Source organism: Daucus carota, chromosome 6 (assembly GCF_001625215.2).
Source record: "Daucus carota subsp. sativus chromosome 6, DH1 v3.0, whole genome shotgun sequence".
In the NCBI taxonomy this organism is placed as follows: Eukaryota; Viridiplantae; Streptophyta; class Magnoliopsida; order Apiales; family Apiaceae; genus Daucus; species Daucus carota.
This window is the reverse complement of record NC_030386.2, coordinates 4,703,049-4,847,227: the sequence shown is the minus strand read 5'-3', so window position 1 is coordinate 4,847,227 and position 144,179 is coordinate 4,703,049. Positions and strand designations below refer to the sequence as shown.

Genomic DNA, 144,179 nt, shown 5'->3' with positions numbered 1-144,179 from the left:
AATCAAATTCCAACTTTTCCAAAATCTACACTATCATATTCAATATCCAACCAAAAATCTAACAAAAAAAATTCAACTTCACCAAATTCTACGATATTAAACTCAAAATTAAACTAAAAATCTAAATTTTCCAAAATATACACAATCAAACCCAAAATCAAACTCAAAATTAAACTAAAAAATTCAACTTCACCAATTTCTACATACTTCGACCAAAAAACCCAACATCGAACAGAAAATCAAGCTAAAAAACTTAAACTTCACATACATTATTGTATATAAACATTCATAAAGCGAAATCAAATCTTACATACAAGAAAATACAAACCTATACATACACAAATACGCACATATACATACAAATCGGACATATACATACCTCGAATTAGCTTTGAATTGCCTTGAATCGCAAGAACGTGCCTTCAATCGCCTTGAATCGCCTTTAGAATCGTGGTTATCGGTGGTGGTTAGGGTTTTCAGTTGTTATTTTCGTTGATTTTTACTTACTATCCACGATACGCTATACAATGAAACGAAACCCGGTTCCGTTAAAAAAACCGGCTCCGCTATATTATAGAGCGTAAACCCAGAAGGGAAAAAACCGGCTCTCCTCTTACGCTCTATGATATAGCGTATACGCTTTTTTAAATCGCGTAGCTTGTTTTAATCCTAGCCGTCCATTGCTAAATGGACGATTATAAATAAGTTGGATATATTTTAATAGTTATCCACCTTTGGTTGTGGAACAAGCCCCTTTTTTAAAAATATTAAAAATTTAGTTTTACAACATAGTGTTTTAAAAAATTATTATAAAATATTTTATAAAAGTCTCGAAATACGTACAAATATGAACGTATACAATTCAGCGGGACGGAGGAACTATCAAGTATGATCGAACGAATTTTAGCTGCTAGAATTATAATATATATAATACTTTATATGTATTCATCAGTTTAGCGGTTTAATATTTATTCGTTTAGGGACTTTTATAAGTTATCAATTTTGTCATTTTCCAATATATATACAGAATAAAGTCTCTTGCCGTCTTTATTTCATTGGAGTCTTAGAGGGGTGTATTGGATTGAGATTTTAAAACATTTTTTTGCATTCATGAAATCCGAGGATATTCGATTGAGATTGTTTGAAATCCATTAAAATCTTGAGGTATTCAATTGGGATTTCAAATTATGTTACAAAATCTGGTGGTATTCAATTGGGATTTTAAATTATGCTTTAAAATCCGATGGTATTCAATTGGGATTGTTTAAAATCCATTAAAATCTGAAGGTATTCAAATACTGATGGATTTTTTTGCATTTCATAAAATGATGGATTTTGTGGCATTTTCAGTGTATTTTAAGTTTTTTGAAATCCCATCAAAATCAATGGGATTTTGAAGCATTGTGCTTAAATCCTATCAACTCTGCGACATTTTATCAAGAATCCGCACAAAATCAAAATCAGACACAATCCATTAAAATCCATAGACTAAAAACAATTCATTAAAATCCCAATCAAATACACCCCTCTTAGAGTCCTCATTCTTCAAAATTGGATAAAATATAATCTAGTGGTTTCAATTTTAAATTGTTTAGCTCTACAGTATTTTTAAACATCCAACAAGTTAAAGATCCGTTTAAAAACATAATCAATATGCACAATAAATAATTTTATAAATCGCAGGACATATTAAACATATTATAGAAATAACGTCTTGTGATTTTAAAAAGCAATCGTTATTCATGTTGATTACATTGTAACATAATCTTTAACTTGTCAAGTTTACAAATATTGGAGAGGAAAAAAATAAATATGAAATCATTAAATTATATTTTATCCAAATTTGAAAAATGAGGACTGCAAGACTTCACTAAAACGAGGACCGCAAAGAACTAACCTGCGTTGTTACACAGAGAAATATCTTATATAGAGTCCTGGAGGGAACCATTTAGAAACTTTAAAATCTCATTAATAATTTTGAAATAAGTCATACTTATGTTTGATTCTAGTGTAAAATACTGATCATACATCCATACGTAATGAATAACGCATATAATCTAAGTAAATTTTTTGATTTTTAAATTTGGTATTACTGTAAAACTATTTTGGATGAATATAATTCTATCATAGAATCGGTATGAAAGTGTGATTAAATTTTAATATTTTTTAGAGAAAAAATAATATAACTCTATTTTCTGTTTTATTAGTTAGGAATTTGATGAATAATAATGGGATTACTATATGAATTTCATATAGTGAATTTTATTCTATATATAGGTGGTTATTTATCAAGTCTGTGATGAAAATGAATAAATGATATTTTCTCCGCTCATATTATTTCTTTACATTCTAATTTTTAGGATGTACCATTCAGTTTTTTACATTTCAAAATTTATCAAATATAATAAAGTTTTTTTTTTTGAAAACTAAATATAATATAGTTTTATAATATAAATTTCGACTCCAGGACCTACTTTTCTCCAATATACTTATTTTATATATTAAAAAATATATATATAGATATATATTTCATCACTATTTTCATTTTCCTTATCTTTTCACTTTTATTATACAATTTTTTTCCTAATTGTGCACAACCTAAGTATAAAACATTTAGGTGGTACAGAGTAATAGTATAAAAATACTACAGTACTTGTCTATAGTCTATACGGCCCGCCCAGAAACAAAACATGATTGCTAAATGCAGTAAATTTTTACTTCGTGCAGTAACGAGATATTACTGTGATGCCCTTCATTTGTTTTATGTGTATATTTACTGTTTGTGCGTTAGTCAATGTTGCATTTAATACAGTCACCTGATTTCTTTTTCAATGATTTACGTAATTGAACATTCATTGAATACAAATACCAAATCTTGTTCAGTAGTAGTAGTATATATGTTTTCTTTAAAAAAAAAAAATAGTTCATGAGTTTTTTTTATCGATAATGTGAAAATATCTTGTAAATTATAAATATATACGAAACAATAGAAATAATTTTCCATGGAAACATGAATTAAATTCTAAGAACTTATTCTTCTTTCTCGAAACTAAATAATTATCTTTTCTCAAAATTTTAATTTCATATATTCTTCTTAATTTTCTATTTAATCTTCTTTAATACATTTTATGTTTGAGAATAAAAGTTAAGTTAAAATTTTAAAATAAGTACAATGAAAATTATTATAATAAATATTTAACAAATTTGTATTTATATTTGAATTCAGTACAAGGAAATTAAAAATTAATAATTAGACACGAAGTAGTCATACAAAAGATTTTAATGGGTAGGAAGACATTCAACTTTTTTAATTTTTAAGTTATTGTAATGAAGTTTGTAATTTGCATAAAAAGTCAACATTGAAAATTATAAAATCCACAACAACAATAAAATCAAATAAAAACAATATTCTAAAAATTTATCATCAATTGTACAAAATATTTGTTTTACGATATAAGAGTCATAATTGTAAAATTAAACAAATAAACTAATATTATACTCAATTATTATATTTTGAAATTTTTGTAAGCATTCCGTTTAGTACATTTTTTTGAGATTCTCAACTATTTGAAAAAATGAGCGATTGTGATAATAAGAAATAATCAAAAATCGAGTAAAGAATTTAGTATTTTTTATAATTTAAGTAAAATGTGTATCAAAAATTTAAGTAAGATGTGCATTAAAAATTTTAGCAACACGTGCATTAAAAACTTAAAATTACATCAGATTATCCTAATATAATTCATATTTTTTGAATTTATTAGAATTCTGGACTAATAATATTTTGAATTATTGATTGTAGTCGTTTTTTAAATTTAAAATTGATTATCTACATCGCTAAATTTTTGTAAAAATACAATTTCGAAATTATTGAATTTTTAATAATAAAATATTTTAATTATTTAACAAGAACTTATCGCACAAACTATGAAATACTTTTATATACCTATATGAGATTAATGATATATTTTATATTATATTATATTATTAAATATTTGTTAACAAATTAAATTTTTGACTTTAGCATTAATTTTTTTAAAAGAATTAAAATCAATGACATCAGCAAAAAAATGCATACCCGTACATAGTCGGTATACATGAGTATATGATTTGTGAACCATTCGGCCAAGCTTCGGAAAATCAGTGGTTGGTTCCTGTTATTCACTCGTTAAAACTTAAAACAGACGAAGATTAAAGGCTGCATTTAATTCACGGTCAGCCTGCGCTTAAAGTGAGGTCTAATATTTAATGATATTTAAACTACTGAAAGGTTAAGGTTGTAATTTCTGATTACTGCATTAAGCAAAAATTTACTGCATTTAGCAAACAAAATTCAAAAAGATGCAGAAAGAAACGACGGTGAAATTAGGTCACGCCCAAGGCCCTCCGGCGAGAAGAGACGCCTCCAAAATGCCAAAAACTTCGCAGAGCGGCTACAAATCCAAATCCAAATCGAAACTGAAATCTGCTCGCAAGCCGTTACGAGAAGTCGTTAACGGCGTCAAAATCAAACCCTCAGCGACACTCAATCAGCCATCACTAAACAAACACAAAATTGCAATTGATGATAATAACCAAGAGGATGAGTCTTTGGATCGTCTTCTGCTGATTCATTCAGATCTATCTTCCCTGCTTCATCAGGTAAAACTGTTGAATCTTGTTTTGTTTTCGTGTTTCGAAACGCTGAAATGTGCTTTTTGTTTGAGCCACTTCTTCATTTAGGTAGTATGCATTCTATTAAGCTTTATGTGTATCGAGATATTCTGTGTGGTAGGACTGATTGTTAATCTTCTAATTAAGGATATTATGCTTTACTATAGATTTGTATGAATGGAATTGGAGGAGGGAATGAAAATATAAGTATGCACCTACACAAATGGCAGAAATTCCGTTACATTCTCGCCCAATTTCAATCATTCAAGTAGATATGCGGGTATATATGGAGATTGTCTGAACTAAGACAAAAGTTTTGTGGACTTTTTGACTGTGTCCCCACTGAACTAAGCTCTGTGATTATTTGTATGTAGTAACTGTCAAATGCTTGGTTTTTATTGAAGAATTGCAACAGTTAGTCGGTTCTGGGGCAATAGTTTTTAGATTCGTAAAAGCTGATTTATGCCTTGGTTAATCTACGTGATCAGTGATAACTTTTCTTGATGTTTATTTGTGTCCTGCAAGTCACTGTCGAAAATGACATACAGATGCGATTACCTCTGCCTAGGTGAAGAGGGGAGTCAACATTGAATGGTTGAGCCAATTTGTTTAATAAGTTTATCGAGTACTGATTCAATCATGAAACAGTGTCTTTGGCGTGTGCCTTCCTTTTTATGTGATTATGATGAGTTTGTTAAGTGGCAATTGGATTATGCCTGCTCCCTTGCAGGCTGCAGCACACATCTTATATTTCCCCTTCAATAGGTTACGAGTTTGCTGCTAATTAAATGACATTATGCTCTGTTTTGGTTGAAAGGAATGGAATAGGGTTGGAATTGAAATTATAACACAATTAAAGGTGAGAGAATGATTAGGGGGAAGAGTGGATAAAATGCGAGGGTGGTCTTATTTTATGACCAAGTTCGTAATATATAAAATATATGTCAATCTCCAAATTGATGATGGTGGCTTACTGGCTTCTTGAGTTTTAGATTAGATCTGAAATATACGGCTGAAAGTTGTGAGTATTTATGTAAAAGACAGTACATTTCAGTTACTTTCTCGCCTATTTTTTTTCCCAAACTGAATGGAGAACTGGAGTTGCTGGATTCTGTAATTGTACTAGCTTGAAGTGTTTATCAAAATCGCCATTTTCCTAGCTCTACAACAGATTAGCAACAGAATATACGTTTTGGATTTACGAGTTGGTTCAATAACAGATGCCCATATGGTTAATATCTCTTGATTGCAGATTGATGACCTTGTTGGAAAAGCAATCAGACTCAAAGCAACGAATAAGAATGACATAAAGGAAATAGAATCGTTTGCACACGTCTTGTCTGAGATGCAAAACTCATTAAAGGTTGATGCTTTTGCTTCTTTGCATATCCTTGTGTTGCATCATTTGTTTACATGACTTGTGCATTTTTCACTGTTCCAAAACTGCAGCCATGGGTGCCTAGATTCCAGCAATCTATTTCAAGTTCTTCCTTGGAGTCTAATAATCAGTTGGAAAAGTCACTCGCTGGCAAGACGGTTGATGCTGCTGTGGATGATGTTGTTGGGAGCCCAGCTCAAAGTAACTGGGATTTACTAGTTTCTCCTTCTCCCCTTGTGTCTTGGCGTGCTGGCTGCACTAATGAGGCTAGCAGACAATTATTTTTGCTTACACCTCTTCCTAAGGGTGCAATTTCCAAACTCCGGGGACCATCCAAGCCTGCAACAGAAAATTCAAGAAGTAATACGAATGCCAATGTTAGAGCTGCTCCCCCAACACACTTTGTTATTTCAAAAGATACGAAAAATGATTTGGTTGAAGGTGTGACTGCAAAGTCAACTCCATATCAAGTTCCTGATTGCAGTGTGATTTGTACTGAAACTACTATAAAAGGCAAGTTCAAGTCTCCGGAAAAGCATTCAAAGATAGGTTGCTCTGTGGTTGCTATGACTCCTTGTCGGGAAGTATCACCTCCCAAGTCCTGTAAATTGCTTGAACCTATTTCTGAGTTCACTAACAAAAAGGTTCGTGGAGCTCGTGCATCGACCCCGTTTCCCACTGGACTTCGTAAGTTCTCTGATTCTGATGATGATCCTGATTCCTCAAGTGGTGAAGCTCCTGGGCATCTAATATCAAAATATCCAGAGCTTGTTGGGATTAAACTAGCTCATCAATTTGGAAATGGAAGGAAACTCGTTGAAGCATCACCGGTGTGGTGCATGTCGCCTCCTAAAACATGCATTGTGATGGAGCCACCAGAGGGCAAGACGCTAAGTACCACTACCAGTTTGGAGTTTCCAACAACAACATATTCCCCATGTGGAAAAACAAAGAAAGAATTTGAATACCATGGTAATACCAAGAAAGAATCAGAAAGTAATTATGAAACTCAACGAACTTATATTTTCCTCTACCTGTATCAACTGATATGCAGAAACTTCATGGAAAGTTTAAGTAGATGACTGTGTATCTCTTTTCCTTACAGGCCTTAATGATGGTTTGGCAGCGACTGAAGATACTCCCTTGTGTAAGTTGCCTGGAAGCATAATTCGAACTGGAAAGCGCCCTGGTGAAAACACTCTAAAGAGGGAGTTATGGACAAAGTTTGAAGCAGCAACTACGAGTGGACATCGGTTCGGTGAACCTCTTTGCCAAGATGCTGCCAATAAAGGATTTCTTGATCTCTTAGAAGAGGTCTCTTCTGGCGAAGAGACAGATGCAGCAGCACAATTTATTAGATGATGTTACAATCACCTAAAGTCTAGTATCACATTGCCATTTTGTCACATAATACTGTGTACTATGACATTCATAGAAGTATCGGATATTTGAATCTACTCGCAAAGTTTTAATTACAAGTTATGGATAGTTTTCATACGTAGTACATATTCAAATTTTATGTGACATTAGAGCATCTCCAACGGCGTTGGCTATAATCGTTGGCTAAATTGGACCTGTAAGACATTATGTAAAGTTTGCTGAACCTGTAAGACATTTTGCTTCAATGGTACTGGCTATATTGGTTGGGTATAATTTAAAAATAGTATGTTATTAATATTTTAAATTGTTAAAATAGAATATATCAATTCAATATGGTAATAAATGATGTACAATCTTCCTACAGATTTTCTTACAGACCTGTAGAGGTTCGACAAATTTAGCCATCCATAGGAGGTTGGCTAAATATATAGACAACAGGTGAGCATGGTTGGAGTTGAGTTTTTGGAGCTGTTGGCTAAATTTTTTTATTTTAAGTAAGCCAACTCACTTTTTAGCCAAGGGCTTTAGATGGTTGGAGATGCTCTTAGAGGGTGTTGTCACTTCTGAGCACAATTTAAAATATTACCTGAAATAGAGCCTTCCGGGGCTATGAAGATCATTAAAATTCATTACAATACCAACAAACTCATATCTGGGAGCCAGCGGGCAGCGGGTGCTCAGATATTATATTTCTTACAAAGCACGAGTTGCTTTAAATTTTTTTTTTTTATATATATTGTTATAGTTTTTGTTCATTTTTTTAAAATTTTGAGATTATTTGTATTATAAAAATAATTTAAATTTTATATTTACTTGTATTTTAAATTATATTATCTTGATGTCTAAATATACATATATCCTCACTATGATGATATTTATTAAAATATAAATATAAAAAAAATATACACTTTTAAAATTTTTATTATATAATTAAATTATCATCCACCTAAAATTATTGAAAATTTGATAAAAACAAACAAGATTCAAGTCGAATCAGAGTCTTTGTCGTATAGTTAAAAATCATATATATAATTTTATTAAATCACAATAATTAAATATTCTAAAAATCGGCCGATTAACCGAATAATCGATAACCATACGAATTTTTAATACGATTTGGTAAAATTCGATTAAATCGATGATTAATTGGTCAAAACTGGATTAATCAATCAAAAATCAGGTAGAATATTAAAATTTATACAATTTGTGGGGGAAATTTAAAATTTTAAAAATAATTAGATATATATTACTTATATGTATAATATTAAAATAATTCCACATTAATGTATAATAAATATATTGCTTAGACATTGATGTATAATAAATACGTTAGTATTAAAAGTCAATAATAACCTTTATATATATTAAAATATGTGTAATAAGCAAATGATATATTAGTCATGTTGAATTAATTTACTCAATGTGGTTCTATTAAATATATAATAGATTAATAACACAAATATGCGAACTCTTTTTGAATAATCAGACCAATCTATCCTTCCATTTTAAGAAAAAAATTAGTTTGAGTATTTGATTTCCTTGTCTGCCCCTAGTAAATGCACTGAATTAAATTGATTTACGTGTATATGTGTGGTAGTCAAAAATGAAAATTTGTATTTAAAGGGTAGTTTTTGGAAAAATCCAAAAATTTGTTTTGTAAAGAGAAATGAGACATGTATTTTGGGACAATTTTTTTTTACATAAAAAACATGTAAAAGGGACCGAGGGAGTATGTGGCAATTTCGGGTAACAGGTCGTGTTCGTGTTAGCAATTGGGTTAATTTCGGGTCAATTTAGATACAATTAAAATTGAATAAAACTGAAAATTGAAATTTTTAGAAATGAAATTCTAATTTCGGGTCATTTTGGGTCTATTTCGGATCAATCAAATGATTTTTGGATCTTTTTCGAGTTTTATCTTAATAAATCGAGTTGCGGGTTGGGGTTGTGTGTGATATTAACTTCAGGGAGTATAACAGCAAGGTAAGCATTAAATTTGGATACTCGGACCACAACTTGTACCACAACTGCTCTGAAACATATACATGGAGAGCTAGAGCCTAGAAGTAGGTTCATTTTGGTTCAGGGATTCTATGATTAGGGGATATACAACTCGAGTTCTTTTTTGAATTTTAGAAGCTAAACTGGGTAAAATATTTCCGCCCTTTTCTTCCGTGTCATCATTACTACTTTCTACGTATGTTGTTCCTGCATGTCTTCTGTAATCTGTTTGTTTGTTTGTTCCGGACATAATAAGAGAAGCAAGATCTATTAGTCATGATTATGTTTATGTTTTATTTTTATTTTTCAGAAGGGGAGGATGCTTTGTTTTTGAATTTAGGAGGTGGGCAAAGTTTTTCATGATCATTTGGATCCACATTAGATTTCAGGGTTCTATTATCCCGGAAGGGGTATCAGAGCTCAACCACCGCACCAACACCTTGTTGGCAAATTCGATCTTTTATCTTAAAGGATCTCAAATCTAGGACATTTTGATATGTTTTTGATGTGCTTTAGTTTTCGATGTGATTCTTTTGAAGTGCACATACCGATTTTTTTTTGTGGCAGCACATGTTATATATAAATGCTTTAATTCGAGTCCATATGTGAATTCACTTCATAGAAGATTTTTGTGATTTGTGAACTTGTAATAACAGAGACTGTTATACATATAGGCATCAATTCAGTAAAATTTTCGGACTCGTTTGATATTAAGAGAAAGGCCTAACATTCTAACTGTAATAGTAATTTTTTATTATCGTTTTTTTTTTTTCAGAAGATGATGCTTTGTTTTTGAATTTGGAGAGTGGGCAAAGCTTTTTATCACCAGTAGGTCCTATAGTTGAATTCCATTTCTGGCATAAGATTTTAGGCTCTTAGAGTAGTCGGTTATCTAATTCGGTACATGGCTCACATATAGAAAAATTCATCGAATTCAAAATTTTTCAGGGCTAAATCCACCCTTTATGACATTGTTGCGGTAGTATTGCTATGTCAATTTAGTTGATCCTCATCCTCCCGTACTCTTTAATTTTGAGGAGATTAGCCACCTAACGTTTTAACCGTAATAATTAGCCTCTTTCTTTTTTCCAGTAATTTTGTCTGTAAATCATTGTGAATTTGGTTGGTAAAACATGCAAGGATTTCAAATTTTAGATTAATGTTTAAATCTGTATCTTTCTGTAACCATTTTGTCTTGTAACTCATTTCTTCACGAGGAAGTGTCAGATGCTAAAAGATTTGAAAAAAGAAAAGATAGAAGAATAAACAAACCAATCTTTTAGCTCTCTGGGGTATTATTTAAAGATGTGATGCATTGTTAACCTTTTCCTCCACACCCTGTACTTCATTACATCACTTCCCTGCTCTTTACATTTAAAAGATTCTAAGTGCCTTTTTTTCCTCAGTGTGTTCTTTAAAGTTTATCTTTAATATTAAGGATAAATATATTCATCTCTTTCAGAGCTGCACTTGAAGTTTTGAGATGGGAAAAGCTTCAAGATGGTTGAGAGGGTTGCTGGGAATGAAGAAAGATAATAAGGATAGTGCTGATAATTCGGGTATGAGTGACAAGAAAGGGAAGAAAAAATGGAGTTCTGCAAAGTCTGGGAATGAATCCCGGGCTGCAAATCAGAGTCCGGTGATTAATCGGGCTAATGATGGTGTTTGGTTGAGATCTTCGGATAAAGAGCAGAACAAACATGCAATTGCTGTGGCTGCTGCTACCGCCGCAGCAGCTGATGCTGCTGTTGCTGCGGCGCAGGCAGCAGCTGAAGTCGTTAGGCTTACTAGGCAAGGCAGACAAAATGTGTATGGTGGAAGCAGGGAAAGATGGGCTGCACTAAAGATCCAATCTGTTTTTAGAGGTTATTTGGTAAGTAATCTTATTGAAATTTTAAGAATTTACTTTGGTTGTATTTGGTATGTTCATTTCATTATTTTTTGATTTCTTTGATTCCTGAAGTGGTTGATTATGTGTAGTTTTTTATTTATGTTTTGTTAACGGTCTTGTTCCTTTGTTTATGCTTAATCAATTTGTTTAGTTTAAAATTGGTACTGGCTTGTTCTTGCATTAGTTTGAGATTTGGATATATCTTTGAGCAATTGTTGACTTTTTCATGCGCGGCATTCTATAAAATTTCAAATATTTTTCCGAAATTTTCTATTTTTATTTGGTGTATTACATTTGTAAAAACTACTAAAATGAGACTATTTATGGCCACTGACAGTCCAGAAAAGCTCTCAGAGCACTAAAAGGTCTGGTAAAATTACAAGCTGTTGTTCGAGGTTACCTTGTTAGGAAGAGAGCCACTGCGACTCTTCGTAGTATGCAAGCTCTTATAAGAGCTCAGGTCACTGTTCGAGCTCAGAGGGCTCGTCGTTCTTTCAACAAAGATCATCCTTCTCAGCCAGAATTTTTACACAGGAAATCAATTGTGAGACTCAGTACTGCACTTGGTAGAGTTTTTTTTTCTGCCAGTTTCTGAAAATTGTATTAGTCTTATTTAAATTGTTATAATTTCCAGGAAAAGTTTGAGGAGCCAAGAAGTGAATATCCTAGTAAGAGGTTGTCAGCTTCTTATGAAACTTCATTTAATACTTCTGAAGAGAGCCCAAAAATTGTTGAGATGGACACTTTTAAGCCGAAATCAAGATCAAGGAGAATGAACTTCTCTGCCTCCGAATCAGGGGAAGACACCTATTATCATAGTAGCTCGCAGCCCCTCCCTCATCGTCTATTAATCCCGGATCATGAACAAATGCAAGATTACGAATGGGCCTTTATTACCGACAACTATAAGTTTTCAACAGCTCAAAGCACTCCTAGATTTGCAAATTCTCGCCACTCCAATGCCCCAGCTACACCCCCCAAGAGCATCTGTGGAGACAGTTTCTTCCGGCCATATTCCAACTATCCTAGTTATATGGCAAACACTCAGTCCTTTAAAGCAAAAGCAAGGTCACATAGTGCTCCTAAGCAAAGACCAGAAATCGGGCAAAAGAAGCGGCTTTCGTTGAATGAGATCATGGCGTCTAGAACTAGTTTCAGTGGTGTTAAGATGCATAGGCCAGTCTCACAGGGTCAGGAAGACTTGAATTTCTGATCTTTCTTTTAGCTTTTAAGCCTTTTGTGCTTGTTTGACAAAATGCATAGATACTTCTAGTTTAGTGAATAGTGAATAGAAGCTGAACCAACAAGTAGACCCGGCCATTCGGGCGGGCCGGTGCGGTTCGGGCCGGTTCAACCGGTTTTCGAACCGCCACCGGTGGAACCGTGACCGGCCCGGATAGGCTGGCGGTCCGGTCCGTGCCGGGCCGGGCTGAAGAGATTGGAACCGGAACCGTGTTGAGCAGGTTATGCGGTTAAGCGGGTTATACGGGTTACACGGTCTGCGGTTCACGGTTCAGGTGCGGCGGTTTAGACAGACTACAACCACATACTGGTACTGCCATAGTGGACCCGTGCTCATTGCTCAATGATTGTGTTTATTTTTGTTTTACAGTACAGACAGTGTGTGAATGATGATTGGTGAATTGGTGATCATTGCCTTGTGTTCTTTTTTGTTTTTTCAGTGCAAGTGTTCTGTTTTTTCTGTTTTTAATTTTGGAATGTAATTGTTTAATTTAATTAATAAATAAATGATAAAAAGAGGGCGGCACCTCTTAGAAATTTTATAAATTGGAAAAAAGTTTTACAAATAATGTGAGAGGACTCCTCTCTAAAAAAATCAACGGAACAAACCGCTTATACAAACTAAATAAAGAAATACATAACGAAAGAAATTTTTTATTTATTCTTGTTCATTTGCCGAATTGCCGCCTTCGGACGACGAAGTATCCATCAACATCCAAGGATCTTCTTCACCGTCCGAGTCATCTTCTTGAAGTCCTTGTTGTCTTTTAGCAGCTTGGTCCCAATCTTTTTTACAAACGCAAATCTTTACCGCATCTGGCGCGAGACTTGATCTTTTCTCATCCAAAACTCTTCTACCTGCACTAAAAGCCGACTCCGATGCAATTGTAGAGGCAGGGACTACTAATACGTCCCTTGCAATTTTAGCTAAAACTGGAAATTGTATCTCATGACTTCTCCACCATGTTAATATTTCAAAATCTTCGTCTAATTCATAGTTATAAGAAAAAAATTCTCTAAGCATAGTAGTAGAAGCCGAAGCTACAGGAGCAGACGTAGTAGAAATTCTAACCTTTTGTTTTTTAGTTATTATTCCTAACATTTTACTATTAAATCTATTTGAAGAACTTGTCTTTGGTGGTATAGCGGTTTCAGTACTTGGAAGGTACATGTCTATAAGACGATGCAATAAATTGAGACAATTAGTAACATATAAAACATGATCATATGAAACTCCTAACACCTTATAATAATGTTCTAACATGTTTTCTAAACCTTCTTGTCTAACACCGGGATCAAGTAGGCATGCAATACCATAAATATATGGGAAATCTGTAAAATATTCAATCCATTTCACTTTCATATCATAAATAATGTTACTAAAATGTCGATCTTCTTCATATTCACGTAAAGTGGTAACAATACTAACACATTCAATAATAACTTGATGCACATTCGGTTCATAAACATATGAAAAAACTTTAGTAGCATGTGCATAGCAATCAAGAATATCACGTACAGTAATAGCCAATCGCCAATCCAATTCGGTAATTAAACCATCCTCGTATTGGTTGTTAGGGTCCGAATTATATAATTCAGTGATGACAACCTTATATTTAATCGCTTTATTTAATAACTTATGCGTTGAATTCCACCGTGTAGGTGTGTCGATACCCCATTTTTCAGCTCTTAAACCATTATCCTTACACAATTTCTTATATCTAGCTCGGAATAAACTTGCAATACGTAAGTACTTAACCATTTTCCTAATTGGGTCTAATAATTTTGTTAATTGTGAGATACCTTGTTGAGCCGACAAATTTATGATGTGAGCACAACATCTAACGTGTAAGAATTGACCATCTAAAACTAAAGGAATCTCGGACCTAATATAATCTATGCATTTTTTATTAGCAGAAGCATTATCTAAAGAAATTGTGAATACCTTGTTAAACAAATTGAATTCGTTAATTGTGTCTAATATCCTTTGTTTAATATTATATCCGGAGTGTGACTCGTCCATTACATCGAAAGTAATAATTCTTTTTTCTATCACATAATTAGAATCTATCCAATGAACGGTAACACATATATAAGGCTCACCTTGACTAGAAGTCCAACAATCACTAGTAAGCGAGACCATGCCATTAAAAGTACGAAAGAATTCAATTAATTCTCCCCTAGCAAGATAATATTGTTTTTGGGTGTATCGTTTAAGGGTGTTTCTTGGGATTTTCCTAAAAGCCGGATTTATTGAATTTCTCATCATGTGTTCTAAGTTAGGGCTTTCACCATGTGAAAAAGGTAACTCATCTAATGTAACATAAGTAGCAAAATCATTAATCATTTTTTCTCTATTATAATGGAACGGCATACCTCCACCGGGATTTGAAGACATGAAACTACCGATTTGTGTTTGTTGTGAAGACGATCCCCCGCGTGCTTCTCCACTTTCGTGGCTTGCTTTCGTAATATTATGCTTTTCCACTAAGTGCCGATTAAGAGTACCCGTGCCACCTCCTTTTTGCATGCTAAAAGGTTCGGGACTTTTTCCAAGTTGTATACAAATTTCACAATGCACATTAATTCGTGTTGGATCATCCGTCGGGTGTCTCGAAAAATAATTCCATACATGTGACTTTAAATTCTTTTTACGAGCCGCGCCACTGCCACTAGCACCGCTCCCGGTACCACCCCCACTGCCACCTAAATGACAAAAAATGAACATTAATTAGAAACGAACAGTTTATTACGAATACGAATTAAAGTAAAATAAATTTAAAACTGTAATATACTTAAAATAAATACGAATTAACAGTTTATAAATTAAAAACTAACAGTTTATTTAAAAACTGTAATATAAATAAAATAAATACGAATTAACAGTTTATAAATTAAAAACTAACAGTTTATTTAAAAACTGTAATATAAATAAAATAAATACGAATTAACAGTTTATAAATTAAAAACTAACAGTTTATTTAAAAGCTGTAATATAAATAAAATAAATACGAAACTGTAATACATCATTACATCCATACCTTCGCCGCCGTCATTGCCGGTTGCCTGACCGGGTGCGAGTGGAGGTCGTCGGGGCGCCATGATCGGACTTTGAGTGGAATCTTGAGAGGATATTGTACCTCGACCTTCCATAATTAACAACAGAAAATATTAACTGAAAATATTAAAACCACGCCGGAAAAGCTTGAATTGAGGCCGGAAAAACTTGAGCAGCTTGCTTGAATTCAGACTTGAAGTAAGAGTATTTATAAGCTTGAGAGAGTGGAATTTAGAATGAGATGGAGTAACTCGAGTAAGACAGTGAGGTGACTGAGCTGGGAGCCTGGGACGGTATTTATAAGGAAGCCTCCAACGGCTCCTTCGGTGTCTCCAACGGCATTGTAGCCGTTTGTTTGCCCGTGCCAGTAAGCTCAGAGGCAGCAGAGGACTCCACAGCAGCCTTGTTGCAGAGTTGCAGGCGAAAGAGTTGCAGGTGAACGTTGGAAAAGCAGGCACAACGGCTCGTTTTTTGCCGGTTAAACGGGCTGCACGGGCTTACACGGTTCCTACGGTTTCGGTTCAAGCGGTTCCAACGGGTTTAAACGGTTCATGCGGTTCCAACGGGCTTAAACGGTTCAAGCGGTTTAACGGGTCGCGGGTTCAGCGGTTCAAGGCGGTTCATCGGTCCAGGCGGTTTCTGACGGTTTTAACGGGCCGGTTCCTGGCGGTTTCGAATCTAACAAACGAGAACCGTAACCGGCACGCAGGTATTTACGGTTCGTGCCGGTTCGTGCCGGTTCGTACCCGGCACGTTAAAATACGGGTTACGTAACGGTTCGGGCCGGTTCGTGCCGAGCCAAACCGCCCGTTTGGCCGGCTCTACCAACAAGCTTCTGCATGGTCTTGTTTTTCAACTATAAAGTTTTACAACCTATAGGACATAACAATATGTTTGGTGTAAATGCCATTTTAACTTTCGCATTCAGTTTTGGTATTCTAAGTTTGAAGACCTATTGATGTAAGGAAGGTTAAGGGTTTATCCTCTGTTGGCCCAGGTCCTGGAATATCTTAGAATAGATACTCAAATTGTAAGGCTCTAAGTCATATTAGTCAAAAAAAAAAACGGAGACAAAATTGCTTTGTTAAAAGAAGTGACTGATTTATTATGTTTTATGTTTTTGACTGTACTATGTACAGTATCATCATACTTTTAATCTCCTCGAAAACCTGGCATCAAAACTGTAAAGAAAGCTCTATTAACAGCAAAAGTGCAGATGTTTAGTGTGATTAGTGAAAGTTTGCACAAACTTGTTATTCTCAATACTATAGGAATTCCCCACATGAAACTTCAAATCAGGTGACTCTTGTGTGAACTAGAGCTACAAATTGTATGCGTTTTGTTTGTCCCAGAACTGGAGGCACAGCTTTCAAGCCATGTTCACCTTCCACCTTGCATTTGTGTTTTCGTTTAGTGAATGGTCAAGTATATTCGCTGCACCTGGAGTAAAATACGGTGGAAAGAACATTTACATTTTTGAAGGCCATGATTTTTATTTACTTGGCACAAAAAAAGCATATCAATACCCAAGGTAGGAGAGATCTACAGAACCGAGAAAAAACATACTACTACTTCTTTTTACCTTTTTCGAAAGAAGAAATATTATAATAAATTTTGGGATAAATATATGAAATTCGAGAAACAATAAGTCATGTAATTAACTAGCCCTCCACGAAACCCTAAAAATATCTTGTCAAATTTCTTCCTTTTCCCTAGCTGTCGACCGTTGTGAGGGTTTCACCGGTGGAAAGCCGCAAATCAGTTATCCCCTCCATCTCAGATTAGATGATCCTTTTGTCAAAAAAATTTATCCCAAAATAATTTAACCTCTCTCTTTTCAATACACATTTATCAACAATTTTTCAATTTTACCCTTTTTAATTTATCATTTTCAATGTAACATCTAGCTAATGCTGTAGAAAGTCAACACAATAAATATGGACATAGATGAAAAATAAACAATCATTTAATACTCCTTAATATGAAATGAGCAAAAGGCTCATCTAAATTGGGATGGAAGTAGTAGGAGTATTTCTTTTTGTTTTGTTGTTGTTTCTCAATAATACTCCTGGTCAGGTAAGAATTTTTATCTTTCAAGATTGTATTTTTGTTTGATAAAATCTTTTCTGGGTGAGTTTTGTTCCTAATTTATTTAGGTTTTGTTTATTCTCTTCTTGTGAGAGGCTGGTGTGTTTTGGTGTGATTCATTGTCTAGGATGTTAGATCCGTCGAATTGTAAGGGATGAATTTAGTGATAAAGATTTATATGGGATTCCGATTACGATTGATAGCTCAAACTGATTTTGGTGAAATCGATACATGTACATGTATCAATTTCAACAAATCGGTTGATTGTGTCTTTATAAGACTAGATTAATTAACGATATGAGCTGTTTTATTCGACTTCTTTATAGATGCCGTATGATTTTTCATTATTGAATTAATCTTCTTTTAAGGTGCATATATACGATTTTTTCGTCTCCCGCAAAATTTGAAGGTTTGTTAGAATTGTTTTAAAGCTCCGCTTGATTAGATAAAATTAATTTGATTTTAAAATTATTTTCTTACAGAATATATTTCAGAAAAATATTATTCACAATTTGATTATCATGAAAATGTATTATTGACAATTGTGTTAAAAATCATATTTCTGCGAAATATGGGTTAAAAATCATATCAATTGATTACAAATCCATATAATTAGTCAAACGTCAGTCATAATAAAAACGAAAACTAAGAAATAATAAATTTTGAAATTAAAAATATAATTTTATTAAAAATGGAAAGCACAGAAGATATATTGTTTGGAGTGAAAAATTAATTATCAAATTTAGATGGATATAATGTTATTATATAAATGAAAATTATATTAGTTTTCTAATTTTGAACAGTATTAAGTTAATTTTAGTGATTCGATTTATGTTTTAACTAATTTTTGTTTATACAATAATACATGCACAGTGATTTTCATGGGCACATGCTAAGCGCATAAATTTTTGTATTTAGATCATTTTGATTGGCTTCTACTCCCTCCGTCCCCTTTTACATGTCCATTTTGCATTTCGAGGAGTCAAATTGACCAATTTTTGACTAAGCATTACAAATCTGAAAGTTGCATATTAAAATAAACTAAATATACTTTCGATTGATATAATTTTTATTATTTTTCTCAATTTCAGTCAAAATAAAGTCAATTTGACTGGTCAAAAGTCAAAATGGACATATAAAAGGGGACGGATGGAGTACGAAATAATGACGGACACTCCTGCAAATACACAGAACCACACCAATCAAAATATCTAAATGCAAAAATTTATGCGCTTAACATGTGTCCATCGACACACACCAGGCAAACCAATATTTAAAAATTTATGAAAAATTGATTTTAATATTCTGACAATGCTGCCACCAAACTAAAATTCATGGCTGCCTTGTGACACTGTCCAAAGGGGGCAGAAACATGAGGGCCGCTCTGGTAAAGCGAGCCGTGTTTGACTGCGTGCGTCACTCTTACATCACAATCCAAACACTTGTGCAGTGTGCAGATAAGGTATAAATCCACTTCTGTCTTGTACAATAAATTTTTTTAAGTTTGAATTTTTTGCAATCTGGTCCCTATAATTTTTAGCCGACCCAGATACATGGTTTCTCTAAATTGCGATTAAACAAGTGATTATTTTGTTGATTAGGGGGTCTATTCAAGCACAAAATTGGATTAGAATACAGAATCTCCGTTCTCGAGGAAAGATAGGAGACATTTTATGCTTGGATAAGCGCCCACTCGTTCGTCATCACCCTAGTGTTTTAAATTTCGGTTTTTTTAGTTTGTGCCCATAGACACACACTAAACGTGAAATTTTATAAATTTGACTCATTTTTATTAACTCTCATGTGTTAATAATAGTGGATTCTCTGCATATACAACCACCACACCGATCAAAATCTTCCAAACAAATAAAATTCTAAGTTTAACATGTACGGCCACACACTCGACAAATCCCTTCAATTTTAGCAGCTGAATGTGTCCTCTACATTCGTAAATTAAAAGTAGTTGGTGCACCGCTAGTCTAACAAGCGGCTCCGAATCATGCGGTTAGCAGTTTCCTAGGCTCTAATGTTCTTTCGATTATATTTACCGAGTCTTATAAAAATGTTTAAAATTAGTAATAATTGGCTTAAATTAGGTTAAATTTTGAATTTTAATGAATCACTTAGTAACAAGTCATGTGATTTCTTCGGTGTTTTTTACGATAAGACTTTCGCGTTAATGAATTGTATCAAAATATAATATCTATCGAATATCGTACGGAAAAAGAGCATATGAACATTTTTCATCTAATAAGAACCTATGCAGAAATTTTCAATGAAAATTTAGATAAGATTTTGATGTTTGGAAAATATATCCGGAAAAAGGTAAAATCTGCGGATCGATGAAAGGAAATTTCATTCATAAAGTCAACTGACTAACTAAAGATCCTGCACAGATGGCCTGAAAAAATAAAGAGGAATGAAAAAAGGATGAAGAGAAGAAGGAACAAAAACAAAGGCTTATGCTTGACAAGACTACGAGTCTACAATAGAGAAAAAATGAGGTTGTACTAATCGATGGTCTTGTGATCAAGCTTATGGCCTGTAATGAAAAGAACTTCTAACATTCGTCTTCTGTTTTTGGTTAGAACATTTTCCATTCCTTTCATCGAGATGATCGACTAAAATGATTTTGTTAAGATGTATTAGAGCATCTCCAACGGTGTTCGCTATAATTGTTGGCTAAATAGGACCTGTAAGACATTATGTAAAATTTGTTGAACCTGCAAGACATTTTGCTTCAATGGTATTGACTATATTGATTGACTATAATTTAAAAATAGTATGTTATTAATATTTTAGATTATTAAAATAGAATATATCAGTTCAATATGGTAATAAATGATGTGCAATCTTTCTACAGATTTCTTACAGACCTGTAGAGTTTCGACAAATTTAGTCATCCATAGGAGGTTGGCTAAAATTATAGATAACAGCTCCGTATGGTTGGAGTATGAGTTTTTCAAGCTGTTAGCTAAATTTTTTCGTTTATAGTATGTCAACTGGAGATGCTCTTAGTATTATGATGGAGTCGATTTTTATAAAATTATCGTGCTTTTATTATTTTAATTTCTTATGTATAAAATGTACTGTAGTATTTTCAACATCTTAATATTTTTATTTTAAAAAGTGTGAATCAGACTTAATGAACGATGCTACAGAACTCAAATTAATCAAAAATATATTAAATTTATCAGATATTGATCGAATAATTAATTGAATCATCAGAGATCTAATCAGTTCGGTCAGCTACTAAACATAGATTAATCGATGATTAATCATAAATTTTTAATACATGATTAATATATAATTTAATATCTAGAAATTCAACAAACATACCCAACATCGTGGAAGTGACTAAAATTTTTAGATAAAAAAAATAATCCGTTAGAATTTTTAGTACCGATTAATATATAATAATTTAATATCTAGAAATTCAACAAACATGCCCAACATCACAGAAGTGACTACAATTTTTAGATAAGAAAAATAATCTGTTAGAGTGACTAAAATTTTAAATAATTTTAATATTTTTTGTTCATCTATAATTTATTTATTTGTAGCTGAATTTTTATTGGTTGAAAATGCACTTTAGACTAAGAGATTTGATTTGAATGAAATGTTTTTTTTTTGAAGAGAACGAGATAATTCAATAAATAACAGTCATACGGCATCTACAAGAATGATCGAGTTAAAGAAACATATAATATAGATTAACATGCATTTCATCATGCCCAAGATGAGACAAATAAGAGATGTTGAAATTGACGATGATATATTTATAGATCCTTACTCTGTGCTCATCATATTTTTCAAAAAATTCGTTTGCGCTATCAACCACAAATGCAATTTCCGGAAGGTTTTATCGATAAATCCAAACTAACTCTCACAAAAGGAGAGAAAATTCACACACTCTCCCCAGAGAAAATCAAACTATAATTATAACAGACGAGTGAAAATCCAACTGCAGACTAAAACGATTAGATCTGCACCATGAACCTACACCAGGAGATAATCGATTCATTAACAAATCCAAAAAATCCTTTGGAAGCGAATAAGAAAATAAAAAATTTCGGTGATACAAATCTAAGAAAATTTTATCCAAAGTGGGAGATTTATTTGAATGAAATGTTTATAATATTATTCCATGTCTAATTTATCAGTCAAATTTTAAAAATTTTATATAAAAGGTTTAATATTAAATGACAGAGTGGGTTTTGTCAAAACCCAATTGATATTCGAATATTAACCTTAAATCCCAAGCCTGCAACCAGGGCAATGATAATTAGGATGCGATTAACATTGACACAATGCTATTGTGCACACTATCACATAAACATTCTGAAAAAACTAGTCAAGATAGTTATAATTTTAATTAAAATTTTTATTAGAAAATAATTTTAATTTAAATATATTGATATTATAACTAAATATTCAAATATAGAGTTAAGTTCTATTGAGTACAAAAAAAATTGAAGTATTGGAGTCAGTGTTCTAAAAATCGCCGAGTCGGCCGAGTACTCATTCCGAGTACTCGTTTTTAACCCCTCGTCCGATCCGAGTTCCGAGTAATCGGGTTCAAAACCGATTTATTAAAAAATCGGTCAAAACTCGGTTTGACTCCGAGTACTCGAGGTCAAATCCGAGTTTGACTTATCAATTTTTTATTATTTTATTTGAAAATTATTTCAAAAGAGACTAAACGTAAATTTATATATGTTTTGATTTTTTTTGCAAAGTATTGACATTAATTAGAAAGTATATGTGTCTTATCATTAAAACTTGTGAATGATTATTATGTCAAACACTATCAAACAAGTAACTTTTATTTGGACTTCATTATTTCAAGTGTGTTATAAATATATTAATATTATTAGATAATTTTATTATTAATCAGTATATAACTATATATAAGAGAAAAAATTAATTAAAAAAAATACCCGATTAGTTATCCGATAACTCATTCCGAGTACTCTCCCGAGTTCCGAGTACTCATTTTTCTGGAACCAAACCGAGTTGGACCGATTTCCGATTTTTACAACCTTGATTGGAGTACAAAGTTTGATAAAATGTAATCTAGTCATCTAAATTCCAATTTTTTTTGTCCAATAATATTTGTAAATATTTGACAACCTGCACATTATGTTCTGCAACATAAACATCGTGATCAAACGGTAGAATAATTACTTTTATAAATCATAGGACTCTATGTTCTGCAATATAACTAATAAGCAGAACAATAATCTTAATACTTGTTAAAGTTGAAAAATATTAATGATTAATTGACAATTATGTGCAAGACAACTTATAAATGATAGATTATATCAAAATTTGGATAATCAAAGATATTATATAAGGATCAAACTAAAAAATTATGATTTGTACTCCAATATCTTTATGTACTCCATAGAACTTAACTCTTCAAATATATATTAATAATCCGCTTACTGATCCATTTAAGCATAACTTAAGCGCTTAAATTCTAGAAGTTCATCCTTCGATTTCTGCTTATATTACTGGATCGCGTTCGTTCTTGAGGTACCAGGCTACCAGCGTCCAATTGAAAAGAAGGAGAGGGTTAATATCCACACGGGCCTGACAACAACAAAGCATCAGCATAAACGATGCTTACGAGTTATGGGCCTTGCGTTGGCCCAGCGTGGTTTTATTACGCTCCGAATAAATGTAGCCGTTACAAGTATAGACAACGAAACGGTAAAAAATTCAAAAATCGCATACAATTGTACAAGAATCACGAGTATACATGTTTTATGCATATCTGCAACGGTCATAATATCATTCTTATCCACGATCTTTTTGAGATTATTACAGAAAGTGAACCAAAGAAGAACAGCAAGTACTCGGACAAGATCTGATTGATATGGATGATTCTTATGTAAAGGGTTTCACTAAATTTGGTACGTTTCGTTCTCTCTTACCCCCAATCATACTCATAGAAGTAAAATCTCATATTGATTTCATCTGGGCTGTCTTTTGTTTTAATCTGTTGAATCAAAATCTAGAATTTTTTATTGTTTTCTGCGGTTGTGCAAAAATAGAGAGAGAGAGAGAGAGAGAGAGAGAGTTGTATAATTATGAATTATGATGTGTTTGCTGTAGGGGGGGGGGGGGGGGGCGAGAGAGAGAGAGAGAGAGAGAGAGAGAGAGAGAGGGGAGGGAGAGAGAGATGAATCATGATGTGTTTATTGTATATAGATGAGTTGTTTTTATTATTTTACTTGACATTTGTTACTTTAAAATAGTTGAAATCTTGTTAAAACTGATGATATTTGTTACACACATTCAATTGCAAACCCTAACTGATTTATCACTTGTGCTGATAAAGGTTTATCTTGATTTATATTGATCGGTTAATGTAAAATTTTGCTGGAATTTGAATTTGTGCAGGGGATGAAAATGATGAATTTGGTTCCCCCAAATTACAAAAACCCAGAAACGTTGCAAAGAAGCACTATATGGAGCCTACTCTATCTGCAGCTACAAAGACTGCTAAAAAGAAAATCTTGGCTGAAAGAAACCAGGCTTTTACTTTCACTAATTTCTTAAAACCCCCAATTCTCGATTCAAGAACTTCTCCTGCTCGTTCTGTTCGATCTTCTTGCAGTTCTGACTATGATGAAGAAGAGGAGAACAGTTTTGATGGTAATACATCTTCGAAGAAGCCATATGACCCTTTTACTAATTACCTTTCTCCCAGGCCTAAATTTTTAAGGTACGATCCCAATAAGAAGCGCAGAATCTTCCTGCACGGAGAGAGTGATATCACAGAGAAAAAAGATGACTTGGGGGTCATCAGTAGTAAGAGCTCCTTTGAGTCTCAGAAAGTAGTGGAAGAAACTTTTGAAGAAGATTCTGTTAAGGAAGATGTAGAACCGGAGAAGACTGGGGGTGATCCTTATGATCATGATGATGAAGTTGAGGAGACAGAGGAGGAACTCGAAGAGTTTGAGGAAGAGGAGGAGAAGTGTTGGAGTTTATTGGGGCTTTTGAGATTTCTGCTTGTTTTGGGCTCTGTATATCTGACTACTTCGTTTATATGCTCCATGGATTCCACTGAGCACTCACTGATCCAGGATGCTATCAGGGAATTCAGATATGGATTTCTTAACCAAAGTAACACACATGAGGTAGCCACAAAAATGGAGTATTTCACCAGCAAATCAATTTTTTTGGGAGGAAAAGGACACGAGTCTCCTATTAGTTCACCAAATGTCACACAAGAAGACATTGATGTGGAGTTTGTGGAGGTAGGGATTTCTGAAGTCATCCGCGATGATAACGAAGTGCCGGCAAGTACTGCTGGATTGCCTGAACTGAAAATTGAGAAATCTGAAGATGTTGACGATGATGAGTTGATAGGCAAAGTGGAGGCTTCTGATTCATTGCAATGGGTAGAAGCTACAGAAAGTGAAACAAATATTGATGTTGCTGCTAGTGGAGCTGAAGCCTCATCAGATGAGCACTCGGGTTCAGACTTTGGAGAAAATACAAGTGCGAAGGATGAGGAGATGGGGGAAAACCGGGATGGACTTGATCAGCTGCAGCACCATGAAACAGCAGAAGTAAAGGATATGTTTTCTGAAACTAAGGCTAGCTCTGACTTTAATGTTGAATTTGAACATATGGAAAGTGAAGAGATCAAAGTTGAATTTGAACCTACGGAAAGTGAAGAGATCAAATTGCAGCTTGGATTAGCTGTTCTGGTTTTATTGTTCTCTGTAGTTCCAGCTTTGTGTTTGCTTTACCATTCAAGGCGAGGGCATACTAAAGAAGCTTCTTTTCCCACAAAAAAGAACAGTGATGAAGAAGCTTCTTTGCCTACAAAAAAGAACAGCAGCAGAGAAGCTTCTTTGCCAGTTGAACTTCACCAGCCAAATGCTGGACCTGCTCATTGGACACAAAACACAACTTCGATTTGTAGTGTGGAAGAAGAGTATGTAAAAAAGGTTGCATCTTTTCCTAGTCCCTCAACTCCTCTTCTTCCCTCGATGAAAGTTCCAGAAGAACCTAGCAGACAGAGGCAGACTCCCATTGTGGAGTTGCTTGGAGAGCTTGTGATTGGAGAAGAGAAAAGTAGCTTTGTGAGGAGCAGCAAAGTGACAAGAAAAATTCCAAATTCAGAAGAGAGAAATGCTAGCAATTCTCTTTCTACGCAAATGATTAAATCGCAAAGCCAGACTTCTTTGGTGCCGAATCAAGTGTATCCAACACAATTAGAGGTCTCAACCGCGGACTCTACATCACAAAAGAAGAAAAGACCTGTGAAAGAGGTAACTTTTGTGGTATTCCTTTGTCATATATCTAGTTTATTTTCCTGGTTGCATTTAACTTTTTCCTTAGAAAGTTTCTGAATGGTCTCTTTTGTGCTATGCAACTTGTTTAGGAAATCAATGGCGGGGAAGTGAGCATGTCAACTATGACTCCAGTAAGGCGATCAATCAGAATCCGCAACAAGGCAATGTCTCCATGAATCATCTCCCCTGTAGTGCATTCTTTTAGGCCTAACTACTCGCAATATCATCATTGTTAGTTCATTAGACTAATGGCAAAATAGGCCGTTCTGTATTAGTAGCTGTTCTTCATTTTTATGAAGGCTGTATCAAATTTTTTATCAAATAAGGTAGGCTAATTTTCTTTGTTATGTATCATAATGGGTCTGGTCTGAAATATGGGTCCAGGTCCCCAGCAATCGGTTGCTGGGGGACCTTTAAACAACACACCATTTTTGAGCCGTCCGATGGGCCAATCAAGGGCCACGATTTAAAAACCGTCCAGCGCTTTTTTACCGCTGGACGTCTACCGTCCAGCGCTAAAAAACCGCTGGACGAGTGACTATTTTTTACACGTCCAGCGCTAAAAAAACGCTGGACGGTTTGAGACACATATATAAGCTCGAAACACAAACATAACGTATACAGACATTTGAAAACAGGAGAGCGAGCGAGCGAGTTCTTTGAATCAAAATCTTCCCACTGCGATCACCCATTCTTCGATCGAATCTTCATCTTCCCACTGCATATCTGTAGAAGTTTATTGGATGATCTCACCCATTCTTCGATCGAACCAGCTAGTTGGATTGAAGGCGGTGGAGTCGAAGTTTATCGGGTAATCTCACCCCTTCAACCTCGTATCTATTTGGTTGGTGTTAGGTTTAGTATGTAGGTTTAGGAAGTTTGTATGGCTTGGATTATACGTTGTAGTTTGTAATAAAACCTTGCTTTTTGGTAGTGAATGCAAAATGTTTGATAAAATGCCTCTTAGAACAGGTTTCAATTTGCTGGTTTGAAAGTGTTTGAAACAATGCCTCTTAGAACAGGTTGATTGCAATGCTCTGTTGTCATGAATTTATGCTTGATTGCAATTTGTTTTATGCTTTAGTTTCAGTTAGTATATACTTGAATTTGTTAGTGAATTTGAACTGATTTTGTAAGGTTATAAACTATGAATTTGTAAGTGAATTTGCACTGAATTTGTAAGTGAATTTGTAAGGTTATAAACTATGATTTTGTAAGGTTATAAACTATGAATTTGCACTGAATTTGTAAGTGAATTTGTAAGGTTATAAACTATGAATTTCTAAGTGAATTTGCACTGAATTTGCACTGAATTTGTAAGGTTATAAACTATGAAGTCGATATATGTTATCTGCTTTGTAATGTATGAATTTGTAAGTGCATTTGCACTGAATTTATGAATTTGTAAGTGATTGATTGTGTTTGGGAACTGCAGAGATGGAGGACATATTGCCTGGACCGAGCAGTCGGGTGGTTATCACTGACAATGCTTACCATGTCAGTGATAATGTATGGAGAGGTACAGATAGGGGGCCTCTAGAGTGCTTTGGTGCGAGCCGTCTACTTCATATTTGGGTTCTGTCTGAGGCACAGAAGGAGTTGTTGCACGCCGTGGGATTCGGACTGTTTGCTAACCAGGATGTGGGGGTACAGAATGACACGGCATTAGTCTCTGCACTCGTGGAGCGGTGGAGGCCTGAGACCAACACCTTTTTCATGCGCCAGGGTGAGATGACTATTACTCTGCAGGATGTGAGTTATATTTTGGGGCTGCCTATTCTTGGGCAAGCCTTGGGAGGGCCAGCCATACAGTGCCCGGCCTCGTGGTTTCGGAGATTTTGGTTCGAGGAACTGAGTGATGAAGATTATGAGGCTGGTTGGAATAAGTCAGGCATCAAGTTCACATGGCTTTATCAGAGATATGGACGGGCAGGTGTGGAGGGTGACCCTGAGCGGATTGCAATTCACACGCAGGCTTATCTTATGCTGGTTGTTGGGGCTGTTCTGTTCCCTACGAGGAGTAGGAGTGTTGTTCACCCGAGGTACATTGGGCTCCTTCGTGATATTTCACAGATTCATACGTACTCCTGGGGTTCTGGTGTCTTGGCATATCTGTATAGGGCTTTGGGGATGGCTGTCAGGAAGGATAACACACACATTGCCGGTTGCATGCTGCTACTTCAGATTTGGAGTTATGAGCGGTTTGATATCGGGTTGCCTTGTCCTTTTCCTCAGGCTGTGAGATTTCCAGCTGCGTTGTATTGGGCTTATCCGAAGACGAAGAGTGTTCTACTTGAGGATAAGGAAGCTGGAAATGCAGAAGAGGTTGTGGTGAAGCCGGTGCTTGGGAAGCGGCGCCGGGGTTCTAAGGGTCCTCACCACAACTTGCCACACTATAGGGCTGAGTTTGATGGCGTCGGGTCAAATCGAGTGAGGTGGACACCTTATGATGAGGAGCCAGAGGAGGTTTATGGAGACGAGGATGAGCCCCCTGTGATTCCACATCTTGATTGGGATCTGATTGAGGCACAGTTTGCCGGACAGTCCAGGCTTCCACTTCTCTGCTTCGACATTTGTGAGTTCCAGCATTCTGACAGGGTTTTGAGGCAATTTGGGTTGAGGCCGTGCATTCCGAGGCCACCTGTAGACATGACTGCGTATAGGAAGCCGAAGCAGAGATTCCATGCAGAGAATTGGATGGCTGTGTGGTTCGCAGAGAATTGGATGGCTGTGTGGTTCGCAGAGAATGTAGTTGAACTTGTCTTCATTTGGATTTGTAGAACCTCGTTCATTTATCTATATAATGCGGCCTTCGTTTATATCGGTTGTTTAACAACCGTGTCCTATTCCCTTCCCCGATATTTAGTTTGAATTTTTCAGTTTGGTATATTTTTGGTACATTTTATGGTTGATTTTGGTTTTATTTAGGTATGATTTTGGTATGATTTTTCAGTTTGGTATGAGTTTGGTATGATTTTGGTAGATTTTGGTATGATTTTTCAGTTAGGTATGATTTTGGTATGATTTTTCAGTTTGGTATGAGTTTGGTATGATTTTTGAGTTTGGTATGATTTTTCAGTTTGGTATGATTTTTGTCAAGCAAAAAATACAGGGGGAAAGCACAGAAAACAGGGGAAGTCTGGGCAAAAACTTCCCTGTGTTTCCAGCGCTTTTTAAGCGCTGGACGGCAAAAACTGTTTTTGCCGTCCAGCGCTTTTTAAGCGCTGGACACCAAAAACAGTTTTTGCCGTCCAGCGCTTAAAAAGCGCTGGAAACACAGGGAAGTTTTTGCCAATCCAAGCCACTTTTATGCAGGTTTTGGTAGTACAAAATGTAGTTTTTTACCCCATTCACACAAAAACCTCCAAAATCATAGAAATTCATATAAAATCTATTAAAGTTCTAAAAATTCATGGAAATTAGGAAATTAGGAAATCCTTACAAATTCATACGCATTAGGAAATAAGGAAATTGTTAGAAATTCATACAAATTCATACAAATTAATTGAAAATGCCTAGAATATTGGAGTAGCCAATGGAAAGTCGATGGTGAGGGGTTTCGTCCATGCTAATGAAACAAGTCGCTTGATACAACACCAAAACACTTCCCTCGCGAACCTCTCCCGTCGTGATCATTGGATGATCTTTGGTGTCATCACCAAGCGAAACTAGAATAGACTCGGACCCGTCATACAATCTAAACTTTGCAAGAAGAAACGGATTTGGCTTATCATCAAGATTGTCCGTTTGCAAATTATGTACGAACCCCTTCACATATGCGATACGAAATTGATCTTTTTGGAAACGTGTCTCGCGGGGCCTCAAATTGCTTATCTCAGCAATTCGCTCGACATTGACAAGTTCACCTCCATCCCAAGGACGTAGCACAAAACGCCTGTCTCTGTCCAAAGCGTCCGCTCCCAAAAGCCTAATGTGAATGAAATACGGTGGCGGGCATCTCCTTGCCTTTGCCTCCATTTCTCCACTTGCAAACCATCCACACGCTTCACTCCATCTCCTCTCCCTTTCAATTTCTTCCTCCATAGGGTACAAGTTGAAATCTTCTTCTTCAACTACGGGAGCATCTATGAAGAACCCGTTTGCATACGATGGACAATCTAATGCCTCCATTTCTCCACTAGCCACCCATTCACGGGGTTCAATTTCTTCCTCCATAGGATCTAAGTTGAAATCCTCTTCTTCAACTACGGGAGCCTCAATCAAGAATCCATTTGCATACGATGGACCATCTAACGGCAACCGGTCAATAATATCAAGCATTTCATTGTCCGACGGGGTTGACCAAGAACGGAACCAACTTTCACTAAGAGCCTCCTCCGAGGGTGAAAGCGAATCACTAACATGACTAAGTGTGTCACTACTGTCAGATTGATGACCATTTTCCATTTTGCACCTACAAATAAATATGAAATAAAATAATAAAAAATCACTTTAAATCACATAAAATCTTATAAGATGACATAAAATCACATGTGACAAGATGACATAAAATGACATAAAATCACATAAAATCACATAAAATGACATAAAATCACATAAAATCACATAAAATCACATAAAATCACATAAAATCACCTAAAAAAGTTACATCTAAGAACTCTTATTTTGGTCTCCAAATTTTTTGCAAGTCCTTATATCATGGCCTTCTTCATGACATTGCTTGCATTTCCTCTTTTTCTTACTAAGGCCTTCAATTGGATTTTTGAAACGTTGTGGCTTCTTCCTACCCTTCGTTTGAGACACTATAGGATCAAGTACCGGCTCGTTCAACTCGTCACCAATATTCTCTTCAATGGGATTCTCAGTATTTGTATTAGGAGCAGCATCAATGTTAGGTCCAGAAACGATTGTAGAAGGGGGGGGTTGAATACAATCGTCACAAAATAATCGCGGCGGAATAATCTGATCGGAGTTTAACTTGTTAATCAGATTTAAATTAATTAATATAACAATTTTTAAGTCGTTATATAATTAATGTGGTTCGTTTTAATGTTCACTAAATATCGTAGAATAAATTCGACAGGATGTATTCTAGTTTAGTGAATAAAACAACCGAGTGATCAAAGCACAGAAAACTGTGGATATAACGAATAGCAAGTTACAAACAACTTGAAAGTTTACAAAGCTTTGAACAATTACAAATGAAGAGGTGAAGGCCTATTTATAGGCAAATCACTTGAACTTGTATGACAAAGCTGGTATGACCATGCTACAAAGATCAGAATGACAATGTGAGCTAATGTCATACTAAAATTGAAATCAGTATGACAAAAGGTGCTAATGTCATGCCATACAAAATTCGGTATGACAATCTGAAGCATTGTCATACTGAAAAAATTCGGTATGACAATCTGTAAGACTTGGGGGCTAAGTTAGAATCGGTATGACAATGCCTAACAATGTCATACCATATGAATTCGGTATGACAATGCAGGGTATTGTCATGCCAAGTCTAATTCGGTATGACAAACAGAATAATGTCATGCCAGCTGAAATGGAACCTTCCAGGGGCGGTATGACAATCTATATGATTGTCATACCGTGCCCAAAATCAATATAAATTGATTTTCTTTAATATAATTAATTCAATAATTATTCACTTAATTATATTAATCATATAAATTCATAAATTAAATTAATTCAAGTGTGAATCAATTTAATAAATAAATTATATAACTTATATAATTAATTAGAGATGTGAATAAATTAAAAGAATAATTATATTGAGCATAGTCTTCAGCAGCAGGTCTTCTGACTTCCTTTAAAAGATCTGATTCTTTGTCTTGATTGAACGACCACCTATTGTTGATGCAGAATATTTAATCGGAGTAGCTGACACACAAATGTACTGTCTGGTTCATCTGTATCTAGCTGAATCAAATATTCTTTATCAAATAAACATTTGAGAAGTGGCTTGTTCATCGAGTCTTTGTCTTCGTAGTTCATCTTCATCAGTAGAAATAGTTTGGAATCTTCTGAATAAATAAAGTATTAAAACTTTATACCTTCTGGACTTCTGGACGTGCTACAAAATATTATTTGTACACTGAGGCTTGAACATATTAATGAACTTCTTTCAGTGGTGTGCAGCAGCATCCTGAAATTCTTCAGATATATGATTTTAATAAATCACTTGACGTTCTTCGTACGGATTCCTTCAATAGTGCTTGCTAATTTACTTTCTTTCTTATCAGAGTTGAGTTGATACTCTTAAATACAAATAGGCTTAACATATGCCTTTCAATCTCCCCCTATTTGTTTGTTATCATAACATGCAAATTATCGAGAGGATAACTCAACTAACTGATAAGACAAAGGATTAAACATGAATTGTAAATAGCAAAAAGTTTCTGGTATTTCATTAAACATTCACCAGAATTCAAACAAGTACATTAGATTACATAAGGATGTTCTTACTGAACATATATTACAAATTCCTTAACAAATCTAAAGATCAACTTCTCCTTCTTCGATATCTGAACTGTGAAGGACAGGAGTTGACGGTTCTTCTCTGGATGGCACTTCTGATGTAGTGGACTCACCACGCTTCTTACGTTCTCGTGCCAAAGCCAGTTGATGTAACACTTCCATCTCTACAGGGTCTTCCCGGAAGTCTGATGGCTGAGCCTTTGTAACATTCTTCATCCTCCGGAAATATTGAGAAATATTCCTTCGGGTGCAGTAAGCTAGAATCACATCATCAGCATCAGACTTGGCTTTAGAAGCGAAGCCCTTGGTTCGTAGTAGAGTGGATGCTAGAGCCAGTCGCTTAGCAGGATACTTAGGTAAAGCCTCTTCATTCAGATAGACAGTGCTTAAGAGCTCCTTGTGAACGAACTTTACACAATATGGATTCTTGACAACCTGTGGACTGTTGAAGACAGCACAATCCAACAGCTTATCACGAAGGAGTTCGTTCAGGTTGGAGCATCGCTTTACCTTATTGCGAAGTACCCAGAGCTCAGACACAGAGAATGATTTAAGAAATTCAACAGATAATCTGAATGAACCATTTCTCCGTGTATATACAATCAGCTCCCACTGTTCTAGCAAGTTATTGACTCCAACAGTCAAGTAATCAATTTCTAAAGCGAAGGCATGCATAAAGATATCCTCGTCAGGGTTTACCTCTCGAAGATCGTAGATCAGAGATAAGAACTTTCTGTCATTGAAAGACTCCCTTTGAGGTCCATTGAAAATCCTCTTTGCGATGTCCCAGCTTTTTCCAACTTTCCTTCTTATATCAAGATTCTTCTGCTTGCACGCAGCATCATAGATTTTCTGCTTTTCTTTCTTGATTTGCTCTTCTGTTATCAACTTGTCGTCTAGAAGTTTCTGGTAATCTCGAAGCTTACGCTTCCTAGCTTCATTCTCAGCTTTAAACTTCCGGACATTTTCTTCGTGTTCAGGATCAACAGGTTCTTCATCTTGGAATAAATAGTTCTCCTCAAATTTACCTTCTTCCTCTGCTTGACGGTAAGTAGCATCGAAGACGTCATCATCATCCATGTCTTGTGGAAAATCATCATAGTTATCAGAATCAAAGACATTCTCAGATTGATGTAACGGCTCCTTGCCTTTTGACTTTCCAGAAGTGTCAGGGGCAGATTCAGAAGTATTCCCTTTATTGCTTTGATTTGAACTATTTCCCTTGTCACCTTTGTCTCCATCTCCTCCTCTATCTCTTCTATTCTCCCCCTTAGTTGAGGGATCCTCTCTGGAGGTATCAGCATCTGACTTTGAGTTCCTGAGGAGTTGATCCAGCTTTCTGTCGATATCATCAAATTTTGACATATACAGTGCATGATTAGATCTCATCTCGACAGTCAACTCATGAATTTCTCCTTTAAGCTCATCCCTGGAAGAACTGGATGGGCTTTCATCAGCTTTCTTCTCTAGGGTCACCAACTGTGCACCCTTTAGCCTCTCATTTTCAGCTATCATCCGGGCTAATTCAGCTCTAAGCTTAGACATTTGTTCCTCAAACAGAGCCGGGTCAGTGTGTGCACTCACCTCACGTACACTCATAGCTGTTTCACTAGCCTCACGTGCATGTGTATCGCTCGGTGTTTGCCTTTCATCACTCATTGTTTGCACTCTTCCAGCTGTACCTGTATAAACTACCAATGCCCCCTGAGATGGGTTCAAAGGTAGTGGAGGAACAAACTGTCCTCCGGAAGCCTGTGAGGGCAAGTTTACTTGCACGTTGCCAAGTACCGCCTGATCAGAAAAGAAAGTTTGATCAGAAAAGTTTTCATACATGATAAACTGGTTTTGAAAATCTGTGCAATCAGTAAACATAGGAACCTGTGTATTTGTTTGGTCTTGCACTAGCGTGAGTGCTAGCGCAGTGCTTGACTCTGTACAGGGTACCGTGGCAGGACGGTCAACTTCAATGGCATCATTCTGTTGAGAGAATGAGTCCAGAGACTGTTTCATTGCCTGTTCCAAGTCCAAGCCTTTTTGGGAAGGCAAGGATGAGGCTGCAGATGTCTCCAGGGCTTCCAACCTTGGCTTCTTAATGGAAGACAGAGCTGCGGGTTGACTCAATAAACTACTCGAACTCCGTTTCCTCGCAACTTTACGAACAGGTTGCATTGAAGTGTTGGTTGATGTGTTTGGAGAAACGAATATTTGTTGAAGAGAATCTTCAGCTAGGTTATGAACCTGTGTGTTGTCAGGTTCATTGCTGGTAGGCTGGAAAACAAAATCAAGGTCACAAACATAATCTGACATATCAATATTAAAGTTAGAAGAGAAGTCAGAAAGTACCTGAGCTACCTGTAGGTCCTTTCGAAAGGACTGCAACTCTGGATTTGAGGTAGAGTCAGCAGGTAGTGGTTGTGAGGTTGATTGTGTTTGTGGGTAAAAGTGGGTGTGTTGTTGTTGCGGTAGTGGTTCAGATGAAGACGGTTGGGTTTCGAAGAAGTTGTATTCCTGACGTTCGTCTTCAACTGTGTGTGTTTGATGTAGAGGGGAATGATGTGGTGATTGGTGTGGTGACTGATGTGGAGATTGATGTGGTGATTGGTGGGGTTCAGGTTGTAGGTGTTCTGGTTGTGGTTGAGGTTGTTGCTGTTGCTGTTCCTGAGCCACTTGAAACGGATGCAGTAGTTGTTGAGCGTTGAACTGTTCAAACAAGTATGGAGTTATGACCAGGGGTACATTTTCATGCTTTCTCTTGTTGGTCAGAGATTTCATCAGTTTGGTACAGACACGGAGAGTTGGTGCAATTGGAGAATTGAAATAAGAGTTCTTTTCCGCGTCTGTCATCTTATCATTCAGAAAGAGCATTAAGAACCGAGGGAAAAAGCACACCACTTTGGGATTCTGTGCAACTGATCGGCTGCTGAGTGGTCCCAACTTCTTTAAAATCGACTGAAGAAGCAACTTGCCAAAGTTGATTCGTCGATTGTGAACAATACAGAACCCAATGATCTGAAGAAGGGAAGATATGATGTTGTAGTTGCTTCGAGTGGTAGGTGAAAAGACTTTTGCCAGCGTATCGAAGAACAAGTCCCACTCTGGTTTAAGATTCCCTTTCAGCATTCTCGGTAGATGAATCTCTCCTTGATAGTGAATGGTCTGAAAGAATTGGACAATCTCAGCATCTGTAGGAATCTCAGCAAAGTTGTCGCGTGGAAATCCAAGAATCCTATTTACATCATCCACAGATATAGTGATACTTCGTCCAGCACCAATATTTCCCGAGACTCGGAAGCTCTCCAGCAATGTCGTGTTGATGGCAGAAGAGTAAAAGTCCTGGAGTGGTCGAATCTGTAAATCAGCATGAGCGGTGATCGCCGTGCTGACTAAACTTTGACTATTCAGGAATCTCACCCACGGTCGGAATCTCACTAAACTGATATCAGGGTCTAAGTACCCGTTGTAGTTCGTCTCCCCGATCACAAATTGGCCAGCCATTTTATAATTAAAAATTGAATTAAACGAGAATTTTTCAAATAAAATGTGAATTCTCAAATTTCTCGTAAATTTCAATTAATAATTAAATAACAATTAACCAATTAATTAATAATTCGAATTAATTGATTAAACTCGAATTAAAAATTAATTAAATTGTGAATAGCCAATTTAAATCCACAATAAACCAACAAAGTCTCAAAAAGCTCCAATTAACTCCAACAAATCTCAAAATTGCTTTAAAAACCCTAAAATTTCGAAATCCAAGTTAGGGTTTTAAGAACTTCAAATAAATCCACCAATAATCAATCCCAAAGCTGAGTTACACAAGTAATGCACGACGTCCCAGCCACAAACTCGGTCAAGAATCGGTCGAACTCGTTCGAACTCGGGGAACCCAGTTAACCCAGTCAAACTCGGTGAAATCAGTGCAAAAACGGGCAGAGTAACGGCTTAGAAATCGATAAATTAGTAACCAGCAAGCAAAATCGTGCTTGAAATCAAGTAATCAGCAAGTTTTTGAAGAGAAAACTTGAAAAACCGAGGGAAAAACAATGGAGTTGTGTGTGTAAACGGAGAAGATGAAGTAACAGTATGACAAAGTCTGTTTATGTCATACGAATTTAAAAAATTCGGTATGACAATATACGGAAATGTCATACGGGTTTTAAGCTTAATCGCTCGGTATGACAATATAAGACATTGTCATACCGAGATCTGATATAAAGAGTATGCGACACGCGTTATAACCTTAATATGACAATGCTAATTGTCATACCGAGAAACAAATCAGCCAAACAGACTTGGTATGACAATACTAGAGATTGTCATACCGAGTTTAATAAAATTAAAAACAGAAATATATATATATAAATATTATGATTTTTGATTTTCTTTTGAAATAGAACCTTTTACATATAAAATCAAAAACCTAATTCAAATAAGATTTAATATATTACACATATATTTTGTAAAATTCAACTTTAATTAAATATAAATATTTATGAATTTAACTTTAATTCATTAAAATGAATTAACTTAAAAACTAATATTTATGCTTAATTAAATTTGAAAAATACAAAATAAATACATATAATTATCTAAATGCATGGAGAATATTACAGGGGAGTATGCAGCACTTAGAAAATTACAGAGACATGCATAAATACACAGAAAATTATCAGATAATTTACAAACAATTATATAAAATCTAATAAAATACATCTAATTACACAGAAAATTCACAAAAATATGATAATATATATAAAACAAATATATAAAATATACACAGAGAATCATGGCATATTTAACATCCCTAGTTCACAAACCAACTTAGAGAAAGTGGATTCATCAAGTGGTTTAGTGAAGATGTCAGCAATCTGATCAGCTGTGGGTACGAAATGTAACACCACAGTACCATTCATGACATGTTCTCGAATGAAATGATACCTGATATCTATGTGCTTGGTTCTGGAGTGTTGCACTGGATTGTTTGAAATGGCTATGGCACTGGTGTTGTCACAAAATATAGGAATTTTGTCGACAGAAATACCATAATCATTTAATTGATTTCTGATCCAGAGAATCTGAGCACAGCAACTGCCAGCCGCAATGTACTCAGCTTCAGCAGTAGAAGTGGACACAGAGTGTTGCTTCTTGCTGTACCAGGAAACCAACCGACGTCCTAGAAATTGACAGCTTCCAGACGTACTCTTTCTATCAATCCTGCAACCTGCATAATCAGAATCTGTATAGCCGGTTAAGTCAAAACCAGTATTCTTAGGGTACCAAATACCTAAACCAGGTGTACCCTTAAGATATCTAAAGATTCTTTTGACGGCTATAAGATGTGATTCCTTAGGATCAGCTTGAAACCTAGCACATAAACATGTTGCAAACATGATATCTGGTCTACTTGCAGTAAGATAAAGTAATGAGCCAATCATACCTCGATAGCTTGTAATATCAACTTTCTTACCAGATTTATCCTGGTCAAGCTTTGTGGCAGTGGCCATGGGTGTCTTTGCCGGAGAAGAGTCTTCTAGATTGTACTTTCTTAGAAGATCTCTGACATACTTTGACTGGCAAATGAATATTCCATCTTCCTTTTGGCTTACTTGAAGACCAAGGAAGTAGGATAGTTCACCCATCATACTCATCTCATAATTACTCTGCATTAACTTAGCAAACTTCTTGCACAAGTTATCGTTAGTAGAACCAAATATAATATCATCAACATATATTTGAACAAATATCATATCATTATCATGCAATTTGTAAAAGAGAGTTTTGTCTATGACACCTCTAGTAAATTTATTTTCAATTAAAAATTCAGAGAGGGTGTCATACCATGTTCTTGGTGACTGCTTGAGCCCATAGACAGCTTTGAATAAGAAGTACACAAAATCAGCAAATTCTGGATTTTCAAAGCCAGGGGGCTGTTCCAGATATACTTCTTCTTCTAGCTTTCCATTCAGAAATGCACTTTTCACATCCATCTGATAAACCTTGAAGTTGGAATGTGCAGCAAATGCAAGAAATATTCTGATGGCTTCAAGACGAGCAACTGGAGCATAGGTTTCATCGTAATCAATTCCTTCTTCCTGAGAATAACCTTTTGCAACCAATCTGGCTTTGTTTCTTACAACAATGCCATCACCATCTAACTTGTTACGGAAGACCCATCTAGATCCAATTGTAGACTTTCCTTTTGGTCTTGGAACCAGGGCCCAGACTTCTTGTCTCTCAAATTGATTGAGTTCTTCTTGCATGGCAAGAACCCAATCAGGATCAGCAAGTGCTTCATCAACTTTCTTTGGTTCTAATTGTGATAGAAAACCAGAGAATAGACATTCATTTGTCGTAGCACTTCTAGTCCTTACACCAACATCAGGATCACCAATAATCAGATCAAAGGGATGATCTCTACTCCAAATCCTTTCCCTTGGAAGTTGTGTCCTTGACGATTCAGCAGTATTATCATTAGGCTGATGTGTATGACTAGTTGATCCACCAGCTCCCCCTGAGTTGTTGCCAGGTTGACTTGATGATCCACCACTAGCATCAGTGGAATCTCCAGCATTATTGCCATTTCCTCCACCATTGCCTGGATCATCATCATTGTTGTCATCACCTGTTGCAACCTCAGGTGGCACATCATCATCTGAATCTGAATCTGGATAGTTATCAAACTTCAGAGATTCAGATGGATCAGCAGATTGTATACTTGGAAGTTTAGTGTCATCAAATGTGACATTGACACTAACTTTCACTGACAGAGAATCAATTACAAAAACTCTATAAGCATTATTTGTATAACCAACAAAAATTGCTTCAGATGCCTTTGGTTCAAACTTGTTCAAGTTCTCTTCACTATCCTTGAGAACAAAACACTTGGCTCCAAAGACATGAAGATGTTTGACATATGGTTTCTTGTCTTTATACAAATGAAATGGAGTTTTCATATGATCTTTGTTGATCAAGGTCCTATTCTGGGTATAGCAGGCAGTAGACACAGCTTCAGCCCAAAAGTACAGTGGAAGCTTTGATTCAGCAATCATAGTCCTTGCAGCTTCAATCAGTGTACGATTCTTTCTTTCGACGACTCCATTCTGTTGTGGAGTCCTTGGTGCTGAATACTGCCTTCTAATTCCCTTTTCAGAGTAATAGTTGATTAGAGTTTGATTCTTGAATTCAGTGCCATTATCTGACCTTACAGCTTTTACTGGCACACCCTTTTCTAATTCAACTGACTTTATATGATCAATCACTGTCAACGGGGTTTCATCCTTAGAAGCCAGGAAGTAAACCCAAGTATATTTTGAGAAGTCATCCACAATAACCAAGGCATATCTTCCTCCATCAATGGATGCAACATTCACAGTGCCAAACAGATCCATATGCAACAAATGAAGTGGATCTGTAATGGTATTGATGGTTTTGCCTTTGTGAGATGCTCTCTTCGCTTTTCCTTTCTGACAAGCTTCACACAGATCATCAGTTGAGAATTCCAGGGAAGGCAAACCTCTCACTAGATCTCTCTTGACTAGAGAGTTCATGGTTTTGAAGTTGAGGTGTGAGAGCTTCTTATGCCATAACCAACTATCTTCAGCCGACGCTTTGGCGTAGAAACAGTGAACTTCGTTTCCTGGTCCTGAAGATAAATCAGCTACGAATATATTGCCTTTCCTTATGCCACATAGCGAAGGACGCTTATCCTTGATATGTTTAATGATACATATCTCCTTTTCAAAATGAACATAATATCCTTTGTCACAGAATTGACTGACACTCAGGAGATTATGTTGAAGTCCTTCAACTATTGCAATATCTTCTATGATGATCCTTCCAATTTTGTACTTGCCATATCCCACAGTACGACCTTTGCTATTATCAGCAAAACTGACTGTAGGGCCAGCTCCTTCTCTTATGTCCTCCAGCAGGGATTTGTTGCCAGTCATGTGCATTGACGCTCCACTGTCAAGCACCCATGTAACACGAACAAATCCACTGGCACCCTGCAAAAGACATACTTGATTAAACATTCTTTGGGACCCACACTTGATTGGGTCCAGCAAACTTAAAGAACTGATTTCTATCAGGTGTAACAACAGAGCCCCTTGGACTGATACTCGGTTCACTCTTGACTGAACTTACTTCCTTAACAACAGCCTTATAAACCTTGGTTTTAGGCTTCGGAACATAAGTCTCCTTTCTCTTGTGAGAGGGACTAGCAGTCTTTGATCTAGCATGCTTGTTGTTTGTGTGTTGTCTAGGTGATGTGTTTTCATTTTTAGCATGCAAATTTTTAAAATATGCAGACATCAAATTGAAAGCACAAGTCATACAATTATCAACACCACAGTATTTATGACATGCATCAAAAGCAGGAACAACAGGAGTATCAGTCATAGTAGTAGGAACATCAATAGATTCTACTCTAACCTTGTTATCAGATTTAAAGTTCTCAGTAGAATGACATCTATTGTTCTTGTTCTTACTATTCACGAAACTATTAGGCTTGTTGAATTTAGTTCTCTCAGAGTTGACACCTAAACCAGCTTTAGGCAACCTAACATTGCCTTTCACTTTGATTGGTTTCAGTGATGTCGGGATCTCATCTTTCTTCTCATTACTCTCTTTCATTTTAAGGTCTTCCTGTTTGAGTTCATATTTAATGACAACAGGAGTTTCTAACAGAGGTTCAGCTTCTGAGGCCTTAAACAAAGGTTGAGGGGAATCTTTCAAAACAAAAGGAATTCCTCTCTCCTTTGCACTCTTCTTAAAGGGAGTAATGTTACTAGCCTTACCTACAGATTTGTTATAGTCAAAGCCTATTCCAACAGTTCTCTTGATCTCTTGTTTATCATTAAGTTCTTTGACTATCATGGAGGCATCCTTAAAGGCTTTACATTTCACTTTCTCTTCGTCTAGCTGAAGTCTTAAAGCAATCTCACCTTTCTCTAGAACTTTGACTTTAGCACATTGTAATCCTAAATCCATAGTCAATTGTTCTATTTTAGGTTTTAATACTTTCATCTCATTCATTTTATAAGCATGAATATCCAAGACTAAAGTATCAATTTTAAGATTGGCAGCTTTCAACCTTTTAATAGCATCATCTCTTTCGAGTCCTAATTGCATAAACAGTTTAGGGCATGTAGGATCTACCTGAAAGCTTCCAGCAGGAGGAGGTGAAGATGATCCAGCATTAGCCATGAGAGCAACATTCCCAATCTGCTCTTCTTCATCACTATCTGTATCATCCCAGCTTTTCCCTTCTGCTAGATATGATTTGCTCTTGAAGCTTTGACTTCCAGAAGTTCCATGATGCTTTCTTACTAAGGCATCATACTTCTGCTTCAGCTCATCATACGAATCCTTTCTCTTTCCTTGAACCTTGGGCTGCTTGCATTCAGTTGCAAAGTGTCCAGGTTCACCACAATTGAAGCATTTGAACTTGCTTCTGTCCACCATCCCAGTCTTGTATCCTCCTTTGCTTGTAGAAGATGAATAGCCTCCCTTCTGAAACTTACTAACAGTAGGTTTGTATTTATAGGAAGGGTTCTTCCGGAATCTCATGTTTCCAAACTTCTTGGCAAACAGTGATAGAGATTGATCTTCTAACAGTTCAAGCTCTTCCATTGTATAGAACTCTTCGTCACCACTGGAAGAAGCAGTCTGACCCATCTCAGGTACAACAAACTCCTGAGTGGTTTTAGAAGGAACAACAACATCCTTCTTTTCTTCCGGTATAGGTGACTCAACAACTAGAGCTCTCGAATGGTTCAGTGTTTTACCCCAGCCATATCTCTGTTTACTCTGAACTTGCTCCAGTTCATAAGTTTTCAAAACTCCGTAGAGTCTTTCCAGAGAAATCTCATGCAGATCTCTGCTTTCCCTGATGGCAGTGATTCTGTGTTCCAGATGTTCGGGAAGGGTCAAGAAAAACTTCAAGTTGACTTCTTTCTTGTCGTAGAATTTCCCATTCAGATTTAAATTATTTATCAAATTATTAAGTCTGATAAATACTTCTGAAATCCCTTCACCGGGATGGGAACCAAACTGTTCATACTGAGCCATCAGTATCTCTTTCTTGTTTTCCCTAACTTCCTCTGAGCCTTCATTGATAATCTCTAATGTATCCCAGATTTGCTTGGCGTTCGTACAATTTACAACAGCATTGTACATCACTGGATTTAGAGATTCAACCAAGATCAGTTGAAGAGCATCATCTAAGTTCATCTGATCACTCTCTTCATCTGTGTACTCAGAAAGTTCTTTCGGAATGACCTGATGAGGTATCAACACACCATCCTCTTCGTGTGCTAATATGACCTTCATCGGAGTGGTAACACCCTTGTCTAAAATCCCAATGTATTTTCTGTTCGCGGTGCGGAGGAATAGGAACATGTGCCTCTTCCATAGGCCAAAGTGTTCCTGGCTGAACGGTGGGATTTTGATGCTACTGATTTTTTGTGTACTCATATTTAAGGATTTGAAGTGAATAGTGTTTGGATGAGATTTGGATTTTTGAAAGAAAAAATATTTTAAATCAAAATTAATTTTTGGAATAAAATTAATTCGAATAAAAAATATTTGGACGTTACAGAGTGTGTATAGGATCTGATACTGAAAATGGTATCAACTGCTCTGATGCCAATTGTTAGGTCCAGAAACGATTGTAGAAGGGGGGGGGTTGAATAGGGGTGATCGCGGTGCGGGCGGTGCGGTTTTTGACTAAAACCGCAAACCAAACCGCATATGCGGTTTTGCCAAATTCTCAAACCGCAACCGCACCACGAAGGATTAAAACCACATAAACCGCACCACGAAAAGGCGGTGCGGTTGCGGTGCGGTTTATGCGGTTTATATATATTTAAATAATTTGTTAAAATTAAATTATAAAATTTGTCCATAATCAATTATTTTTCGGAGAAAATATAATATGATAAAAATGAAAATATAATACGAAACTTTTCCATAAAGTCTTTGAATTAATTTAGGCCATTTTACCATTATCACAAGGCTTCAGTCTTCCACTTTGGTGAAACTTAAAGGGATTTGTGATTCACTGGACAGGAAAATTGTCAATTGTCTGGAAGGGAAAGTCTGCCTCAGGAAAAAAGCAAATAACACGAGCAACGTGTTCACAAATTCGAGCTTCAGATTTGATGGGCTTTGATATAATAAAGGAGCAGATTGATGCATATAATATATATATAATTAATTAATATATATTTTTTATATAATATATTAAACGCGGTGCGGTTTTAACCGCAATTTGTAAAATTAAAACCGCAACCCGCACCACGCCTTGCGGTTTGACAAAATTTGAAACCGCAACCGCACCACAAAAATTAAAAACCACTTATCGCGGTGCGGTTTGGTGCGGTGCGTGCGGTTTTTGCGGTTTGTGCGGTTTGATGATCACCCCTAGGGTTGAATACAATCGTCACAAAATAATCGCGGCGGAATAATCTGATCGGAGTTTAACTTGTTAATCAGATTTAAATTAATTAATATAACAATTTTTAAGTCGTTATATAATTAATGTGGTTCGTTTTAATGTTCACTAAATATCGTAGAATAAATTCGACAGGATGTATTCTAGTTTAGTGAATAAAACAACCGAGTGATCAAAGCACAGAAAACTGTGGATATAACGAATAGCAAGTTACAAACAACTTGAAAGTTTACAAAGCTTTGAACAATTACAAATGAAGAGGTGAAGGCCTATTTATAGGCAAATCACTTGAACTTGTATGACAAAGCTGGTATGACCATGCTACAAAGATCAGAATGACAATGTGAGCTAATGTCATACTAAAATTGAAATCAGTATGACAAAAGGTGCTAATGTCATGCCATACAAAATTCGGTATGACAATCTGAAGCATTGTCATACTGAAAAAATTCGGTATGACAATCTGTAAGACTTGGGGGCTAAGTTAGAATCGGTATGACAATGCCTAACAATGTCATACCATATGAATTCGGTATGACAATGCAGGGTATTGTCATGCCAAGTCTAATTCGGTATGACAAACAGAATAATGTCATGCCAGCTGAAATGGAACCTTCCAGGGGCGGTATGACAATCTATATGATTGTCATACCGTGCCCAAAATCAATATAAATTGATTTTCTTTAATATAATTAATTCAATAATTATTCACTTAATTATATTAATCATATAAATTCATAAATTAAATTAATTCAAGTGTGAATCAATTTAATAAATAAATTATATAACTTATATAATTAATTAGAGATGTGAATAAATTAAAAGAATAATTATATTGAGCATAGTCTTCAGCAGCAGGTCTTCTGACTTCCTTTAAAAGATCTGATTCTTTGTCTTGATTGAACGACCACCTATTGTTGATGCAGAATATTTAATCGGAGTAGCTGACACACAAATGTACTGTCTGGTTCATCTGTATCTAGCTGAATCAAATATTCTTTATCAAATAAACATTTGAGAAGTGGCTTGTTCATCGAGTCTTTGTCTTCGTAGTTCATCTTCATCAGTAGAAATAGTTTGGAATCTTCTGAATAAATAAAGTATTAAAACTTTATACCTTCTGGACTTCTGGACGTGCTACAAAATATTATTTGTACACTGAGGCTTGAACATATTAATGAACTTCTTTCAGTGGTGTGCAGCAGCATCCTGAAATTCTTCAGATATATGATTTTAATAAATCACTTGACGTTCTTCGTACGGATTCCTTCAATAGTGCTTGCTAATTTACTTTCTTTCTTATCAGAGTTGAGTTGATACTCTTAAATACAAATAGGCTTAACATATGCCTTTCAATCAACATTGTCAACAGCCATTTTCTCAAGATTTGCAATTTCTCGATTCATCACCTCTACGGCATACTCATATCTTTCTTTCGAAACCATGCTGCTATGACAAAAACTCATTGTTAACAAAGTCATATGGTTGAATCTTTGACTTGGTGTCAATTCTGTAGATGTTGGATCATCGCAACCCATAGCATAAGGTAGCATACCATCTACCCTATTAGCATCTCTAGTCCAACGACGTTGAATAAATGTTACTGGAATTTGGGCAACATTTTTCTTGTTTAAAACGGCAATGATGTGTCGACACGGGATTCCTAAATGTTCATACATCCGACACACACATCTTCCTGTTAGGGCCACTTTGTTGAATTTCACTTCATACATTGTTCTTTTGTCGATTTCGGTCAGGGGTCTAAAACACCTATAATGTGTGACTTCATCCCCTAATGTCAATTGATCTTTATCCTTCTCGACAAAGTATTTAGAGGCTTCCACCAATTGAACTTGAAATTGGCGAAACATCTCCTTGGTATATATGGAAGCCCCGTCTTGTTCCAAAGCCGTCTTCAACCTGAAGTAACGGGTTTTATTCTTCGTGTCATTGTCCTCCTCCTTCTCCCGCATAAATTGTCTTTCAATTGCTTTTTGTGCATTCTCAACAAATTGCTTCAATCCTGTACTAGAACTAACATAGCTATCAAAGAATGCATTCATTCCCTCGCTCCTCGATGTCGTGGTCTGACCCGCAGAGAATGTACTCTTAGTATAGGCCGAGATCCATTTCTCCTTCAACAAATACAATCCTTGCAACCATGAATGATCTTTCAAATCATACTTCACCACTAAATCTTTCCACCTCTCTTCAAAAATATCCTCCGTCAGTGAATGGTATATGCATTTGTTGAAATCTACTTTGAATGTTCCCGGATGCTTAATATAAAGGGTGTTCAATTTTTCGGGGAACTTCTGGCTTATATGCCAAGAACACAACAAATGTCGGGTTTGGGGTAGTATGGATGCAATTGCCCCCGCCATAGCTTGATCTTGGTCCGTGATTATAGCGTTCGGGTGTTTATCGCCAACCGCTTCAAGCCATGTTCTTAGCACCCATTCGAAACTACTTTTTACTTCATCCCTCATGAGTGCAAATCCAAAAAGAACAGATTGGTAATGATGATTGACCCCTGTAAAAGGCACAAATGGCATGGCATACCTATTCGTTCGGTATGTCGTATCAAAAGCAACAACATCTCCAAAATTACTATAGGCCATCAAACATTTAGGATCCACCTTTACTAGATTTTTCAAACGGTTTTCTCCATCCACTTGAGTTTTCACAAAAAACTTCCCACCGCCTTCCTCTTTAAGACGACTTAACAAATCCAAACCCGCTTGAGCATCACTCACTTGTATCTTTTTCTTCCGCTCATCCCGCACTACATTCCTAATATTTTGGCTACCAAAACCAACATTACTTACTCCACCTTGCATATTGCTAAAAAGACTCATGGTTTGGCTAGGGCGAATACCCGACACATTTATAAGATTTCTTGCCGCACTCGTCACATGTCTTTCCCGTTGAATCAAAGTCATCTTACTAGGAGATACAAGATCATGATTGTGTTCTAATTCAACGGTTGTCAACTCCCAATAATCTTTTTTCTTCTTTTTCACAACAAACATCCTAACCTTACAACCACTTCTAGGAAGTTTGTCCCGACGACGTGTGCCCTTACTACTGCCTACACATACTTCTTCATCCACCACATTTTTGTCTTGATTTTCACCCGCGAGTCTACAAACAAACATTCGGGCATATATTTCATCAACTTTTGCCCGTTTCTTTGTTTGTTGTATTTTCACCGCAAACCCATTCTTAAGGGCATATGACCTAATAAATCTATCTGCGTCATCTAAATTATCAAATCTCTGATTCAAATACGGGACTTCCATGTTTTTATTTCTTTCATTCTCATCAATAAATTTATTATCCACTCCTTTATCATCACTCTCTACGTTCTCATCAACCTCATCATCACTACTAACAACATTTTGATCATCAATACAATCTTCATCAACACTAACATATTCTTTATCATCAACATTTTCATCATCTTTTAAATCAATAAACACACGATCTACAACACTATCAACCTTAACAACATCATCTACATCTACGTAATCCTTATTATCAACTTTTTTTACTCTTTTTCTTGGAACAAAATCCTCGAACAAAGAATCCGCCATAACAACAACAACACAAACGAAGCAAACAAACAACTAGATTAGAGTTAGAAATTACCACAATCTTGAGTATGCACTTGCTTCTTTAGCTCCAAAGATTATGCACTTACCAAAAACCCTAACTCTCCAAATTTTTAAGCTCCTCGATCTTTTTTCTAACACTAACCTAAAGTGACCTAAGTACGCGGGTATATGATCATTTCTCTGTGTTTCCAGCGCTTTTTTAGCGCTGGACAAGTGAAAATATCAAACTCCTCCAGCGTTTTTTTAGCGCTGGACGTGTAAAAAATAGTCACTCGTCCAGCGGTTTTTTAGCGCTGGACGGTAGACTTCCAGCGGTAAAAAAGCGCTGGACGGTTTTTAAATCGTAGCCCTTGGTTCAGCCATCGGACGGCTCAAACGCCGTGTGTTGGATAAAGGTCCCCCAGCAACCGATTGCTGGGGACCTGGACCCCTGAAATATATAAAGCTCACTCCTGAAAAAGAGGAACTTCTTCACATTGCTGTTTTGGAACTAGCCTACTTTTTAACCATAAAAAGTGCTGTTTGGTTCATATATTTCGAAATTTCTCTACTCACATCAATGTTCTTCCCTTGTTGCAAGGACTTCTTTCTTCAATTTTTGGTACACCTGTCGGGATTTATATCTTCATGTTGCTACATAGGTTTCACTTTTCATGGTTAACTATCTTCAAAATGAACGATGTAAAAGAACTTGGGAATGAATAAACTTTCTCAGCCATCTGCACTTGTTTACTTCCTTTTCTAATTTTTTCTTAATTTATAATTTATCTATGAAATCAGTAAAATATAAAATAGTTTTAAATATCAAAAAAAATAATGTGATTTATATAAATTAAAAAAAATGATTTAATTTAAGTATCATCATTTAATTTTTTGAGAATGTAAAAAATTATATTATTATAAAATCGAATATGTTCAAATTATATAACATCGATAAAATCAAATACATTTTCTTCCTTTTCCTTCCCCTGTTTTTTCTTTTTCAAATTTTCCGTTATATTAATAAAAGAAATACCTCTCCTCTAGTTAAATAAGAGAAAACTTGATCAGATTCCACTGAGTGATTTCTTGCATGTGAAAAATATAATTCATATCAATGAGTATTAAGATTTTTAAGTTTAAAAATTTTGATATTTATTTCAGAAGAATAATTAATAGAAATGTATGAGTTAAAGACTTTATTTTTTAAATATAATATTTCATCAAAAGAATCTGCATAAAAACACTTAATGGAATCTGGTTATATTTTATTACTATAAATATAAACATTTAAAGGAATCCAATTACATTTAAATGACATTTATCATATATGTTACTCCCTCCGTCCCATATTGAGTGAGCTGATTTGACTTTCACGGAGATTAAGAAAAAGGTAGTAAGTTTAGTTGAAAAGTGGGCAAAGTAGTGGGATCTATCAATATTTAATAATAGATTTGAGATAGTGGAGGAAGATAGTGGGTGTAATAGTGTTTATATTATTATAGAATGGAGATAGTAGAAGAAAGTAGTGGGTGTAATAGTGAAAAGTAAAGTTCAAAAATAGTAAGTATGATAGGTTCATTCTTTTTGGGACATCCCAAAAAGGAATAAAGGTCATATAAAATGGGACGGAGGGAGTATATTAATAAAACTGAAATACCTCTCCTATAGTTAAATGAGAAAATATTTGATCGGATTCCGTTGTGTAATTTCCTTCGCATGACAATACCTATGTAAATATCTAAAGGTTCTTTAGAATAAGATCTTAAATAATAAATATCTAAATATTCTCTAAGATATTTATTATTATTATTATTAATAATAAATATTTGTGCTACGCAAGATTCTTTTAAAATTTGAGATTTTTTTTTGTATAAACTATTTACCGTATGATATTATTTTGACTCTACTAATATTTTTAATAATTAGTATTTTGAAGAATCTCAAACCAATTAATATAAAAGAATACTAATACAAAAATTAAAATATTATCTAAAGGAACACTTTAAGAAACCTCCTACGTCAAAAAATCATAAATAATAAATAAATGCTAAAATAATGTTATTAAAGCTTTTCTATTTCTCAAGGTGACTCTCTGAAAATTTAAAATTTGAAATTCGAATGTTACACTAAATGCTCTGACTGATTAATAAGATATGAATAATATAGAAAAGAAAATCAATTAATTGCATATCTTTCAAATAATGTTTATATTTTAATGTTTTAATCTGTATATGGGCGCCTGATTTTTTAAGTATGGATTATGCGTGAACATTGAGTAAAATCTTAGACAAATTTTTTTGGAGAAGGAAATGTACTGATTGAATGAATTAAATACATGTACTGATTGAATGCATTAAATATATGTAGAAGATTATTATACTATCTTTTATAAACTGGATTTGATTGATATTTTAATAAATATTATGATTATAAGATAAGATGAACGGTGATTAAGTGGGCTTCTCGGTTTTTCTTGATAATGAGTTTTCTTAGCATCTTCCTCATATATATATATAGGGGAGGGTTCTGGTACAAACTTACAAACTTACAAACTTTTTTTGTTCAACACATATATAACTTGAGTTCAACATTTTTTTTAAGATATTTTGTTGAACATCGATTAAAATAATGGTGGAGAAGTACGCAAACCAATTTTTAAATGTAAGACTAAGGTAAACATATTATATAACTAATATTTATGTTTCTAGACCCTACCCAAACCCCAGAGGTATAATTTAAACATCTTTTTAGATATATTCAACACAATGATAATTGGGGTTCAACACCCGATGTTGAACCCCAGTTATAAATGTGTTGAAAACGCGATTTATTTATGCGTTATTTTTAAAAATTGTGATGTTTTTTGAAAAATTTTCAACATGGATACATTATTTAACTAAAGTTTAACACGATGGGTGAATAAAAAAAAGTTTGTAAATTTGTAACTTAAAAAAGTTTTTATTTGATCCTATCCCTATATATATATATAATCAGGTTGAGTTGGGTTAGTTCAGGAAGGTCAAAATCTGTAAAATCCTGACCAAGCCAACTTTATCGGGTTTTTAAAAAAATAACTCATTTATTTTTCGGTTTTGAACAAGTCAGATTAATCGATCTAAAAAAAGAATTGGTTTGGGTTGGGTTAATGGGTTGAACCGTTTATGTTCTATTGAATAATGAAGAACATCCATATTTTTAGTAAATTTAATATTAAATAAAAACCACTAATTTATATATGGTTTAAAAAGATTATTTGTTAACTACCATTAGATAGTAATGATGTATAATTTATTTTCTAATTTTGTATGTCATCCTGTAAGTATAAATAGGTTCATACAAATTGTTGTAATCAAGTTGAAGAGATATATATTTTTACATATATTTTATACTCTTTTATCTTCTCAGCACTATTAGCAATTAACTCAAATACCCAACATTTTGGTATCAGAGCCTCAAGATCAAAAGGCCTATATCATACTTCCGCAATATAATATATAAATATGTCATTTTCTCAACAACAAGTTATTCCCATTTTTAATGGAGAAAACTATAAATTCTGGAGTATTAAAATGAAGGTGGTTCTACAAGCAAGCCCACACTTATGGAATGTTGTAGAAACTGGCATACCTCAAAATGTTGCAACTGAAGCCACCACCACATCGACACAGGCATCAACACAGGTTGATTGGCCACAAAGAGATGCAGAGGCATTAGCCAAAATTCATCTTGCAGTAACAGATACAATATTCCCCCGAATAATGAATGTTACCTCAGCAAAACAAGCATGGGACATCTTGAAAGCTGAATTCGAGGGAAATGAGAAAACGACAAAAATAAGGCTTCAGAATTTGAGACGTGAATTCGAGAATCTCAAGATGAAAGATGGAGAGGTAATTAAGGATTACTCTTCTCGAATTATAAAGTTAGTGAATGAATTAAAATCAAATGGTGATAATATTACTGACCAAAGAGTTGTTGAAAAAATACTGGTTAGTTTGTCCGAGAAATTTGATACAATGGTGACTGTGATAGAAGAATCTAAGGATCTCACGCAGTTAACTATCTCGGAGTTGATAGCATCCTTACAAATCCACGAGGATAGGATGTCAAAAAGAAATGAAACATCGGGTGAAGGAGCTTTTCAGTCAAAACATAAAGCTTCATCATTCAAACAAAATAAAAGAGGAGGAGCACCTAGAAAGTGTATTCCTAGCAACTTCAAAGAATTTGAGAGAAAAGCCAAATTTTCTCCATGTTCGATTTGCAAGAAAACAAATCATGCTGAAAAGAATTGCTGGTACAAAGGAAAAACTCAATGCACTTATTGTAAGAAATTCAACCATACCGAGGATGAATGTAGAGTCAAAAATCAGCAAGCAAGTAGATCAGAGACAATGGAGGACGAGAATAAATTATTTTATGCATGTCAAAATTCAACAAATCAGAAGGATGCATGGCTTGTTGATAGTGGTTGTACTAATCATATGACCAAACACTCTCACATTTTCACCGAAATAGACTCCTCTATTAAAGTACCGGTAAGAATGGGCAATGGAGAAATGGTGAAATCTGAAGGTAAAGGTACCATCACTATTCAAACAAAGAAAGGAGCAAAACACATTAAGGACGTTCTATACGTTCCTAATCTCGATCAGAATTTACTCAGTGTTCCTCAAATGATGCAGAATGGATATTCAATTCATTTCGAAGGAGACACATGTGATATTTATGATCCAGAAGGGAATAACATTGCTTGCATAAAAATGCTACAAAAATGTTTCCCTATTCAATGGCAATACAAGATACAAGAAAAGTCAATGCAGGCAAAAACAAATGAGTTAACATGGTTATGGCACAAGCGCTTTGGACATAGTAATCTACAAAGCTTGAAATTTCTTTCGAGCAAAAATATGGTCAAAGGTCTTCCTCTAATTTCAGAAACTATTGGTGTATGCGAAGGATGTCAGTTTGGGAAAATGTCTAGAAAATCTTTTCCTACTGGACAAGCATGGAGAGCATCAAAGAAATTAGAATTGGTACATACAGATGTCTGCGGACCTATGAGGACTTCCTCACTTGATAATAGCAAGTATTTTATACTGTTCATTGACGACTACTCTAGAATGACTTGGGTATACTTCCTGAAAGAAAAGTCGGAAGTATTTAATATCTTTAATAAATTTAAGAGCCATGTTGAGAAGGAGAGTGGTTGTAAAATCAAGTGCCTAAGGAGCGATAACGGGACAGAGTATACCTCATCAAAATTTAAAGCATTTTGTGAAGTGGAAGGTATACATCGACAAATGACCGTTCCGTATACACCTCAACAAAATGGTGTAAGTGAGAGAAAAAATAGAACCGTGATGGAGATGGCAAGATCAATGTTGAAAGATAAAAATTTGCCAAATAAGTTTTGGGCAGAAGCCGTCTACACAGCCGTATATCTTCAGAATCGTCTACCTACAAAGGCAGTTAATAAAAGAACACCTCTTAAAGCATGGTCTGGGCATAGACCATCTGTTAGTCACTTGAGAATATTTGGATGTATATGTTACATCTATGTACCAAGTGAAAAGCGTCATAAACTAGAAGGTAAAGCTGAAAAAGGAATATTTCTTGGCTACAGTTCACAGTCCAAGGGATATCGGGTTTACAACCCACAAAATAATAAAGTTCAAGTCAGCAGAGATGTTGTATTTGACGAAGATGCTTCTTGGGATTGGGAGCATGATGATATCAAGGAAAGATATGTTGTGACTCAACCAATTAATACAGAACCTACACATGAAATAGTTGGTCAACATGAACAACATTTTCAGGAGGAGTCTGAGAGTACTTCAGATGATCCAGACTCACCAAGGTATGAATATGATAGTTTTTTCTGATTCACCACCAACAAAAACTCGAAGACTATCAGATATATATGAAAATACAGACAGAATACCTGATCTAAATCCCGAGCAAGTTCAGTTTTGTTACTTTGTCTCGGATGAGCCAAATAATTATGAGCGTGCAGCTCAGCACAAAGAATGGAGAGATGCAATGAAGGAGGAAATCTCCATGATTGAAAAAAACCATACATGGGTTTTAGTAGATAAACCACCACACAAGGATACTATTGGCGTAAAGTGGGTATACAAAACCAAGCAACATCCAGATAGTTCAATACAAAAATACAAAGCAAGGCTAGTAGTGAAAGGCTACTCACAACAGTTTGGAGTAGATTATAATGAAACTTTTGCGCCTGTTTCCAGACAGGACACAATTAGAGCAATACTTGCTCTCGCAGCCCAGCGTAAATGGAACATTTACCAGCTTGATGTGAAATCGGCATTTCTAAATGGATTCCTGGAAGAAGAAATTTATATTGAGCAACCACCAGGATTCATAATAAAAGGAAAGGAAGACAAAGTCTTAAGATTAAAAAAGGCTTTGTACGGACTTAAACAAGCTCCACGGGCATGGTATAGTCGGATTGATAAATATTTTCATCAACAAGGATTTAAGAAAAGTCCAAATGAAGCTACCTTATACATCAAAGTGGAAGGACCTGATATATTAATTCTTTCTCTTTATGTTGATGATCTTATTGTCACAGGAAGTAATCTTTCAATGATTACAAAATTTAAGCAACAAATGATGAAAATGTTTGAGATGACGGACCTGGGGCTGATGAACTATTTTCTAGGAATGGAGATTGATCAATCTAAAGAAGGAATCTTCATTTGTCAAGAAAGATATGCAAGAAACATCTTAAAGAAGTTCAACATGGAATGGTGTAAACCAATCTCAACTCCACTTGCTCAAAATGAAAAATTGAGTAAGGATGATGATTCAGGGGAAGCTGACTCCACACGTTATAGAAGTATAATAGGCAGTTTATTGTACTTAACTGCTACTAGGCCAGATTTGATGTATGCCACAAGTGTTCTCTCCAGATTTATGCAGAAACCAACACAAGCTCACATGAAAGGAGTAAAGAGAGTCCTTCGCTATGTGAAAGGAACCACAAATTACGGGATATGGTTCAACTCTACTGAAAATCCTGAACTGATTGGATATTCAGACAGTGATTGGGCTGGATCAATAGATGATATGAAAAGCACTTCAGGTTATGTGTTTTCACTCGGAAATGGTGTCTTTTCTTGGTTAAGTCAAAAACAAAATACAGTTGCACAATCAACAGCTGAAGCAGAATATATAGCAGCATGTGCAGCAGTTAACCAAGCAATTTGGCTTAGAAGGATACTCTCAGAATTGGGTGAGAAACAAAAATCAGCAACTAAAATATACTGTGATAGCACATCAGCAATTGCTATTGCAAAGAATCCGGTTCAACATCGCAAGACCAAACATATTAAAATAAAGTACCACTTTGTGAGAGAAGCTGAAAATAGAGGAAAAATTAGTCTAGTTCACTGCAACACTGAAGAGCAACTGGCTGATATTTTCACTAAAGCACTTCCAAAACCAAAGTTCGAAATTCTCAGGAATAAGCTCTGCATACAAAGGAAGTTCTTCAAGGAGGAGTATTGAATAATGAAGAACATCCATATTTTTAGTAAATTTAATATTAAATAAAAACCACTAATTTATATATGGTTTAAAAAGATTATTTGTTAACTACCATTAGATAGTAATGATGTATAATTTATTTTCTAATTTTGTATGTCATCCTGTAAGTATAAATAGGTTCATACAAATTGTTGTAATCAAGTTGAAGAGATATATATTTTTACATATATTTTATACTCTTTTATCTTCTCAGCACTATTAGCAATTAACTCAAATACCCAACATGTTCACCCCTAGTCTGATCAACAAGAATTCCACATTAAGAGCATCTCCAAGGGGCTCTCTAAATGAGCTCTTAACTTCAAATTTAAAGAGCAATGCAAGAATTAGAGCTCCAATGGGCTCCTAGAAGCTCTTTAAAAAGTTAAGAGCTTAACATCTCTCCTCTTTTTTAAAGAGCATGTAAGAGCTCTTAACTTCTTTTTCATGAATATAATATTGGTTTCCCTCCAACTTTACTCCCTACAATTCTCTCTTTTTACTTTTCGCTATCTCTTATATGAATAAAATATGAATAAGGAGCAAGTATAAAGAGGAGCATTGGAGTTGAAATCTTTTTCAACGTCTTAACTCACTAGGAGCCAAATATTATATTATATTTTGAAGAGTGACTTAAGAGCACCATTGGAGATGCTCTAATTAAAATAAAAACTACAATCATGAACCCTAGTGATTAACCAAAACTAACCCCCCCAAAAAAAGCCTCGCGGATACAACAGTAGAACAAAAGCAGCTGTCAAAAGAATTGGAGAGATAGAGTGACAAGGTAAATCATAAATGGGAGCTCCTATACTGTATATTCATTGTTCTCTCAATTTCTTCAACAGTTTGTGATTTCAGCCGCGGGGTTTATCTATATTTTCTTGTGTTCCATTTTCTCTGCTGTTTGTTATTCTCAGAGGACATATACACATTTACTTACATGTTATATATTTTAGTATGTATTAAGCCTGTGAATTTATGTTCTAAAATAAGTGAGAAGCCCAGGTGTTTGATTTCTCGTGTTAGTGATGAGCTTCCTTAAATTAATCATTTTTGTATTTGGGCTTTTTCCTAAATTCTCTTTTCTTGTTTTAGCCGCCTGAGGTAGAAATTGCTTAGTTCTCTGGTTTAAATTTGTGTTATGGTGCTAAACGAATTTCTTTATATATATATATGAGTTAAGTTCTATGGAGTACATATAAACATTGGAGTATTGGAGTACAAATTATAATTTTTTAGTTTAATAATAAAAAAATATCTCTGATTATCCAAATTTATATATAATTTATCATTTATAAGTAGTATTAAACATAATTATCAATTAATCAATAATATCTTTCAACTTTAACAAGCATTAAGATTGTTGTTCTGCTTATAAGTTATATTGCAGAACATAATGTCCTACGATTTATAAAAGTAATTGTTCTATCTTTTGATTACAATGTTTATGTTGTAGAACATAATCTGCATGTTGTCCGATGTTTACAAATATTGTAGAACACAAAAAATGAAGATTTTGGATGACTAGATTATATTGTATGAATCTTGTACTCCAATACTCCAATATTTTTTGTACTCCATAGAACTTGACTCTATATATAGAATAATTACTTTTAAAAATCATAGGACTCAATGTTCTGCAATATAACTAATAAGCAGAACAATAATCTTAATACTTGTTAAAGTTGAAAGATATTAATGATTAATTGACAATTATGTGCAAGATAACTTATAAATGATAGATTATATCAAAATTTGGATAATCAAAGATATTATATAGGTTCAAACTAAAAAAATTATGATTTGTACTCCAATACTCCAATGTTTTTATGTACTCCATAGAACTTATATATATATATATATATATATATATATACATATTGATTATATGTCTATTATGCTCTGGCTTCTGAGAATCATGGTTTGTTTTCCGCAGAATATTTTGCTTAATTGTTCTTCAAGTTCTTGCTGAGACAGTCGGGGAACTGTTGAAATTTGTAGAGAATTGGTGGGATGAGGAGTGTAATGGGTCATTGTCCTCATAGAATATGGTTAGTTTGTGGGCAGGTTTTTGATTAGTATAAATATGTCAGTTTTTCAGACATCAGCAGTTGAGATTTCTAGTCTGCAGAGGCTGCATTTTAATGGGAACCATATGGATTACAGTTCCGCAACCAGTCATAATTCTTTAAACGATATCGTGTCTGTTTTTCTCAGCCCTTATGTCAAGGTTAGTAGAAGTGTTCAGTTGTACCAGCAGTCTGCAGTTGGCAATGTGTCATGGAGAAATGTAGTCTCATTGCGTTGTAGAGGTCAGGTTAGAAGTGTTTCCGTTGATGGAGTCAATAGCAGTGCACATGATCGGTGGACCTCAGATAAATATGTAGCCAATGTTGTTAGGAAATCTAGACAAATGGTACAAACCGAGAAGCCTCCTAATTTTTCAAAAGCTTCTTCTCATGGGCTGTATGTTGATAATAGTGAGGAAACCAACAACAAGATCCTTCAAACTTTATGTAATCGTAGAAAGTTAATCAATGCGTACAAATTGGTTGTTGTAATGACGAGTCGAAACCAAATTCCTTTTGCCCCTTACTGCATAAAGTTAATCAGGGCTCTTATTAGAAGTGAACAAACAGATAAAGCTGCAAAGATCCTTAGGCTGATGGTCATGTCAGGTGGCATTCCAGATATCATTACATACAATATGTTAGTGCGTGGTTTGTGCATGAAGGGCCATCTGAAATACGCTATTGATGTCTTGGAAGATATGAGCTTGACTGGCTGTCCGCCAGATGTGATTACTTATAACACTATACTTCGTTCAATGTTTGATCATGGGAAGTCTAGTCATGCTATTGACTTCTGGAAGGATCAGTTAAGAAAGGGATGCCCTCCTTATATAATCACTTATACAGTTCTTATCGAGCTAGTATACAAGCACAGTGGGATTGTACGAGCTATGGATGTTTTGGAGGACTTGGCAGTTGAGGGTTGTTATCCAGACCTTGTGACCTATAATTCAATGATAAGTTTTGCTTGTCGACAAGGACATATTGGGGATGCAGTGTTGGTCATTCGCAATCTTTTATCACATGGGATGGAACCCAATGCTGTGACATACAACACACTTCTCCACGCGTTCTGTAGTCATGGGTCTTTGGATGAGGTAGATGAGATTCTGTTTTTCATGCATGAAACTTCTCATCCTCCTACTACTGTTACTTACAACATCTTGATAAATGGTTTTTGTAAGTATGGACTTGTAGGACGTGCCATTGATTTTTTCAGTCAGATGATTTCTCAAAACTGTTCTCCTGATATAATTACTTATAACACCCTCATACGTGCTCTCTGTAATGAGGGTCTGGTAGACGAAACCCTCCAAATTCTTGAATCTTTAAGTGATAGCAGCTGCTCACCTACTTTGGTCACCTATAACATTGTGATTGATGGACTTGCAAAGCATGGTTTCATGGAGAAAGCTATGGAACTTTATGATCATATGATTAAGCATAAAATAGTCCCTGATGATATTACCCATCGATGCTTGATTTTGGGTTTCTGCCGAACAGATCAAGTGGAAGATGCGGTGGAAATTCTGAAGTCGATGGGTAAGAAAAACCCTGGGATCATAAATGGTGCTTACAGAATGATGATCCATGGATTATGTAAGAAAAACAAGGTGGATGTTGCAATACAACTGCTAGAAATTATGATCTCATCTCGAGTCTGGCCTGATGAGACTATGTATTCTACTATCATTAAAAGTGTAGCCGCTGCTGGTATGGCAGAGGAGGCCATGGAGTTGCATAGGAAAATGATTGAATGGAATATTTTTAAAGAAGAAAGTGTTTTAGCTGTTAATTGAAAAGCATGGCCATCATATTTGCTGAGACATCTCTTCAGCATGTGTGCACTTCATGCTCTACAATACAAATTATCACAAGGTAGCATTTCTTTTACATATTATCATTCCTACTTGCGACAGGTACAGTCCCTTTGAGTTTCAAAATTTTGTTTGTTGTAGTATCATAGACGATTTCAAGTTTTGGGATTCAATATGTAGTTGCTTCACTGTTACTGTCTTCAGATTCCGCGAATTTTCGAATTTTACTAATACAAGTGTAGCTTGTATGAACTTGAAGTAGTTCCACTTCCATGCACTGTGAGTTCTTGTTTTATAAACTTGTCCTCTGTAGCTTTTTTAGGTAAGATATTCTATTTTAATGTTTTTTTTTTCATGTCTCTATATCGTACTGCATGTGTGTACATGCTTATGTCTATGTTTATGTATGCATATGTGTGCCACAAGTGTTGGAAGGGAAATTCTCTAGTCATACTTAATTTTTTTCTGCCCTTTATTTTTCATTTCTAGTAATGAATATTGGAAAAAGAAGCATGAAATGTTCTTCCAGAAAGACCATTAGTTAGATTAATTGTAAACTAAGATTCGTCATAGAATTCAATGGGATTTGAGAAATGCAGTGTTTGTTATGTATTAAGTATGCTCTTTTGGAGTATATTTTCATCTCCAATAGGCATTAAGTTTATTGTTCTTGTCATCTTGGCACCCATGCATTGTTATAGATGTCGGTACTTTAGAGTTTTAACTCTTTAACATGGTATTTCGACATTGGATTATGGTTCACTATAATTTTAAATATCTATTAAAGTAGAGGGGAAAAAAAGTATTTGCGATTGAGAGACTCCTGGGACTCTCACAACCGGAACCTAGTTAACGGGAACAATCCTTGAGAAACTAAATAAAAGTGTCAAGCCCTTCATCAGCGGCTAGTAACGTCCATTGTGTGCCAAAATGGACTTGAGAGATATTTAAGGAGGAGTTTCAGGATGTTTAAAAACCAAGGGTCCAAGCTTGACCTGTTGTTTCAAAAATTTAGGCACTTGATGTATACCCAAAAGAGACAGTTTTCTACTTGCAGAAAGTTGACACATAACTTGCCCGAAGGTGCTGAAGCAATGGAAAAGTCCGGAAGGAACAGACTGCATTTGATTTCCTGACCATTAAGCCATGGCCACTTTGTTCATTCAAGAAAGGAGGCCCAGAAAATGAAAAATTAGTTGGCCCCTTCTCCTGTAATATAAAATGAGTTAAGGATGAGAGATGAGAAGGCTGAAAATAATTTTCTGCAACAAAAACTTGAGGTAACAAACTAGTTACCCACAATATCTAGATCACTGTATCTTTACAAGTGATTCATACGGCAACAAAAGCATTCACAGTAACTAATCTGATGATTAATCGAAATTTAAATGAAATATAAGAAATCTTTCAAGGCTCAAGGTCAGATAAATTAAGATTTGCAAAAAATAAAATTAGTAAAATCCTAGGCTAGGTCTGAGTTACTTCAGTTTAAATTCACGCTTGCAAGTAATGTGAGGTCTTGTATAATTATGATTTTATGTTACCAAAGTGGTAAAAAAATTATATCACAATTTAAACAAATTTTGTAATCGGCCTGTAGTCTTATCTCTATGGTACAGAGCTTTTATATTATTTTTCGGATAAACTTTAGACGAGTGGAGACGCTCAACAAATTTAAAGAACAGAGAGTATGCACTATACCCTAATGCAACTGAAACTCATATTTTTGTATAAGCCTAAACATGTACAAATTAACATGAGGCAACGGTTAAGTCAAACAATGTTGGAATCTAAAAATGCATAGAAGCATAAATCCTTCTGATATTGTAGGCGATCTGTGAAGCTGTATATATTTTAAGTGTGTTAATGGGATAACAAAGATATTGCACTCAAACAATGGACAGTAATCATAAAAAAATTTATTATGAGACCCGGGCCAGAATGTTTTACAACTTCAGGATCAGTTCTGTTATGAAATTCAAATATATAAAAAATACAAATGTTGATCTGCTGAAAGAAATATATCCAGACCATACTGAGCATTCATAAATATTTAACTAGAAGGGAGGTTACATCGTAAAGCAAATGTTGTAATAAGAACAGAAGGTATGAAAATTCCAAATGAGATCATTAAGAACTACATATATAAACACACGAATAACAAAATTATGATTGGCATGAAATTCTAAAATTCAGAGTTTTTATCAAACATGTAGCAATGACATACCTGATTCTACGTAGACCGGCTCATGTCAATGACATCAGAAGTAGCCGTGTAATGAAATGAATTTGATGCTTGACAGGGTTATCAACGTGAAGAGTAGGAGGGTAATTGTACAGAGCCTCGGAGTGTAACTGGGAAATAAGAATATATACCAGGCTCCCTGTCCAACATAGGTTCTCCTTAAATTAGTCATGGAATCAGAGGGTGCAGACAGGGACGGATTGATGGCGGACAACGAGGGGGGGAAAGTGAAGCAGAGCTTACCACTGGTTTGGACCAGTGGTACGAGTCAAGTCGCATGAATGGAGCCCGTGGTGACGGAACATCTTCTAAGTTTTAAGTTGAGGTTGGGAAATAGGTTTGGGCCTCCTTACCTGAATAAATTTGCTCAGGATAAAGAGCTGTTCTCGTATAATAATTACAGTAGATAATATAACTCTAAGAAAGCTTAACAAATAACAAGTCTACCTGAGCCACTTAAAAAACTTCATAATGCAGTTAGTAAGTCAGCATAAAATTTCTTATGTTTCTAAACTAATAGGAAAAATTAATTTAGACAGATGACCGTATGTTTAAGATAGTATAACACTCTAACAGCCATTTTCAGACACTAATCCCATATTCTTATAACAGATATTACAAGACTGGGACTAACATTGATGCATGACTTTTCTAAGCTAGCTGATAACTCAAAAGCATAAAAGACGCGCCATCCAATATTTGACAGAAAAGCAAGTCAACACAAGGCAAAAGGAGAAAGCACTTAAAATTAAACAATATTACATGGTTGAATTAAAGTCATCTTACTCGCCAGCTTTCTCAAAGCACAAGTGAATATCAACTTCACATCCCTCACAGAAAGAGAGAAAGGCCTGCAAATTGAAACGTAATGAAATAGTGCGCAGAAACTACGAATAAGTTGGATAAATGTATCATAACTCTTATTTGTACATGAGACCTATATTTTATTGTAAACAGACAAGTCTGAACTACAGATAAACTACCTTCAGTTCCTTCACACCAAATGTCACATCTACAGGGTTACCAGTGTGATTGTACTGCACAAACTCTTCAGAAGGATCTACCCACAGTTGTGTGTGTAGTGATGAATCATTATCTAAAATAAAATTGTTGAAGATGAAAACACCTCTGCCATAGAAATCTGAAAGAATAAGATGCAATATAAGAATAATCAACCTTTGCTTGGGTCTATGTAACTTCTAATTTCAACAGCTTCCCCCCAATTTTACTTGCAGCATCAGAAGGAACAGAAGTTGGCTCAGAACTTCTAATCTCCTGAAGGGTTGACTGAAAAGTAGCTAATAATCTGTTGAGATCACGAGGCCTAACAAGAAAGCTGCTGGGAAGCTTCCTCCTATCTAGAGATAGATGTTGTAAGTCAGGTTCAACATTGCAAGTAATCCAGTAGGCTCTCCTTAAACCTGTAATGTGACCACAAATTGGTGACCAACCTCATCAAGGTAAAAAGAAAATACTTGTGTAAGATAATTATAAAATACAGTGTAATACATACTACGATACTAGGCAACATCTCCTCAAAAGTTTAAGATTTAAAGTAGTTATCAGGTATGAATGGACTGAATGGACTCGTAACATAAGTTTAAAGCAGATCCAGAAGAACTTTTGATGGCCAGGTTGTAATTTCTGCGTCAGACATGATGGAAGGACAAATTTTCCTGAAATATTACAATACCAAATAATTGGGGTAGAAACAATGGAGAATAATCACTAATATTTGCTTTAGGTTCACTAATATTTGATTCCCAAATGTCAAACTGTTTTCTATTACATTGAGGTTTGTCAGCAGTATCTCCTTGTTATATGGCTTAACCGAAGCTGACCAGGAAAATAATTCTAATTACTTGGAACAATCTTATTCTGAAACATTTTATTGCAGGACAAGACCATCCTCTACTCATGCACAACATAGTAGTACATGATAAATAAAACTGTCAGCAACAAAAATACATGCATCTGCTTGTACATTCCTACCCATTGTTCCATTAGATATCTGTTACTACACACACAGACTTGAAGATTTTACAATACATCTTCAAGGGGAAATGTCCTACTCAATCGTCTGAATGACTCATTTGAAATTAAATCAATCTCAAGCAGAGATTTCGCCAAATCCATAGCCTCTGCTCGCCATCCACCAAAACCAACACCCTCGACCAACAATATATACGTCGTTTCATTCGGCTCATATCCCTTTTCAACCATTTCTGACAACACTTGTATTGCATCATCAATCCTATGAGCTTTGCACAGTCCAAGAAGGACAATGTTATAAGTTATCACCGTTGGTAAATATTGGCTTCTTTCCATGTCCCTTAACAATTCAATAGCCTCATCCACCATACCATCTCTGCACAAACATGATATAAGTGAATTATAAGTAATTTTATCTGGATCAATCCTTTTGTGTATCATGTCCGAAACTAATCCTAAGGCCCTCGTTCTATCCCCACTGTTCCACAATGCACTGATCATCGTGTTGTAAGTAGTCACATCTGGCTGGCAACCTGTCATAGCAAGTTGTTCAAATATTTCCAAAGCTTCATCTACATTTCCCTTTTTACTCATGGCAGACAAGATTGTGTTATAGTTCACAATATCTGGTAAGCAGCCATTAGAAATCATAAAATCCATTAATTCAATTGCTGAATCTAGTTTCCCCTGTTTGCAGAGTGCAGATATCAGTGGATCAAATGTATAAGTATCTGGAGATAATCCCTTTTCCAGCATAAGCTTTAACAAGTTAATTGCCTCTTCAATTTTCCCATCTCGACATAAAAAGCTGATTAAAATGCTATATGTTACCACATTTGGATCACAACCAATCGAAAACATCTCCCTCACCAAATTCTCTCCATCATTCCATTTCCCATGATTCAGCAAAGTTCGTAACAATATGTTGTATGATACCACGTCTGGTTTGCATCCTTCCGGTAGTCCCCTAACAAATTCAAACGCTCTCCCAATCATTCCTTGTCTACACATTCCCCTAATGAGTGCATTATATGTATACATATCAGGTTGAAGACCTCTCCACAGCATCTCATCTAAAAGCTTCATCGCTTCATCAATCCCGCCATCAAGAATAGTCGCTTCAATCAAAATCGTATAAGTAATCACACTAGGCATACAGTTATCTTGCAACAACTGATCCATCATTTTCAAAGCCGAATCAAGCCTCCCTCTACTACAAAGACTCCCTATCATTATGTTATAGGTAACCACATCAGGAGAAAACCCACGATCCCTCATTCGCTCCAAAACCCTATTAGCCAGTTGAATCCGGTTCAGCTTACAAAAGCCACTAATAAGTGCATTATAAGCAAAAATATCAGGATCACCTTTTGACTCCAAAATCTCCATGACCCTGGTAGCCTTTTCGACATTTTTGGAACTAAAGAAGCCTTTCATGAGCTTTGTACAGAGTATAACATCTGGTTTATACCCCCTACTCACCATACATTCAAGAAAATACAAAGATTCATTGTAGTTGCCAGCTTTACAAGACCTATTGAGTAGTTTGACAAGATGGGATTCTTGGAAATTATAAGAATGCAAATGGGTAAGTGTTGAATCAGCAGAAACTCTTACCTTCCCGGGGTTTCTCGAGGAATTAGAATTTGTGCAGTGAACCAAAACGTTGTAGTGAGAGTTAACACTGAGGAGCTTTCCAAAAAGGAGGCACTGGGGAAAGACTTCACAGGAATATATTGTCATCACACTATGCATCATAATACTGTAATTTGTGAATCATGAATGTTCATCATCACTAGATTTTTTCCTCGATATAAAACTGAGATATCTGTTGGATATCTCGTGTGTGTTTTTAAGATAAGGTACGCATGCCACATCTGTAAGATCATTTTTATTCTAATGAATTATCAAGGTCGCAATATACTTTTATTCAAAAAAAAAAAAAAAAAAAAGGTCGCAATATACTTGTATTGTATTCTGGTTTTTGTGCTTCCTAAATTATCGTTTTGGAGTTATAATTCCTGAAATATGTCTGTTAAAATAGGTTAGCAACAGACTTAAGAAAAATTTAAAGGAAAACAATTTGAAAGTTTATTTTAGAACTAAAAGGAAAATGAAGTTAATCAACATTTATTAAAAATATTAAGGAAAATATATTTTTTTGCGACTCAACTTATTGTGTTTTTAAAAACTTACCACCCAACTAAATTTTTTTCCCTTTTACTTACTAATGTCTCATTATTGAATTGGATTCGGTTGGAGGGTACCAACAAAACCGCGTGCTAACTCCCATTTCTTATTTAATTTGAATTAACCGATCAACTTGCTATCGGACATTTTTTTCATTTTTTCTATCTTTTCCTATAACAATTTCCACCTATTTTATTTTATTTTGTTTATTATTATATTATGAAAATAAATCCTACTAATTCTAGTTCGTTGACTTCCACGCTTGAAAAAAAAAACCTTGGGAATATCACCCAAATCATTGGTTCGGTACTGATTTTTTTTAGTCACTAAGTTTAGGTTCGAATTTGATTACTAGCTAATTTTTTGTAACATCATCAATACATAATGATAGTCTGTAATATTTTGATGATATCACTTATGTTTATATCTTTATATATTGCAATAATAACATAAAATGAGCCGATAAAATATTAAAATCAAGAAAAATCGTAATTAGAATTCTAGAAATTCATTAAATTATCAATATGTGATCAATGATTTTAAACAATTCATCTTCCGATAAAATTTAATTGATTGATACGATGCATCATCTTTCACTATTAAAGTTTCAATCGACTAGTTCAATTTAAAATCTCTCTCATATTTATCTTCATAAATTTTAATAAATTTATTTTATTACCATTTTCAAGATATAGATAAATAAATAAAGAGAAAAACTTAATTTTAAATGATTATCCTCTATAATGCATCATTTTATATTATTATTGGGGGTGTCTACTTTTTTTAAGGAGAAGCACAAAATTTGTCTGGACAAAAAAGCTGGAGCGCTTTTTCGGAAGTGAGAAGTTCAGTTTTGTTACTTCTTTTTTCTGCTTCTCGCTTCACACTTTCTTATTGACTAGAAAAATCTAATGAGCTCACACTCCCTTGCACCTAGCTTCGCTTTTCAGTATTTTCGATGCTAAAATAACAGAAAAAATAATTATTTTTTCACTATACAGATGTAGGCCTGTCAATGGATCGGGTTCGGATCGGATCGACCTAAATCCATATCCATATCCGTTTATTTTATCGGATTCGGATTCGGATTGGATCGGGACCGGATTTTTTTTAAGCCGATCCATATCCATATCCATTAGGATCAAGGATCTCGGATCAGATATCCGATCCATTTACTATATATATAAATGAATGCTAAAAAAATGAATTTATTTCCATGTTGAATCATATAAAAATGAATTAATTATATACAAGATTAAAGAATGCATTAAACAAAATAAGGAAAAATGAAAGGCCAAGTCTAGTTGTCTAATCTTAAAAAACAATACCAAAATGGGAAGATAAATACCAGAAAAAATAAATAAAGAATGTAAACATCAAAAATAAAAAAGAAGACACTGGTGAGTGGTGACTGGCAGGAGACATGATAGACTATATTATGGACCAGCAAGCTTACACATGAATCTTTACCACTGCATTGCTGCATATTAGCCTCATTGTAAGTGTTTATGTTAATCAGTAGTAAATGAATTAAATATAACTAACTAATAGCTCTCATTCTGTAAATACTATCGGGAATAAAATATATTATTACATAATATATATAGACAAAAGTTATATGGAGTCCTATATTTTTTGGAGTCCTTGGAGTCCCAATCTGGGCCCTCCATCTTTTATTACATCCAATGGCTGAGATGTGTTTTGGATTATTATTATTTTTTTTTAAAAAAAAAGTCAAACGTGCAGGTTTTTGAAGAGAAGGCTCGTGCTTATCTTATTAGGCAGTTTCAACTGCCACTGAGTCTTTCCAGGATTGAATGTGGAAGAAGTGTCCTGCAAGTACGAAACAATTTAATATTTCATCTTCTAAATTGTTGCTTTTACATACGTCAGTGGCAATATCTTTAATTCGGGGAACATTCCGTGTAATTTGTCTAATGGCTATTAAGAATTCCGAAGCAAGTAAGTTGTGTATGATTTTTGAATGCATCTTACGTGCATTTGAAGTCCTGTACTGCAATGGCCATTGTGCATAAGTTATCTTTGCAGGACATGTGTATAATACAGGATTATTTCTGCCAGCGTATCATCAATACAGATTAATGGTTTTTTATCGTTCTGCACTTAATCTGCGTTCTTCTTCGTCGGTGGTTAGATTACCTCTAAAGCGTCCTACAAATAGGGATGAAGACAACGGAAGTGGGGGATTCTGGATAGCGCTGTTGAGTCCTTCACCGGATGCTTCGGATGCTTCTTGCAGAGTCGTGCGCGAAACTGGATTTCAAATTCATTAATAACTGGCAGCCGTTTTTTTTTAATTCATTAAATCTCAGCCATTGGTTTTTGTTTTTAAATGAATGGTGGATCTTAGGGACTCCACTATCTTCAAAACTATAGTGTCCCACAGAACTCCACTCAATATATATATATATATATATATTATTAATTATTAACCGGATCGGGTTATAAACGGATCGGATCACACTAAATTCATATCCAACCCATTTATTATCGGATTTTTCTTATCGCATCGCATTTCGGATCGGATTTTTTTTTTGTTAAATCCATATCCACTAAAATGACCCCAGATCGGATCGGGTCGGATTTTCGCTCCATTGACAGGCCTATACAGATGCACTTTAAAAAAAATTAAAACAAATATCCGTCTCTATTATTTTATATTTTATATTTTTTACCAAATTTTATCTATTATCAATAAAAAAAATTTAAAAAAATATCTTATAATACCAAACACGTCATGAACTTATAAGTCAAATTATCCAAACACCAAAGAAAAATTTATAAGTTAAAATTACCGAACACTTTAACAACTTAAAATTTTCACTTCTACCTTTTAAACTTGTTCACACCGCCCCATTATTTCCCTCATCCCTCTCATTGGTATATAGTAGTTGCCCAGTCCGCTCTCATACCCTTATAAATGATTTCACTAGGAGACATGAATTCAAATCGTGACAACCAGGTACCTTTTTTATACATCAGTGTATAAATACAAGAGTGCCTAGTCAAGCATATATATTTTGTATCAGTCTCAGCTATGTTCTATCTCCACATTTTTGGGCTGTCCATCTCTCACCATATGGTATGCCCTGGTACTTGTACCTTCTTTTTTGGTTTATAAAATTCACATTTAGCAAGCCCGTGCATTTCACCAGCTTCTACACCATAATAAAATGATTGTTATATTTAAAAGTTTTTCCGATGAACCTTTCACCAAATTATTAACATAGCAATTCTATCTAGCAAATTAACATCTTACAGCAAGATCAGCACATTGTTACTGTTATACAATGCCCACAAAAGGAGTATGAAAATAGAAAAGTATCTAAAGGAATATTAGAGCAGCCCAATATACATAACTATTGATGGGCAATTCAAAAGATTATGCACCCCAAAACAAATATTGTATGCACAAGAAAGGTGTAGAAAAGAACCCCAAGAAAGCTAGAAATCATCCTTTGCTCGTCGAATAGCGCCCAAGGTTTCTTCATCACTTGCTGTAGCAGGTATATTTAGTGACCGCCTGATTTCTGTACTTGCAGTGCGGAGGAATGGATTACATGCCTTCTCCATCTTCAACGTTGTTGGAATCTATAACAGCTCCCGGAAAATATTTAGAGCGCAATAAGCCAACAACAAATTAAGAAAACAGAAGAAATACGGCAGTAGAAGCAAAGAGAAACTAGAACTGTAGTGTTATAGGTTTGATTACAATTTCTATTTGCATATAACACTTGAGACAAGAATAGTTTGTCTTGTGGCAGAGAAATTGTTTTTGGTAATGGTCAATCATGATAATTAAATATTTGCACCCTCTCCCTCATCGAGGTTCCAGGCCTCAAACCTTTATTTCTAAGAGGAGAGGGGAATGCAATTCGTCAGACTACAATGGAAATTCAAGCTGATTTATATTTGGACTCTTGCCAAATGCACATCCTGAATTATATAATTGATGTTGAATACACAAATTATTAGTCGATAGTTGATCCCTAGTGGTCCTGTGTTTATAGTTGATATAATCCTATCATGTCCAAACTATATAACCCCTTTAACTGATTTATTTGTACAGTCTGAATGCTTTCACCAAGAGCTCTTCATCATATTCATATCACATTCATTATGGTTTCTATCTACAAGCTATATTATGTACGAATATATATACACATTACCGTAGGTACACCCTTAGAGCAAAGATGAGCTATGTGGGAGGAATATGACTGCAGCATTTCATTTCCAGGTTCTATAGACAATGCAAACTTTGAATTACTCTGTCATGAGAGTCATATAGTGGTGGATGTTAATCATATAGAAGTGAAAATGAAAAACAACTTAGAATCAAATGTAAAATACAACTTACCAATGTATATTCATGACCGCAATATACATTTGTTTCATCAGGCAAGGAAGTTATTCTTTTAAGCGAGGCATACATCTGGAACAAACAAAAGAGTCATATCTTACAGAAAAGGTAAAAGACAAGAAAAAATTATTTGTTTGATCGCTAATTCGTTAGGTAAGCTTTAGTATGATCCATCCACACCATAAAATAATAGTTCAGCATTTAGCTAATTAAGAAATTTCAGTTTTAATCCTTTCATTGAAGAAACAAGCAGGCGTTGATCCTCGCTGCAATGTTTTTATGCTGATGCTGCTTGGTGTAAATGGCATGGCATTACAATTGCAAACATGTTGGAAATAATTCAAAATTATTTGAATTGTTTTGAAATCATATTAATTTGAATTCAAAATAAATTATTTTGTTTTAGTTTCAATAGAACCTAGTTTCAAGGAGTTACTATAGGTTTGTTTTAGATGAGTATTAGTGGGATAGGGTAAGCTACTTTTTAGTTTGACAAAGACTTACAGTTGTAATTTACTTTTATGCATCAGAATAATAAAAAATTTGTTTTACTTCTGTTTTCCTACATAGTATATGAGCCACAATGCTTCATTTAATATACTTTTATTCTTCGTTAGTCCGGATTAAATGCTTCATTTAATATACTTTAATTCTCTTTTTATTTAATATACCTCTTTTTATTTATTTTTAATAGAATATCAACATAGTATATTAAATGCTTCATTTAATATACTTTTATTCTCTTTTGGTTCTGCTTATCATTTAATGAAGATAATGACATTTTAATGTCATTATCCTCGAACTTTATCTGTTCTCGTGGAGTCTAATATACTTTTATTCTTCAGAATAATAAACCAGTATTATTTTACCTTTGTATTACTTTATCATTTGTTTTTTTTTCAAAAGTCAACAAAACACATCAAAATAAATAAATATTTTAAAATTCATTTAATATAGGGGCTGTGACCAAACAACATCAGAACCAGACCCAAGAATCACCGTCCCAGGGTCCTTTTAGTTAATACCTCTGGACCCAGATAGCACATCGTTTCCTTTGTGCTCCGGTTCTTTTGTAAAGTCTTCAAATTATTATTAGAACCTTGCAAAAATACTTTTAAGAGTTTCCAAATAATAGTTTCAATGCATATTACATCATCTCACTTTAGTATTTAACTATTTATATGAAAACACACACACACACACACTTCTTTAACTATTGCCTCTCAACCAGTCAGTCTCCTGCATGATGAATATGTTTGGCCCAGTCAAAAACAAATCTTAAGTTTTTATATACAGTAATTACGGCATGAAAAGGTTTAGATTGGAAAATGTCGGGTAATTTAAATATTTGACCCAAACTAAAATGATTTAGTAATTTCTTAAAATATCATTTACTTTTAGATTTGCATCTGATGTTTAGAGAAAAATTTCTTGCGTCTTCTTATTAGAACTAATTAGTAACTCATACTTGCTCTCTTAGATTAACTTATATTTTGGGAGTGTCTAGAATAATGGGTATATCATGAAAGATATAATTAGGTCAGTTGATAGTTGCGATTTGAAAATTTGACACCTGTTGTCAATAACATGAAACACAGAATCAGTGTATTGGAATATTGGATTAAAAAGTTGAAGGAGAGAAACAAAAGAGTAAAAAGATGGAGAGAGGTAAGCAGATAAAGCAAGTTGACGAGTGATATAGACAATTTGAAGCAAGTGCCTTTTCTTATATGAGTATATTAAGTGCATGTTGCCACTGCTTCACGAAAAAATATCCAGACAGCGGAAACATTAATGTCTGTTTGTCTGCACTTAAACTCAAGATAACGTTAAGGGCTGTGCTCATTTTATTTTATTCTTTAGTAAAAGGATCAAAATAAGCTCGCATCAAGGATTCATGAACTATATTATTAACTTCCAGAATACAACTAAGCAAATGTGTAACTGAATGCCAAATATAGCTAACCCTATTCCTCCTAATACTTATCTAAATAAACTCTATAATAAATCCTTGAAATTAGGATTTATTTAAACTAAAACATATCTAATTTATTTTGAATCCAAATTTAATAAGATTTCAATTTCAAATTATTTCCAACAGCACAGCACAAAACTGAACAGAATGCAATATTCTTCATCTATTCAATCTTTGAACTATTCAACTATTCAAAGATGTTTTCCTTGAGAATAATACAATAAAACTACTATCTTTGTGCAACAAAGTGTTTTAGTTGAAATTTGTCAAAAAAACCAACTGCAATCGAATATTTTTTTTTTGAACAGAATGGTACATGAGAAACTTACAAAAATTAAGAGAAAATTTTTAAAAGAAAAGGAAGGATACCAGCTAGACAACATTATTGTCAACTAAGAGTAGCTTCCACTTATAAGCCTTTCGAAGGATGAGAGTATCCCTTGGTGTTTATAAGCTAAATTTGTGCTTTAAATATCAATTTATTCTTAGGCTACCTAATCATAAACAATTCAACATGATTCCATGTTTTAGTACTTCCTTGGTAGTTTACACAAGCATCATTATTCACATGACAACCACTGGCTTGTTGACCAACCTGCTAACATGTATATATATTCTAAAGGAAAGCAATGATGGATCTAATTACTGCACCAAATGCCTTCCAGAATCCATAAGCGAGAAAAACCAAACCACCATGTAAATCGGGGTAAATATGAGTCTTAAAGGAACAATGATCACTACAATTTGTTAAGGCATATACCATGAGATCCTAGAAGCAATGCTTAAGGATGTAAGGCCAAGTGTCACAGAACTTAATATACGTACATATTAAGCAAAACATTGCAAGAGTTATTACCTGCTCAGGGGTTCCCTCAAAAAGTTTCCCGCATGATAAGCTGAATAAAGTGTCTCCAGTAAAAACTGATCCGAATCCCGGAAAGTAGAAGCTAATGTGTCCTGCATGCATCAGAACCTTGTTAAATTGTGCTTAGCATTTGTAGTCTTATCGGGAAAAACTGAGGCTTTGATGTAATATCAAAATTTTGTCTTCTATTCTGTTTTGTGCATGAGAACAAGGGAAGAGCCAACAAAAGTGGCTAAAGTGGCTGACAAGGTAAATTTTATAAGGGACTAATTGTCAGAGATTAAAATATGAGATTCACCTTCTAATGCAAAGTACACACAAATAAAATATATGACGCGGGAAACCCACGTCCCAACTTGTATTATTAATCAAAACCGTTATCAATAATACAATCAATCAAACTTGGATCATGGTTGTCAAGTCACTAGTCCACGACTAGTCGACAGCAGGGAAAGTCGACCTACGACTTGTTCAGTTTGGCGTCCATGGGTTTCACCCGGATCCGACTTGGAAGTTGGAAAACCTGACTAATTACTTGACCCGAACTCAAAAATTAGGGGGGGTTAATAAAATGTACGTGATTTTAATTTGAAACCTAAAGTCATCATCTCCAACTGCCTTCATCTCATCTCCGATCTCATTGATGCATGATTGTTTTTGTTTAGTTCATTTGACTCTTTGATGCATTATTGTGTTTTTTTGTTGTTTTCACTATATGACTTTGGTACTTGAACTTACTATATATTAGTTTTATTTGAATTATGGAATTGATATGTTTTGAGTAATGTTATATATTATAGTTACTCTAAATATATGTATGTCAACTATTTTTCGACTTTTTACGATTAGTCGGGCGACTTGTCAACTAATCAATTTGAAGGTAGTTGGACGCCTAGGCTTGACTTGTCGACTTAACAAGCTTGACTTGGATACTCGAGCATTCGCTCTCAAGCGGTACCTAAGTCTACAACTTGAGCACACATAACAAACACAATATGATTATGAAATATAGTCATCTCAAACTTAGCTAAATCATAATCTAATTCTGAAATACCCAGCTACAATTAGAATCCAATTCTGAAATCTGACTCAAATCAGATTCCAATTCATATTGGGGTACTACCCAACAATCTTTCTCATATATTGTGACCAAGACATACCTTTTGTAATAATTGTCTAAGCATACAATTATTATCCACATATGTTTCGGATCACCCACGAGTGTCCTTCCATCTGATGAGTTACCCAATCCCAGCTTTCACAATCCTCCGGCTTCAAAAAGAACATCGCCGATATCACGTCTTCCTAATATAGGAACCTCATAGGAGCCTTATTCGAAGCTTCTTTAACTTGACTATTATTAGACCAAACATTAGTTCTTGGTTTATTTACTAATTCAATATTGAGATGGGTCCGCAAATTTGGGTTGGCTAAACATTCCTCAACTCACAATATAGTACACAAACACGATCTGAAAAATACAAAACTGGGTTTTATTTTTGTACACAGAACACAAAGGTAAGCAATACAAAATATATATTTTTATAAACCATTAATTTTATTTGGGGGCATATTTATATTCGGGCATTTGTTAAAAGTTGGCAATATCATACTATTATAGAGTGAAGACATGCTTAGCAAACCCAAAAAGTGGTATCAAAACCAAGGGATCTGAAGTTAGATCTTGGTGGTAACAGATGGTCATATGTGTGGAGGCCTTACAGTGTGAAAACGTTTGAAATGTGATGTGAAGCACTATAATGGTCATTTGATTTGTGGTTCATCATTCGATATTAAGATTGTAAGTGGTTCCAACTCAAAACCCATATCGAAGAAACCAAAGACAACAATCTTGTATATTAACAAAGACGCAACATTTAGTACATGCATGCCTGAAGAGATAAACACCTTGCTTCTGCCTTAAAGGGTTCTGAGGTACTTAGAGTGCACTTGTCTAGTGGTCTGTATTTTCATGCTTTTATAAATCCAACTTTGAAACTTGAAAGGCCGTTATGATAGTTATTGAAGTGATTACACTTTTATTGGTATATTGCAAACACATTCCTTAACTCTTAAGGTTAAGGTATGGTTTTAAAAGCAATGAAGGGAGATGGGTGTGGTTAGTTTATTTGGACTTCTAAAAAATAATATGCACATATTAAAAATAAAAATATTATACATATTAAATCCTAAAATAATTTAACATATTATTCCACAATACTTTTAAACCAAATAATAAGAGATATATCTATTCCTATGGTAAACCAAACACATGATAACTAGAACTAAGTTTTAAGCCTATCCCAAACTACCCCGATTCCTCATTTTGAACCAATGTTACATAGAACGTGATTCGACACAATACGAGGTACGGAAACAGATTCGTAAAACAATATTGTGGGTGAACCCGGTCCGGTGGAACGCTCAGGGTCTATCTATACATTGTATGCATACTTGGATTATTGTGTATGAATGGTACATAAGTAAGAGTACTTGTACCTTCACACTTATTCAGATTGTTATGTAATTGAGGTTTGCATATGTGGAGTAATATGATGTTTTTTCTGCTTAAGACTTGGTGATTAAAAATATTTGATTTTGTGGCTATGTCGTCTATAAACCCTCAAGAGACAACACTCATCCTACTAGGGCTGCCTAGAGGTTTACGGCTTGTATATGCTCTACGCAATTGTGTCTTCTAAGAAAGTGTTGTTAGTAATTAGTAATAATTGTATTTGCCTTAAGACGTGCAATATGTTAAGTGTTGGGATATTAACGATATTTGATAGAGTATATATTTATATGTATTTTAAATGATTATTTTTCTCATACAAGTTATGATTTGCACTTAATTGCATATGTAAGTTAATTATATTTTAATGTTTTATTGTAGGAAGCAAGGAATTCTAAATTGGAATGGATTTGGGACAAATTAGAAGAAAATGGGATTTGTTGGCTAACTGTACAAGAAATATTGTTTGGGCCAAATTTGGAGATCTAGAAATCGGATTCAGGTGATTCAACAGCCCACGCGAAGATAATTTAATTTTCCATCATTCTAGATGGGTCCGAATATCAAAAGCCAACTGGACATCCCAAGAACAGAGACAAAAATCAACTACGAATTTGACCTTTTGGAAATCTATTCAGTTTTGGAATTTCCTTATATGCTCCTATCAGAATTAAAACACTTTAGTATTAGGTTTTATTAGATAGAATATCATATATGTATTATTAGGGAGATAGCCACCACGAGGAGAAGCCAAGAGAAGGAACTTGTGCTTGGAGATTGCAAGATCAACAACATACGGATAATTCTTCTACCTCTACACTTTGTATTATATCATAATCTTTTCATGATTCTTACTTGTTTTATTATTACTATGATTGGCTAAACTTCTAATGTTGGAGGGCTGTTTTGAAGCCCTGAACCTTTTGATAATTATACAGTTTTGAGTTATGGAGATGTGTTTTGGTTCTGCTTATATATGCGTCAATGCTTGTAGAGATGCTTGAATTAACTAGGGTATGCGGACATCCAACATGTTATGTGATTGTCATCTCTACAAAGTCGATTAATCTTTCTATGTTGTCCATGAGATTAATTGTATTAGTGTGTAATTCATTTTAACCTTTCTATGCATTCCATGGGGTTACGAATAACAGAGTTTGATTCTATGCGGTCCATGGCAAGTTCTCTTATAAGTATCTTTCTTAACATATCAAAGAACTCAGAATTGTGTCATAGGTTTAGTGGTGGATATTCATGCTTTCCAACGTATTTATTTAATTACTTTAAAACAGTTTCTCTTGAATTAATATTTAGATTAGTTATAAAATCAAAATCAAATCATTTATTTGTATAGCAAAATAGAAGGGAAATGAGCCCTTGAACCTCGGAGTTGAACGATACCGTTGCTTAATCTATATTATAAATGACTGAAAAAGGGTTTAAATTAAGTCACATCACTTGAACCGAGCAAACTGAATTGGATTTACAGTTTGTTAGAGAAAAACTGTAGGATATCATTTCTGGGGTTTGCATATTCCTTCTGTAGCCTTCAACTTGTTTGTGTGTGTGTGTGTGTGTGTGTGTGTGTGTGTTGTTGGGGGGGGGGGGGGGGATACAATTCCTTTAACATCCTTTGCTACTATAGTTAATATTGATGAAGAGCGCCAGTATAAAGCGTCTATAAGTCTTACTATAAAGTCTCAAGTAAACAAGCAATTAGCTCAGATTTGTGGAGTTAGTGAGCTGTCGTTTAGGTAAAGTTTTACCAGTAAAGAAGCCTATATATATATTTATATATGCACACAGAGAGAGAGAGAGAGAGAGAGAGAGAGAGAGAGAGAGAGAGAGAGATCTATCTAATTCTAATAAGAACCTAACGCTGTTATTTAACATCCTGAGACTAGTGATACAATTCCTTTAACATCTTTTGCTGCTATGTTACTATTAATGCAAAGCACCAGTATAAAGCGTCTATCAGTCTTACTATAAAGTCTCAAGTAAACAAGAAATTAGCTCAGATTAGTAGAGTTGGTGAGCTGTCAGTTGGGTAAAGTTTTATAAGTAATGAAGCCTATATATTTATACACAGAGATCTCTATCAAATTCCAATAAAAAGCTGATGCTGTTATTTAACACCCTGACTATAAATTTTTCTGTCACACTGTCCTAAAAAGAGAACTGAAAAATTAGATTGGCCTGCTGAAAGCCTCTTAAAGGCTGTTTCAAACATAAAGCTGTTACTGTCCCAAGGAGAGAACTTAAAAATTCAGATCATGAGTCATGACCTACTGAAAGGCTTGTTCAAACCTAAAGCTGTTACTACAGACCCTGATTGAGATTTACCCCCATCCTGACCTAGGGGTGACAATAAAAATAATCAGATCATGACCTACCGAAAGCTTTTTAAAGGCTTTCTCAAGATTACTGACAAAGCACCCTTTAGCTGTTATATTACGGTATCAGTTCATTCTAGACATCCTTTAACTTCCTTTGCTGCTATAGTTAATATTGATGGAGAGCGCCAGTATAAAGCGTCTATAAGTCTTACTATAAAGTCTCAATTAAACAAGCAATTAGCTCAGATTTGTGGAGTTAGTGAGCTGTCAGTTAGGTAAAGTTTTACCAGTAAAGAAGCTTATATATATATTTATATATGCACACAGAGAGAGAGAGAGAGAGAGAGAGAGAGAGAGAGAGAGAGAGATCTATCTAATTCTAATAAAAACCTAACACTGTTATTTAACACCCTGAGACTAGTGATACAATTCCTTTAACATCTTTTGCTGCTATAGTTACTATTAATGCAAAGCACCAGTATAAAGCGTCTATCAGTCTTACTATAAAGTCTCAAGTAAACAAGAAATTAGCTTAGATTAGTAGAGTTGGTGAGCTGTCAGTTGGGTAAAGTTTTATAAGTAATGAAGCCTATATATTTATACACAGAGATCTCTATCTAATTCCAATAAAAAGATGACGCTGTTATTTAACACCCTGACTATAAATTTTTCTGTCACACTGTCCTAAAAAGAGAACTGAAACATTAGATTGGCCTGCTGAAAGCCTTTCAAAGGCTGTTTCAAACATAAAGCTGTTACTGTCCCACGGAGAGAACTTAAAAATTCAGATCATGAGTCATGACCTACTGAAAGGCTTGTTCAAACCTAAAGCTGTTACTACAGACCCTGATTGAGATTTACCCCCATCCTGACCTAGGGGTGACAATAAAAATAATCAGATCATGACCTACCGAAAGCTTTTTAAAGGCTTTCTCAAGATTACTGACAAAGCACCCTTTAGCTGTTATATTACTGTATCAGCTCATTCTAGACTATGATTAAAATTCAATAAGATTTTCCATCCGTTCCACAAAAAGAATCATATTTTGATATTAAAGATCAGAGGATAAAAGTTTAAGTTTTATGCTAGATGGTACGAGCAAAACAATTTTTTTACTTGCAAAGAATATTAATATAAAAGCTGTTACTATTCAGAATTTCATGAACCGCAAGGAAAAATAATATGCTTTCAAATCCCCTTTTATGCCCAAATGTAGTCATTTTTCATTAACATAAGTATATTCAAAAACATGCAGAGAACTTGAGTGAAAAAACTATATGTTCGAGTAAAAGATACTATATGACAGATCCCTTCTTCTGTTCCATTCTATCCAACACTACAAAAAAACTGGCTAATATGCTACAAGTATGTATCTTCAATGACATGCAAAAGCCTGAATTAACTGCACATATTCACCAATAAAGTAAGGGAGCTCATAAAGTCATACGATAGCAAGATGACTTCTCATGCATGCTCAGGAACGACGGTTAGATATCCAACTATTTTTGGCAACATTTATTGTAATGAAGCAGCTGCTATAATATATTTAGAATCCAATCATTGATTTCTAAGCTCTGCATCACTATGTAATTAATGAGCACTTTTGGGAGTAATAAAGTAACAGATATATAACCTCTGGTATGACCAGGAGTTCCAATTACAAGCACCTCATGGCCTCCGAACATCCAACTGTCCCCGTCATTCAAGGCTATATCAATACCAGGAATTCTATCAATGTCCACTCCAGAGCCAATTACCTATGCACATGAACCAGGCAAAGTCCATAAACTATACAAAGAAAAAGGATTGAAATTGGAACTATATATTTACTGATAACTTGATGTATAAAGATTAATGTGCAATGTGCAATAAGAAATCTTGATTAATATAAAAAGTACTTGGTTGACAAAAAATACTATTGGTAGTTAAATTTTAAAGAGTCACCAATCATATACAAACCATAGATACATAGTAATTTAAACAACTTAGTACAATACATTGGCTTCTAGTCTTCCTAAATTTACTACAGAATCAAGAAAATTTTGGCACCATTTATTTTATTTGTTTAGGATTAAAACAGAACATCAAGAATATATTTTCTGTACGTATGATGAAAGCATCTGTAGCTTATACTACTTTAATCTTCTTTAGCATCCTTCTACACATAATATTTGAGCCAAAAAAAAAAGTTAATACAGATACTTTTGTTTGTTGTTTGAGTTTTGGTCAGGAAAAATTCTAAATCGAAGATTCAAGTTCCTAAGAGATGTAGAGCTTTCGGGAATAAGCAGTATCATACTTGCACATCTTATAAAGTTTTAGATCAAGTAATATATCCAGAAAATTTTTCCAGCATGGAAATTTTGACTTAAAGTAATGAAAGGCCATTGTATTATTTTATGCAGGTTGTTACAAAACCAACGGACAAGAGAAGCAGAAGTGTCAAGTACTGCACTATACAGAGTACAAACAACCTACTATAACATGCCAAGAAGAGCTAAAATTTGTCAAATGAAGTTGGTAAAAGGACAAATAGACAACAAAATATTTTTCAAAAGATCAAAGTTTTACCTTGGCGCCATATCTTTCTTTCAACTCCATATTTCCACCAGTGTGATCATAATGATGATGAGTGTTCAGTATGTAGGTTAAATTGAGGTTTTTCTTACTCAAGGCATCAATGACCGGTACAGCTTCAGAAGGATCCACTACTCCAACAGTTCCCGTGTTCAAATCATGTAAGAGATAAGCATAATTGTCTCTGAGACATGGCACCTAGTAGTAAAGTTAATCGTCAGAAGCTATATGGCAGTTCAAACTAAAATACTTCCGTTAATGTAGTACACTAGTATCTACATGCATACCTTGTCTACACACTGACCACATACAATTCATATACCTATTTACTTTGCTCTACAGGCATTTCTCTATAGCAAAATTATATACTACTCTAGGCTAACTAAACTATAACCAGTTCAAGCCTGCAGCTATAAGATTTGACCAAAAGCTGCCAAAGATCTTTTTGACAACATAAGAGCATCTCCAACAGGAAAGACCTCTCAGCTAAAAATCCATGTGGCATGCCATAATTATATATTAGCACTTTTTCTGACGTGTAGTGAATTCCGCATCATCTATTATCATATTAAAATAATAGTCAACCATTATAGTCAGTCCCATCGGAGTAATATGCCTTTCAGGTTCAACAAATTTTACTTGATCATTATTTTCTATTCTTTTAGCCAACTTGCATCATTTTTAGATACAAAGGAACTCAATAGTTACAGCCCTCATTTAAAAAAGTATAAGGAAAAGGAGAGTGCAAAGGAACAATTTGTTGGTAACATACATTGTAAAAAGAAGAAAGAATATGCAAAGTTAAGTAGCCAAATCATTTACAATTGTCGTCCATTAAGGATGTACTCACCAGTTCAACTTGCATGGAAGACATGTTGACAACACTACAAAAATGAGAAACTCCAAGTGATCGACTTACTCCACGCACAGTTTTGAATGGTATTGAGAAGAAGCTCATAAACCCATATAAAAGATGTTTTCTAAGGGACAGTTGTCTCATACCTGGCCATACACATATGGCCCTCCTCGTCTACAACGTTGTACAAACACAATATTAAAAAAGGATCCTTTAAGTACTATTGCAGATGAAGCAGTGATAATCATAGAAAATATTTGCAGGAAAAGAGGAAACTTGATACAAGGAACCATGAGTAAGCACTAGAAAAAAATAGATTAACACGATCATTTCCAAAATGAGTTTTCGGCGAGGTTGTATAGAACACAATACAAAGATACAAAGGCTAAAGAGTCATCAAGTAAAGGGGTCATTAAATCAGGTCATGCCTTGACCAGACTATTGTTTAAGAGCATTGAACATCATTAAAAACAAGCACAAATTACAAAAGCAAGTAAGAACATTGATGATGGAGAACATGTTTGTGAAACGCAGATAAGCATTAAGCTCTATAGTTTTTGCAATGCACTGCAGAACCATAATAACAGGGAACAGTACTGCTGTTGTGGAGCACTATGTTTATTTTGTATATATATCTCTCTAAACGATGTAAACAAAAGAGATGAAGAGTAAGCATAGCTTGGAGCTAGCAATTAATAATTCCACAAAACTCAGGCCAAGTCAACAGGTAAGAAGTTAAAGGGATTCTACGAAGTGTTTCATGTAACGCTAAGTGTCTAACTAGAGAGAAAGCATCTTGGACATATGTTTTAGGCCAACAAGATAAGGCCAAGTAAGATCTGGTGTCCATTGAAGCCTAAAAGTAATGGTATGGCTTTGGCCCTGGAAGTATCAGCAGTGTACATTTTTTTCAGATATATATATAGGCCAACATTCCATGGAATACCTCCTTATATGGAGCTCGGTAGTACACTCTACACCATTATACATCATTAATTTTATTACAAATTCTATTATAGAATACATATAAACTGTGATTTTAATATAGAATACTGCAACATTTATATTAATAATAATTTAACACCTAAAATTTGAACAAAAAAGTTGATTTTCGAAATTGATTCTACAGTTCTGAATAATTATTATTCTGTTGTAGAATCATGTTTGAATATCGGAATTTTTTTAATGATTATTTGAATAAAAAAATGTATAATATCATTTTCGATTTACTAATTAATATTTGTAATTATATTGCATAAAAAATATAGTAAATATATTGATTATGTATATATTATGTATATGCAGACCTTATAGTTTTTCATTTGTTGTGCGGAAATAAGCCATTGAATAACTATGAGAGAGCTAGGGAGAAAGCAGGTGAAATTGAACAACATATATGCACGCGTGACTTGGCCTCACTAAACTTAATATCTAATCTGGTATCTCTTCAGTTGATCTATTTCACTCTCTGCTATGTTATTGTATCATTTTCTTTTATCCAATGCTCAATCCAGCTTTCATTTCCCTCTTTCTGCAACTAACATTTATTTTTCACATTTTCACTAGAAGCCCTATGTTGTTTGTAAAGTCTAGGGTTTGAAACGAATCAAATTCTTGTGTAGATATTGTTAGTGTAGGAAGCAGCAAAGATGGAGTAACAAGAATGAACAATTATGAGAAACATCTAAGCATCGATTATCGAAAACAAATAAGCAGAAGAAGCGATGAATGAATTATAAGAACATACGGCAGGACGAGGAAGAGTCGCCATGGCAGAGGGGAGTGCTCTACTCATCAATTGCATCATAGTTATTCCATGGATCTGCGATGCTGCCGACTCTCCAAATCAATTTACTTTTCTGCTATGTGGCACTTGCTCAAATAATATCTACCACCCTTTTTTCTTAATTATCCTTATTAATATTACATCAGTACATGACTAAAATAATACTACTTGTTATCGATACACATGGCCGAATCACAACTTTTTTAAACTTTTATCTCAAAATACCTCATTCAATTAAAATTTTTAAAATTTTTAAATGTTTTCTAGTTTGATCTAGTAAATATAATAATATATTTATTTTTTTTGACAAGTATGACTTCTAAACTTACAAATAAGTATATATGTGAACTATGATTTCATGTATGATGCTTAGTTTATTAGTTTACAACTTTTCAAAAAACTCCGTGGGAAAAAAATTACAAAAAATATGTATTTTCTTAATTTATATATATAATTTTATCATGATTGTTTCACCGTTAAATTCTGTATTACCGTTTATATATTTTTACTGTTGGCTTTGGTTTTCAATTTTCTGTTTTCAAATATATGATCATGTTCTCTTACAAAATGAGGCCTTCGTCTCCATCTATTCGCACAATTATATCATTTTAAGTGGTTACTTACTCGTTATCCAAAAAAAAAGTGGTTACTCGAGAATGATAAAAAATTGAGTTTGTACTTTGTAGAGTAATTTCTGTACAGAGAAATGAAACATCAAGCATTACATTCAAACTAGTACTTTTATTCTCGTTACTGCTGACACAGTTTAGACTCGGATAATCTAGGTCTTTATACCCCAACTATCGGTGATTCTCATTACTGCTGACATATAGTTTAGACTCAGATACTCTTTTCTTGGGGTTGCGCCAACACAATTTTGAGTCGCATACAGTAACAGCTAATCACTGCGGACAATTATATTCCTGACCACTAAACATTACAACAATTCAGATGTTATTAGGCAGGGTTTCCTTTTATCGACAATGGCAAAATGATGGCCAAGCATAATTCTTTGCGAGCTAACCCATACAAGTCAGTATTATTTGTAGGCTGCATTCAGTATATATCACACTCAATTGCATCTTCTCCTTAATTGAGGTAATCATGATGGCCCTCATGTAAAGATTTTGTGGAAGAAACTATCGCAAAGAGGACTTATTAAACATCCTGAAAGAGCCTCCTTATGTGATCCACGGTTGCAGGCATTAACGTGATAGGACACCGTTTGTACTGCAGCACCAAAAATAGTAAAGTTATGGAACAACTATGTATTTGACAGTACACAGGCATACTTTTAGCAAATGAACTGTTCAAAACATAAATTTTTCTTGTCTGTAGATGAATTTCACTACGAAATTGAAGACCTTTCGATATAATACCAAACAAACTACAAGAGATTAAAATCTCAAATACGTCAGTTTCAAACAGGACCTCCATATATGTAACTACAATACACAACATTCATAGCAAATAAATAATTTGATATTGTTGCACTACATGCTGTACTTTAACACCTATATCTATATAACTAATAAAGGGTAGTTCTAGAATGATGCAAGATAAGAAAAAAAAGGGTCTGCCACCGACTCGACAAGAATCATGATTAATATAGCTACATACAACAGAACCAACATTCTGCTGGAACTCATCAATAAATATCTTTTCTAGTCATTAATAAATTATACCATCTACCAAAAATAAAACCAGCAACATATTTATATAGGTTCGAAGAATATTTTTATTTACTATTAAAACTTTAAAGGAGATATAAAACTCCCAATATATAATATACTGCTTCAGTGTTTGCTTGTCTTTGAAATCTTTTAGTGTACTTTAAGGATTGCACAAAGGTATTTTCTGTAAAATACTTTTTACATGTTTGGTCTACTTGTATTGCAGTTTGATGATCTGTACTTTAAATTTATGGCACTTTGATGGCTATAAAGTTATAGTAGAGGCAAGTCCAATGCTGTGTCATATCTTGTCCTATATCTATATTATAGATAGAGGTGGCAAAATGTGGTTTTGGTTTGGTTTTGGTTCTTATAAAATGGATTTGGTTTGGATAGATTAACCAAAACCATTTATAAACCATATATTAATAAATGTGGTTATGGTTTTAGTTTGAATTATGGGTAACTAGTTTAGTAAGTAAAAATAAGTTTTATATAATGAACAAAAGTTAAAACACTCAAATCATAATATAATGAATATTAAATATAACAAAAGTATGTGTGAGTGTGTGAGTTGATGGAGTGGTTTAAGCTCTTGGCTTCTCCAAGTAAGGTCATGAGTTCGAATCATGGGATGTGCATGTGTGATAATTAGCAAAAAGAAAGAAAGAAAAGAAAAGGAACACAATAGTGTGTATGGAGAGTTATAAGAAATCTTAAAGTGAGACCAAATGTGGTTAGAACCATATTTTGTGAGAAATGTGAGACTAAAAACCAAACCAAATCCATTTTTCTAAATGTGATTTCAAATGGATCCAAATTCACAATTTTGGTTTGGTTTGGATTGGTTTAATGGTTTTGCATCCATATTGCCACCTCTAATTATAGAACAAAAACTAAAATTCACCAATCCCATGATGTTCTAAATCTTGTGCCAAAATAGAACAATGCTATAGTTTGTTCTATATTTACAACAAAAGATAGATGGAGCTATTAATTGCTAAAGTAGAAAGAGGAGAAAGAAATAGATAAGAAAGTACTGGAATGTGTGGGTCCCTGAAATTTGTTGAATTTATATAGATATAGAACGATATAGCACTTTTTAATACAGATAAGAAATATTTACTGTAATACGAGGAAGAAGTGGCTAGTTGACTTTTCATCTAATAATTTATGTATATCTACTTTAAACCATTAACGCGAGGCAAGTCCCTGGATAGTTAAAATATACTCCCTCCGTCCCTCCCAATTCTTATCGAATGGGTTGGGCACGGAGGTTAAGAAATATGTATAAAGTAGTGGAAAAGAGAAAGAAAAGTGGGTGAAGTGGTGGGACCCATTGATTTTTAATGTAGAAAAAGAAGATAGTGGAGTAAAAGTAGTGTGAAAAGGAAAGAAAAGTGGAGAAGTGGTGGGACCCATTGACTATTTTTGGTAAGTTTTGAAATGTAAAGAATTGGGTGGGACACCCCAAAAAGGAAAGTGTAAAGAAATGGGTGGGACGGAGGGAGTACCTTTTAGCCATCAAACTATTCAGCAAAAACAGAAAAATAAAATACAGCCATCAAACTGCAATTTACTCTTCTGGTTCTCTAGAAACCTTAACATATGCCAAAAATGAATGGACAAGCAAAAAGTAATTGAACATGAGGCACATAAACAATAAATAACACCAGGTAGTTTATTTATTGAGACAATAAACAGTTAGAATAACCATAATACTGCAGTTGATAACTATTTAAGAGCATATGTGGGTTACCTGTGAGACATACTTAAATACGCAAGTATAGCAAAAGACGAACCCCGATACCGAAATAACTGAGGGATTTGCACGCTTCTGTGAACACAAAGGGCATATAGTTTTCTCAGCTGGCAGTGGAATACCCTCTTTGGCAACCTTTGGGGGAGGTGGTGGTGGTGGAGGAGGATACACTGTGGGAGCTGACATTCTCTCCTCAGCAGATTGATACCACCACTCCATCATCTATTGGTAATTTACAGGAGAATGAGTTTGAGTACAAGCATGATACTGATGTCATTCAGATATATGCCAGTATATGTATATAAAGACTTAAAAAAAAATAAAAAATCGAGTTCTAAGGTTAGTACTGAAAATTATTCTTGCTTATAAAAGAAAAATAATTTGAGTGGGGTCCTTATTAGGTCAATAAAAGAAGATAAAGTAAATATCCTAATCAGAACATTAGGAAGCTTCAGTAGGGGATATTGTCTCAATGGCACAGCATTCCATTTTGCACTATCAGGAACAATCTGTACTTCAGCTAAAGAATCCTATAACAGGTGTAACATACTTACTTTAAAGAAGAATACAGCAGCAATTAAACCAGTTTGGGCATAATCTAGGACTGCATATGAGCAACTGAGTAATGTTCCTTGTAAAGTCTGTATCAAAAAATAAACAGTATGAGCATAGAGCATGAGCGGAAAAAAAAATAAAATAGGAGAAGTTAATCTTTGCAGGTCAACTGCATGCACTAGTTAGAAGTTGGTAGCTACTACTTTCTTGTGCAGGACCACAAACATAGCATGAAAAATAACACAATGGGCCCGAGATAAAATGGGGTCAGCTGTGGACACTGTTACAGCAGAACAACAATTCATTGAGCATAAACTACAGAATAATGGATAACTGTCTTCACATCCTATCTACCATAAAAAAATGTGGAAGCTTAATCTAGTGCAACATAGAGTACACCTACTTCATACAAAATTTAATGGCCACAGGTAGACCAAATGACTTGTAAAGCCCTTTGGATGCTTCTATTACCTCAGTTTTTTACATGCTATGATATTAATTCAAATGTAAATCAAAAATTGAATGTTCTTTAGTTGACAAGTTAGTCAATAGGAGCAAGATCAATTTCCTGTTCTTTCCTGTATTTAACAACGTTCACCAATATTCCACAATCCAAACAAGTGAACTATGTAAGCAACCTCTCATTCTTTGATAAAAATATTATCCGATCATTAAAAATTCATACATAAAAGATAATTAAATATAACAACAATGTTTAACTCTTAAAGTCAATTAAAGCATTTACACTTGAACATGAATATTGAAAAGTCAAATTTTTTTATATTTTTTTAGTGGATGGAGTGATGATCATGGCTTCGCATATTCATCTTGGAAGGAACTATAGTTTCTTGAATGATGAAATCATTCCCATCGAGCAGATTTCTAATAATAGTTATTTGTCCCTGCAGGGACGCCTAAGCACCTGTTACCGCTGGACTTTCAATACTTCAAAGAATTCAAAAAATACGCAACTAAAGATTGATGAAACCAAGATTGTAAGGGGTTCAACCCCTCAGACATTTATTACATTGGAAGTTTTTGTGAAGCTGAAAGCCATTGTTGCATATATAGACAGACACGCAGACTGAAGTACTAGTATCCCAGTCAAGAGGATATATTCAGTGCTAAAAATAATTTCACTTTCATATTATTTATGTTCATAGAATTACATCCTTAAAAAAAATGGTACAAATATCTGGCAGATAAAACACACTTAACAACAGAACATATATTTGACGGGGACTTGAATTAGAAAATTTGCCTCAAGTGCTCCTGAAGCGGAATGACATAATTTAAACACTTGAAGCAATTAACATAAATCAACCAAAAGAACCAAAAAAAGAAAAAGAAAAAAAAAGCAACAGTTCATTACTAGCATTTGGTTAATATTACCACTGATATCTGCAATTATGTAAGAATCACACCATATATAGAATATATAACAATTTAACGGATAATACAATCTCTCCGAAGTTTCAGATGTGCATGCTGCATTAACAGATATATCAATAGACTTGAACGTAAATCAACTGCCAGGAACTGGGAATGGAAACATTGCAAGTAAAAGCTACACATTAAGGAATATGATGATAGTACTTAATGTACATAGCACCAGATTAACAAAAATACTTGTGTTGACGAGAGTATTAGTAGAGGGCCAACTAAAAATCATATCTCACATAAAGAAGCAAGTCAGTTTCAATCATATAAAGCACCAAAGATATGTACATTAACATATGAAAAGTCTTGCGCACCTTCAACCACGGAGGACCACGAAGTCTTTCTCGCTCACGGCTTCTTATCCTAGAAATTCGTGAAGAAGTGTCCATCTAGGATGATATTAGCAATTGATGAATCTCAAGAATAAAAAAAAATGATAGGGAAAACTGTGTAATAAATCAGGCATGAACTAGACCAACTGTATTACTCAAATATGTGCTCAAAAGTCAGAACTATATCTGACAGTTTATTCAGAGCCTTTTTAGGTGAACTTGAAAAAATTCTTACGACTTGAAGTTAATCAAGTCAAAAGTGAAAATATTAATTTTAAGTTAGTATTAATTTGGACAATTTTGTTGTTCTGTGTAACTTGTGAATTATTAAAAGAATAAACATAAAATTAAAATTTAAGAGTTCTATATGTGGATGACACTATTGACTGTTATCAAATAATATTACACAACTTACAATATTAAAAGTGTACTGCCAACTTTTGACACTAAAATTATTTCAGATTCAAATTCACTTTTTCACTTAACAAACAAATATTATTTAACTTAAAAGTCAAAGAATCCCTTTTAAGTAAAAGAAAAAAAGAACTGATCAAAGGACAGTGTTTTTAAGTTTGATACCAGCTCCTGTCCTGTAGCTCGACAAACATGAACCCCAAGTGCATGTAATCCTGGAGAATAAAACCCAGTTGCATCCAAAAGATATAATAGCTGATACGCAAAAGCTAGTCCTGCAATTTTATATATAACCTAGATAAGTATATATATTGGCCAACAATTACAGTACGTACAGTTTTTTTTTTTGGTACTGGTTATCCCAGTTAAGCAAACAGTAAAAAAAAACGGATCAATAAAGAAAGATTTCCCAATAATAGGGATTGCCCATCATCTTTAAATTTCTGGAACTGTCTACAAACGACAAATACCGTATCTTGGAACTGTCTACAAACTATGATCCTGAATCTGTATCCACCTGACAAAGTGACAATACAAAAATCCTTTGGTAATTAAAAACCTAACGCTGAGCAGTAAATTTCCCATTCTTCACACTTGATTCGACTTGCATTTCAGACTGGAACTAATAAGCGAATTCATACAATATAATCAATATTTTGCAGTGGAAAAGAAATACTTCTGTTCAAAAATACAACTTTATTGTTTACTTTTATCATGTCTCTACATTTCATCATTGAAGTTATTTGTCTCGTGAAAGCAAAAGTTAACTGATACTACAATTTAATAATATTATACAAACAAATTTGAGTCAAGCCAAGAAATAAATTTAACCAACACTAAATCAACATTACCGAAATACACAATTACATATAAAATAAACAATCCAGTATCATTGATCAATTTAAAGCCAAATTCATTTCTAGTCCATAATTGCACAGTGCAAGAAATAAATTTAACTAGCACTAAATCTACATTACTGACAAACACAATTACATATAAAATAAACAATCCAATATCATTCATCTATTAAAAGACAATTTCATTTCCAGTCCATAATTGCAGTGTTATGCTTCTAACCTTAGATCGGGCAAGCACTGTATTAATATAACTACTACTAGGAAGTGTAAGATAATCACACTACATATACAAATAGAGAACATATAATAACGCAGCCAGCCACATAAAAAGATCATAAAGAACAAAACAGATTCTTTAATTAGATATAAGAAGCTGCATTCTTTGAATGCAAAGACCCACTAAACATTGAAGCAAGTCAACTTCTTACAAGACATCAGACATAGTAGCTCTTAACTCTCTCAACTCAACAAATTAAAGAAAACAAAAACAAATAATAAAGATAGATGCCTAATCTAACTAAATATGAATCCAGAATTAATGTTTCACTTCCTCACCATGAAAGAACATAAAAAAACATGTTTATGCATACACATGAGTATATATATGACTCAAAAGAAGCATGTACCTTCGTTTCCAGCATGTATCCATGGATAACAGACACCGATAATCTTCTTAATTCTCTTTGCCATAGTTGCTCTAGCTGATCCTTCCACATCTGAAGCATTGCTTGAAGCAGACGAATGATCATCTCCACCGGTATAGTCATTTTCATTCAATCTGTCACCAACATGACCCCATAAAGTTGCTTGTAGTGCAGCTTCCCTTTCTTTGTTATAGATTGTGTACAACTTTGACTTGAAGTATGGTAGCACAACCTACAGAAATATTAAATTACAATGTGTTTGCCTCCTTCATTTAGTGAACGGATCACAAAAACGGGAGAATACACTAAGTACACATATGGAGTCTACAAGTCTCTCATATGCTAACATGGTGAGGATAAGATGTGGATTTACTTGAAAGGCATGGCCAAAATTACATCTACCCACCAAATTCTTTAGTTCTCTAGAATTCAACTTCCTATGATCCGATTTGATTATTGATATCAATTTAGAGTCCGTAGTTGATATAGCTGGATTATATATTGGCCAATGAACTTGATTCAACTTTTAAAAACTGCAGAATACTAATTGTCTAATCTAATACTGTATAGTTTTGATGAATCTTACAACATTTAAAATTGAAACAATTGAGTGAAAACGCAAGTGTCAAACTGGATAATCATTGGAATGACGTATATACTCATGCTCAGTCCCTTCTTACTGGTCAATCTTTACTAAAGCGCTAGCATACTCAACCTTTCAGCAGATTAATCGGCCTAGGTGTCCTCAGCTTGAGTTCCAGGAATAAACTAGGTGCTAGAAGGCCGTGTGAACACTTATCCCCCTCACATACTTTATATTAATATAGAACTAGTGAAGAACACCGATATATATAACTGCAGGTTCTTTGGTAATGTGTGGAAGAAAGTTGCGGGCCAACCACATAAATCTGGAACGAGGAAATTTGACTAGATTAACTGTATATAAGAATTATGTATATAGGCTCAAACAGAAACCAATAAGTAAAAACCTTAAATACGAACCTAGAGAAACTACCCAACATGACATCACCCATAAAGGGCCCACTCCCGCCCTCCTAAATCCACCCCGGGTCCACTAAAACCTCACCAAGACTCCGAACAGGCTCTAGACAGGCCAAGAGCCCACTGGGACCCACCCCAATCCCACTAGGCCTGATATGATCACCAACCCCGGCCCCACTCAATTCACCTCGAGTCCACTAGATCCTAACCAAGACTCCTCATAGATCTCATAAAAGCTGCTCCAAATAGGCCCAAGAGCCTCTAGCAGGCCCCACCCCGATTCCACTAAGCCCCACCCCTGCCCAATAATCCCCACCTCAGTGTCCCCATTCTTGGGCCCTGCCCCACAACCCTTCCCATTCTTTTTATTTCAATTTAACTGGTATTTATTAGAGTAGGACCATATATACATACATACATAAATATATATAGGTACATATATGAGAAAAGTTATATGGAGTCCACATTTAAGATCGAGTCTTGGAGTCCCCTTTTTTAAACCGGATAAAATATAATTTAATGGTTTCAATTTTAATTTTTTTGTTCTACAATATTTCTAAACATCCGAAAATCTCAAGATTATATCCTACAACATAATGAACAAGTACAACAATTACTTTTACAAATCACAAGACACTATGTCTTACAATATAACTTGTAAGCAGAACAATGATCTCAATGATATGATTAAATTAAAAAATGATGCGGGTTTTAGAACCGGGGATGGACCCCGAGATGGGCCTAGACGGGGTCTAAGTGGGGCCTAATAGGGCCGGGTCGGGGCCTAGTGGGACCATTGCGGGGCCAAGGTTTGGCTCTTTAAGACTGTTTGGAGCCTGTCCAGGGCCTGTGAGGTGCCTTGGCGAGGCCCTAGCGGGCCCGGATGGATTGAGTAGGGGTGAGAGTGGGCCCAAGGCGGGTGATGACATATAGGGGGTGGGTGATGACATATAGGGGGTGGGTGAGGTCATTTAGTTATAGTTTCTCTTGGTTTCCATTTTAGTTTTTATTTTAGTGGTTTCTATTTGAGCAATTGCCTACATATATATATATATATATATATATATATATATATATATATATATAGAGTACTACTCCAATAGAAACCAAATTAGCCTAAAAACTAAAAACCAGTTTCTGGACAGTATTTTATCACTATTTTTAACTACAGAAATCACTAATTTGTACATAACATATCACTAATTTATATATTGCATATCTCGCGAATATAAATATATATATACACATATATGCAACGTATATGACCATCATCTTCACCCAAATCGTAATAATGGTCCTCTTACCACTATTACCAGACGTTCCTATGACTTGCCACCATTGTCTATCATTACCAATAGTCACATACCCTTTTCATCATAACTTACAAAACTAACGATTACTTACCATCATCATACAACTTCTCTTACGGCTTCCTACCACCAAGAACCTTCCTACGGATGAAATTGATCATCTATAATCGATTATCAATAGTTTAGATAAGTAGATTTTTTCAATTTTGATAATAAAAATCGCTGTTTACATACTGTATAAAAACAGTGATTAGTGCAGTATAAATTAGTGATACCCGTAATTATAAATAGTGGTAGGGAAACTGGTTTCTAGTTTTTATTTTAAGAGTGGTTTCTATTTGATCATGAGCCTATATATATATATATATATATATATATATATATATATATATAGGGATAGGATCAAATAAAAACTTTTTTAAGTTACAAACTTACAAACTTTTTTTTATTCTACCATGGTGTTAATCCGTAGTTATAGAAAGTATCCATGTTGAAAATTCTTGAAAAAACATCACAATTTTTTAAAATAACGCATAAATAAATCGTACATTCAACACATTAATAACTGAGGTTCAACATCGGGTGTAGAACACTAATTATCATTGTGTTGAATATATCTAAAAAGATGTTTAAACTATACCTCTGGGGTTTGGGTAGGGTCTAGAAACATAAATATTAGTTATATAACATGTTTATCTTAGTTCTTACATTTAAAAATTAGTTTATGTACTTCTCCACCACTATTTTAATCGATGTTCAACAAAATATGTTAAAAAAATGTTGAACTCAAATTATATATGTGTTGAACACATAAGGTTTGTAAGTTTGTAAGTTTGTACCAGAACCCACCCCTATATATATATATATATATAGGCCAACAATCCAAAGAGGGACTCCTTATATGGAGTTACATAGTGCGCCACTATAAATCATCAATTTCATTATAAATCCTGTTATAGAATACATATAAAACGTGATTCTAATATAGAATACTATAAAATAAATCTATTTTATGTAATTTAACACTTAAAATTTGATTAAAAAAGTATATTTTCGAAACTGATTCTACAACAGAATAATTCTGGATGATTATAATTCTGTTATAGAATCATGTTGAGATATTGCATAATTTTAGATGATCTTTGGAATAAAAAAATTGTATAACTTCGTTTCGGTTTAATAATCAAAATTTGCAATTATATTTCATAAAAAATATAATAGAATATATATTATATATATATTTATAATGGTGTGCTACGTAACTCCATATAAGAGGGTATGCTGTGGAGTGCTACCCATATATATATATATATATATACCCAAATCTCGTGACCATCTAAAAGAGTTCCAACTTTAGCCTTCCCACATTACCTCAATTCTAAAAAAAGGAAAACTAAAATCAGTAGTAAGAGACAAACAGGTAATCTTTTTTTCTTTTTTTTTTGCTAAATCAAACAGGTACATCAATGGCAGAAATGTGCTTCTATGTTATTCTAGTTCAGATGGCGCTGTTACGGGAAACTATAAGAAGGGACTTCCTTGTCACTACAATGAAGTCCAAGAACTTAGAGTTGGACTTATGACAGGCTAAGCCATTTACATGAAACTTAGTATGAGAAGTAGAAAAAGAGAATTTCTTTTGAGAGGAGTAACAAGAGAGAGTAATGTATACCATATCACCATCATATGATAGAGAAGTATTATCCCATAACTGAAGGGGAATACACAAAATTTACAGTGTAGCACTTTGCCTACAATTTAAGTGTTTCTCTTTCTGTAAGCCTTTAATAGTTGAGGCTGGAAAGGTCACAAGAAGACATGATCTGGTGACGATTAATATCAGAGATAAAACAATTTAAACAAATAAATATTACATATGCATATTGACACAAGTCAAATAAAAATAAAGCAATTGGTGCAGATGTAAATCATGTTACAGTTGTTCAAATCATGAGTAAATACCCAAAAAGATGTACCGAACTGCAGCTCACAAAACACATCACATATAGAAAATCGCAACAAAAAAAATGAGTTTAAACTTTAAACAATAGATAAACATTTAATAACAAGATCATTATGGCATTTCCTGCTGCTATGGGATGGGGAGTTCTGCTAGAAGAAGAAGTTCCTACCAGAAATGCAACTGAAAGAACTTTTTGATGCTTTTCCAAACTTGACTGATGGATCCTCTCGCCTGCTTCTGAGTTAACTTTATTCTTCAATTTCATATTAACTGCTCTCCTTCGCAAGCCATATAAAGACTCTGAAAAACAAGCATCTGAACAAGCACAAGGCAGAAAAATGTGAGCAACTGAGCATCAATCAAGAAAAATAATCGGAAGAAAAGATAACACCGTACAAGTTCAAGTAAAGTTGCACATAGGATATATACATCATACATCAAATGAAAAGAAAATATGTAACTTCTCCAACTCCACAGGGACTCATGATGCAGGACACCTCGTAGACACGATGTAATTATGTAATAATAACACGGAAAGAAAAATCTTGTGAATGAACTGCAGAACCCATTACCCCAAGGGTTTTCCAACTGCGGAAGGCAGAAAAGTCATGGATTGCAACCCATGAAAGAGACCCATTTCAGTATTGATATCAAAATAACTATGTACTAGTCAAGTCTAAGACTAAGATCATATGTGGGGGTTTACGATTACAATGCTTATATAAGGAATATAAGAGAATATATCCTAACAGAATAACTAAGGTCTGTAACAATTGGCTTTTATTATAAATAAACTACTTATTTTATAATCTACCAACCCTCATATAAGATACTAAGATAAAAACACATCTATTATTACACTAGACATATTCAAATTAATTAAAATTTATATAGTGACTCCTCACTTTATTTCCTTATCAACTAAACTATATATATATATATACAGGAGTCAGTTGTTTGTGACAGTATTTCACAAAATATTCATCAATCATCAGTGTTAAATCGAAAGTCAGACAACATTGTGCATAAGCTAGTTTGTAGGAATTAAAAAAAATTTGTAGAAAGTTGCCTAATGCAGAAAAATGATGTAGATGCTAAACAAGAGGGAGTAAACTTTGAAATGAGATTTTACTGAAGTAGTCGCAGAGAGGAACTTAGGCCGACTCGTTGTGATGATATAATCATATTGCATAGAAGGCCTAGTGCAATCTTAAATGGCAATTGCTTACTGGTCAACCTTTATTATAAAAAGATTAACCACGAACAAGTAAAAGTTGAAAAAGGAGATTATAGGTAAATAAACATAAGGATTTTGGATGGACAACAAATACATATCCTTGCCAATTACTAGACAAATTACTGAATTGATTAAAATTAAAAAAACTAACCTGTATTTCGAAGACTATGGGTTTCAAGAACAAGAGTGAGAAGTGCAAAGAACTCATCTTCGTAGTCTAAAACCTTATGAAGTAAGGGTCTTCTCAAAGCCAGCACCTGATTTTACAAAGAAAAACCTCCAATTGAGAGAAAGAGAGAGAGAGATGGAGGGAGAGAGAGAGGAAGGGGGAGAGGGAGAGAGAGAGAGAGAGAGAATCTCTCTGGATTGGGCTTACACCAAGGGAGTAGGTGAGAGCAGCACGGAGACTAGAAGGAAGCTGTTGAGCAGCTGCCATTTCAAAGAAGGTGGGGCGACTCCCTTGCCCTCCTACCTGAAACAACATTATGAATCGATGATGATGATGATGGTGATATATCTTCTTCTTTCAATCTCTCTGTGTGTATTGGTCCTGTCCTGCAGCAAGAAAGATGAAACCAAATCTCCCTCTCCCTCTCTCTTATCGTATAATAATTGTATCGTATTTACAGTCTACACAACAAACACTTCACACACTCCTCCAACTAGGCCTGTAAATGGATCGGATATCCGATCCGACCCGATTCGATCCGTAGTTAAATAAATGGATATGGATCCTTATTAAAAAAATCCGATCTGCTAATAATCCGATCCGATAATAATCCGGTCCGATAAAGAATGGATATGGATATGGTCAAATCCGATCTGTTAACGATCCGATCCGATTCATGCTTAACTATATTATATATTTTATATTATATTGTATTATAATATAATATATGATTATTAATATATGAGTACATACAAAATAAAAATTTCTAAAGATACATGACAAAATCCTAAATCATATTTTCTTATAATCGATCTCCTAATTCTTGACATGGCTCTCACTCTTGTTATCCGGTTAATCTGATAATCACTCTTTTTTTATGTATAGTGAGTATAAACATAGGAGCCGACTCTTTCACTTAAAACCTCCTCAATCACCTGGTTTCGTATTTAAGACATATTTATCAATTTTAATCCTTATTAATAGAGGAGCAAATCATAATTTGCTTACTCCAAAAGTATTAAGCAACTTATTTATTATTTTTCTATTTACTTGATAAATTCTGTGTTGAAGTTTTTATAGGAACAACTAACAAAGTTTTTATTAAATACTATTTTATTAGTTTTTTTTTACCTATTACGCTAAAGTTTATGAATTAATATAGCTAGAAAATGTCACTTTTTTTGTATGGAAGTTAAAAAATTGTTCACGGAGAAAAAATATATTTCATAATTTTTAGTGGATCGGGGCTCCGATCCGATTATCCATGATCCGAGTGGACCGGATATGGATTGACTTGTAAAATATCCGACTCCTGATCCGATCCGATCCGAATCCGACAAATTTAAATGGATTAGGATATGGATTTAGCTAGATCCGATCCAAATCCGATCCGTTTACAGGCCTACCTCCAACCCAGGCCGACCAGCTATTATACATACCGCCTGTTTGTAAATTACTTTTCTGGACCGCACCAAGATTTTTTGCACACAATTCTAAGTGTTTTGATCACCTATTTAAAATTATTTTTTCTAAATTTTTTTTAATTAAAATATGTGATATATATTTTAATTCAGTAAAAGAAAATTTAAAAACAAATAATTTTAAATGTGTAGTCAAAGCACCTAGAATTGTATGCAAAAAGTCTTGGTGACTTATAATAAGGACAAGAGGGAGTACATTAGTGTTCCAACTTCCAAATATTCTTCCTTTTAAGTCTTTAAATGATTATTATCCCGTGATTTAATCTTATACTCCCTCCGTACCCTTTAATAATTTATTTTGAGTTTGGGCACAGAGGTTAAGAAATATGTATAAAGTAGTGGAAAAGAGAAAGACATAAAATATCTATAAAATTTACAAACCATATCCAAACCGAACCAAACCGAATTTTACGATTTTGAAAATTTACAAACCATATCCAAACCAAATGTTATAAAAACCAATACAAACCGAACCGATTCTTAACGTATTGGTTCGGCTTGGTTTTCGAATTAATACAAAAATATTAAAAAATTGTACACTTTTATTAATTTATAATAATTCTAGGTGTTCCTTTTTTTGTCACTTAACAAAATACTTAATAAAAGATAAAGGTGAAACTTGTATAACTTTTCGGTATAAATAACTTTAGGTGCTACCCTTATACATTGTTATGAGAACAAATTATTCATTAAATTTTAAAAACTAAACAAAATATTTTATTTAAAAGATAAAAAGAAAAAAGTTTGATTATTAATGAAGAGTACTTAAAATAAGGATGGAGAAAAGGGGGAAGAATTTTAAACGTAAGAAGTATTTATAATATTGATCAACAATTGAACACTTAAATACCTAAACTAGATATATAAAAATATTAATTATATAACATATGTGCTAACGGTTCGGTTCGGATATTTCGGTCGGTTTGAAAGTGAAAACCGAAACCAAACCGAAAATTTTCGCTTTTCTAATTATCAAAACCAAAACCAAACCAAACCGTTAAAAAACTGAAATATTCGATTTGAACGGTTTGGATCAGCCGGTTTGGACCGGTTTCAGATAACTATGCTCAGGCCTAGATATATGAGTTCAGGTTTGTCTTATAAATTATGCATCTATTTATAAATATTTTTAATACTAATATATGTTATTGATGATAATTTTTTTAATCAATTATAAATTATATTTAATAAGATAATTTATGAAATTTTTGTCTTATAATACATCACAAGTATTTTTAGTGTTTTAAATTATTCAAAAATGCAAGAGTGAAACCTCTAATCATCATCTGCACTAGAGTATAAGTTAAGCAATTAGCTATAAAACGACATATTAATGAAAAAGGTTGTGGAAAAGTTAAAATAAAAAGAAAAGAGAGAGAAAAGCTGGAGTTGGAAAGCAGGTGAATGAGGCGAAGAATACGCATTTAGTATGCGAGTCAAAATGCAAGCTATTCTCCTATTAATTAGACACCACAAAGAGTAAGAGTAGTAGAGTAGTTGTTGCTGCAGTGTTGTTCCCGAATAATAATAATAATAATACACAGAGTAGTTTTAAAAGCAAAGACAGAGATGGGAGAGAAGACAACAGGAGGAAATGAGAAAGCAACGAGTGAAGCCATGTCCATTGTGGCCGATAAGGCTCCCGTGACTCGTCGCAGGAAGGTGGCACAGGACCTTGATGCTAAACTTCCTAAACCTTGTACGTACAACATCAACATCAATCAATCTTCTTTCTTCCTTGCTCGTATTATTATTATTATTATTATGAATTAATCATCTTTCAATTCCTTGTATTGATAGATGTTCCCAGAGCACTAGTGGCAGCAGACGCAGAGCATGTCAACGGGACATGGGGGCACAGGCACCGCAACATGTCTGTTCTTCAACAGCACATCGCCTTCTTTGATCAAGATAATAATGGCATCATTTATCCTTGGGAGACCTTTAAAGGTACGTACGTCGTACCTAGTAACCTCCATCTATCCTTAGGAGACCTGCTTATTTCTGCTTCATTCTTCCTTGTTGTTAAGGTTTTCGTGACATCGGTTTCAATCCAGTGGCTTCCTTCATTGTTATGCTGCTTATCCATGCAGCTATGAGTTATGCAACTCTCCCTGTAAGCCAATAAATTTTAATTACCTCATCAAACATACCACCCAATTAAACTCGTTACCATTCAAACAATGAAATAAATTGCCTAAAGATTATTGCTAACTACATATATGTGTGCGGCTGCTGCAGACATGGTTGCCTTCGCCATTTTTCCCCATATACATCGACAACATTCATAAAGCCAAGCACGGCAGTGATACTTCCACCTACGATACAGAAGGAAGGTGAGAGAGACCCTATATAGAATATACAATAATAGTAATAATAATAATCAAGAGATTGTAAATGCAGGTTCGTTCCAGCAAACCTGGAGAACATATTTACCAAATATGCTCATACAGCGCCTGATAAGATGACTTTCAGGGAACTCTGGCACATGACCGATGCCAATCGCAATGTGTTTGATTTCTATGGATGGTCAGATATTCATCCATCTCCGCTCATTTCAATATCATACTACTACTTAGTACTTACCACCCTCTCTTATAATCTTCTTGATTTTTTGTATGTATATAGGATAACAAGTAAAGTGGAGTGGGTAGGGTTGTATATACTAGCAAAGGACTCCGAGGGCTACTTAACAAAGGAAGCTGTTAGACGTTGTTTTGATGGAAGTTTATTCGAGTACTGTGCAAAGACGCGTAAAGGGGCTTCTGCAAAACTTGGATGACCTCTCAAACAATTCCATACTCTTTCTACATTCCTATAACTTTATCACATTGTAATAATCTAGGGACTCAATTACTTTCTGCATTTTCTTAATCATGGGATAACTATTTCTTTTAATTCAGTCTCCTGCAAATACCCACCTTGTAATTTCACTCTCCTTGTTAAAAAAACAAATAAAAAATGACTATATTCATCACTACTCCTTATGTATTGCAAATAGTCTATTCAAAACAGGAAACATTAGGAGTTCTTCCAGCACAAGAGCCAAAAAAGGTAATCACCAAAAATGCCCAACATTAATGATTTATACAAAAAAATGCTTTTAACCGTTTTGCAAACACGCATCCAGCAAATTTACGGACAAGAGATCACCTCAAAAACAAAATGAAATACCAATAAGAAACTTGAAGTATCCAATATACAATTAATTGTCAATTCACATCTGGTACAAATACTCCAACTTCAAATTTGCATCAGCTTTTTTTACTGCTAGTGGATATGTTGTCTTGCACGAGCTGAGCTATCAACTCACATCAGCTGTTCAAGTGCTCAGGGTCTTTAAGATACTATCAAGGATCTTGAACCTGACAGGTATTCAATCCAAAACAACGGGGCTAAGTACAAGCTGAGGACCTTGGGCAACTTACAGAATAAATCTATAGACACACACACCCAGGACATGCCGAAAGTCACATCTTCATAAGATCCTTGAGAAGTACTCTGTTTCACTGCCTCAGATCTAAATTATTATATTAATTAAAAGAAATATTCAAAAGCCTAATATATACAGTACTTACTCACCTTCTCTTCTCATGCCTCGACAAAATACATCAATAGGGTGACTTCGATCATCAAAATCTATTCCATAGTCCTGTAGAAGACAATTAATCAATATGATAAAGCATGTTAACAATCAATCTCATCCTATATACCACATATAGACCATTCTTGCATGGTTAGTAAAACACGACAGAATGGAAATTAAAAGCTTCTAAATATACCACAACACAGCTTGGCTTGGAATAAAAACAAAGTAATCAATAAAACATCCAGGATAGCCAGTCGCCTGAGTCAACAACACCAATATATAACTTTAAATCACATGTTTCCTCACTTGCCAAAATGACCGAGAAAAGAAAAACCTGGGTTATGAGTATAAATCTAATATCAAGCAAAAAGGTAGTAATAATTTATACAACAACGCAACAAGGTATAGTCTGCAGGGGTTTGGTCAAATGAGTCAAACACGTGCCTTCTAAACTTAAACCCAAATAAATATGTTAATCTACTTTAAGATTTACCAATAATTACATTAGTTTGCCTGAACAAGCAAATTTAATTCTGGAATACCTTCCCAATGTAGAGTTTAACCCACTCTTTCTGCAGTCCATGTACATATGAAACTCCCACATATTCAACAGCTTCAACAACGTAAAATTTAATATAATTCCCCACTGAACACATATACACTATTTACCCAAGTTAGCTCTTCCAATGCACTCACTTTTTCCTTGGTAAAAAAATCAATCTGCAAAAATTTAAAATTAAACAAATACATCAACAAGTTTCTGCTGAAAGATGTTAGTAATAACGTTAAAAAAAAATAACTTCTTAGAAAATACCTGAAATATTTGGCTTCTTACATGGTAGTAATGATGATCAGAAGACTCTATTTCAACAGGTATTGCAAGAAAGTTTCCATCATGGCACCTAAGATTGATAACCTTGAATTATAACCTGAATATCTTAAAATGGGGATAAACACCACGCAAACTTTTCTAAAATCAAAGTAATGCAATATTTCTCTAAGTGATGCAGTGAACATTGTAAAGAGTTAACTGATAAAAACGCTCGAGAAAAAGTACTCATGTAATCCTATACCTGCAGTGGCAAAAACTATGACTCATCTACGATGTATATTACATGATGCAAGGGAAGATGGCCCTCTAGTTAACCATTGATGGAAATATAAGAAACTATGACATCATACCTGAGCATGTGTTTTAGCAATACTATTGCTTTTTGAGAATAAAATAGCAAACTGATAATCATGTAGCCAACCAACAAGTTGGCCTTCACTAATGTTTTTTATTTTTTTGTTAATTTATTTGTATGAAATTAGAAAGAGTCTAATACACAATAGTGTGCTTAAAGCATAGTCATCTATGAAGAGGACTATGTATTCGGTTTATTCAAATTCTGGAGGAAAAATAATTAAATAATCACTGGTACAATAGCTGAAGGTTAACTCCAGATGATAATTAAATTGTATCGCCAGATTGAACATTATTCTCAGTTTTGACATAAACATTAGAGCTATAAAACCTAAAGCCATGGCAGTTGAGGTAAAAATGTTACACTAGTCCATCTATATCTGTGGCAGGCAGTGTTGTGAAAAGCGCATTAAGCGGCCGCCTAAGCGGAATCGGCCCTAAGACGCTTCGATTTTATATTAAGCGTGTGATTAAGCGTTTTTGGAAATTAAGCGGACTATGAAGCGGTCATTAAGCGGTAATTTGGCGGTCAAAATGATGTTGACTTGCTAATTTTTAAATTCTAAAATATTTATTTTTTTAAATATAATTATAACTATATTAAAAAATCAAAAATATGTATTTTATTAAAAATATTAAAAATATAAATTCTTACCCAACATAATATTATTTTTAACTACATTAATATTATAACTAAATATTTATTTATATTTTATTAATCCGCTTATTGACCCGCTTAAAATTCCGCTTAAGCGTCTGCTTTAGCGCTAGAAGGTCACTCCATCGCTTAGGACCGATTTGCGCTTTTCACAACATTGGTGGTAAGGTAGCTAGCATTACTATCTGTCTCTTATTGCTGTTGTATAGCAGAATGCTTCAATAGTAGAAGCAAGGAGCTTACTAATGTATAATCCCTCTCCAGGTGACCTACTTGATATACTACATTATTTTATATCTGTCTTTGAATTTGTTGTCGAATTTAAATCAGATATATAATACTTTCAGCATTTACCGCATATAAACAAAACATAATTTAGCCTTAAATATTTTTGCCAGCCCGACCTCTACTAAAATATTACAACATATCCATACTAAAGAAAATTAATGTATTGAAACACTGCATATAAATTGAAAATGTATATAAATGGAACCAGAGGACAGATTATTCAGCAACAACACTAATACAGCTTCAGTCTAAGTCTTTTGTAAGAATTGACCAAAAAAATTATGAATATAAGAAAATGAGAAAACAAAATAATATGTATGATTGAGATGCTTGAATATGGATGCAAATGACTCAAAAGATGTAACTCCATCATAGGCAATGGTAAGCAGACTGTCAGTTTGGAGTGTACAATTATAATTGTAAATAGCATAAATTCAGGAGATGCCAAGTTTAATTAGTTCCAATATTAAACAACAAATTACATGGCCTTCATAAGAAAAACATATTCTCAAGATTAGAGGAGAATGCAAAGCCACCAACTCTAAACTCAGTTATATGCCACATATTTCAGGCATAATAGGTGGATAGTTGTCATTTGAATTAATCCGAGGAAATTAATATAGAATCTGGAACTTTCTTCTGAGCAGTAAATTCCGGAACAAAGAATTCCGGAATTCACTGCTCAGAAAAAAGTTCCAGAGATTAAATCTTTCTAATGAGGTATTTGATTGCCAATTCCTCAGTGAAAATGAATCATTTGTCAATTACATTCCGAGACAATATCAAGTATGAAAGAATCTGGACACACTTAGAGACGGATACAATAACGATTATTACCTGTGATTGATAAACCGTGCAATATTTCCATATAATGTTTCATCCAAGCAAAGATCATCCTCATCCCTCAAAACTCTTTCTAGAACCCAAATCCGCATCAAGGTTTATTGAGCAAATTTTGATTGATAATCAAAATTTACTGAGCAAATTTTAATAGGCACCGAATTGATAAAAGTTGTAAAATAACACTTCTCAAGACATAATACATGTACACAATCACATAATATGCTGAAGTACTCACAGTCGAATATGAATCATAGTTCTAATATTCCAAAATATAATTAATAACGGTTGCTTAATGCCACATTTTCATATGTAATGCAAAGTTTGCAAACAGAAGGTGAAGAAACAAGACTAGGCTGAATTTGCTCACATGCAGATTTCTGGTAACACCACTCTGTACAACTCTATTCCCACAGAGCATACTGCAGCCACATTTCCTCCAGCATTCTTTGATGAATTTCCTGACTAAATGCCCCTTGCATGGTTCAGGTTTGCAAGAATTTTTAGCCCTCTCTAAAGGACAATCTTGACATTTAAACAAATAGTGTTTGTGAGGCTCCAAGTTCATAGAAATATATAACCTCAGAAACTCTTCTTTCAGAAGGCCTTGTTTTTTGTATGCATACTCTCCTCCAGTATCACGAGCACATACACAAGGGACTTGTGATAAAAGACAATTTCCAGCACATATTGAACATCAGTCATCGTCAGCAATGCGAGCTAGGGACACATGCACATATGCATTCTGATAAATTGTATTTGGGAAATATACGTAAAATCAAGAACATCCTCATTGCCAAAATCATCAACAAGCGGAATTCTTACTTTTTCTGTTCCATTACTTATGTCATCAGTTCCCGAGTACCTCCCTCTGCTGCAATTGGAATCTAGATAATCTTCTGCAGAACCATCTGTCTGTTCTAGATAATTGCAAAACAATTCTTTTACCAAGTTAACTACTGAATTCTATGATCAAACACCTGCATTTGACCTTAAAAATTTACTTTCCGCAGCTTTTAAAATCGTCCGCATGTCTTTGCAAAAAACAAAAGGTTGCATAGTAGCACGATTACAATTTGATGTAATTTTCAGGTCACCAGAGGGTGAATAGATGAAATTGAAATTTTTTCCACAGCAAGTTGACTTTTTGATAAACAATCATCACTGAGATCCTCGTAAACATTACTGGAACAGTGTGCAGTTGAGGAAACTCTTACTGAACCTAAAGAGTTTTACAAACAATAGGAAGACAAATAAAAAGAAAAAAATACCATCAAAGAAAAATTTACCAGATTTTTTTCACAATTAGAGAAATTTCCATAAATGAATTTCTTTTCTATTTGAAGACTAATGAGTATGAAATGATATATGATTTTTCACTGATAAGAAGTGGACATGGGTAATAGAACTGAATAAGTAATTTATAGTGATAGTTGACATGGGTTGTATGGCAGTTAATATAGTCAATCAGCAACAGTCTAAAATCTTTCTTAAAGATTTAAATGCAAAAATAATTAGAAAAGAAACGAGATTACAAGCACATGTGTCACTTTCTCCTTTCCCTATTTACATTTAAATTTGTCTGGTAAATTTGTATCATTGTGTATGTGGTGTATATGTGTGTGTGTAAATTTATATTCTAAACCGCATGTAAATATGAAAAATGTGTAGGTGTGGGTGCATGCATGTCTACACATTTGTAGAAGCAATATAACATATTCTCTCATGTGTTAAACAACATTATGTAAGATGCCTGAGACAATTTTGTACACTGAACGTTGACATACACACAACGTACTCTATTCTATATGGGTTATAATTTTTGGATAAATTACTCGAATGTGCCATTAGTATGGGCACAACAAAATATGTGTTTCCATTACCACCAAGTTTCTTATCAGAATCCGTCTCTTCATCATCAAGGTTCTGATATCGCTCCAATTGTGCATGTGCTTTCTCCAGTGGTAGTTCAGACACATTACCCGCCCACTTGCCTTTCCTCTTCTGATCTCTTAGCTAGTCAAGGAAGTCAAATACAGCAAATGTTCAACACAGTATGCAAGAAAACATCACCATTTATACATTGTTACGGGAACATAAGTTTACCACTCAGAGAAGGATGCACACGATCAACTTAATATTACTAAGTGAGTGATAAAGATTAAAAGTAAAACTACTTTGTCTTCTTTTCTATCATTTATATTTCCCAACCAATATCGCCAATTTTATTTCAAAATTCCATCAGGCACCTAAACAAGTAATATTATTATATTACACAGGATTGTGGGGAAGCTGTATTTTTGAGATATACAAATTAAGAAAAGTTTGTGAAACCTAAAAATACAAACGATAATTTAAAGCTTTATGTGACTATAATTACAAGCTTCACCAAACAATTAACTCATGCATGCTCAACAAGGACTACATGACATTAAAAATAAAATATGATGAAATTAAATATATAAAATATGTTATAGGAGATCGGCCAGAGTATTTTTAGCTATTCATTTAAAGATCCAATGATCAACATGAAACTCCCTTCCACTGCTTTTAAATTCTACATGCTTACGCTTTTACATTCTTCTTGAACGGTTATCTTTGTGCTGGCTAGGTATTATTAACTAGAGGAGATGTGTCATGTTCTTTGCATGTCCTAACATCCTTGAAGTATACCTAGTGACATCCTTTACTCTTTCCGGTGAACATTATAGTTGAATTGAATAAGTTATATTCGTCGATATTTTAGTTTGAGTTGAACCATTTCATAATGTGTTTCATTGATTAAAATATCACTTTCTTATGTGGGTCAAGTTGAATCACTATTGTTCAATGACACATTACACAAATTATACTTGTCGAATTGTGCATGACAAACTTTTTAAATACTAATTATGTCTTTTCATGATTTTTCATGTATAGTATGAACATTGGAAGATTAAAGAATAAGAGGAATTAGAGTGATGAGGAGGATCGTGCTCTTATTGAAACCCTTCAAGAAGTAGTTGTTGATATAAAATGGAAGAGTGAGAAGGGATGGATGGATGGTTACTTGGTTCGAGTTGAAGAGTTGATGGCTATCAAAAGTACCTATGGCAGCTCTAAAAGCAAATCCCCATATTGAATCAAAGTGGAAGTATCCAAAGTGAAAGTATCACACAATAGCCGATATGCGAGCTAGTTCTGAAGTGTGGACTCCAGCCGGTGTACTTGTCCCCTTTTGACTGATTGGCATGCTAGCTCCTTCAGAGCCATCATCAGTACATTGGTATTATCCTGAAGAAAGTCGTCAGCCTCAGTTTTTATAACTTCATCCCCCGAGTCTTGATGGTCAGCATCAACTTCAGGTTCAAGTTCAAGAATAGCTTCTTCTACTAGAGATTGATCTTCAACAATAGGTTCTTCAGGAATTTGTTAATGGATAGTATCAATAACAATAACCGGTTCTTTGGGAATTTCAGGATCAGGTTGTTCTAGCTGTGGTGGTTGCTCATCTTGTAAAGATTGCAAATATTCTTCCAGAGCATCAGTAAGGACTACCAAACACTCTTCTTTGTATCAATGCACCTTTGGAATTCTTGCATGATTAGGTGCCCGTAGTGATCTGAGTTTTGTTGGCAAGAGAAACTCCGACTCTTTGATTGAATTGAGTCAATCCAAAAAAGCCTCTAGTTTTGGAGCAAAGACGTAAGAAGAAACAAATAAGAAGTTTCATTCTTTAAGTAGATGCTTCACATATATTTTCTTTGGCAATGTACCATCGTATTCTCTCATAAAATGAATCCCTTGAAAGAAATTATAGTTCAATATTCTCAGGAACATCTTCAAAATTGCCGGTTGGAAGTTGAAGAATTGTATTCAATACAGTCTAAGTAACGTGGATTGTTCATCCCTGTATCCGACATTTGAAACCTAATTGATTGGACACAAAAACAGATAAAAACATTTCTTGCAACATGTCATTGATTAGCACTACCTATTCGGTCATAGCAAAACGAGCCACGGAGAATTTGCTCATGAAATGGAACCGCCTTTTAAATAGAGAAAATTCAACTGCTTTGTTATTTTCACAATCGTGTAATTTGTTTTTGGGAGTACAAAATTTGTAATCATTTTTTATTTACTAGTTGATGTATGAAATTGATCTTTAGATTGAAATGAGACAGTCATACCATTGTATGGTTACACCGAAATATGGGCAGTCCCATTGGGTTCCTCTCATTTCCTTTTTTAATATTGAAATTGTAACAAGTCTAAAAAAAACTTTCATTGGACAAATTTTATTTAAATTGTGAAAGGTTCGAGAGGAAAATTTTAACACAGTCAGCCGTTGAAGTAACTTTAATATAACCTAACATAAATTTTAAAACGGGTCGTGTTAATTTTTTATTAATACATCTATTTCATTTTTATTAATCATAATTTTTATTTCCAAAAAAAATAGATTTATTACTTCTAGAATAATTTAGATTTAAAATTTTTATAGATGACTGAGCGTATATCGTATATATACAAATTATTAGTTTTTATATTGTAATATCTTAGAGTTTATATTTTTTTAATACTTTCTTGTATGATGTTTTCAATATAATATTTTTACATATAATTGTTCTGATGATATGATGCATTTTACTTGCGGGACATGTCATTTATTTTTATATATTTTTTTAATAAACTCAATCATTTTAATATGAACATCTAATTTTAACAATATAACATTAAACCAGAATCGACTTACTGCAATAGAGACAGAACTATCTAATAATCTGTCTTGTACAACTTTTCTCAATCAACGCCATCCGGAAATTTGAGTTGGTGGTGGAATAAAAGGGATAGTAACCTGTAAACAAAGGCCCGAACATTGAATTTAAACTCTAATAATTATCAATCCGGTCTATCGGTCACCATATTCCTTATGATGCCTTCCTCCACACCAACAAACAGTCTCTCAGACACCATTAACCGATCACCAAGCTACAAATGCAGGTCTTACTGCTCTTTCTATAGTGTGTCCTCATTTCATTTCTCATGGTGTCCACGTCCACCAACACTAACCAACTTCATTCACAAAATTTGCATCATACGATTTGACAATATAAGAAACTGAAGCAGAAAATACATAATTAAATAATCATACATACAGATACACCACGCAGTCTCCAATATTGGCGAAGCAGTAAACTTGTAATGATGCAAGGAAATAGAGTTCCTCGAAATTTCCAAGGGAATTATAACAAATACAACAAGAGCAGCATAACCTAAGAGGCCGTCCCAACATACTTCATGTAATTCTTGCCATCACCAATAAGGAAGAAATAAAGCCTCTACAGGAAGTGTTGTCTTCTCTTGCGGCTAAAGACTCTGAAACAGAAACCTTACCAGAAAGAAACTGTGTATGATTATTCCATATTCTCTCCCACATGGCGTACACTCTCTGGATTTTTAGCACCTACTTGTTTTCTGTTTTTCTTGTTCTTGGCCTTCTTGGCTTTCATGCGTCGCTTTTTCTCATTGGCATCGACCCATGTATAATCTGATGGTATGTGAAATGGGTCAACTTCATCCTTGAAGCTGCGACCCTCACTGTCACTTGATGGTAAACGGCTCCCCTTCATCCATGATATCCATGATTGCGACCCTTCTGCTTCTTTCGACTTGGCATCTTGAAAGTGTGTTGGGCTGGAGAGAGGAGTTGAGAATTCCTCAACTGGTTGAAGCTCTTCAAACTTTGTAAATGTGACCAAGACTCGGATGGTGGGCACAATGGGGATGGCAATCTACAGTTACAAACAATAGTCAAGTCCCACATTGTTAGCCAGTATGCAGGTATGTCAGATTTAATTGACCACAGTGAACTATATTTTGCTTGCACAAATACAGGATAAGGACAACAATAATACAGAAACCAAAAGAAGAGAAGAGAGGCGTAAATGATAGATCATTGTTACAGCAATAGGTATATTTGCACATTATAGATGTCTAAATCTATTCTCAAATTTTAACAGCAAACATTCCGTCTGTCAATCATATAAAACTCAATAATACAAAGAGCCAAAAACTATTGTTCTCGAGATGGTGATCTGAGTAGATAAGCTCATTCTTTGATCATGTCTAATCAAATCTCTGGCTCACACAGGATCAAGCATGCTTTCTTGAGCAACTTCCAGAATGTTGGTACATAAATCTTATATATGCAAGAACCTGTTTCAATAATGCCATAATGAAGGCTATGCTGAGAGCTCCTAGCCTCCTAGTAATGCACTCAGGAATCCCAAGATAGGCTTTCAAGGGAAGAGAAATGATAAAAAATAATCTGGAGGATTTTCCAGAAGACCTGAGGTTTTAAGAGTGTTGGTCAGCTAACATGGGTATCATGCAATATAAGTTGCCTAATCATCTTTACAATGATTATAATAAATTCTGAAATAGGTGAGAGAGCTTGGCCTTATAACTTTGTGCATTCTAATGGTGTTGCTACCAATTTTGCAATCTCTTGATTACATATTTGGCTTTGCTACTAATTTTATCGGCCTTTTTAGCAATCTCTTGTATACATTTTTTTTTTTTTTTTTTTTTTTTTTTTTTTTTTGCTAAGTCTCTTGTATACATTTTACTTTCACACATTTACGTGTAATATTTAAAAAGTGGTATATTATATGCAATGCAAACAAGAAGATGCATCTGTTCGATATCTTCAACAGGAAAAAAAAAAAAGCATATGTAACCAATTTAATTAGGTAAAATGGCATTTATCAGCATACTGATTAGTGTAATTCATTATGCCATCAACATATGAACTAAAAGAATGGTAAAGAAGTTGAGATGAGGACCCTAGTGGCGTGAGTTGCAGACACTAAATAATCAATCAATTGATTGCCAAACATGACCATGCTGTGACTAGATCAACCATATAAATTATCAGTAGGTGCCCGTACCCCCACCCTCTTATTGTGTTTGAACCCCAAAACATAGTTGAAAGTCAGAAAGGCTTCCACATTATCCAGTATACTTGCTCACCCTAATATAGCTGAGACTATACTGATGTGTAAGCACCTTGAAATGATACAATAAAGAGAGTTACTAATGTACTATGATTATTTTAACTAATGCTCGTCTAATTCCAAAAAATGCACCCCCCAACCTATTATTGCAAAGCACTTGAGACAATAAGAAAATAAGGCACCAGCCAGTCCCAAGGTTCAAAATTCTTATGCCAAAGGGAGGAAGGCTTCAATTAACGTTTTTGGCTCAATTTTGGGGTGAATATAGAATTCCATAATACTTAATTACTTGCATAAATACTTCTGAGATTTGAGAAGGAAGCCAGTAAACTACTATGCAATGGGTTCACCGGATTCGGCTATTTGCCGTTCAGTTACAATTTACAAAACCAGCATTTGCTGTTTCTGAGTTCACTGACGTATTGTCCCCAAATTTTATTCCGGCACCTGGTATTGCCTACTAGTAATTTGAAGACCAGGTAAACAAGCAATGACCTTAAGACTGTAGATACAAGCGATACCATGAAGACATCATAATAGAATACTTCTTTCTTCCCATAAATAGTAATATTAATTATGGACATGCAAATATATAAGAACTTATGTTTGCTCACAGCTCACTACATACAAACCATGTTAAAGGAGTGTAGCGGTAAAAGTAGAAGCATTTATTTGGGAACTGGATCATTTTCTTTGTTTATTTAGTGAGGAGATATTCCACCTTTGCTCATGCTTAATCGTTTTAATTCATCAGGTACACTTGTTTTTAGATTACATTGCATATGAATGATGATGACTGCAAGATTAAGCACAAACCAGAACTAAAATGGTAGACACAAACCTATATGAAGGAGCAAAGTATGCTGGTACACTTCCTTGTGATATTTAGAGATGCAGAATAATAAAGAAAGAATTACCTTGACGGGAAAGGTACCATGTGGTAATTTTGTAGTTAAAAGCTCCCTTAGTCTTCTAACAGCTTTCACTTTGTTGGCTAAGATATCCAGTAACGGTATTAGTTCCTCTGTTTGTAAGGGAAAATCAGGTGTCAACCACAAGACTGGTCTTAAACCTTTTTTATACTCACTCTCACTTTTAGGCTCGCCATTTACCCCTTTTTTCTTTTTTTTCTTGTTACCCTTATTCTTCTTATGGTCCCCTGCATCCTCCTTGTGAAGGTCAGATGAAGATCTTTGACTCTCAGTAAGCTTCTGATTGCTACCTTCAGGGGCCAACTTGGAATACTTTTTTAAGCTCTTTGAGTCATCCTGGTTATCACCGACGGCTTTTGAACCTTTCTTGTTCCACCCAAACCAGTTTTTTTTCTCCTTAGAACCATTTGATTCACAACTTTCAAATGAAGTTCCGCAGCCATTTTCATGGCCACCCTGAACATCCGACTCTTCATCATCACAGGGGCCTTCAGCATTACCCATGCGAAGTGCAGAATCTAACTGCATTCTTTCTTCAGCTGTTAAAACATCGTCATACTCATCCTGATCAGCTCCATTTACTAACCTTTCATCCTCATTCACTGCAAAAAGCTCCTCATCTGTCATAGCACCAGGTACTCGCCTTGATTTCACGCTCACCATCACGTGAAGCATATCATAGACTTTTCCCTTCCAGTTTCCTACCATCTCGGTCCTCTCCTGTCTCCGCCAATTCAGATGGGGAACAAGCTCAGCCTGAGTAACGTCAATTCCAGGCCTATACATGTTAGTTTGAGACATCAAGGCTACTTCATGAGCAACTTCTGCTTCTGATGGCTGGGCACCAGCTCCCTCTAAAGCATTTGTAATTTCCTTCTCCTTGTGAGATAGGACAATTAAAGAACCAGGAGGTAGTGAAACATTATTATCATCTGACGAATATCCATTCCCGAGAAAAAGAAAAGTTTGATCAGACCTCTGAATACGGAAGCCATCAAAACCAGCAAGGGTCATATCAGCACGGAGGTTTGAACCACGCTTCCATATGCGGTAGGTGTCGGATGGAGCAATTCTACCAATAAACGGAATCACTGAACTTTCAAAATGAAACGTAATCTCCATATAAAAGTCTCGAATTCGAGCAGCTGAGGCAACAATTCGAGGCAGACGCCGGCACCATTTAGCCCACGCAAAAGGCTGATAATGGCGAGCAATGATCATCGCAATATTCTCCTCTCGGTTACAAACGGCTTCTTGTAAAGCACTCCATCCATTCTCATTCTGCAGACTCCAATCTGCCCCAGCCGCCATCAAAATCTCGGCAGAAATAGGATCCCGAAGGCGAACTGCCAAATGCAACGGGGTCTCTCTACCAGGAACATCACGGCGATCAATGACAGCGGAAACAGCATCTGCCTCAGCCTCAGCCACCAAACTCTCAGTCTCCGTATTAACCTCCCCGGCTTTCGCAAGCCTAGGAAGAGCAGAGATTAGCCTCTTGAGCGCAGCGTAATCAGCCCTCGCAACAGCCAGATGAGCAGGACTATTCGCATACACTGACCAATCCTCCATCAAATCTCACCCTTTCCCCCTTTCCTCTAATCAAATTCAGAGCCTCTGTTCCCAAATTCACACACACACACACACACACAGGTTTGGAAACCACCTATCTAAATCACATCCCACATTGCCAAATCTCACTATACCCCACTTGAGTTTTTCACCTCAAATCTTGCAACAAGCAACAACAAACAATGAGTATTAACAATACTACTCGATTCAAATCAGATTTCTCAGCTAAAAACAACACAAATCGAGAGATGCATACAAACATACATACATAATAAACAAGATTTGTGACTTACAAGTTGCAGATAATGTGTTGAACATCTGATTCAGCAACCAACAAATCTCAGATCTCTCTACCTATCTGTATCTCTCTGTGTTTATTATAGAGGGGCATGAGATTAGCTGGGGAGGTTAATAACAATAATAATAAATTAAAACAAAAAAAGCTGTATTTTTTCCTAATTATATAAATACATATATCAAAGGGAGATGTGTTGTGTTGATGCTTTTACTTTTGTTGCCTTTATTACTGTAGCCGTTTCATAAAGAGCAGATGGGATCGTATTCATAAAGCCATTCACTTTCCACATTTTTACGATACTGCCATTTCACTCACTTTCTTAGTTTCTTTTTCTCATGCGTGCTAAACATACGTCATGCAATTGCGATTCATTACCTCTCCCAGTCTCGCTACCCTTTTTCTTTTACGGATTAGGAGTTGAACCAACTCCGGAACAAGAGACAGAATCGCTCTACAGCAGAGAGGACAACTCATCAGGGCATTAAACACCCAGTTGAGTGGCAGATTCTTCGAAGCAATCCAGTGAGCAACACCATTGCAAGTAGGGGTGTGCACGGGTCGGTTCAGCTCGGTTTTTAGCTAAAACCGTTACCGAACCGTACATGTCGGTTCGGTTTCTACCTTAAAACCGTTACTGAACCGTTTCAAACGGTTTTTTTCGGTTTGGTTACGGTTTTTATATAATAAAAAATATTATACAAATTAGATAATTATCTCATAAAATTTTTTAATACAAAATAAAGTATAATCACTAATTAAATATTATTCATTAGTACGTATTTTACCAAAATAAATAAGAAAGAAAATATTTAAAATATAAATACTGATTAATATAATCGAAATGAAGTAGATGAGCACTGTTACGATATGTAAAAGATGATCCAGAAATGTAAAGTATGAATCAGCCCTGTGTTTCTTATTTATACAAGACTTAGTTACACAGTATCTCTCTATAGAAATAATGTTAATTACTAACTATAGTACTCTACTACTCTCTCTCTACTTAAATATAACAAACTATTATAACTTGTTGACTTGTAGCCATAGTTAAGCTAGATAGTTCCTTGCTTAGCAGATAATATACCAATAATACTAAAGTAATAATTTATTTTATATATAATACATAATATATGATAAATTATATAATACTATATAAGCAGTCCGGTTTTAGGTGTAAAACCGTAGCCGTCGGTTCGGTTGAGCTACGGTTTTTTTTCGGTTTTTTTCGGTGTAGTTTTTCGGTTTCTCGGCTCGGTATCGGTTTTTCGGATTTTTTTGCTCACCCCTAATTGTAAGATCGAGGCACAAAAAGGATTATAATATGAAAAGCAGTCGCTATTGATCTGATATCTTCTATAAGAACTGCAGAATCCCATGGCGGTGCAGACTCAGTAGAATAGAAGCTAATTGCTATTTTGCAATCTGATTTAATGCATGCATTAAGAAGATGATGGTGCCTTATGATTAAACAAGCTTCACAGATCACAATTAGCTCATATTGTAAAGGAGATGTGCCAATAACACCAAGGATCCACTGCAGTGAAGAATTATCAACAGAGCTACGAGACTCCAGGCGAGATACATTTAACAAAGAAGAGTATTCTGATTGAGCAGAACATCTAGCCTTTAAATGGACAGACCGACACATTGTCAAAAAAAATTTATTTCTTGCCAGCCAAATGGACCATCCAACAAAAATAATTTTTGAAAGAACATGTATACGATCTCTTCTAGTCTCCAACTTCGAAATAAGAGTTAACAAATATTGTAGAATAGTATATGTAGAGGAGGAGAGATGACGAAGCGCCAAAGGATAAAAGAATCAGACTCGCCGTGTCCATTGGCAATCAAAAAGCATATGTTCAACAGTTTCAGTGCTATCCATATAGATTGGACAAAACGGAGACAGAAAACACCTAGGCTTGAAAAGATTTTCTTGAGTAGGTATGGCATTAGTACATAACCTCCACATAAATTTTTTTAGTTTAGGCTGTGCAGAAATCGACCAAATGAGATTCCAAAGCGATCTATCAGGCACCAACGATGAAGAAGCTTGATGAGAGGAGCAATCGAACTGATGCAAACCGTCCTCCCTAATGTTATATGATATCCATACTTAACCCTGTAATTGCCTTTAGAATTATAATGCCACACTAGCCGATCATTAACATGAGAGGTATGGATTTAATATCTAAGATAGCCTCATCAGACACATATTTCCTCAATTTACTAACATTCCATCTTCTGGCAGTTATAAAATCAGTGACAAATGAATTAGAATTGAATAGACCTTTAGCATCTCGAATAAAAAAATGAGGAGAATTTGGAATCCATTTATTAGTCCAGAAATTAATATTTTTCCCATTACCAACTTGCCACCGTATACTTGCTAGCAATACATCTCTTGGACTTTTATAAAAAAAAAAAGAGGAAGGATTTAGTATAAGACGCCAACATTGTTTTAGCTAATAAAGCGAGATTGAAGGCTTTTAAATCTCAAAAACCCATACCTCCCTCCGATTTTGCTTTAGTTAAGAGATCCCATTTCTTCTAGTGAATAGACTTAGTAGCAGGATCTCCTCCCCACCAAAAATTACGAACAACCATCATAATTCTATTAATCAGTTTTTTAGGAACAAGAAAGCAGTTCATAGAATATGATGGAATAGCCTGAACGACGGCTTTTATTAAAATTTCCCGACCAGCTTGTGATAAAACCTTCTGCTTCCATCCTTGCATCTTTTTAAGAACTCTTTCCATAATATAACTTAACATCTCTGATTTGTTCTTGCCAAAAACTGCAGGAACACCCAAATATTTACCTTTTTCCGAAGATTTGACGTATTAGGAGTGAAAATGATGGAGGATTTGTTGAAGTTGATTCTCTGACCCGAAGGCTGACGATACTCCTCAAGAATATCAAATAACGCACTGGCCACCAACTCATTAGCATGCAGAATAAACAAAGAGTCATCAGCAAAAAGAATATGAGATATCTTTGGACAGTGATGTGTCATTTTGAGACCCATGAGTGAACCTTCTTGAATGGCATTCAAAAGTGATCGAGATAGAACGTCTGCAACTAAGAGGAAAAAATAAGGAGAGATGGGATCTCCTTGCCTGATACCTTTTTTAGGCTTTAAAGAACAATATTCTTCATCATTAATAAAAAAAACTCCAGCGATGTAATGGAAATAGATTAAAAAATCTAGTCTTGCCACCTAGAATTAAACACCATCTTACTCATAATATCTAGAAGAAAATCCCACTCCACACGATTAAACGCCTTATTTATGTCAAGTTCTATTGCCATTTCAGCAACTAAACCTTTCTTTTTGTGAGTTATATGATGAAAACTTTCATGCGCCACCACAATACTATCCTAAATTTGTCTGCCAGGTATAAATAAATGCTGATTGTTGAGGAGAAATCAAAATTTTCATTATAGGCTTTAATCTATTAGCCAAAATCTTCGAAATAATTCGATAAATGAAGTTATAGAGGCCAATAGGCCTGAACTGACAAAGATTTTCAAGATTAGGCACCTTCAGAATAAGAACCACTTGTGTGATATTTAGTGATGGAGATTGAACACCGGTGGTAAAAAAATCCTTAACAACCGAACAAACATGAGTGCCTACAATATCCCAATACTTACGGAAAAAGAAATCCGGACACCCATCTTTACCTGGTGCTTTTAGAGGAGCAAGATGATTAATTGCTGCCAAAATTTCTGCAGCAGACACTTCTTTACATAGAGATTGATTCATATATTCAAATATCATCCTTGGAACTAAAGATATCAAACGAGGAAAACCTCTGTTTCTAGTTGATCGAAAAATATCAGCAAAGTGAATTTTTGTCAAAACCCCGCGTTCTAGTACCATTTACCGAGATGGGTGAAGTTTTGTCATCACGAGCTGAGGGCTTCTCTCCAGCAGGTTTCGTATAGGGGTTTCTCTTGTATACACCCCTCCTTTCCGGACTGTAAGACCTGTCTCTTTTGGTTTTCCAACTGCTACGGTTATTAGATCTTGATTCCTTCCTTAGTTTGGCCAAGGACTCCTTAATAACCTTTTGGGCTCTGCTCTCGCAAAGAAGTCTGTGACGCCCCAGGAATCCGGGGGCCTGGATCCTGACGTCACCACACAAAATCTTTTAAAACACTTTTGAAAAACTGTATCTCTGAAAACCAAATAATTTAAAACCTGAAAGCATTAATAAAAGATTTAAAAGAGAACATTTTAACCCCCTCAAACAACAGGATCGCATCCAGGTTACAGTATTGAAATTAGAATCAACTACTAACATTATCGGATCAACTTCAATAAGAAGAATCACTGTTAATCTACTACAACTATAGTTTACAACTGAATCTCAATTACACAATTCTATCTAAGACCAACCTTGAACATTTCCTTGAATATCTCTCTTGACTATTGGATACTTAACAGCTCACACTCTTCGCCTAGCATTAGCCTTAATATCCTTCTCCGAAATTCTTCCCTGTAAAGTTATTACATAAAAAGGGATGAGCTTATAAAGCTCAGTAAGCATATACGTACAATTCAACTGAGTTTTATTCACAAAACTTGGTGAATCAAATCAATATTTCATCAGAGTCATCAAAACAGTTTCACACACCAAGATGAGTATGAGTATTCGAGCACGATTAGTTCATCAATTCATCAAGTTGGGATCCCGGCCAGCTAAACAATCGGTTTAGCTTTACTTCCAAAAAGGAAGCATCATCATCAGTTCATCAAGTATCAATGCAAGAATACTCATTTCTCATCAGAAAAATCATCAACAAAATATTCACCAAAACATCACAAAATATCAACAGCGAAGGGTACAATATATACTTACAGTGCACAACGTTCTCGAGTCCTACAACTTCATTCCCTAGAATGTTCACACATTTATTAATTATAAGTCACACCTATATCAATTCTCCAATTAACACTAACCTAATTAAAAATAACTAAACTAACAAAATAAATCAAGGAATAAATAACTAGACGTACCAAATTTAGCAGCTATGCTTCTCTTCCTAATTTTAGAAAGTCACCATGGGCTGTGTATATATAAAGAAAGGAAAGACTGTCATTCTTATTCTTCTCGATGTGGTACGGTGAGTATGGTTTTAAGAAAATACCATTTGGGTGGGCGACAGGGGTGACGCCAAGGGGTTGGCGACATGGCTACAGCGCGGCACCGAGGGCTGGCGACAGGGCGGCGCCTGCCTCAGCTAACATATTTTTAACACAATAGCTAAGCTCTTGCTTATATTCAAGAGAATATAATATCATCTTCTCGATGTGGTACAAAGGTGGTTGTAAGAAAATAAGGTTTAATTGGCGACAGGGGTGGCGCTTGCACCACGGCGACAAGATGGGCGCTTGGCTTACATATTTTTTTTGAATAATTATATCACTGGTTATATTCATGAGAACATACCATTATGTTCTCGATGTGGTACAAAGATGGTTCAAAGAAAATAGAATTAAAGTGGCGACAGGGTGGCGCCGAAGCGACGGGGGGTGGCGCCAAGACACGGGGAGCGACGGGGGTGACGCCAAGACAAGGGGGAGCGACGGGGTGGCGCCAACCTTGGCTTATACTCACAAACTCATAAATCAAGTCATTGCTTATATTCATAATAGTATAACATTATGTAATCGATGTGGTGCAAAAACAGGGCAAGGCGCTCCAAGGGCGCTAGCAAGGCGCTCCAGGGCGCTGCTGGCTTACGGGCGCTGTCAAGGCGCTCCTAGGGCGCTGGCAAGGCGCTCCAGGACACTGCTATCTTATGGGCGCTGTCAAAGCGCTCCTAGGGCGCTAGCAAGGCGCTCCAGGGCGCATGGCCAAAATCAACAAATTTTTGTTAAACCTTGCCTCGACTCTTGCTATATTCTTATTCTTGCTCTTTTCTTTTATCGATGTCGGTTGAGAGTTTTCTATTCAATATAGAAGTTGTACCACACCACATTAAAATACACATTTTGTATTATTCAAATAAAATGGATTCGGGGTATTACAAAGTCGGCCAAGGTTTCGGGCTCCCGCCCTTGTAGTTCCTTCCAAAAATCCTTACTCCCGCTATCCCAATGATGAGCGTAATCCTTGAGAGTTGCAGCCAATAACCGGCACTTGGTGAGGTCTGAGATTTAATAAACCTCCATTTACATATCGAATCTGCTACAGTACTCTACCAGGTCCGTGGTTTCATCGAATCTTAGGTCGCCTACCCCCCTTAGATACGTGGTAGAGGTGACACCCTAACCTTTTTAGTGAAGGGGGATTTCACGGTAAGCTCAGCTTTGGACTTTTTATCCGCCTTTATCTTCTTTAGGGCTTCCAACAGCTCTTCCATTTTGCACTTGTCATCCCCGTCGCCAAGTGCAACCTCATAATCGCCATTGTAAGCATGTTCAATCTCCTTATTGACCTCTTCATCATTGTGACACCCTGAGCTTTCCTCATCATCTTGAACAGAGATCACTTTCGAAGGCCCGCGATTCTTATCCTGGGATTTAGCCTGAGATGGGGGCTTCCCCTTCCTCTGGCTGGGGGGGCACCTGAATGCGACCCCTCTAGCTTGTCTTTGTGGACAGCCTTATTATCAAGCCGATGTCGCAAGTCTTTCCCAGTAAGTTTCTTTCCCAAATGATCAAATAAACACATACTAGCAGCCGGTGAGTGTAACTTGTCCTTTTCCCCCGGATGAGTCTCCTTTTCGGGGTTGTCACCCTCCTTTCTGCCATTTTCTCCGTAAAAGTCAGCTTTGTGGGCGTGATGTCTTGTGCCCTCTTTGACTTTCTTGACTTCTTTTTTAACAAGGCAATTTTTCTACTCATCCTCTTGATTTGTACTTGCATCTTTTCACGTGTTAGTTCCCCACCGGACGGATGGACGTTGCCCTTCATACTTTCCTCCGCTGTCTTGGGATTTTCTGGATTTTTGGGAATTTCTGACATCTCTCCTCTCTAAGATCAGCAATTCCCTCCTTCTAGCGCCATAAAGTGTTGTGAGAGAATTTGATACAACACCCTTAGAATTATATGTTACAATAATAGGGATATTCGTTATAAATAAATAAACCACGGTTAGATTGACGGGGCTACCGCTGACATAGAATATAGAAAAATGCTCGTATTTAGGGGCTGAGCTCGGAAAAGGCTGAACGAAGAGGCCGTAATAATGGATTTTTGTCCAGATAATGCCCGGAAATAATGTCACTAAGGTTACACGTGCCTCTCTTTAGAGTGTAAAACTTGTGAATCCGAAACATTTTGTAAGGTGCTTACATACCCTTTTTATAGGGATCAAGCCATTATCCCCTCTAGTTTGGGATAAATCAACTTCCTTTCATAGTTATCCGAGGAATCCTACTCCAAGTAAGCCGCTTGAAGCCTTGATCCTTGATATATATCCGTGTATATAATAAGATATGTATAGATGTAGTAATTATCCTTTGAATATGAGTATTTATCCGTTAATTAAGACGTAATTGCAATTAGGATCCCTTTGGTTTTTGCTTACTGCACTTTGCACCTAACGGTTTTGGAATATACATTTTACAACCCTAATTTATCTCAAGCGCCACAGTTAGCACCCTCTCTGTTATCTTATGCTGTTAACGTTAACTAAAGCATGGGCAAAATAAGCCTAGGGCATTTCAACGATTATGTATAAGTTTTACCCTCTATGATGCATGTATGCATCTGTTTCAACATCTTAAACATCAAATGCTCTTCTATATTGATCCTCTTCACTACCATTTAATTAGCAGAGTTGGAAACATGGTAGAGAAATGTTTATGTGACAACATTGCTATGTAGGCCATTGAATAGGAGACATGGCATTTCAAGTCATTGATGACTTGTTGATGAAAAGACTCCAGCTTTCGGGTAGGGTTCATCCTGATTTGGTCTTCATATTCATTAGCAATCCATCTGGAGTTCACTTGTTTTTGCTCCCAATTTGGGGTACATGTGTGCTTTTTGTAGATTGTTTTAATTTGAATATTTGATGACCTTTGTTGTTTGATTCCATAGCACTTCCACTTGCATTCAAGAACACAAATCCACTTAATTTTGTCTGAAAGATTCTTCTTCAGTCTGACGGGCCTTTGATGTAAAATAGCATGTTTTCTGACTGAAGCCCTGAAACATGCCCACTGCTAAACAGCGTCCCCATCTTAAACTATGGATCATCTATATGATCCACAATGTGCAAATATGAGAATAAGAAACTAACACTGCATCAAAATGTTTGACATCACCATCTGTTTCAAGCAGCATCACATTTGTATTATGGAGTCTTGTCTCAGGCAAGTGATACCAAAATGAATATAACCCCTTCTTCAATCCTAACTCTTGCATTATTTAATCCAACACAACAATATTATGCTCTTCCCTATAAATGTAGTCAACATACGTATATTTTCCACCATTATATGTTTCAAAGCTCTCATCAAAATCACCTCCATGATATATCTTTAAACTATAGAATCGAGGACCCACTACAGTATAAAGCAATACAAAAAATGAATAAAATAAATTAGGGACCACTACCATAAATATAATACCAATTACAGAACCCTAACATCAACATAATACCAATTACAGAACCCTAAATTGACATTACTTTATTCAGATTCGAAAAACATAAAGGGACCACCACTCACTAACATATGCATGCATATATCACTCAGAACATAATACATATTAAAGGGTGCTCAAAATCATTACCTAAATCACTGACGACTTTATAAACTGGTAATTCACCATCATCCGGGACTCCATTCTTCAGCTCTCTGAATTTTCCTTTCATGCTTCAGCCGCTTGTAATCGATTTTTGAGTTCTCAGTTTAATTCGATTTTGTGTGTAATTGGATTAGGTTCACTCTTTGGTGTAATAAGGGAGGGGTAACGACAGGAGGGGTTTTTGTGTGTAAAATGTCCAAAAGCCCTCCTTTGACTGACGTTAATAGACAAGATTTGACGGAGAAAAGTCCGTGGGGTTATAAGTGTAGCGGGGTTCAAAGTAAGGGGATGCAAACTGCTTATTTCCAAACTTATAGGTATAATGTGCAATAAGCTAAAATCAAAGGGGTGCCAATTGCAATTAAGTCTTTAATTAATGGATAAAGGATGGCTAGAACACTTCAAATTCATCTCCAATTCATCCTCCTAGAAATAAGAAAGAAGAGTTCTAGCATGACTCTACTAGGCTTCTGGCTAGGCGGGTGCAGCCGTGCCAGCTACATCGCCTAACTGCAGCCCTACAACTACAACTTGGGGTGCAACCAGTGGTAACCCCTAGCAGGGGTAGCCCCTGAGATGTCTCCAAATGAAACTCCATCCTGATGGAAGCCTTCCTTACGTCTTTAGCACAAGCCTATAAGCCTCCCAATGTAGTCTCAAGGGTTCACCCAGCCACACTTAAGCCCAATATCCTCTACCACGCAACCCAACCAAAAGCCATATAATACAATGGGTTATAAAATAAGTCCAAGGAGATTTTATAGCACAACACCAATTATTTTCAATCAATATGGATATGATATATATTATAAATATATATTTTTAATAAGTCTATGGGGCCGTTTGGGTGAACTTAAAATAAGTGCTTCTTTCTTAATATAAAAAAGTGGAGTAGAAGTTAGAAGCAAGTTAAGACTTATAAGTGATTAAAGTGTTTGAGAAATAAGTAGAAGGCCTGAAACAAAAGCTAGCATTCCTAGCTTTTTATAAGTGATTCTTGATTTTTTACACAAACGGTACAAATAAGTGCTTATAACTTATAAATCAGAAACCCGACTTTTAAGCCGGAAACAAACACCCACCTGTAACTTAAAAGCATTTTTATTTGATTTTGGATAAAAATTTGTCGTAAGAAAGGAAACAATAAATTTACGAGGCACACACCTGTAAACTTGGTCACGTGAGGTGCACGTGAGAAACACATCTTTCTCCATCACTAGCGCTCTCTCTCTCTCTAAACAAACACAGTCTGTTTTGTTTTTGCAAGGGGGCTTGAATTGAATTGGATCCAAAATAAAGTTTCTAGGGTTTGCAAATCAATCATCCGGCCCAACCATCCATCCGTCGCATTGATTAATCACAGAAATCAACAATGATATAAGAAGCTGTATCAATCCATCTATACAAAATCATCTGATCAGAAATAGGCGCGATGGATGTGGATTTCAACGGCGATGTTGGTTCCCTGGATGCGGAGCTGTTGCAGTTAGCGGAGGTTTCTTCTTTGGCCATCAAATCGAATCCTTTCGTCGCTGAGAAGCTTTTCGAACAATGGCTCTCGCTTCCCGACACTGTTTCTATGGTATAACAATCTCCTCTTCTCCTCCTCATCATCTTTTTATCGTGGTTTGCGAGATTGCTCATCATAATATTAGTAATTTCTGTGTTTGTTGCTCAGACTTGCTGCTTTTTGCTTATCAGGATTATTTAAGGAATTACTATATGTTTTGTGTCGAGTAATATTTATCTTGTCGTCAGGAGAATTGTGACACTGCTTTACTCTTAATCAGAGAGGGACAGAGGGTGAATGATTTGTGAGCTCAAGATAGCATCTTTTATTACAATTTCTTTCAATTGCTGATTATTTGTTTCGTAGAGAGAAATCATTTTTAAAATTTTAATTTACACAATTTATTAATCAAAACATTGACGTGTAAAATGATGTGAATTGGGGCAATGAGCTTTACCAAACTTTTTTTTTTTACCTTCACTGTCAACTAAATTTGTCCTTGTAAAGTATCACCACATATAATGGATCTTGTATGTGATAGTGATACCATGTATTTGGCCGAGTTGGATTAACTAATGGGTATAGAGTATATCAGCAGTTTTAAATAGCTATTTAAGGAATTCTAGTATTCCAATGAGCTATATCAAGGATCTCATGCCTGAACATGATGCTATGCTGGGGGAGAACTTTATACTCTGACCCCGTGGTCCACTTATTAATGGTCGTAATTGTATGCTTGATATTGCCTGGCTGCCACGTTTTATTTGTATAATTTGATTTCTTATAATATATTTGCTAGAACGAGGGAATCTCTTCACATATTCAAAGTAGGTGTCTCTGCTCCGGATGTCTTTATGAAAGATTCACATTTTAGTGCCAGTTATTAATGTAATGATGTAATAAGATTGTTTTTAGCTTCTAGTAGATAGAAAAGCTTATGTGCCAAATAAAAAGTAGATACTCCCATTTTTGGCCAATATTTAAACTGGGGTGTGGGTTACTGCATTCCACTTTTATATGTTCTTGTTAAACTATTAGAGCATCTCCAATGGTGCTCTTAAATCATTCTTTAAAATGTAATATAATATATGGCTCCTAACAAGTTAATACATGGAATATCGTGACAAATCCAACCCTACTCTTTTTACTTTGCTCTCTATTCATCTTTTATTATTATTTGAGCGAAAGTTGGAGAGAGAATTAGAGAGAAGTGAATAGAATTAGAAGTGAATATTATATTTAATGATAATAAGTTAAGAGCAACTAGATGCTCTTTAAAAGAGAGGAGAGAGAGGAAGCTCTTAAATTTTAAGGAGCCACTAGGAGTGCATTCGAACACAAATGTTTCACATCTTTAAATTTAGAGTTGAGAGTTTGTTTGAAGAGCCCATCGGAGATGCTCTTACTAGTTTTACTGGAAATTATTTTTACTGCACATTAATAAGAAGTTTGTTTATTTCATTACATAGGCATGTAAGAAAAAGTTCATGAATTGTTTGGGAGTTTAGATTGAGAAAAAGTGCCTCTGCTCCCTTTATTCCTTCCATTTTCTCTGTCCTTCAGTACATCGCTTGAGAATCTCTAATATGTTTCTACTAATTTCCTTTAATTTGCATCAAAGTCATCTTATTGAGAATTTCAATTTTGGCGGTGCAGGTAAAATCCTTGCTTAACAATGCCAAGGCCGGTGTTCCCTTAAATGTTTCTGGAACATGTTCTAGCCCAAATGCTGCTTCATCAAACTCCATACCTTCCATGTTTTCCGCTGGAAGCACGCCTCCGCTTTCACCCAGAAGTTCATCTGGGTCCCCACGTATTGTGAAACAGAGAGCTGGTCCTTCTGTATTAGGTTCGCCGCTAAAAGTTCTGAGTGAACCAGTAAAGGAGGTGATACCTCAGGTTTGATAAGATCCATGGCTGTTCATAATGAATTTTTTTTCTAATTGTGTTATATTGAGCATTCTTCTATTGTTACTTTTTCAGTTGTTATTATCTTCTATTGATGTTATATCTGCCGATGCAGTTCTATTTTCAAGATGGCCGGCCACCTCCAAATGAACTTAAAGAACGATGTTTATTTAGAATTAACCAATTCTTTTATGGCCATATGGATGGATTGCAGATAAATGGTGAGATCTACTTAGCAGTTAATAGCTAGTGGTAGTCTTAATGAACATTTTAACCTTTCGTCGGTTTAGAACTCTTTGGGGAAGCATCGGAGTTTTTTTTAAAATAAATTAATGTTTGTGGAAATTTCAGAATTTAAACCAGTCACCAAAGAAATATGCAAGTTGCCTTCATTCTTCTCCCCTGCACTTTTCAAAAAGATTGATGCTAATTCAACAGGCATTGTAACCAGGTATCATTGTTTGTCAACTTTTTTGTTTGCAAGTGCTGATGTATTTCATATTAGTACGACTTGTGCATATGTTAGTTGTTTCTCTTCAAAATATAAAATATGTTGATGTGTTTGAATACTTAATATCGACATGGCAAGACAGAATTCTGCTATAATGGTGAATGATAAATCTGATGTCAAGAATTGAACAGTCTAATAGTATTTTCCAGCAGTAGTTGTTCTTGTGTTGGAATCTCATGAGTGTTGGTGAAGTCTGTCAGTAAATTTGTGGCACTGTTAGTAGACAAGGAATTGTAGGAGAGTTTACTTAAGATATGAGCACTTTCCCAAGTTAGGTTAAATATTGTGCAGAAGAGAGAATGTGAGGGTACAAATATTCAAAACTAGAGTGGTAGAACCATAGAAGTGGAACAAATTCTTTACTTGTTTTTTTTTACACTAAACCTTTTTTGGGTGGAGCTTGTTCTAATTTGAAGATATGTGAATGAAGTGTGAACAAGCCGGCTCATTGGAGCTTGTCGGTGATAAAGCAATGTGTGGTAACTGGTAAAGGTTTTATTTGATGGTGCTCTTCCAGCTAGTTTGAGATAAAGCAGTTACCTTTGATTTATATATGTGATGTATTTTATCTCTGATATTTCATTTATATTATTATAAAATTATAAAATAAAGGCCTGTGTGCTTGGTACATGCCAGCTTCAAATATATCCAGATACTTGCAACTGGTATTATCAACTTATCCGAATATAATTATTTACTCTTAGTTAAGACATTAACTAGACACTTAGGAAAGCTAATTTATATGGGGTAGTGAGAGTATTGTACCGTGTCAAAGAGAACTGGGAGTAGTTGATACTTTTCTAGATGACATTAGTACCTCTTGGTTGGATTCCCTGTGAACATGTGGTGTAATTTGCTAACAGTAAAAAGTATTTTTATTGAAGGTACAAGGGGAACCAAAGAAAAATTTATGTTCTTATGAACCTAAGGTGTATTTTGTTAACTTTGGAAAGTACAAATGAGCTTCTTTGATCATTCCTGTTCTGTCTAAAGAATGTATAAGCGGTTTTTATCTCAGTTATTTATGGCTCGTCTGTCTTGAGCTTTGTGTTTGTAGTTTTCAATTTAATTGTATGTGTTAAAGACTGATTCTACCTTTAGGAGGAACCAGCTACCCCTAACAGAGCATAAGTCAATATACTGTTAAAATATAATTGTACTTGTGAAAGATTAGATTTGACTTCTCATCTTTTGCTAGTCAATATATATGAGAAGTCACAGATCCATCCTCGACAGGGTTCAGCTCTCAACCATTAGTTCTTGTGGAGTGAGTAGAGGGTAATATGGTGAAACCACTAGAGCACTCCCCACCTGGCACTTTCCACATTTCATATGCATAATCTAAGCCTAACAAACTAAGAAGAACCATGAATTATTGGTACTTCTATGTGTGGACATGTATATATATCTGCAGTGTGAGGAGGCACATCTATTACAATTTTCGGAATTTATAAAACTTTTAGCATCCAGTTTTTTAATTTATTGAATCAACATATTTTTATTGTACACGCATTTAAACATTTTGTATTTATACAATATCTGAATTTGTATCCATGTAGAGATGCATTTGTTGATTATTGGGTAAATAGCAACATGTTGACGAAGGACACAGCAACCCAAATATATATAGTTCTAAGACAGCCAGATCTGAATTACATCACTCAGGTATTTACCAAATGGGCGATTTTGTTTGTTGTATTGATTATCTGAAATACCTTCTGCCTAAGTAATAGGATGAAACCTCCATTTTGGAGCTAGATTCGCTACAAAGTACCAAGTTTCCCCTGCTTATGTAATTTTCTCCTCCAAACTTGACCACAGGATGACTTCAAACCTGTGCTTCGAGAGCTTTTATCAACTCATCCTGGCTTGGAGTTCTTACAGAGCACACCTGAATTTCAGGAAAGATATGGTTTGTACTATGACTTATATATATATATATATATATGTATGTATGTATGTATATATATATTATATATATATATATATTTATTTATGTTTATTTATAGTGGCTTTACTTTCTGAAGACATTATCCTAGTGTTTGAGTTGCATGTGATGACATTTTGAATGTTGGTAAAATTAGATCTGTTTATGCTAAATATTAAATTAATTATCCTGGTAACAGTAGTTGATCATTTGCACTATATATATCTCTGACCCACTTTTTATTTGAGCCAGGTTGTATTAATTTCTTGTTTTGCTTAGTCGTAGGATTCTGTGCGCAACTTACATATACATAAAAAAAAATTGAACTCATGAGTCATGAGATAAATATTAGCGGGTCTATTAAACTATGTTTTAGTGGACAATATGCTGCAAGCTTACATTTATAATCACTTAATAAGGTTTCCATATCCCAAATGTCACTCTTGAGTGTAATGGAAATTCTGATTTGTTGGTTAGTTAATGAAATTTTACTGTAATTTTGATGTCCAAACATATTTATGGTTTGTGCTCTTAAATCAATGTAATCCCAACAGTATGCTTTATAAAAGTTGGGATACGCCCCATTCAAAGCTGGAAATTTAAATGTAAAGCATAAGGCTTAGGCGTGGATAAGATAAACAAATATTCAATGAAGTGCTAGAGTAGTTTTCATAAACCAAAAATGTGGAAGTGAAAAGCTTATTTTACTTTAGTAATTAGCAAGTGAATTTATTAAGTTGGCTTTGTTAGTTTTTGGATCCTACCTAGCTATTTTTAGTGGAAGAATCTTTTTATTGTTTTTGACATCCTAATTGATTTCCTTGTGTCTCAACAATTGTTGTGGAACTATTGATAGCAATATAATATACACATGAATGCCTGTACCAACTTTGTGTCATAGTTGCTGGACTGCTAAGAAACAGTGGGTCTTGAATGTTGACAAAGTGATCATAAAACATAATTACACATGAATGATCTCTAATATTTCTTCTACATACTGTGCGTTGAAGTGATTTGATTCTTACACATTTTTGAACTTTTTGCTGAAAATTCTCTCGAAGATCTTAGGATCTTGACGCTATAAGGTTGCAGGTTTCTTTGTACTTGCGATTATGAGGTCCATCAAATATAATTTTGACGCTCTCTTCTTTTAAATGGCAGCTGAAACTGTTATATACAGAATATTTTACTATATGAATCGATGCGGCAATGGTCGTCTTACCCTCAGGGAGCTGAAACGGGGGAACCTGATTGCTGCTATGCAACATGCAGATGAAGAAGAGGATATTAACAAAGTTTTGAGGTAGATAAATTTTTATTTCAAATGGACATGAGAGGCTTTGCTACTACTTTGGTTGTCAGTATTTTATCTACATGCTCCTTTTCACAGAACTCCATCATTTTTATTCAGATCACCATCCCTATAATTTTACCTTCTTCTAGTCATGTTGTCTATAAGTTAATTTAAATAGTAATAGTAGATGCCAATGGACTCAGATCAAGTGCTTCACGAGCTGTACTACGGATGTTCTGAAATTATTGAATCAATTTTGGCTTTAATACAGTATGATTATTAAAAGATGCATATGTTATAGAATACTAAGAACACTGGTCTGTTGATGAATAAATTAATAAATGCATACTCGTGTTGCAAGTTGGTACATTGCGTCATTGCCTATATATATATGTGTGTGTGTGTGTGTGTGTATACATACATATATATACTACAAAACTTAATATAAGCTCTTAATCTAATCTAGTGGCCCTCTAGAAGTCATCATACACAACTAATATACACCCTCCTACACATGATTCCACATAATTCCCTCCGTTTTTAATTTGATTTTTCTCGTCAATGGATGAACTTTTTTCAAAACCCAACTTTACTGTATTTTTATTCATCTCCCAACGATCAATTTGCATACCATATGTGCTATATTTCGATTTGATTTAGGGATTGTTTTTTTTATTTTAGTTTGTAGTTTTTACTCTTAAGAAGGTTTGTACTAAAGTAAGACCCTATATATATATATATATATATATATATATATATATATACAGCATGGCGTAGGGAAGGTCAAATGCCCGCTGCTTACCAGTGTTGCAGAAACGTTATTAAGGTTTTGAACCACAAAAAAATTCGCACTTGTTTGCGGACATCATTGCTCAACTTGTTCATCAGGTTTAGATAGAAACCTGGTGGATGCGGAACTAAGGATAAAAATAGTAGTTCATATTTACTAAATGTTATAATTTAGGAAGATTTATTTGGTAATTTTGGTTCCTCGGTTTAGATATTTACTCCTACAGAAGATGTAATATATCATTATGAGAAGACTTTGATTATTAATGGATTGATAAATTATGAGAAGACTTTGATTAATGGATTGAGACTGCTCTCTTTTGCTTTGGGTTGCGATCCATGCAATTTACTCTCTTCTGCGGTTGAAATCCTAGGGGTAGTGGTTCTCTGCGGTTTGATCAGCCTAGGCATGGATTTTCTGCGGTTGATACACATTATCTATCCTTTTCTATATTTTAATATGTCTTGCATCAGAGTGGTATCAAGAGCTTAGGTTATTCATCTATTTCTTAGTTGGTGGGAGATCTAGGGTTTTGTTAAAAAAACCTATTCGTGAGCACTGTTCATCACCATTATTCACAGATACTGTTCAGCGAGCGGACTATTCACAGCCACTGTTTGCGGGAAAGAAATCTTACATGGCCTGAATTATCAACTGCTTGATGTTATGACGATAACTGCCCCTAGTATTAACGAGGATCTTAAGGTTATACCTGCTATAGCTGATGACTTGGTATTAGAATGGGGTGGAGAACGAGTTCCAAGGGAATCTATTACACACCATGTGGTTATTAATTTACATAGTGAACATTTGATGGTTAATTAGATTGTTGAAACTTGTACAATTGAATGTGTTAAATTGCAAAGGAAAAGGCAGTGAAAGCTTCTATTCAGAGTTTTAAATTTAAAGAAGAAGATGTTGAGCCTTGAAATTTGAAAGTGGTGACAATTGACATTAAAAATGAGAGGTTGAGGACGCATCTAAAATTGAAGAAATCTTGACCAAGGTGGTTGATATTCATGATTGTGGAGCATATAGATTATCCATGATAGTGGAGCATATATATTTTTTTAGAGAAGACAAGATATTTGGAGCTACCGCCATATCCAAATATCTCATCCTTTCCATGTTTCCAAAGATACTAGAAATGGGGTTGAAACTAGATGTCTTTGACTTTTTATTGTGACATTGTCTGTTGTTTATATATTGATTCTTAAATTTAAAATACTCATGAACAAGTTTTTTCAAAGGTGTTGGAGAATGATGCGGAACAAAGGATAAAAATATTAGTTTATATTTTTGTTGAGGAATAGATCTAATTTCTTTCAATTCTAAAGTTTAATTATATTATGTATAGATTAATAAAAACTTTCTAGATTATTAAGAGAGTAAACGAAGGATTTGTTTCCTTTATTAGGAAGGTTTCACTTGGTCCCGAAGTTTAGGGATTTAATGTAACGTGTCATTATGAGGAGACTTTGATTTACTAGTAGTGAATTGAGATTGTTCTCTCTTGTTGTGGGTTGTGAACTTGTGATCACCTTATGCATGGTGGATCTCTGCTGTTAACCCACACTATCTACCCCCTATTTATATTAATTGTTAGTCCTGCATCACTGGTGGTTGCATCAATGAACTGAGCTATTCCGCCCCCTCTCTTACATTTTGATGTAATCAGATGGTGTTGTATGTCATACAAGCAAATGTTTAGGGTATGTTTGTTTTACATAATACGTGAACTTACAAGTATTTATTACTTGCAAGTATAATGAGTAAAAGTGACTTTATAAGTTGAATCACGGAATGGTCAAACTACTTAGTTATTTTAATTACTTTGATTTTCCTATTTGACTTCTTTAAAATGAATATTATCGTTTTTATACATAACTTCTAGTCATCTTATATACATTATTATTTATTCATTACCAGTAATATTATTTATATTTCCAAAGAATAGTTTAATAGGTCTTCTTAAAAAAAAGATAATCCAAACAGGCCTTCTGTTAAGTTAGTACTCTGTGTGTAGGTTTGATGAGAACTAGAGTACTAGTTCCTCTACTACGAACTTCTTCAAGAGCTTCTATAAACATGTTAAGTTAAAATATAAAAAGCATGTGTCGAATTAGTGCTCCTTATAAATTTAAGAGCTCATTCTCTTTCCTCTCCTGATTTCTAAAGAACCTCTTAGTTCCTGTAAGTCTCAACTTACTTTTAATCCATAAAATTCACTTCCCTTCAATTCCTCTACCACTTTTTATAGTTGGTCTTGGTGTTTAAATATGAATAAAAATCAACAGAGAGGAAGCATAAAGAGCATTGTTGGAGTTGATACGTTAACCAATGTACTTACTTTAAGTCAAATTTTTATAGTGCATCTTTAGGAGTAAATTAGGAGACTATTGAAGATGCTATAAGCAAATAAATAAGTATTAGGAGTATTATTAATTCAAGTAATAAGTTTTTTTGACATTAATTTATACATTTCAATGCGAGCACTAATATTACAGAATAGAGTATCAACTATCAACTATCAAATATTTGAAGGACTAGCATCTCATAAGAAATTACCTTTTATCAGGTGAAAGCAATTATAGAAAAATAACGTAGAGTCTGATATAGTGTTATTTAGGTTTCACCAAAATCAATGTATCCATGTTTTCTGTATTCTACCATTCTTCGATTTAATGTATAGGATTTAATTATTGCAGTTTAGCCCAGCCCGTGTTTCTGACTTAGCCCCGTTGATCTTATGAAATATACTTGTTCTATTAATAATTATACATGTTCTGTATTCTTGCCCAAAATGAGGATAGGGTTCTGCTCAATCACCCTGATTTATTGTTTTGCGTTATGTATTCGAGGCTGACACTTCATGCTAGTCTACTAGGGCATGGGTGTGAAAACTAACACTAATTTCAGGCTGACACATAGTATGTATATCATTTTCAAAATCTCCAAGTCTAACCCCACGTGTTCTCAGGTTGGGCAACAAAGGGCCTGGACTCCTGTGTAACCAATTTATTAAATATATCTTGGAGGCTTGCAACTGTATTGCATCTAAAGTCCTATCTGAGTCTGAGCAATGGGGGCTCTTCTTGCATTTTCTAAGTTTTGGATCGAAATATTTTTTATTATTATGGAAGATAAATAAAAATCTGTTGGGAGTATTCTCTTTTTGTCTTGAAAAGTGCTCTTACAACCTATGTTACCCGGACTCTTCATTTTGTCTCGAGTACCCGTGTCGGACACTCGACACTCGGACATGGGTATGGACACTCCGACACTTACTTTAGGCCAAAAACATGTAAAATTTTCAAATTATTGCCGAGTCCGACACTCAGACACGTATCCATGTTGGACACTTTTAGCCGAGTCCGGGTAACATAGCTTACAACCAAATTGTCCTTTGGAAGAATTACAATGGTAGAACTTCGTGTAGTCTGTGTGTCCTTTCAAATGAATTATCACAAGTGAGATTGTTTTATCTTTTCGCGACCTTGGAGGTTAAGAAAAGCATATTAGTTTATATTCCTGCTTGGTTCAGTCTTTAAGGCATTGGCATTGTATCTGCCAATTAGATTCTTGTTGGTGTAAATAGTTCTAATTTATGCAAATACTATATCTTTACAACTAGAAATTTTTAAAAAATGTATTTAATTTAAATGTATTTGTCTGTTCATACCTCTTGCGTTGAACTCCCCGATGTATGTTAAGATAATGATGTATGTCAAAGCAGTCAATCACTTCTTTTCAAATTTATGTAAATTTTCCTGCTACAGGTACTTCTCTTATGAACACTTTTATGTGATCTATTGCAAGTTCTGGGAGCTTGATACAGATCACGACTTCTTGATTGATAAGGAGAACCTTATTAGATATGGTAACCATGCACTGACATACAGGATCGTTGACAGAATCTTTTCTCAGGTTCGTTTAAAATTCATCCATACACTGTGTTCATAATGTTTCACACTTAAATATATTGTATTTTTTGAGTGCAAGTTGGCACAAGCTTAATATTGAAAGAAAAACTCAGCTGTGAAATATAAATGTTATTGACTTTGGGTTGAACCAGTTTTTAAGCAACAATAATGCACTAAAAATATCCGACTGTTTATTATGCCCATATATGTCATGCTATAATTTCCTATGCAGGTGCCACGAAAGTTTACTAGTAAGGTTGAAGGGAAAATGGGGTATGAGGATTTTGTTTATTTCATACTGTCGGAGGAGGATAAATCATCTGATCCTAGTCTCGAGTACTGGTATGTTTTTTTTAATTGATGTTCATTGACAGAAGAAGTTATTAGGATGTGCTGAATTATGCTTCAATACATATTAGTGGCTGATTTGGTGGCAAGAATCGGTACACGAATAAATGTTAGCAATTGTTATGCTGCTAATTATGTTAGGACTATTATGCTTGCATTTATTCCAGTACTTCAGTTTTTTTCTGTAAGGCTATATGAAGGCTATATAAAGGACAAGAATAAATGTTAGCCATTGTTATGCTGCTAATTATGTAAGGACTCTTATGCTTGCATTTATTCCAATATTTCAGTTCTTTTTGTAAGGGCATATAAAGGACTTGATCCTTAGATAAGAAGATGTATCAAACACACATAAACCATATATCAAATATATTACATTTTTGTTCTATGGTTTGTGCTATGCCTCTTGCTTAAAATACCTACGTTTTTGAGAAATATATCTTACCACAAACATATGCCATAACCATAAACCATAACCACAAACATATGCCATAACCATAAACCATAACCACAAACATATGCAATAACCACAACCATATCTATAAACATAGACGTATCCCATAACCATAATCCTTGTTTACATTCTAAGACATGAAATTGATTCTATATATTATTCAAATTCTGTAAGGAAACAAAAAAAAGAAGCTATACATTATAGAATGAAGATTATAATGTTGACGTGTGAATATGACAATAAAGATATATTGAAGGAGTGTTAAATTATGCTTCAATATTTGTTAGAGGCTGATTTGGTAGCAAGAATTGGTATAAGAATAAATGTTAGCAATTTTTATGTTGCTAATTATGTTCGGACTATTTTGCTTGCATTTATTCCAATATTTCAGTTTTTTCTTGTAAGGCTATATAAAGGACATGGTCCTTAGATAATAGATGTATCAAACACACATCAAATATATATTAAATATATTACATCTTTTTATGGTTTGTGCTATACCTCTCTTTTTGTTTATCTATAAACCAAGAACACCAGCAGGATGTTTGTCTGATTCCTGACGTGCATAGCATAAATTTTCTGACTAATAATTGTTGTGCAATGGGGAGCAAATTAGGTAATTGTATTTCAAAGGACAATTCTAGGTGATCGGGATAACCTGTAGAACAATGACATGCAACTCTCTGGTTTGACATGTCTTGAATATTTGTGCCTGCCAAAATTTGGATGTTAAAATTTTAAATTGTTGCCAAAACCAGTTCAGCTGCTAAGATTTAGATTAAATCGTTAAAGCACTATTTGCATGAAGTAAAATGTATATTTGGCTATCAACATCATGTGACATTGAATCCCTTGTTCAGGTTTAAGTGCATAGACTTGGATGGAAATGGTGTTCTGACAAGGAACGAGTTGCAATTTTTTTATGAAGAGCAGTTGCATCGAATGGAATGCATGGCCCAAGAACCTGTGCTCTTTGAGGATATTTTATGTCAGATAGTTGATATGGTTAAGCCAGAGGTTAATTCCTTACCATGTATATAATTTTACGTTCCTAAATTATGTACCTGGTGAATCTGTCTAGTTTTCCTCGGTTTGGTGCATTGACTTACGTAACAGCTATTGGATAGGTATATTCAAAAGTTGATTCTTCACAGAACTCATTTGTTGTTGTGTGCTTATGAGATGCACAATCCTTGTAATTAGTAGAAAGAATAATAATTTTAAAAAATAAAGCTTACACCAACCTCCTATACTTTTCACTCGTATTAAGAATATTTTTCTAACTTCATTTAGTCTTGTAGTCCCAAGATTTGGTATGGACGGTATTACTTCTGTTATTTTGACTCAATGTTTCTTTCAGAATGAGAGCTATTTTACGTTACGTGATTTGAAAGGTGGAAAACTCTCAGGCAGTGTTTTCAATATCCTCTTCAATCTTAACAAGTTCATGGCCTTTGAAACTCGTGATCCATTTTTAATTCGGCAGGTCTGAAATATTTCGGTTGTACTTGCATATCATCTAGTAGTGTTTGGAATATGATATGATGCAAAAGTGCTTCAAATTCTGGTGTTTGTGTTGCAGGAGCGGGAGAATCCAACATTGACAGAGTGGGATCGGTTTGCACACCGAGAATATATCAGGCTTTCAATGGAAGAAGATGCTGAAGATGCCTCTAACGGAAGTGCAGATGTTTGGGATGAATCACTTGAGGCCCCCTTCTGAGCCTTACATGGTAAGATTCGTAAATTTGGGCTCTGGTGGAAGTTAAAATTGGTTAGCAAATCAGTCTGTTTTATGAATTGAAATAAAAAATGTTTATATGTAACTGTTGAGTTATAATGCCTTTGTACTGCTTCAAGAGTAGTATGTGTATGTTGCCTAGGTTAGAACTCAATGCCAGTATATCTATGCTCACTTCTGTAAAGGAGAGGAGAGAGATAATTGTTAGACCGCGCCTTCAGCCTTGGTTGAGTACTAATACCACTTATGCCTCTGGTGGAGATGCTGGTGGTTGCAATAAATGCCAGAATGTCAGTAGGCTTGTATTCTAATCCCTCCGTCCCACTGGATTCTTTACGGTTTTCTTTTTTGGACGTCCACTCTCATTTCTTTACATCACAACACTTTCCAAAAATAGTAAAGTTTTATAATATAAAACTCAATTTCACCCACTATTTTCATCTACTTTTTCAAATCTATCCATTAAATATAGATGGGTCCCACCATTTTCTCCCATTTTCTTTCTTTTTCTTATTACTTTATACATTTTTCTTAACCTCTGTGCCCAATCCCAATGTAAAGAATTCCCCGGGACAGAGGGAGTAATATTTAAGGCATCAATTAATTTTTAAATTTGTTAGTTTTATCTTTGTTCATAATGCAGGTGCTATGAGAACTTTGGTGCTGATTATGCAAGAAGTCGTAAAGTCTGCACTAGTTACTGAAGAGGATCGTTAATGCTACTAAAGCCTATTGTTGACCAGGAAGTGAAAAGCTTATTTGCCATGCCAATCATAAGAAGTCCTGGAGAATTAAGGTGCTAGATTGGAAGTTTTAAACTAGGATATTAAAGATTTGCCCAGACAGCTAATCAGAAACAGTTAGAAGTTTCAGCACCTGTTACTTTAGGTGTAAGAGTTTATTGCTCCTTCTAGAGTTTATTTTTTATTTATTTTATTATATTGCATATCTGCAATTCTTCTCATCGAGATTAATTTTTGTTAGTTCTGGCTGCTGTGCCCTATAGTTAATATTTTTTACCGACTGAAGTATTCCATATGGTTTTGTTCATTCATTTTGCATTTTTCTTCCAACATGAGTAGCTTTATGATTTGGTTCTTTACCATATTTTAACAAAATTATATCCCAGAGGAAACCATCTGTACCAGCTCCATATCTTTATTAAAGAGCATTTGATCATATTAGCAAAATAAAAATGAGCAAAAACATACTATTCCCCCTTTTTTATATTTTATAAATACATGTGTTATTAAAAGCCCATGAGATGTTATATGATGTGCACATAAAGCGCATGGCTTCGGAAGCGGTGCACTGTGCGCATGCGTGCATAAGCAGTTTAAAAGCGCAGGATAAGTGTTTTGGGTGCTGGTCCCCATCAAGTGATTGCCGGAGACCCAGTATCAAACATTCAACTTTTCATCCGTTGGATCTGGCCACGGATGGCGAGGATTAGAACTTGATATTTACACGTGAAACACTTAAAAATCGTTGGACGTCTCATGTTCGGCGCTTTTTAATCGTTGGATGTGTAAATATTTTTCACACGTCCAACGCTTAAAAAGTGCCGGAAGCCCAGGAGCTCTTTTTTGATCGCTTTTGTATTGCAAGCTAGGTTATTTTGTGTATACTACATTTCAAGAAAAAGTTGTGAGAGAGAGAGAGACACAGAGCTTGATAGAGGCTTTGTGAAGTGAGATTTCAAGATCAAACAAGGAGACAACTCGTGGTAATATTCTGCTCTAAATTTGTTTATTTGTAGTGTTATCATTCTAGCGGATTCTTTATTTGAAGATTTTGTTCCAAGAAAAAGAGTTAAAATTGTCGATAATAATGATTTTATATATGTTGGTAATGTTTTTTTTTTTGACAGACTATATGTAGATAATGTTGTTAAAGTTAATAGGGTTGTAAATAGAGTGTTTATTGACCTTAAAGATGATTTTGATGATGAAAAGAAAAATATTAGTGTTGATAATAAAAATGTCTAAAGTGGTGATGACGAGGTTGATTTGAACGTAGATATAGATAATAATGTAGATGATATGTTTGATGACAAAAACGAAGAAGTTGGAACAAATGAAAATATTGATGTTCCATATTTAAGTCAAAGATATGACAATTTAGATGCGGCAGATTAATTTATTATGGCATACTTGGGAACAGGAATCTTGATTCCTTCGTACGTGGTTATAAGTATTTTGATCGTTTTTATTAAAAAAAAATACTAGTTTGCTCTGGTACCACTTGTTGCCCGAGATTTAAATAATAGACAATGCGGATAACACTATTGTTTAGTACTGAACGTCAAACTAATATACTTGAACAACCAATACTCAAATCAACTGTCTTTATTGATTTATAAAAATTTATACAAAACTCTCTCAAGAATTTTGTTCTTAAGAGCTGCTAGGTTACATTGATGTTTCATATGTTGTACATACTAATGTATAACCTAATACTGTGTTTATATGCTTCTCAGCTACATCTATCAATTACAAGATATTCTCTATCAATAGTAGTTTGTTTCCAAGTATATCACGTAAGATAGAGTATCTTCCTACAAACTAGTTGTCCAATATCAATCTTCTTCTATTTCCTAAAGTGCCCCGTCGTCAGATACTGATACTACTCGGTACTGACCAAGTATCCGCATACTGATGTCTATGTGCCAATTCCTAATCCACATATCAGTTTCTGACGCTTTATATCAAGAGTAATTAGCACTCTGCACCCTTTAACTTTGGTCGTTTCTGTGATTTGGTCTCGAACTTTGAATTGTAGCAAAGTGCATCCCATAGCTTATAAATTTCAATCAGATTGCACCCATTTGACTAACTTCTGTCAAAAACTAACGGTCAACATTAACGGTAGAAACTTTTAATTTTGTAATTAGTACTTTGCATCCATCAACTTTTGTCATTTTTTCGATTCGGTCTCATATTTTTATATGTCGGCAGAATTCAATCTCTAACATAAAAAATTTAATCATTTTACAACATTTTAACAAATTCCCGTCATATGTTAACATTTAACATTAAATGGCACGGATAAAACCGAATTGATTTAATTTTAACTGATAACATTAGATACATTGGATATATCAGTAATTAAACAATAATTATTTTAAATTTTAACAGATAAATACGCAACAATCGGAAGAAAAGAAAGATATGTGAAGGTTGGGGATCCTGAAATGAAAATAAGAGCTTAGTTCTGAAGAAAACAAAGAAGGGGAGAGGGGGTTTACTGCTTTTTTTAACAAGAAACAAAGAAAATGGTTTTGGTGTTAAAAAATCTAAAACTGCACTAGTGAATTAAAGAACAGGGTTGTCAAACATATTATTAAACGATAGCTTTTTTATAATTTTTTTAAACCACTACTTTTCAATTTAAGAAATAAAATTAAAAAAAAAAGATTTTGGAATCTTTAAGTATAAACTCTCACACAAATTGAAATTAAAGAACAAGATAAGAGAATGCAAAAAGAAAATCTTTATTAAAATGAACAAGTGTTTACAAATTTTATCCGTGCCATTTAACATTAAATGTTGATTGTTTACGTTCACCGTTTGCATGCATTTTGAGGCTCTTATAAAGTATAGTTTCATAAATTCTTTTGAATATTTTTTTCTGAATAAAAATTAAAACATCAAAATTTTATTCAGAGAATTTTTTTTATAAAGATACTCCCTCCATCCCAAATTAGATGATCCTTTTGAGAAAAAAGTTTATCCCAAAATAGTTGAGCCTCTCACTTTTCAATGCATATTTATCAACGATCTTCCATTCTCACCCTTTCTTCTTTATCATTTCCAATGTAACACTACTCCACTAGCTCATATACAAAAGAAGTCAACAAAATAAATATGGGTAAAGATGGAAAAAAGAACAACTATTTAATACTCCTTAATATGTGTGAAATGAGCAAAAGACTCATTTAAATTATTGTTATGGAGGGAGTATTATGGAACTATACTCTAAATGAGCGTTGAAAAGCATGCCAAAAAGTAACGTAAAGAAAGGAGGGGGACATAAGGAGTAATATTTGACAAAATTCATTAAAACATTGTAAAATGATTAAGTTTATATGTTGGGGGATGCATTCTGGCGATATATAAAAAAAGGGAATTGATAAATAAGCTCCAAAGTTTACTATTTAAGCTCCAATTCAATTTTTTTATTTATCCAAATGTCATTATCACCACTAATATGGATGAAATATGTGGAGAAGGCATGGGTAGATATGATATAAAATTTGTATTTGGAGCTTAAATAGTAAACTGTGGAGCTTATTTATCAATTTCCAAAAAATATGAGACCGAATCGAAAAAAGACAAAAGCTGATGGGTGCAAAGTGTTAATTACAAAATTCAAACTTTATGTCTTTAACATTGACCGTTAGTTTTTGACAAAAATTAGTCAAACATGTGAAATCTGATTGAAATTCATAAGTTATGGGATGCACTTTGCTATAATTCAAAGTTGGAGACCAAATCGCAAAAATGACCCAAGTCAATGGGTGCAAAATGCTAATTACTCTTATATTAATGATCTCCTTTTCCTGATGCATCAATGAATCTTCTTTCATAACAACATCTTCATCCAGCTTGTTCTGATAAACCCATTTTGTGTCAATTACAGATTTGCCTTTGGATCTTGGCACCAATTTCTATATTTTCTGCCTTTCAAACTGATTGAGTTCTTCCTGCATTGCAGTTACCCAAGTTGGATCCTCTAAAGCTTCATAAACTTTCTTTTGTTTAGTTTGAGTCAGAAAACCTGCGAAGTTGCATTCATTCTACGTTGATTTTCAAGTCTTCACACCTGTGTCCGGATCACCAATGATCTGTTCGAAGGGATGCACTCTAGTCCATACCCTTTGTCTTAGTATATTAGATCTTAATGATTCCCCGAGTTCATAGTTGTATCGAGTGTGATGACTAGCAGATCCACTTTAGTATTTTCTCCTCCTGAATTGTTGCTAGGTCTGTTTGATGATCTTGCACTTTGACCATCATGTTCAGAATGATTATGAGAGTTTGCATTGTTTCCAATACTTTCTTGAGATGTTTCAGGATCAACATGTTCTGCACTAGCATTGAATCCTAGTAGTAGCTTCAGGTTCATCTCCTCCCACGTAAGTGTCCGAAAGATTTTCCAACTCTAACTCTAGAGACTCAGTCTCATTTTCTTTTTGAAGACTAGGGGATCTTCGTATCATCAAATATTACATTAATTGGTTCAACTAGCATGCCTTCATTTACCAAATAAACCCTATAGGCCTTGGACTCTATAGAATAACCATGAAAGGTATTCCTTCATCATCTTTAGCATCAAATTTTTCTAGATTCACATCCTTAAGCACAAAGCATGAAAGTGACTCAGTGACAGTTTTCGATTGGTTACATCATATAGTTTGTTTTTTAGATCTTTATTTATCAAGGTTATGTTTTGAGTATAGCTAGCGGTATTCGTGACTTCAGCCCAGAATTAGTCAGGAAGTCTTGACTAACTTATTATAGTCCTTGCAGCTTCGATCTTCCTTTCCACCATTCTGTTTTGTTGTGGAGTCCTGGGTTCTAATAACTACCTCGAAATACCCTTGTTCGTGTAGAAGTCAATCAAAATTGCATTACGAAATTCAGTTCCATTATCTGATTTGATATCACACACATGCAATTTAGTTTCTTTCTCAATTTTTTGTATGTTTCAAGATGACTTGTGCTACTTCATCCTTTAAGGGTAAGAAGAATACTCATGTATACTTGGAAAAGTCATTGACTATCACTTAAGTATATCTTTTCTTTGAAAATGGATACTTTGTTGACTAATCCAAATAGATCTATGTGGATCAGCTGCAGGGTGAACCAATGTCAGACATACCTTTACTTTTATGTAATGTTTTCTTCGACCATAGCTTTTCACATACATTGCAGAGTCTTTCACAGAATTTCATTTGCGGCATACCTCTCACCAATTCCCTCTTAACCAAAGAGTTCATTGTCTTGAAGTTGAAGTGTGAGAGCTTCCGACTCCATACCCAACTTTTATCAGTAGAGGCCTTGCTAACACTTGAACTCCCCCTGGCTTGCTAAGTCGATGTAAACAAACTTCATTTTTTACTCCATGTAGAGTAAGATTCTTATACTTATGGTTTTGAATCAAGTAAGGTTCCTAGTGAAATGTCACGTCGTATCCCTTTGTCATAGATTTGAGTAATACCTAACATATTATGCTTAAGTCCTTCAACCAGAGAGCTATCTTCAATAATAACATTATCAACTTTCACTTTACCATATCCCGTTTTGAAACCTTTGTTGTCATCTCCAAATATTACAATTGGGCCGGTCCTCATAACCAAATTCGTGAGTAGGGGCTTACTTCATATCATATGTCTTGAATAGTCACTATCAAGAACCCACACAATTTTACTTCTCTTACCTATAACCTGTAAACATAAATGGATTAAGCTTTCTTTGGTACACAAACTTGCTTGGGTCCACAGGGTTTAGCTGAAATAGGATAATTGACAAAATAGGAGTATTAACAGGCTTCTTATAAGCAAGTACTAGTTTAGGGACGACTAACCTCTTCTTTTTATTAGCCTTAGCATGATTACTTTTAGGCTTCGAGATAGGACTAACACTCTCTACAAAAGGGGGTTTACGCATTATTCATATTCAAATTGGGGGCTGCAGAAAAAGATGCATTCATCAAAGAGAGGCATGTACACATCTTATTCATGGCATATAGCAGATTCCCAATTTTCCCTTATGGAAAATGAATAACATTCATGTTAGGCAGAGTAGGCATGCTAGGAATAGAGTTACTACTTTAGACACTTTACAAGCATGTCTATGATGACTTATTATAGTTATTACACGTTTTCCTAGAACTAGATGTCTTAGCATTTGTTTAATTTGCATCTAGTTTGCCATTCATGTTATTCTCTTTCTTAAACTAAGTACTCCCTCATCCTGAATCATCAGATGCTTCCTTAACAAACAGACTAGTTGGTACTACAGTAGGTTCCTCTTTTATTTGAGGCCCAAAAACTTCCTCATTTCTTAGTTCTTCCTTGATGAGAAGATCATGTTCATTCAAGGTTTGAGGAACTGCCTCTTTAG

At 34.7% G+C, this 144,179-nt stretch overlaps 12 protein-coding genes and 1 long non-coding RNA gene across 18 annotated transcripts; 6 read left to right on the top strand and 7 right to left on the bottom strand.

Annotated features, from left to right (window-relative positions):
* The first annotated feature begins 4,204 nt into the window (after positions 1 to 4,204).
* Positions 4,205 to 7,519, top strand: LOC108224836 (uncharacterized). 2 transcript variants are annotated; one of them, XM_017399570.2, is made up of 4 exons: positions 4,205 to 4,641; positions 5,906 to 6,016; positions 6,103 to 7,003; positions 7,137 to 7,519. In XM_017399570.2, the coding sequence occupies exons 1-4, from the start codon at positions 4,342 to 4,344 to the stop codon at positions 7,391 to 7,393; spliced, it is 1,569 nt and encodes a 522-aa protein (XP_017255059.1). In that variant the 5' UTR covers positions 4,205 to 4,341; the 3' UTR covers positions 7,394 to 7,519. The 2 variants fall into 2 exon arrangements, with proteins under 2 accessions (XP_017255059.1, XP_017255058.1); XM_017399569.2 differs by having other exon boundaries at positions 4,273 to 4,641; positions 6,103 to 7,027.
* A 1,911-nt stretch (positions 7,520 to 9,430) lies between these two features.
* Positions 9,431 to 12,984, top strand: LOC108226550 (protein IQ-domain 26). 2 transcript variants are annotated; one of them, XM_017401519.2, is made up of 4 exons: positions 9,431 to 9,559; positions 10,875 to 11,285; positions 11,641 to 11,847; positions 11,938 to 12,984. In XM_017401519.2, exons 2-4 carry the CDS (start codon positions 10,896 to 10,898, stop codon positions 12,514 to 12,516), a joined length of 1,176 nt encoding a protein of 391 aa, XP_017257008.1. In that variant the 5' UTR covers positions 9,431 to 9,559; positions 10,875 to 10,895; the 3' UTR covers positions 12,517 to 12,984. The 2 variants fall into 2 exon arrangements, with proteins under 2 accessions (XP_017257008.1, XP_017257006.1); XM_017401517.2 differs by lacking the exon at positions 9,431 to 9,559 and having other exon boundaries at positions 10,584 to 11,285.
* Positions 12,985 to 23,455: 10,471 nt separating this feature from the next.
* LOC108225198 (uncharacterized) lies at positions 23,456 to 26,363 on the top strand. Its single transcript, XM_017400022.2, has 3 exons — positions 23,456 to 23,609; positions 24,100 to 25,982; positions 26,096 to 26,363. The coding sequence occupies exons 1-3, from the start codon at positions 23,573 to 23,575 to the stop codon at positions 26,180 to 26,182; spliced, it is 2,007 nt and encodes a 668-aa protein (XP_017255511.1). The 5' UTR covers positions 23,456 to 23,572; the 3' UTR covers positions 26,183 to 26,363.
* An 18,903-nt stretch (positions 26,364 to 45,266) lies between these two features.
* LOC108221522 (protein FAR1-RELATED SEQUENCE 5-like) lies at positions 45,267 to 47,510 on the bottom strand. Its single transcript, XM_064079582.1, has one exon. It carries the CDS (start codon positions 47,508 to 47,510, stop codon positions 45,267 to 45,269), a length of 2,244 nt encoding a protein of 747 aa, XP_063935652.1.
* An 8,195-nt stretch (positions 47,511 to 55,705) lies between these two features.
* On the top strand, positions 55,706 to 59,318 carry LOC108225027 (pentatricopeptide repeat-containing protein At1g08610). 2 transcript variants are annotated; one of them, XM_017399827.2, is made up of 2 exons: positions 55,706 to 55,854; positions 57,007 to 59,318. In XM_017399827.2, the coding sequence occupies exon 2, from the start codon at positions 57,157 to 57,159 to the stop codon at positions 58,939 to 58,941; it is 1,785 nt and encodes a 594-aa protein (XP_017255316.1). In that variant the 5' UTR covers positions 55,706 to 55,854; positions 57,007 to 57,156; the 3' UTR covers positions 58,942 to 59,318. The 2 variants fall into 2 exon arrangements, with proteins under 2 accessions (XP_017255316.1, XP_063935893.1); XM_064079823.1 differs by having other exon boundaries at positions 55,759 to 55,882.
* A 250-nt stretch (positions 59,319 to 59,568) lies between these two features.
* Positions 59,569 to 62,178, bottom strand: LOC108224478 (uncharacterized). The gene is made up of 3 exons (XR_001807406.2): positions 61,991 to 62,178; positions 61,187 to 61,557; positions 59,569 to 60,168 (listed from the first exon to the last, which is right to left on the bottom strand). It is a non-coding gene; the product is annotated as an uncharacterized LOC108224478 (long non-coding RNA).
* An 863-nt stretch (positions 62,179 to 63,041) lies between these two features.
* On the bottom strand, positions 63,042 to 65,072 carry LOC108224477 (pentatricopeptide repeat-containing protein At3g04760, chloroplastic). The gene has a single exon (XM_017399116.2). It carries the CDS (start codon positions 64,952 to 64,954, stop codon positions 63,245 to 63,247), a length of 1,710 nt encoding a protein of 569 aa, XP_017254605.1. The 5' UTR covers positions 64,955 to 65,072; the 3' UTR covers positions 63,042 to 63,244.
* A 3,501-nt stretch (positions 65,073 to 68,573) lies between these two features.
* On the bottom strand, positions 68,574 to 82,817 carry LOC108227848 (hydroxyacylglutathione hydrolase 2, mitochondrial-like). The gene is made up of 8 exons (XM_017403211.2): positions 82,637 to 82,817; positions 80,884 to 81,063; positions 80,028 to 80,231; positions 79,090 to 79,213; positions 72,599 to 72,699; positions 69,765 to 69,839; positions 69,577 to 69,675; positions 68,574 to 68,998 (listed from the first exon to the last, which is right to left on the bottom strand). Exons 1-8 carry the CDS (start codon positions 82,694 to 82,696, stop codon positions 68,852 to 68,854), a joined length of 990 nt encoding a protein of 329 aa, XP_017258700.1. The 5' UTR covers positions 82,697 to 82,817; the 3' UTR covers positions 68,574 to 68,851.
* Positions 82,818 to 83,332: 515 nt separating this feature from the next.
* Positions 83,333 to 96,511, bottom strand: LOC108228105 (peroxisome biogenesis protein 12). 2 transcript variants are annotated; one of them, XM_017403592.2, is made up of 9 exons: positions 96,241 to 96,511; positions 96,016 to 96,121; positions 94,797 to 94,942; positions 90,335 to 90,584; positions 89,017 to 89,126; positions 88,420 to 88,494; positions 86,665 to 86,751; positions 86,108 to 86,332; positions 83,333 to 83,905 (listed from the first exon to the last, which is right to left on the bottom strand). In XM_017403592.2, exons 1-9 carry the CDS (start codon positions 96,346 to 96,348, stop codon positions 83,834 to 83,836), a joined length of 1,179 nt encoding a protein of 392 aa, XP_017259081.1. In that variant the 5' UTR covers positions 96,349 to 96,511; the 3' UTR covers positions 83,333 to 83,833. The 2 variants fall into 2 exon arrangements, with proteins under 2 accessions (XP_017259081.1, XP_017259082.1); XM_017403593.2 differs by having other exon boundaries at positions 83,734 to 83,905; positions 86,121 to 86,332; positions 96,241 to 96,499.
* Positions 96,512 to 98,983: 2,472 nt separating this feature from the next.
* LOC108226835 (probable peroxygenase 3) lies at positions 98,984 to 100,412 on the top strand. Its single transcript, XM_017401828.2, has 6 exons — positions 98,984 to 99,213; positions 99,315 to 99,464; positions 99,545 to 99,630; positions 99,756 to 99,850; positions 99,918 to 100,043; positions 100,143 to 100,412. Exons 1-6 carry the CDS (start codon positions 99,084 to 99,086, stop codon positions 100,294 to 100,296), a joined length of 741 nt encoding a protein of 246 aa, XP_017257317.1. The 5' UTR covers positions 98,984 to 99,083; the 3' UTR covers positions 100,297 to 100,412.
* Positions 100,413 to 101,088: 676 nt separating this feature from the next.
* On the bottom strand, positions 101,089 to 107,977 carry LOC108225658 (histone-lysine N-methyltransferase SUVR4). The gene is given in 11 exon segments (XM_064079580.1): positions 101,089 to 101,166; positions 101,773 to 101,823; positions 101,939 to 102,005; positions 104,073 to 104,151; positions 104,262 to 104,334; positions 104,446 to 104,837; positions 104,840 to 104,990; positions 105,173 to 105,297; positions 105,911 to 106,091; positions 107,283 to 107,473; positions 107,950 to 107,977. Coding segments are annotated over 11 exon segments (1,416 nt in total).
* A 1,199-nt stretch (positions 107,978 to 109,176) lies between these two features.
* On the bottom strand, positions 109,177 to 114,076 carry LOC108227668 (uncharacterized). 2 transcript variants are annotated; one of them, XM_017402946.2, is made up of 3 exons: positions 113,871 to 114,071; positions 111,991 to 113,736; positions 109,177 to 109,849 (listed from the first exon to the last, which is right to left on the bottom strand). In XM_017402946.2, the coding sequence occupies exons 2-3, from the start codon at positions 113,575 to 113,577 to the stop codon at positions 109,472 to 109,474; spliced, it is 1,965 nt and encodes a 654-aa protein (XP_017258435.1). In that variant the 5' UTR covers positions 113,578 to 113,736; positions 113,871 to 114,071; the 3' UTR covers positions 109,177 to 109,471. The 2 variants fall into 2 exon arrangements, with proteins under 2 accessions (XP_017258435.1, XP_063935350.1); XM_064079280.1 differs by lacking the exon at positions 109,177 to 109,849 and adding an exon at positions 109,974 to 110,406 and having other exon boundaries at positions 113,871 to 114,076.
* A 9,744-nt stretch (positions 114,077 to 123,820) lies between these two features.
* On the top strand, positions 123,821 to 138,102 carry LOC108227854 (serine/threonine protein phosphatase 2A regulatory subunit B''beta). The gene is made up of 13 exons (XM_017403219.2): positions 123,821 to 124,228; positions 125,813 to 126,055; positions 126,180 to 126,285; positions 126,416 to 126,515; positions 128,135 to 128,240; positions 128,397 to 128,487; positions 129,664 to 129,805; positions 134,366 to 134,513; positions 134,742 to 134,851; positions 136,172 to 136,328; positions 136,672 to 136,797; positions 136,894 to 137,044; positions 137,696 to 138,102. Exons 1-12 carry the CDS (start codon positions 124,079 to 124,081, stop codon positions 137,032 to 137,034), a joined length of 1,620 nt encoding a protein of 539 aa, XP_017258708.1. The 5' UTR covers positions 123,821 to 124,078; the 3' UTR covers positions 137,035 to 137,044; positions 137,696 to 138,102.
* The last annotated feature ends 6,077 nt before the right edge of the window (positions 138,103 to 144,179 follow it).

Excerpts from the sequence above, each read along its gene's own strand:
- LOC108224836 (XM_017399569.2), top strand. The coding sequence starts at position 4,342 with ATGCAGAAAGAAACGACGGTGAAATTAGGTCACGCCCAAGGCCCTCCG. Across the intron at positions 4,642-5,905 it reads TATCTTCCCTGCTTCATCAG|ATTGATGACCTTGTTGGAAA; the intron begins GTAAAACTGTTG and ends TCTTGATTGCAG. Across the intron at positions 7,028-7,136 it reads TACCAAGAAAGAATCAGAAA|GCCTTAATGATGGTTTGGCA; the intron begins GTAATTATGAAA and ends TTTTCCTTACAG.
- LOC108226550 (XM_017401519.2), top strand. The coding sequence starts at position 10,896 with ATGGGAAAAGCTTCAAGATGGTTGAGAGGGTTGCTGGGAATGAAGAAA. Across the intron at positions 11,286-11,640 it reads CTGTTTTTAGAGGTTATTTG|TCCAGAAAAGCTCTCAGAGC; the intron begins GTAAGTAATCTT and ends GGCCACTGACAG. Across the intron at positions 11,848-11,937 it reads TTTTACACAGGAAATCAATT|GAAAAGTTTGAGGAGCCAAG; the intron begins GTGAGACTCAGT and ends TATAATTTCCAG.
- LOC108225198 (XM_017400022.2), top strand. The coding sequence starts at position 23,573 with ATGGATGATTCTTATGTAAAGGGTTTCACTAAATTTG. Across the intron at positions 23,610-24,099 it reads AAAGGGTTTCACTAAATTTG|GGGATGAAAATGATGAATTT; the intron begins GTACGTTTCGTT and ends GAATTTGTGCAG. Across the intron at positions 25,983-26,095 it reads AGAAAAGACCTGTGAAAGAG|GAAATCAATGGCGGGGAAGT; the intron begins GTAACTTTTGTG and ends CAACTTGTTTAG.
- LOC108221522 (XM_064079582.1), bottom strand. The coding sequence starts at position 47,510 with ATGGCGGATTCTTTGTTCGAGGATTTTGTTCCAAGAAAAAGAGTAAAA.
- LOC108225027 (XM_017399827.2), top strand. The coding sequence starts at position 57,157 with ATGTCAGTTTTTCAGACATCAGCAGTTGAGATTTCTAGTCTGCAGAGG.
- LOC108224477 (XM_017399116.2), bottom strand. The coding sequence starts at position 64,954 with ATGATGCATAGTGTGATGACAATATATTCCTGTGAAGTCTTTCCCCAG.
- LOC108227848 (XM_017403211.2), bottom strand. The coding sequence starts at position 82,696 with ATGATGCAATTGATGAGTAGAGCACTCCCCTCTGCCATGGCGACTCTT. Across the intron at positions 72,700-79,089 it reads AACTCCTGGTCATACCAGAG|GACACATTAGCTTCTACTTT; the intron begins GTTATATATCTG and ends TGATGCATGCAG. Across the intron at positions 68,999-69,576 it reads GCTCTAAGGGTGTACCTACG|ATTCCAACAACGTTGAAGAT; the intron begins GTAATGTGTATA and ends GAGCTGTTATAG.
- LOC108228105 (XM_017403592.2), bottom strand. The coding sequence starts at position 96,348 with ATGTTGTTTCAGGTAGGAGGGCAAGGGAGTCGCCCCACCTTCTTTGAA. Across the intron at positions 86,752-88,419 it reads GTGGTCCTCCGTGGTTGAAG|ACTTTACAAGGAACATTACT; the intron begins GTGCGCAAGACT and ends TTTTTGATACAG. Across the intron at positions 83,906-86,107 it reads TATTTAAGTATGTCTCACAG|TACAAACGGTGTCCTATCAC; the intron begins GTAACCCACATA and ends TTGGTGCTGCAG.
- LOC108226835 (XM_017401828.2), top strand. The coding sequence starts at position 99,084 with ATGGGAGAGAAGACAACAGGAGGAAATGAGAAAGCAACGAGTGAAGCC. Across the intron at positions 99,465-99,544 it reads TCCTTGGGAGACCTTTAAAG|GTTTTCGTGACATCGGTTTC; the intron begins GTACGTACGTCG and ends CTTGTTGTTAAG. Across the intron at positions 100,044-100,142 it reads GTGTTTGATTTCTATGGATG|GATAACAAGTAAAGTGGAGT; the intron begins GTCAGATATTCA and ends GTATGTATATAG.
- LOC108227668 (XM_017402946.2), bottom strand. The coding sequence starts at position 113,577 with ATGGAGGATTGGTCAGTGTATGCGAATAGTCCTGCTCATCTGGCTGTT. Across the intron at positions 109,850-111,990 it reads ATGGTACCTTTCCCGTCAAG|ATTGCCATCCCCATTGTGCC; the intron begins GTAATTCTTTCT and ends TTGTAACTGTAG.
- LOC108227854 (XM_017403219.2), top strand. The coding sequence starts at position 124,079 with ATGGATGTGGATTTCAACGGCGATGTTGGTTCCCTGGATGCGGAGCTG. Across the intron at positions 126,516-128,134 it reads TCAACAGGCATTGTAACCAG|AGATGCATTTGTTGATTATT; the intron begins GTATCATTGTTT and ends GTATCCATGTAG. Across the intron at positions 134,852-136,171 it reads GATCCTAGTCTCGAGTACTG|GTTTAAGTGCATAGACTTGG; the intron begins GTATGTTTTTTT and ends TCCCTTGTTCAG.